This window comes from Hemitrygon akajei, chromosome 5 (genome assembly GCF_048418815.1).
Source record: "Hemitrygon akajei chromosome 5, sHemAka1.3, whole genome shotgun sequence".
NCBI lineage: Eukaryota > Metazoa > Chordata > Chondrichthyes > Myliobatiformes > Dasyatidae > Hemitrygon > Hemitrygon akajei.
Window position 1 is genome coordinate 16,505,524 of NC_133128.1, and position 128,586 is coordinate 16,634,109.

At 43.2% G+C, this 128,586-nt stretch overlaps 1 protein-coding gene and 1 long non-coding RNA gene across 5 annotated transcripts; one reads left to right on the forward strand and one right to left on the reverse strand.

The window, feature by feature from the left end:
• Positions 1 to 25,336: 25,336 nt before the first annotated feature.
• LOC140727271 (uncharacterized) lies at positions 25,337 to 46,788 on the forward strand. The gene is made up of 4 exons (XR_012098811.1): positions 25,337 to 25,384; positions 33,368 to 33,402; positions 38,470 to 38,614; positions 46,559 to 46,788. It is a non-coding gene; the product is annotated as an uncharacterized lncRNA (long non-coding RNA).
• Positions 46,789 to 51,520: 4,732 nt separating this feature from the next.
• On the reverse strand, positions 51,521 to 120,401 carry LOC140727496 (chloride intracellular channel protein 5). 4 transcript variants are annotated; one of them, XM_073044855.1, is made up of 7 exons: positions 103,619 to 103,665; positions 87,554 to 87,617; positions 81,008 to 81,117; positions 67,622 to 67,747; positions 65,039 to 65,145; positions 56,611 to 56,792; positions 51,522 to 52,496 (listed from the first exon to the last, which is right to left on the reverse strand). In XM_073044855.1, exons 1-7 carry the CDS (start codon positions 103,633 to 103,635, stop codon positions 52,335 to 52,337), a joined length of 768 nt encoding a protein of 255 aa, XP_072900956.1. In that variant the 5' UTR covers positions 103,636 to 103,665; the 3' UTR covers positions 51,522 to 52,334. The 4 variants fall into 4 exon arrangements, with proteins under 4 accessions (XP_072900955.1, XP_072900957.1, XP_072900956.1 ...); XM_073044854.1 differs by lacking the exons at positions 87,554 to 87,617; positions 103,619 to 103,665 and adding an exon at positions 120,182 to 120,401 and having other exon boundaries at positions 51,521 to 52,496; XM_073044856.1 differs by lacking the exons at positions 67,622 to 67,747; positions 87,554 to 87,617; positions 103,619 to 103,665 and adding an exon at positions 120,182 to 120,401 and having other exon boundaries at positions 51,521 to 52,496.
• Between the last annotated feature and the right edge of the window lie 8,185 nt (positions 120,402 to 128,586).

Consider the following 128,586-nt stretch of genomic DNA (forward strand, 5'->3'; position numbering starts at 1 on the left):
TATCATTCTGTAATCTAATGTCTCTTTCCTTGCAATCAACAACACCACCAATTTTTCAGTCATTCGCTGATAATCATTAGAAAATAATCATTTTTCAATTACTAGTTCAAATGCAATGACCACTTTAAATAAAATATACCATAAAGAGTCTCAAGGCAGTAGTGTTCTCAGTAATAGCATTAATAAAAAATCGTGTTCTTGCAAAATTGACTGCACAGCTCGCTGACTCAACAAGAGCTAGTAACATGACGATTCATTAAACATGATTCCAATTGACTGAGTTGGAAAGTTACTAGCAGTGTTTCTCATTGGCACACTTTTTGAACCACACTATCTTCTTGCCAGCCAGCCTTTAGATAGGGAATGACCTGGACAAGGTGAGATAACACCAAAGTTCTGATTTCCTTGGGTTCTGGTGAGATAGAATGAGCTCTTCCCATTCTCACAATCTAATGGTTCTGCCATCAAGGTCATCATATTTACTTACATTCCAATTTCCATTATTCTAATGTGGGTAATATTTTCTTGAAATAGTTTAACAGAAGTTGTAAAAATTGAGAACTAAGCATGATCACACTAATCAGGAATAATTGCTGCTATTAAAAGAATCTGCCATTAACAACACACACAAAATGGTGGAGGAACTCAGCAAATCAGGCAGCATCTATGGAAATGAATAAACACCTGACATTTCAAGATGAGACATTTTGTATGTGTTGCTCTGGATTTCCAGTATCTGCAGAATCTGCAGAAATTTCAAACTGAAAAGTACAACAAAATTCACTGAATGGTGCTGATCCATCAGATAAAGATCTTTCAAGAGAATCTTAAACACAAGGGATTCTGCAGATGTTGGAATTTCCAAGTAACTGATGAAGAACCTCAATCAGAAATTTCTCTTCTTTATTCCTCTCCATAAATATTGCCTGACCTGCCGTGTTCCTCCAGCATTTTGTGTGTGTTATTCAAGAGAGTCTGTCGAGTAGTAGATGACATTTTCACTTCTCCTGGTTACATCCTCTATCGCATCCCAGTAGAAGAACTGAGTTTTCTGTTCACTAAAGTTGGACACATCTGATAACGCCAGCATTATTTGCCCATCCCTCATTGTCCCAGAGCTGAGGAAGTAGCTGAGAGCCAACCCAAAGAGGTTGTCACATGTAAACTGGAGCAGTTAAGAACAAGTTTCCTGTCTTGAAGGTTTTTTGAGTTACTGATACATACAGATACACTAATCAGATTTTCAACAGTGTACGACATTCCGCAGATGCTGGAAATCTTGAGCAACACACAAAATGCCGGAAGAGCTCAACAAGTCAGGCAGCATCTATGAAGGGAAATAAACACTTGATGTTTCAGACTGGAAAGGAAGGGTACAGAAGTAGAATAAGAAAGTGGAGGTGGGTGAGGAGTACAAGTAACAGGTGATAGGTGAGACCAGGTGAGGGGGAAGGTGGGTGAGTTGGGGAAAAGGGGATGAAGTAAGAAGCTGGGAGGTGATAAGTGGAAGAGGTACAGAGCTGAAGAAGAAGGAATATAATAAGAGAGGACAGTGGACCATGAAAGAAAAGGAAGGAGGAGGGGAACCAAAGAGAAAGTGATGGGTAAATGAGGAGAAGAGAAGGAGTGAGAGAATAACCAGAATAGGAAATGGAAAAAGAGAGAATGGCGTGAGAGTAATTGCCAGGTTAGTTAGGTTGGAGGTTGCCCAGACTTTGCTCCTCCAGCCTGAGTTTGTCCTCATCATGGCAGTAGAGGAAACCATGAGCAGACATGCCAGAACGAGAATGAGAAGTCAAAATGAAGCAGGTAGTCACCAGGAGATCCAGCTTTTTGCAGCAGAGAGAGCAATTTATTAAAGTATCTTAAGTTCAGTTCCATCACTCCAAAGAAGAAATCCCTTCTCTGCAGTGATGGAAATGAAATTTGTGACAGGTAGTTCAGACAACGGATTACTATCCAGAATGTCTCTTCGCGACATGCTCAATGACTTAATGTCACTGATTGATGGATATTATTCATAACAGCTTTATGCTTCCTTCTCATGTTTACACAAAGCTTCAAATATTTCGCTCTCTTCTTTCATTCATTCATTTTCAGTACATGGCCCAAATCACCTGTCAAAATCAAAGTTTCTCCACGTGTTCTGGTGGTCTGGCCTTGAACTTACTAGAATAGTACCCTGAGATCAGGAATACTGATCCAGGGGCAAAAATTCAACCCCTGCCACAAGAGATGAGGAATTTAAAGCTAAATAATTAAATAAATCTGGTTTATCAGAATCAGGTTTAATATCACTAGCTTACATAGTGAAATCTGTTAACTTAGTGGCAACAGTACAATGCAATACATGATAAATGTAGAAATAATTTCAAAAATGAATTACATAAAGTATATATATATATAAAAAGTTAAAATTAAACATAATAATGCTAAAACAGAAATAGTGGAAAAAAGTAAGGTAGTGTTCATGGGTTCAATGTCCATTTAGAAATCGGATGGCAGAGGGGAAGAAGCTATTGCTCCTGTACTTCCTTCCTGATGGAAATAATGAGAAGAGGGCATGACTTGAGTGGTAGGTGTACTTAATGAAGGACACTGTCTTTCTGAGGTACTGTTCCTTGACTTTTGGGGCTAGTACCCATGATATAGCTGACTAATTTTACAACTTTCTGTAGCTTCTTTTGATCCTGTGCAGTAGCTCCCCACCCCCCATACCAGACAGTGATGCAGCCAGTCGGAATGCGCTCCACGATACATCTGTAGAAACTTTCAAGTATTTTAGCTGACAACCCAAATCTCCTCAAACTCCTAATGACATATAGCCACTGTCTTCCCTTCTTTATAGCTGCATTGATTTGTTGGGATCAGGTTATGCTTTTAAGATATTTTCTCTGTAATAATAATCCTTAAATCCAAGAGGAAAAATCTAAATCTTTACCTATATAGCATACATGTGTCTCTGTGTCGGGAAATGTTGAAGAGGCTTGATCCAAACGCAGAGCAGCGGAGATGATTTAGCAGTGATCAATAACGTTAATGATAAACTGTAAAATAACATTTAATCGCATATGGTGTCCTGTTTGTTCTTTGGCGAGGTGGGGACATCACACAGCATCCACACAAGCTGATTACCCAGTTTGGCGGGTCCGAAGGCTGCTCCCCCTAGACAAGAATGAGCTGAACGAGCCTGAGGTGACCCAGGGGGGTTACAGAGGTCCACAAGATTATGAGAGGCATAGATAGGGTGGATAGTCAGTACCTGTTTCCCAGGGCACCAATAGCAAACACCAGAGGGCATATGTACAAAATTAAGGGAGGGAAGTTTAGGGGAGACATCAGGGGTAAGTTTTTTTACACAGAGGGTTGTGAGTGCCTGGAATGACTTGCCAGGGATGGTGGTGGAGGCTAAAACATTAGGGGTATTTAAGAGCCTCTTGGACAGGCACATGGATGAAAGAAAAATGGACGGTTATGGGGTAGTGTGGGTTTAGTACTTTTTTTAAGGATTATATGGGTTGGCAAAACATGGAGGGCTGAAGGGCCTGTACTGTGCTGTAGTGTTCTATGGTTCTAAGGTAACTGAAGGCTAGAAGCAACTGGTTGAGGCTGGCTGGTTCGAATGAGTGAACAAGAGTTGTGGATGAGAACAGGGTTTAAATAGGCTGCAGGTGATGAGTTGGAATCGAGTGGCAGGTGACTCCTTCTAGCTGTGTGGTGTCTGAGTGGTGCCTGCCAGTTTGGACCTGAGGTGAAATGGTCTTGTCCATATCAAATTTCCAGCTAGGCTTTAGGAGCTGAGTGGCATTATCACTTATCATGGTGTAGCGCTATTACAGCGCCAAGTAACCTCCAACCTGACTAAGACTGGAGTTCAATTTCGGCCGTGGTAAGGAGCCTGTATGTTTTCCCCGTGACTACATGGGTTTGTTCGAGGTGCTTTGGTTTCTATATTCCAAATATGTATGGTTAGGGTTAGTGAGGTGTGGGCAAGCTATTTTATGCCAGAAGCATTGCAACACTTGCAGGCTGCCTGGGAAAATCCTCGCTGATTTGATTTGATGCAAACAATGCACTTCACTGTTTGTTTTGATGGTTTGATGTACATGTGACAAATAAAATTACTTGCTAATTATTAGTTGCAGCAAGATGGCGCTGGTGATGCCCAGCGACTACTTATCAGCGACAAAGTACATAACAAAGAAAACTACTAAACACCTTACTATAACTCTTTATTAATAACAATCAAATGGAAGGTGAGCAGAGGTGAGGGTAGGCAGGCAGACGAGGGAGGAGGTGGAGGCGAAAGCAAAGGCAAAGGCGAGGCATGGTTCAGCTGGAGGAGGCAGAAACGAGGGAAGTCCCAATGTCTGATCAAGGCCGAATTGGAAAGGTCAGGCATGGACCGAATCATGGCAGTGGAGTCCAGGCCCCAGAGCTGTCCGAGAGCAAGGAACAACCCGAAGTTTGGATGATTTAACTGCCAGGCCAGATTGAAAAGGTGTCAGGATCAGAGGCGAAGGACGGGCTGGTTCTGCTCACTACTCTGCGGCTTTTATTCTGCTCTGCACTCTGGGATGACTGAGGCTGCAGAGATGCCCGGCTTCGCATCTATGGTTCCACGACAGTTACTCGGCTCTGGGATGAACTGAGGCTGTGGCCAGCTCCGGCTGCAGTGATGCTTGGCTTCATGTCCTTCACAAAACTTCAGTTCTAAATGCTATTTGTTTACTTTAATTATTTGTATGATTTTCTTTCTCTCTGTCCATTGGGTGTTTGATGGTCTTTTCCTCATGGGTTCTTTTGGGATTTCTTGGTTTTGTCTGTAAGGAGATGAATCTCAAGGTATACATACTTTGATAATAAATGAACTTTGAACTTTAATATTGTCGTATTAAATTGCCAGGCAGGACTGAGGGGCTGAGTGGCCTACTCCTGCTCCTGAACTTCTTGACCATGTCTGCATGCATTTATGCATTGTGTTGCTGCCACATGATTAGCTGATTAGATATATCCATTAATGAGCAGGTGTACCTAATAAAGTGGCCACTGAGTGTATACGTGTCCCTATAACAACATAGATTCCTACTTCTTCCAAGGCTTCTTTGAAATAATATTTTAGAAAAGGGAATTTAGAATAGAAAATAGAACTCTGGATTCTGTTTTCAAGAAGAAAACGTTGAATTATTTGCCTGAGTATTTGTGAATTTCCCAGGATATCGGTCAATAAACACATCACTGACTTACTCACTTTAAACCAGTGACCCAAAATGGTCTCCCGTGTAACTCCAAAGGAGCAGTATTGCAGGTTTTCAGATTATATACAATCTTCTCTCTCTCAGTCCCTTTGCGTAAAGACATCTTCAAAGATTTGGATGCCTTCTGATGGTTTTGTGGCCAAGTTAGCAGACAATACAAAGATGGTCAGAGGGAGAGGTAGCGTAGGGAAATCAGGGAGCCTGCAGAAGGACCTAGGCAGATTGGGCATGTGGGAAAAGAAATGGCAAATGGAATATAGTGCAGGGAAGTGTATGGTCATGCACATTGGCAGAAGGAATAAAGTTCAAAGTTCAAAGTGTATGTATTATTAAAGTACATATATGTCACCATATACCACCCTGAGATTCATTTTCTTGCAGGCATAGTCAATAAATCATTAATAAAATAATAACCATAATAGAATCAATGAAAGACTACACCAACTTGGATATTCAACCAGTGTGTAAAAGACAACAAACTGTGCAAATACAAAGAAGGAAATAGTAATAAATAAATATATAATACTGAGACCGAGCCATTGAAACTGAGTCCATAGGTTATGGGAACTACTCAGTGTCAAAGTGAGTGAAGTTAAACACAGTTCTCTACGTCACTGGTTTAAGGTGACTGAGTCAGCAGTGTATTTATTGACTGATATTCTGGGATGTTACATCTGCTCAGGCAAGTGATTAGTGATTCTATCATTGAGAACACAATCTGTGATCCTACGCTTTATCAGAAAACCCTTCACCTTGAAGATTGTTCCTTGCCTGTTGTATCATACCAAGAAGGAAAAGGGACCTGGGTCTACATTGTTATACGTGTAAGCATACATGTGGGTTTATACTTCATCACTGATCCAACTCACTGAGTACGAGTCATATGCTCTGTCTCAGCAGCACGTGGACTGTAATCTGAAAATAAACACTGTGTAAGCCAAGGATTTAAGACTTAATATACACTCAGAGGCCACTTTATTAGATACTGGGGGTACCTAATAAAGTGGCCACTGAATGTAGTATGTTTGTGGTCTTCTGCTGCTGTAGACCATCCACTTCGAGGTTCAACCTGTTGTGCATTCAGAGATGCTGTTTTGCACGTCACTGTTGTAACATGTGGTTATTTGAGTTGCTGTTGTATTCCAGTCTGCCCATTCTTCTCTGACCTCTCATTTCATCCACAGAACTGCTGCTCACCGTATGTTTGATTGTTTTCACAACATTCTCTGCAAACGCTAGAGACTGCTGTGTGCAAAAATCCCAGGATGTCAACAGTTTCCGAGATACTTAAACCAGCTCAACTGCCACCAATAATTATTCTACAGTGAAAGTCACTTAGAGCACATTTGTTCCCCATTCTGATGTTTGGTCTCAACAATAAATGAACCTCTTGACCATTTCCTTATGCTTTTAAACATTGTTGCTGCTACATGATTAGCTGATTAGATACTTTCATTAACAAAAAGGTTGCATCTGTGGGGGGGGGGGGGGGGTATGGAAACAGAGTCAATGTTTCAGGGTGGTGACTCCTCATTAGATTTCCAGTATCTGCAATAACTTTTTTTTGGACTTTTTCTTCACTTCCAACTCATGAACGTTTGGGAAACAGATGAAATTTTGGAGGTGCTTAAAAATTAAAAACTGCTATTGAACTGCTTTTGGGAAAGATCCACCAGTACAGAAAAGGCCGGCTGCCTCTGGTTCCCCTCCTCCTCCCTTTTATCCCATGGACCTCTCTCCACTCCAATCAGATTCCTTCTTCTTCTTCAGCCATTAACCTCTTCCACCTCTCAGCTTCTTAATTCATTCTCCCTCTCCACCCACCCTTGGCTATCATCTACCAGCTTGTACTCCACCCCTCCACCCCTCCCCCCACATATTCTGTCCCCTTCCTTTCCAGTCCTGATGAAGGGTCTTGCCCAAAACGTTTAATCCCCTGCCTGACTTGCTGAGGTCCTCCAGTAATCTGTGTGTGTCACTGTACGTGACAAATAAAGCTCGTCTTTAAAACGTGCTATCTCGATTCTTGCCGCAGGAGTGAGAGAGGAGTGATGGCTGTGTGAAGAGACAGCACGTGACATACCGGAGTACCAGCGCGGAAGGACTGACAGGAACGAGGAGATTCAGACGCGTTCTTAGCAGCTGATTTAGTGGTGGCATTTCAGGGTGAAACAAAGGATGTGTGGCACTGCGGTGCAGCAGTTAGTGCGGCTGTCTCATAGCTGCAGCAACCTCCCGCGCTATCTGGGTGGAGAAGACCATAAGACATAGGAGCAGGTTTAACCCATTGAGCACATTGAGTCTACACTGCCATTCCACCATGGCTGATTTATTATCCCTCTCAATCACATTCTCCTGCTTTCTCCCCATAATCTTTGATACCCTTACTAATCAGAACCTATTAATCTCGGCTTTAAATATACCTAATGACCTGACCTCCACAGCTCTGTGTGGCCATGAATTTTATAGATTCACTATCATCCAGCTACAGAAATTCCTCCTCACCTCTGTTCCAAATAGACATCCCTTCATTCTGAGGCCGTGCCTTCTGATCCTACATGATCCCACTACAGGAAGCATCCTCTCTACATCTCTGTGACCGTGTGGGTTTTCCCCTGGTTGCTCCCTCATTCCTTGTAAAATCCACACGGGATAATGGACAAACTCCACCCGGAGAGGTGCAGAATTTCTTGCATCTACGCACGGTAGACCCGAGGACCATAATTTATCATAAACACAAGCGACCCTGCAGATGCTGGAAATTCAGAGCAACATGCACAAAATGCCCGAGGAACTCAGCAGGTCAGGCGGCACTTTCTAAAGGGCAGTTGACAGTTCCGGCTGAGTCTCGTCATTGTGGACTGGAAAGAAAGGGGGGTAAAAGCCAAAATAAGAAGAAGGGGGGAGGGAGAGGGGTAGGGGTACAAGCTGAGCAGGTGATAGGTGAAAACACGCAAGGAAGGGGGAAGAAGATGAAATAAGAAGCTAGGATGTGATAAGTGGAAGAGGTAAAGGATTGAAAAAAAGGCATCTGATAGGAAAGTAGTGTTACCACAATTTATCCCTAGTGTAAAATATAAGCAGGGGACCTGAGTAAATTTATGGCTAGATGTTAGCAGGAGCAAAGGTCAAAGTAAAATTTATTATCAGAGTGCAAACATGTCACCGCGTGCAACCCTGAGATTCTTCTTCCTGTGGGTATGCTCAGCAAATCAATAGGACAGTGACTGTAAATAGAATCAATGTAGAGCATAGAGGACAACAAACAGTGTAAATGCAAATATAAATAAACAATAATAAACAATGAGAGCATGAAATAATAGATAGAGAGTCCTTAATGTGAGAATGTTGGTTGTGAAAACATCTCAATAGATGAGTGTAGTTATCCTCTTTTGTTCAAAAGCCTCATGGTAGAGGGGTAGTAACTGTTCTTGAACCTGGTGGTGTGAGTCCTGAGGCTCTTGTACCTTCTACCTGATGGCAGCAGCTTTGTGTGGTGGGGATCTCTGAAGATGGATGCTGCTTTCCTACGACAGCGGTTCATGTAGATGTGGTAAATGGTTGGGAGGGCTTTACCCAGGAACAAGATGGATGGGAATACTGTGACAACAAGCATGGGCTCGATGGGCCAAATAGCCTCTGTTTAAAAAATACATATATATAAGAAATATGAGCAACTGTAATGGCCAATTAGCAATGAGGCCTCAGTGGAAGATAGAGCTTTACTGGTTGGTTGCAGACTCATACCCAAACAGATGCAAGGATTATTAGTCCAGGAAGCATACAAACACCAGATGGGTGTTGGGAAACGTGAGCCAACAACAAGAACAGCTGTATACTAGATTGACCTCCACAAAGGTACAGAGAGAATGGTGTCAACTTGCTGTGTATGTCAGAAGTACAGAAATACACAACAGAGACCGTGACTGTGGCATACTGTGTGAGCTGATTTGTCCACGCACAACCAAGAATGCTATCCCAGTTACTGGGCTGCTCCAAGTTTCCATATATCAGAAGGATGAAAGGCGTGAGAGTCACAACATTTACCACAGCCCCTGGAAACCTGCTGGCAGGACAAAGGTTTCCTCAGAAACAGGTGTGTGACAATGCAACCCAATTCACCTCAACAGAATGCAGAGAATTTGAATCAGAATCAGATTTAATATTCCTGGCATATGTTGTGAAATGTGCTGCTTTGCAGAAGATGTACAGTGCAGAATGTTAACCATATAACCATATAACAATCACAGCACGGAAACAGGCCAACTCGGCCCTTCTAGTCCGTGCCGAACACTTACTCTCACCTACTCCCACCTACCTGCACTCAGCCCATAACCCTCCATTCCTTTCCTATCCATATACCTATCCAATTTTTTTTTTAAGTGACAAAATCAACCCTGCCTCTACCACTTCTACTGGAAGCTTGTTCCACACAGCTACCACTCTCTGAGTAAAGAAGTTCCCACTCGTGTTAAGGATCTGTAAATTATAATGGAAGTATATATAATAATTTAATTAAATAAGTAGTACCGAAAGAGAGCAAAAAAAGTTTGGCAGTGTACAAGGGCTCAATGTCCATTCAGAAATATGATTGTGGAGGGGAAGAAGCTGTTCCTAAAACCCTAGATTCCTATACAAGCTCCCTGATCATAGCAATGAGAAGAGGATGATAGAGTCCTTAATAATAGATCTGATGAATAATGATCAGGAGCTCCCAACCTTTTATAAGCCACGGACTCCCTACCATTAACCGAGGGGTCCATGAACCCCTGGTTAGGAACCTCTGAAATGATGGATAACGATGAATTTACAGAATGATAGGAGTGGTAATCTCACCCTCATAATATCCACAATATGGTTGATAGACACCTCAAAATCAGGAGGACCCTAAACAATTGCAGATCCCAACTAAATCTCGTTATCATTGACAAATTGTACCCTTCGGACTGACATGAAATATCAGTCCTGTTACTGATTGGCAGAAAGGACCGGACAACTCCGATAAACAAAATCTTCCACAAGACCAGGAGAAAGTAGGGCAGTTGACTTACCGACACATTGCAGAAAGGAAGTGTGTACCACCCACAAAACACATTTCACTTGAACACTATTTGTTTAACATCACTTCCAAACTCAAAAAGGACAAAGGCATCCACCACCAGCAGAAGAGTCAAGTTGCTATCATCCTTGGAATTAAAAGCTGCACCTTCATCAATACTCATACTAAACCCCAATCCTCTTTAACCAACAATACTGTGGAATATCTTTATCATGCTCACACCACCGGGTACAGGAACAGTGATTACCCTTCAACCATCGGGCTCCTGAACCAGCATCAATAACTTCACGCATCTCAATGCAGAAATGACTCTGCAACCTATAGACTCACTTTCAAGAACTCCACAACTCATGTTCTCAGTGTACTTCCTTTCTTTATTTATTATTTAAGAACATGCAAAATAGGAACAAGAGTAGGCCATCCAGCCCATCGAGCCTGCCCTGCCATTCTATAAGATCATGACTGATCTGTTCATAAACTCAGCTCCATCTACCTGCCTTTTCCCCATAACCCTTAATTCCCCTACTATGTAATAATCTATCTAACTGTATTTTAAGTATATTTACTGAAGAAGCCTCAACTGCTTCCCTGGGCAGAGAATTCCACAGATTCACCACTCTCTGGGAAAAACAGTTTCTTCTCCTCTCCATCCTAAATCTTCTCCCCTGAATCTTGAGGGAATGCCCCCTAGTTCTAGTCTCACCTACCAATGGAAACAACTTTCCTACTTCTATCTTACCTATCCCTTTCAAAATTTTGTATGTTTCTATAAGATCCCCTCTCATTCTTCTGAATTCCAGAGAGTATAGACCAGGTGACTCAATCTCTCCTCATAAGTTAACCCATTCATCTCTGGAATCAACCTGGTGAACCTCCTCTGCACTGCCTCCAAAGCCAGTATATCCTTCCTCAAGTATGGAGACCAGAACTGCACACAGTACTCCAGCTGCAGCCTCACCCTGTATAGTTGCAGCATGACCTCCCTGCTCTTGAATTCAATCCCACTAGCAATGAAGGCCAACATTCCATTTGCCTTCTTAATAACCTGTTGTACCTACAAGCCAACTTTTTGTGATTCATGCACAAGCACTCCCAATTCCCTCTGCAGAACAGCATGCTGCAATCTTTCACCATTTAAATAATAATCTGCTCTTCTATTATTCCTTCCAAAGTGGATGATCTCGCATTTATCAACGTTGTATTCTATCTGCCAGACCTTAGCCCACTCACTTAACCTATCTATATCCCCCTGCAGGCTCTCCACATCCTCTGCACAATTTGCTTTTCCACTCAGTTTAGTGTCATCAGCAAATTTTGCTATGCTACACCCAGTCCACTCTTCCAAATCATCACTGTAAATGGTAAACAGCTGCGGGCCCAGCACCAACCCCTGTGGCACCCCACTTACCACTGACTGCCAACCGGAGAAACACCCATTTATACCAACTCTCTGCCTTCTATTGGTTAACCAGTCCACCATCCGTGCCAATACACTTCCTCTGACTCCATGCATCCGTATCTTATTTATAAGTCTCTTGTGCGGCACCTTATCGAACACCTTCTGGAAATCCAAGTATACGACATCCACCTGTTCCCTCTATCCACTGTACTCATTATGTGCTCAAAGAACTCCAGTAAGTTTGTCAAACAGGACCTGCCTTTCTAAATCCATACTGTGTCTGTCTAATGGAACCACTCCTTTCTAAATGTTACGCTATTTCTTCCTTAATGACAGCTTCGAGCATTTTCCCGACTAAGATGTTAAGCTAGCTAGCCTATAGTTGCCCGTCTTTTACCTACATCCTTTTTAAAAAAGTGGCATGACATTTGCTGTCTTCCAATCCGCCGGGACCTACCCAGAGTCTAGAGAATTTTGGTAAATGATTACCAAAGCGTCTACTATAAGCTCCACCAATTCCAGCAGCACCCTGGGATGAATCCCATCAGGACCAGGAGACTTAACTAACTTCAGGCCCTCTAATTTTTTCTCATCACTATCTCTTTAATAACAGTGATTTTATCAAGGTCCTCACCTCCCATTTCATCCATAACATCGTTCTTTGACATATTAGACGTGTCCTCCACCATGAAGACCGACACAAAATAGTCGTTCAATGCCTCAGCCATTTCCTTATCACCCAACATCAATTTCCTCTTATCGTCTTCCAAGGGACCTACATTGACTTTAGCCACCCTCTTCCACTTTATATATTTATAAAAACTTTTGCTATCTGTTTTTGTATTTTGTGCTAATTTACTTTCATACTCTATCTTCCCTTTCCTTATTTCTTGTTTAATTGTTCTTTGTTGCTTTTTAAAGATTTCCCAATCCTCCAGTCTCCCACTACTCTTTGCGACTTTGTACACATAAGCTTGGTATATACTTTAGTTGAGCAGTGTGAAAAATCTCGTTGAAAGTGTTCCACTGTTCCACAACTGTCCTCCCAAATTTTTATTATTTGTATTTGTTTGCCTTTGTACAGTTTGTCCTCTTTCGCATATTCGTTGTTTGGCAGTCTTTTTTTGTGTATAGTTTTTCATTTCTTTATTCTACAGTGAACATCTGCAAGAAAATGAATCTCAGTGTAAGCTATGGTAACATATATGCACTTTGATAATAAATTTACTTTGAATTTCGAGAATAAATGTTTACTTTGATAATGGACACAGCTGTTCAAGAGGATAGCTTCCACCCCTCAAAGGCTGTTAGGGATAGAAAATACACACTGGTCTTGTCCTTTGTCCTGTTGAATAATAGAACTTGATTGCATGGAGGAAGTCACTCAATCCATCCTATCAATGGTGGCCAAAATTGGACTTTAGGTCAATCCCATTTCACTAGTTCTTGGTCCAGAGCTCTGTAGGTTACAGATCTCGTCTTCCAGTTGTTCCACCTCATCTTCAGACGGTGCCCACCGACTGAGTAGAATATCATCCATTTAGGTAGTCGAAACCCCAAACTCTGAATCTGAATCCAAGTCTGATAGAGCTAGAGGTCGAAGATTTCAGACTATCTTGGCATTAGAGGACTGCGTATGTGGCTGGGACGGAAGAAAGGGGCTGTTTTGCTGTGTGTTGTATTGTGTTTCATTATGTTTTTTGTTGCACTGACGAGCGTGGTGGGCATACTGCTCCCAGCACATCCTCGGCTGTGTTGTTTGTTAACGCAAATGACGCATTTCACAGTATTTTTCGATGTACACATGATAAATAAACTTGAATCTTGAGTCTTGATCTTGAATCACGATATCTCTGATCTTTCTCCTTATTCTATGCCTCTTGGCATTCTATGCCTCTTTGCCAGGCGAAATGGGTCATTTTTGTTTTGTTACCGGCATCAGTTAAATTTCTCATCAGTCTTTTTAGTACCAAAGAAAATTTCACCGGCCTAGTCAGCTTCTCCTCATAAATATAATCATCTCGCCCCAGAATACCCTTGTAAATCTCTTCTACAGCTTCTGATCCTATCATAGTAGCAAGGTGTAAGTACATACATTATATAGTAAAATGTCTAGCCTGGATCCAGTGGTCTGTTGGTGGCTTAACCTGTCTAATCTGGCCTCCTTGCTTTTGTATTCAGGTGGTGAATAAAAGATTTTCAATTAGACCATTTGACCAAAGGAAACAAAGACATAGCAGCTGAATTAGGCCATTCAGCCCATCAAGGCTGCTCCACCATTCCATCACGGCTGATTTATTATGCCTCAACCATGTTCTTCTGCCTCCTCCCCATAACCTTTGACAACCTAACTAATCAAGAACCTAACAATTTCCACTTTAGATATACCCAATGACTTGACCTCCACAGCCATCAGTGGCAAAGAAATTCCTCCTCTGATCTGAAAGGACATTCTTGTATTCTAGGTTGAGCCCTCTGGTTCCGCCTACTACAGGAAACATCCAGTTCATTCTATCTAGGCCTTTGAATATTAGATGTTTCAATAAGATTCCCCCCCCCCTCATTCTTCTAAACTCCAGCACATACAGGTGCAGAGCCATCAAATGCTCCTCACATGCAAACGCTTTCACTGCCTGGGTCATTTTTGTGAATCTTCTCTGGATCCTCTCCAGCGCCAGCATTTCCTTCCATAAATAAGGAGCCCAAAACTGCTCATCAAATTAACAGATTATTGAATTCCATGGAGCTAACTTGCTAATTAAGACATCCACATCTGAAATGTGAAAAAGTAACCGGTTCCCTAATCTCCTTAATACACCTTCCAACTTGCATTCTCGTTAATTTGTCATTTAATCCCTCCAGATTCATTTCTGATTTACAGATTGCTTTGAACCATTACGATCTTGTCTTGTTCAACGCCAGACATATTCACTGGGAACATAAAACACAAAGCTGTCCAAAGTGGTTCACTGTTGAATCACACAGTCTTTGCTTCACCCATAATCTTGTTTAAGCATCCGCTTTCCCTGGCCTCAGTTGTGTCTCTTACGTTCATTTCAACTGTTTGCAAACTGTTTCATTGTTTTAAACCATTGATGGCTTTCCAGACATAGTGGTCTCCCTCCTAGATGTCTATTTGCCATCTATTAACTTAAGAATGGATTGACAAAGGTAGTGACATCATATTGACGTCATTGTAAGTCCAGCTGTTCCATGGTTACGCTGCAAAATAAAACTACGTTCATACAGATGTTGAGGGGTTTCTCTTTGGTTAAAAGATTCTTAAGTTTAATGTGAAGTATAAATTTGCAATGAAGTACAAACCGCTTTTTTATTTCCTTCTGTTAGTACTGCTATATAATCTGCACATTGTGGGACAAGTTCACAATTACAGTCTTTCAGTCTTCTAGAAACTGACTTTGCTCTATAACTTACGTTTCAGAATTGGTGATAGTTTAGCTGAAGCCGAATGTGTATGATGCTTCAGAAGGAAAGAATATTTTATCACCCAGTCCCTTCACCTTTTTTGGTCAGTCCAACATCTGGTCACCATGATCTATGTGGCCCCAAATCAAATTTTATGAACTTGCAAAATGATTTAAGCATCCCCTTTGTCTATCAAGATTGCAAACGTTGGAAATATGAAACAAAGTTCAAAAATGGAAATTAAAGTTATTATCAAAGTACAAGTATGTCACCGGTTCTACCCTGATATTCATTTTCTTGCCGGTATTCACAGTGGAACAAAGAAGTAGAATAGAATCAAAGGAAATCTACATACATTACTTACTTTTATTGTTTGCAATATTTGTTGTTTGCTGCACATTGGGTATCTGACAGTCTTTTTTTAATGAGTTCAATTGGGTTTCTTTGTAAGGAGATAATTTGCAAGGCTGCATGTAGCATACATACTTTGATCATAAATGTACTTTGAACTTTGAACTTCGAACTTCAAAACAAAGACTGACAAATTGTGCAAATACAAAAAGAAACAAGTAACAATACCCAAACAAAAAAAAGTTCTGAGAACATGAGCTGTAGAATCCTTGAAAGGTCGTGTTCAGTAATCAGTTCAGTGTAGTGGTGAGTGAAGTTATCCACGCTGGTTCAGGTTGAGGAATAATAACTATTCCTGAACCAGGAGGCATGGAAACTAAGGCTTCTGTACTTTCATCCTGATAGTAGCAGTGAGAGGAGAGCATGGCCTTTTGTGGGCTTTCTGTTCATGGGCATTTGTGTTTCCATACTAGGCTGTGATGCAGTCAGTCAGGATAGTCTCCACTGTGCATCTATAGAGGTTAGTCAGAATTTTAAATGATATCATGAATCTCCGCAAACTCTTAAGGAAGTAGAGAAGCTGCTGTACTTTCTTTGTAATTACAGTTACGTGCTGGGCCTGAGGACAGGCCCTCCAAAACAATTACATGGAGGAATTTAAAGTTGCTGACCTTCTCCACCTCTGATCCTCCGATGAGGACTGGCTCATGGACCTCTGGTTTCCTTCTTCTGAAGTCTATAATCAGCTCCTTGGTCTTACTGACATTGAGTAAGAGGCTGTTGTTGTGGCACCACTCAGCCAGATTTTCTGTGTACCAGGAGATGTTGGAGTGTGCGTAATTAGGCGCATGCCAAGGTCCAATGAAAGGAAGTCTGTTTTAAGCTATGCAGCCTTTGTGTGAGTGGAGTAGTGTTAGAGTGTGGAGTCCAGGCTTTGGCTCGTAGAGGATTCAGTGAGGGAGGCTGAGCCGGTAAGTAGATATTTGTTTTTGTTTACTTCTTTGTTCTTTCTTTCTCATTACACATTTAGAGCAGTGGGAATGCCAGCAGGTTAGTTGAATGCTCCTCTTGCAGGATATGGGAAGGCAGGGAGACCTCCAGTAACCCTGACGGCTACGACTGTGAGAAAAGTTCATCCAACTACAGCTTCTCTCAGACCATTTGGAGCTGGGTGAATTCTAGATCATTCGGGAGGCTGAAGAGTTGATAGACAGGACATACAGGGAGTTCAGTATACCCAAGTAGCAGGACACAGGTAACTGGGTGATTGTCAGGAGAAGGAAAGGGATAGGAAGCCAGTACAGAGTATCTTCCCCCTCAATTATAGATATACCTCTTTAGATTCTGTTTGGGGGATGACCTAGCAGAGGAAGGCCGTAGAGGTCAGGAAGTTGGCACTGAACCTGGCACTGGTGCTCAGAAGGGAAGTGAGCTCTAGTGATAGGAGATTCATTGCTTGAGCGAACGGAGAGAAAGTACTATGGATGAGAACAAGATTCCTGGAGGATATGTTGCCTCCTGGGTGCCAGCATCAGAGGCATCCCAGATTGTGTCCATAGCATTCTGAAGTGGGAGGGTGAGCAGCCAGAGGTCATGGCTCATGTCAGATCTGATGACATGGATGAGGAGGTCCTGCCAAGTGAGTTCAGGAAATTAAGTGCTAAGTGAAAGGACAGGTCCACTGGCTATGATCTCAGGATTGCTGCCCATGCCACATACTAGTGACGCTAGAAATTGGAAAATCATCCAGTTCAGCATGTGGCTAAGAAGATGGTGCAGGAGGGAGGGCTTCAGATTTTTGGATCATTAGGTTCCCTTACAGGAAAGCTGAGACTTGTACAGGTGGGATAGTTTGCACGTCAACTGGAGAAGGAACTAATATCTTTGTAAGAAGGTTTGCTAGTGCTGCATGATAAGTGGAGGGGGGGCATTAAACTAGATTTGCAGGGGGTGGGAAAACCAGAGATCCAAAGAAGATGGTGTAGTTTTTCTGGTTGTGAGGAAAGATGTTGTCAAATCTACATACAAGGTCAGGAATCGAAAGGTTGGGCGTGGTGGAACTGGTGTTCTGAGTTCTGTGTATTTCAGTGCAAGATTTACAAACTCGCTCTCCATTCTACGTTGACAAATACAGTACTGTGCAAAAGCCTTAGGCATCCATATATGTGTCTAAGATTATTACAGAGTACTGTATAAGAAATGCAAGAGAACACGTAAGAAGGAAATCAGGAGGGTGTAAAGAAGGCATGAGGTTGCTTGAGCCGACAAGGTGAAAGAGAATTCCAAGAGCTTCTAAAAATATATTAAGAGCAGAAGAATCCCAAGGGGAAAAATTGGTCCTCTTGAAGATCAGAGAGGTCATCTATGTGTGGAACCGAAAGAGATGGGAGCGATCTTAAATGGATTTTTTTATATCTGTATTTACTCAGCAGATGGACACAGTGTCTATAGAAGTGGGGCAAAACATCAGCGTGGTCATGGACCATTTACCGATTACAGAGGAGGAGATGTTTGCGCTTTGAGGCAAATTATGGTGGTTAAATCCCAGGGCCTGAAGGTGTTCCCTCGGACCTTGTAGGAGGTAAGTGCCAACATTTCAGGGCCCCAAGAAGAGATATTTAAAATGTCCTTAGCAACAGATGAAGTGCCGGAGGATAGATAATGTTATTTGTTGTTTAAGAAAGGCTCTAAAAATAAGCTGTGACATTTTAGGCTGGTGAGTCTGACATCAGTAGTGGGTAAGTTATTGGAAGGTATTCTAAGGGACCAGATATACAGGGACTGTTTAGGGATGGTCAAATTGGCTTTGTGCATAGTAGGTCATGTCTAACCAATCTTTTAGAGTTTTTTCAGGAAGTTACCAGGAAGGTTGAAGAAAGCAACACAATGGCCTTTGGCAAGGTCCCACATGAGAAGCTGGTCAAGAAAGTTCAGTCGCTTGGTATTCAGGATGGGGTAGTGAATTGGATTAGGCATTGGCCTTGTGAGAGAAACCAGAGAGTGGTAGCAGATGTTTTCCTTGCTGACTGGAGTCTTGTGAAAGTGATGGGCTGCAGGAATGAGTGTGGGTCCATCCATTGTTGTTTGTCATCTGTATCAGTGATCTAGACGATAATGTGGTCAAGTGGATCGGCAAATCTGCAGATGATACCAAGACCGGGAGGTGTAATAGTGAAGAAGTCTATCAAAGCTTGCAGCAGAATCTGACCAGCTGGGAAAATGGGCTGAAAAATGGCAGATGGAATTTAATATAGACCAGCGTGAGGTTTTACATCTGAAGGACAAACCAGCATAGGATTTACAATGCTGAATGGTAGAGAACTAATGAATGTGGTAAAACAGGGGGATCTGGGAATACAGATCCATAATTCATTGAAAGTAGCATCATGAGTAGACAGGGGAATAAAGGCAACTTTTGGCACATTTGCCTTCATAAATGAAAGTGCTGAGTACAAAAGTTGTGGTGTTATGTTGAGTTGTTTAAGATGCTGGTGAGGCCTAATTTGGAGTAATGTGTGTAGTTCTGGTCATCTACCTACAGGAAAGACATCCATAAGATTGAAAGAGTGCAGAGAAAATTTACAAGAATGTTGCTGGTACTGGAGCATCTGAGTCAGAGGAAAGGGTTGAACAGGGTAGGACTTTATTCCCTAGAGCATAGGAAAATAAGGGGAGGTTTGATAGAGGTGTGCAAATTATGAGGGGTATAGATACAAGCAGGCTTTTCCACTGAGGTTGGATGGGAGGAAAAGCAGAGGTCATGGATTAGAATCAGAATCAGAATCAGAATCAGGTTTATTATCACCGGTATGTGATGTGAAATTTGTTAACTTAGTAGCAGCAGTACAATGCAATACATAATAGTAAGAAAAAAATAATAAATAAATAGATAGATAAATAATAGTATAAATATATTGAATAGATGGAAAATTGTGCAAAAAACCCCAGAAATACTATGTATTAAAAAAGTGAGGTAGTGTCCAAGGGTTCAATGTCCATTTAGGAATCAGATGGCAGAGGGAAGAAACTGTTCCTGAATCGTTGAGTGTGTGTCTTCAGGTTTCTGTATCTCCTGCTGATGGTAACAATGAGAACAGGGCATGCACTGGGTGCTGGAGGTCCTTAATAATGGATGCTGCCTTTCTGAGACATCGCTCCTAAAGATGTCCTGCGTCCTTCGTAGGCTAGTGCCCAAGATGGAGCCGACTAAATTTACAATCCTCCGCAGCTTCTTTCAGTCCTGTGCAGTAGCCCCCCCCCCCCCAATACCAGACAGTGATTAAGAGGGAAAGGTGAAATGTTTAAGGGGTACATGAGGGGGAGCTTCTTCACTCAGAGGGTGGTGAGAATGTGGAATGAGCTGCTAGTGGAAGTGGTGGATTCAGGTTCCATTTCAACATTTAGGAGAAATTCGGATAGGTACATGGATTGGAGTGGTAAGAAGGGCTATGGTGAGGGTGTAGGAGGATGGGACGAGGAAATTAATGTTTCAGTAAGGACTAGATGGGCTGAAGGGCCTCTTTCTGTGCTGTAGTTCTCCTCAGTGCTCTGGCTGTTTCCTATGTTCCAAATGACATGCCAGTGAATTAATTGGTTGCAAATTGGAAGAGGAAGCGTGGTAGCTTAGTGTTTAGTGTAATACTACTACATCATCAAGTGTCCAATGTGGACAATTCCATATTGTTTGTAGGGAGCTTATGCATTCTCTCCATGACCGTGTGGGTTTCCTCTAAGTGCTACCGTTTCCTTCCACATTCTAAAGAAATACAGGTTGGTAGGTTTAATTATCACATGGGAGCAATTGAGTGGCATGGGCATGTCAGGTGGGAGGGGCCTGTCACCGTGCAGTATCTTGAAATATAAATAGGCAAACAAACAAACAGATATATAAATGGGTGAATAAGTGAATTTGTTTATGTATTTATTTTTAGCGATACAGCACAGAAGAGACCCTTCTGGCCCTTTAAGCTGCAGCGCTCTAGGAACCGCTGACAAGTCCAAGTTAACCCTAACCTAATCATGGGACAATTTACATTGACCAATTAGCCTACTTGGTACACCTTTGGACTGTGGGATGAAACCGGAGCACCGGTGGAAGATCCACACATTCCATGGGGAGGATGTACAGAGACTCATTACAGACGACACCAGAACTGAGCTCCAAACTCCGGAACACCCCGAGCTGTAACAGTGTTACACTAACCGCTACACTACTGTGACATCCAGGAATCAATGAATAGAATTTTCCCTTGGGAAAGAAACAGGAAGAATCTAAAGTGTGGTGATACGTATGTGTGCGAACAGATAAGATACGGGACATGAAGGGAGGGGAATGGTATTCGTTAAAGTGTTCCCTTAGAATCTGGCAAGCACAGATGAACACGAGGGCTTGTGCAAATGCTGGAAATCTTGAGCAACACACAGGACCTTGTGTGTGCTTGTTTGTTCGTCGTGAGCCATGTCATACGACTTGGGCAATCTGGGTCTTTCAATGACCATGATTGTCCTTGACAAATGTTTGTACACTGGTGGTTTGCCATTGCCTTCTTCTGGGCAATGTGATCCCAGCCATTATTAACACTGCTCGGAGATTGCCCGATGTCAGTGGTCGTATAACCAGGACTCGAGATACGCACCGGCTGCTCATACGACCATCCACCACCTGCTCCCATGGCTTTATGTGACCCTGATCAGGAGGCCAAGCAGGTGCTACACCTTGCCCAAATGGTGACCGGCAGGCTAGCGGAGGGAAGGAGTCTTTTACACGTCCTTTGGTAAAGATGTATCACCACTCCACCACTCCTTTGTGCGTGTAGCACAGATAAATAGGCTAAGTGGCCTTCAATTGTGTTTTCATAAGCATAAAACAGTAAAAAGGAGCAGAATTAACAATGAACTGATCAGTGAAAGTCAGCATACATTTGGAAAAGGCATATTGCATCTCGCTTGAGGGAGTATTTCTGATGAAGTAAGAGAGAGAGATGATGAGAAATCTGTTCTTGATATGCTATATACGGATTGTCACAATGCATTTGAAAGTCTGTCCTCAAAAGTGAAGCTACTGGAATAGAAGAAAGCGTCGCAGCCTGAATGGAAAATTAACTGAGCAAAAGGAAAGGGAGAATAGCAACTGGGACAGTAAAAAGCATGGAAAATTTTAAATGGTGAACAACTGAAAAGTGTGAAGTTCTGGTGAGCCTGATGTCCTTGTGCAAAAGGCACTGAAAGATATCATGTATGCAAAACTAGGAATTAAGATGACACATGGGGGTTCATTCATTATGTGCCCTGTCATATGACATGGGTGATCATGGTCTTTCCACAATTATGATTGTTCTTGGCAAATTTTTCTACAGAACTGGTTTGCCGTTGCCTTCTTCTGGGCAGTGTGTTTACAACGCAGGTGATCCCAGCCATTATCAATACTCTTCAGAAATTGTCCACCTGGCATCAGTGGTTGCACGACCAGGACTTGTGATATGCAACAGTTGCTTATACGACCATCCACCACCTGTTCCCACAGCTTTGCGTGACCATGATCGGGGGCTAAGCAGGTAATACATCGTACCCAAGGTGACCTACACAGAGGGTAGGAGCACCTTACACCTCCTATCATAGAGACTTATCTCCACCCCACCACCGCAACAGGAATGCATTCATCTTCATTGCAAGACTGTTTCAGTACAGAAGACACCTTATTATAAGTATTAGCACTTAGTCAAACAACAAGCAGCTACATGGTTCCTTGAAAGCGGCATTACAGGTAAACAGGGTAGGGAAGAAGGATTTTGGCATGCTGGTTTTCATCAGTCAGGGCATTCAGTATTAAAATCTGTGTTACAGCTCTGTTACAGTTGTACAAAATGTTGTCAAGGTCACATTTAGAATATTGTGTTTAGTTTTGGTCACCCTGTTATAGGAAAGCTACCATTAAACTGGAAAGAGTGCATGAGCATGTTGCCAGGACATAGAACATTACAGTACTCTGCAGGCCCTTCAGCCCATGATGTTGTGCTGACCCTCTATTCTACACTAAGATCAATCTAACCCCTCCCTCCTACATAACTCTTCACTTTTCTATCTTCCATATGTTCCTTAAATGATCCTAATGTACTTGCCTCTACCACCAATCCTACCAGGACATTCCATGCACCCACCACCCCCTGCATAAAGAATTTACCTCTGATGCCCCCCCATACTTTCCTCCAATCACCTTAAAATTATGCGCCCTTCTATTAGTCATGCCTTCTCTGGGAATAGTCTCTGGCTGTCCGCTCTTCCTATGCCTCTTGTCATCTTATACACCTGTATCAAGTCACCTCTCAATCTCCTTCTCTCCCAAGAGAAAAGCCCTAGTTAAATCAACCTATATGCCCTCCAGACCAGACAGCATCCTGGGAAATCTGCTCTACACCCTCTCTAAAGTGACCAGAAATGAACAGAATATTCAAGTGTGGTCTAACCAGGGTTTTATAGAGCTATAACAGGATTGGAGGACTAAGCTGACCAGGCCAAGACATTATTCATTAGAGCATAGGAAAATGAGGAGTAATATTATCATTCATCCATTGTGTGTGGAGCTATATGATGTGGGCGATTATAGACTTACCATGGCCAAAATTGTTCTTGGCAATTTTTTCTACAGAAGTGGTTTGCCATTGCCTTCTTCTGAGCAGTGTCTTTACAAGACATGCGACCCTCAGCTTTTATCAATACTCTTCAGAGATTGTCTGCCTGGCATCAGTGAGTGGTTGCATAACCAGGACTTGAGATATGCACCAGCTGCTCATACAACCCTCCATCATCTGTTCCCGTGGGTTCACATGACCCTGATTGAGTGAGGGGGCTAAGTAGATGCTACACCTTGCCCAAGGGTGACCTGCAAGCTAGCGGAGAGAAGGAGCGCTCTACGCCTCCACTGGTAGAGATGTATCTCCACCCCATCACCCAGGTAATATTAGGGAAGTATATAAAACTAAGAGTAACTTAGATATGGAGAAACACACAGTCCTATTCCAGAGTAAGAAGAACCTGACACCATGCCATATCTCTAAATAAAAAATAATAAAATTAGGAAGCCTGTGACTAGAATAACAATCTTCTAAGTTCGTCCATCAATAGCATTTCACCTGCATAACCTGACCAGTATCCTGCACTGGTCGTTGCACATCATAATTAAACAGATTTTCATCTTAAATTAATATTTCTCCCTCCTGTGGGAAAAGAATTCGGTCTTTAGTTACTCCAAATCCCGTTTGTCTTTCTATAAATCTTTTTGGTATCACGTTATTCCACCAAAATTAATTTTAAAGATAATACTCGGGGAATTGCACCTGAAGGTGATTGACTCTGAACTCTGGTAACGTCTGATATTTAGTGTCCTTTCTGCTCTCGCCTCCGATTCCAGTTTAATTTTGGTGTGGTGACTGGAATGCCCCTGTTGAGATTTGCTCTTTACTCTGTTTGCCCTCCACGCTTGCTATGCCAACCGCTAACGTCACCCAAAAGTTTTGGGGTGGAAGAAGAAGTATTTGCAATTAACGTGAACATTAACGATGTCAATCGGAAGGGATTCGGCGATCTTTCTCCCGCGCATGAAAGAGACCTCGCCTAAGTATTTGCCAGCTCGCCCTGTCCAAGCAGCGATAACGGAAATTTAATGTGTTTACTTTGCTTACACACAAGAGGTGTGACGCTGGAAACCGGACTTCCAACGTGTAACAATGCCAACCACAGAAATGGTAAAAAAAAACTCGCCAAATGTCAAGGTGCAGATTTGTGGAGTGAGGTTTGATTGAGATGTTCCCTCACCCTCTCTCTCCCTGCCAGGGCTTTAAATATGGTAAGTTGAGGGAGACCGAAGCATTGACAACCCTTGACGAGGGGCGAACAGTGAGTTAGAGGCTAAACAAGGCTCTAGGTACAATGAAAGCGGCTGCTTTAACGAGTCTCATCATCATCGCTGGGATAGTGGCTCATTGTAAATCATTACCGCGGCCACTTCACCAAACTGAGCGCCGCCAGGGTAAGTCCCGGTTCACTGCCTTTGGAATCAGAAGCGATTTAAAATTCATGTCTTACAACGGGGAATTAACTTTTAAATATTTAGAACTTTACAGTTTCTTCCCTTCAGCCATCAAATTTCTGAACGGTCCATCATCTTTTGCACAATCTGTCTGTCTATCTATCTGTCTAGCAATTCATCTATCTATTTGTCTGTCATCTATCTATCCATCCATCTATCTGTCTGTCTGTCTGTCTATCTGTATCTATCCATCTGTCTGTCTGTCTCTGTCTATCTATCTGTATCTATCCATCTATCTGTCTGTCTCTGTCTATCTATCTGTATCTATCCATCTATCTGTCTGTCTCTATCTATCTGTATCTATCCATCTATATGTCTGTCTGTCTGTCTATCTGTATCTATCCATCTGTCTGTCTGTCTGTCTATCTGTATCTATCCATCTGTCTGTCTGTCTATCTGTATCTATCCATCTATCTCTGTCTATCTAGCTTTCCATTTATTGCAACTTATAGTAGTTTTCTTTACGTCCTGCACTGCACTTCTGCCACGAAACAATGATAGTGATAATGACGCGTTTTGATTCTCTTTCTGAATGGACGCAGAGATACACAGTTATAATTTCCTCAGTGGTAGGGGAATACTTCGGGGGAAAATGAATAAAGATAGGAGTGAGCGCCCTCAATCAAGTCTAAATAGTTAACTTTGTTGTGTGCTCTTGTGTTTGACAGAAATTGTGGGACACGATTCGAGGGATGAAGCCAGCTCCGAAGGACGAGGGAATATTATCAGTTTCTTGACGGACTGTCGATTCAGCCGCGGGACGGACGCCAGTGGCAGACTGCGACCCCAGCTAGCACGAAGCAGAGGTGCGTATGAGGAGAGGGAGAGGAGGGAGGGAGGGAGAGAGGGAGGGAGAGAGGGAGGGAGGAGGAGGGAGAGAGAGAGAGAGAGAGAGAGAGGAGAGAGAGAGAGGGAGAGAGAGAGAGAGAGAGAGAGAGAGAGAGGGGAGGAGAGGGGGGGGGGGGGAGTGGGGAGGAGGGGGGAGAGAGGGAGGGAGAGTGAGAGAGAGAGGTGGAGGGGAAGGAGAAGAGAGGAGCGAGGGAGGAGAGGAGGGAGAGAGAGAGAGAGAGAGAGGGGGAGAGGGGGAGAGAGAGGGGGGAGAGAGAGGGAGAGAGCGAGAGAGGGAGGGAGAGAAGGGAGAGAGAGAGGGAGGGGGAGAGGAGAGAGGGGGAGAGAGAGAGGGGGGGGAGAGAGAGGGAGAGAGAGAGAGGGAGGGAGAAGGGAGAGAGAGGGAGGGAGAGAGAGGGAGGGAGGAGAGGGAGAGAGAGAGAGGAAGGGGGGGGAGAGGGGGGGAGAGAGAGGGGGAGTGAGGGGGGGAGAGGGAGGGGAGAAGAAGGGAGAGAAGAAGAGGGAGGGGGGGAGGGAGGGAGAGGGGAGAGAGAGAGGGAGAGAGGGAGAGAGAGGGATGGTGTAACGAGATCTGTCAGCATCAGAGATGATATGAATAGATTTGCTTGTTTAGTGTTCCAGAGAGATCTTGGATGGCTCTCTGAAGCTGCAGAACAATCTAATATAGCTTGTCTCCCTGAGTTTGATGAGCCTGCGTGCGCTTACTTTAAACAACAGCCAGTCTATCTTAGATTAAATTAGTTTACTGTCATATACAGCAGGCTGCAATGAAATTGCTCGCTCACGTGAAGCGCACAAAATGAACAGTACACAGGACAATAATAATTTGAGCGCGAAGCGCAAAATCAGCAGAGTGATGCTGTTGGTACCAACTCTCAACCTTAAGAGGAATATAGAAGGGGTGGGTGGAATTTAGGGAAGGATATGGGAAGTAGGGGCTGGAATGGAAGGAAGAGCACCGGGTGACCGGAAGGGGTGGCCAGTATATGACAGGGTAGAAGGAGCGACCCATGTATCTTGAAAAGGTGATAAAAGTGCTACTGCCCAATCTGTTCTTGGATGGAGAATCCAGTGAAGTCCAATAAGTGAATGACCTTAAGGCCATAAAATCATTAGACATGGGAGCAGAATTGGGCCATTCAGCCCATCAAGTTTGCTCCTCCATTCCATCTTGGCTGACTTATTATCCCTCTCGGCCCCATTCACCTGCCTTCTCCCTGCAAACTTTGATGCCGTTACTAGTCAAGAATCTATCAACCTCTGCTTCAAATCTACCCAATGACTTTGCTTCCACATCCATCTGTGGTAGCCATTTGCACCAATTCGCTACCCTCTGGCTAAAGAAATTCCTCCTCATCTCCGTTCTAAAGGGAAGTCCTATTCTGAGGCTGTGCCCTCTGGTCCAATAGTTCCATTTAATATCAGAGTATGTATACAATATACAACCTGAAGTTCTCACTAGTTCGAGATCCTCCCACAATAGGAAACACTCCTTCTAGACCTTTTAATGTTCGATAGGTTTCATTGAGATCCCCCTTATTCTTCTGAACTCCAGAGAGTACAGGTCCTAAGACATGAAACGCTCCCCCATCTCTCACCCTTTTCATTCCCAGGATCATTCTCATAAATCTCCTCTGGACCCTCTCCAATGCCAGCACATCCTTTCTTAGATAAGGGGCCCAAAAATTCTCACAATGCTCCAAATGAGGTCTGACCATTCCTTACAAAGCCTCAGCATCACATCCTTGTTTTTATATTCTAATCCTCTCAAAAGGAATGCTCACATTGCATTTGCCTTCCTCACTCCTCACTAACAAGTTAACCTTTAGGGAATCCTGCACAAGGACTCCAAAATCTGTTTGCTCCCTGTTTAGAAACCAGTCCATGCCTTTATTCCTTCTACCAAAGTGCATGACCGTACACTTCCCCACACTATATTCCATCTGTCTCCTAGGCTGCAAAGTGTTGGTAGAACGGGTTGAGAAGTGGCAAATAACGTTTAATCCAGACAAATATGAAGTGATGCATTTTGAAAGCACCAATAAGTTTAGGGTGTACACTATGAACGGTGGAGTCTTTGGGAGTGTTGAGGAACAGAAGGATCTTGGAGTGCATGTCCATAGGTTTTAGAAATAGGCGCTGCAGGGTAGGTAATGTGGTCAGAATGCAGATAGGACACTGGCTTGCATTGGTTGGCGCATTGAACACAAAAGTGCCGGCTCCAGCTGGGACAAACCTCAGCTGGAGATCTACTTGGAGTTCTGGTCAGTGATGTTCAGGAAGGATGTGAAAGACCCTGGAAAGGTGAGGAGATGATACACCTGGATGAAGCAGTTCAGTTATGAGGAGCAATTAGAGGTGATTTGTTCTCCCAGGAGCAGAGGAGGTTAAGAGGGGATGTGACTGGGGTATATAAAAATTATGAGTGGTATAGTAATTTAATTCAATTAACATAGATCATGTTACTATATTACATCACTAAATAAATACAACACAGCAACAGGCTCCCCCATGCCATGAAATTAACCCCATGAGACCAATTAACCTACTAATCCATACATCTTTGGAAGGTGGGAGCACCTGGAGGAAACCCATGTGGTTACGGGAAGAAAGTGCAAACTCCTTACAAACAGCAACAGGAACTGAAACCCGATCACTGGTGCTGGAATAGTGTTATGCTAAACTTCATGCTACCAGCATAAATAGAGTGGATTGCAGGAAACTTTTCTCTGTGGTAGAGGGAGATAAAACAGGAGGGCATAAAGTTAGAGTAAGGGGAAAGATATTTAGAGAGGAACTGAGAGGGGCCTTCTTCACCCTGAAGAGTGTCTGAAATGCACTGCCTTGACAGAGTGACTGAACCTGCGTCACTGACAGAAGTGTCCAGGTAGAAGTTTGAATCACTTGGGCATAGAAAGCTGCAGACGAAGTACTGTGCGATGGGATTAGTAAGGAAGAGTGCCCACAGGTTAGTGTGACATGGTGGGCCAAATGGCCTATTCCAGTGCTGTACAGTTCTATGATCTTTTGAGCAGCTTGAAAAATTCAGAGATGTATCTTATAAAAGTGTTCAAAATATCGAATTCAGATACACTTAAGATGTCACTCAGGGAGCAAGCAAGACATTGGAAACAGTCTCGAATTTTAATTCACTTGAAGATTTAAGAATAAGTAAATACTGAAAAAAATTTGTTTTAAGTTCTTGAAAGAGCTCCATTTCAAGCCCATTGCTGTGATACAGAACCACATAAAGGAAGGAATTTGAAAAGATCCACAGTGGAAATTGAAGGGGGCGTGTAGTAGAGTTCATCATTTCACAAGGGATGCATGACAACTGGAATGGGGTTTGTTCTCATCACACGCACATCAAATCACAATCTAAGTACATAGATCAATACGCATAACAACTGCCGCTCTTCATTTTTATGTGAGGCACATCATAATGTTTCAGGGACACTCAGTAAGAGGGCTTCACTCAGCGACCACTTTATTAGACCATAAGACAAAGGAACAGAAGTCGGTGATTCAGCCCATCAAGTCCACTCCGCCATTTTATCATCAGCTGATCTATTCTCCCACTTACTCCCACTCCCCTCCCTTCTCACTATAACTTTTGATGCCCTGGCTACTCAGATACATATCAATCTCTGCCTTAAATATACCCAGTGACTTGACCTCCACTGCCATTCATGGCAACAAATTCCACAGGTTCACCACCTTCTGGCTAAAAAAATTTATTCGCATCTCTGTTCTGAATGGGCGCCCTTCAACCCTTAAGTCATGCCCTCTCGTACTAGACTCCCCCATCATGGGAAACAACTTTGCCACATCCACTCTGTCCATGCCTTTCAACATTCAAAATGTTTCTATGAGATCCCCCCCCCCCCCCCATTCTTCTAAACTCCAAGGAGTACAGTCCAAGAGTGGTCAAACGTTCCCAATTGAGTATTAGGTACACATGTACACCTGCACGTTAATGCAAATATCTAATCAGCTAATCATGTAGCAGCAACTCAGTGCATAAAAGCAAGTAGACATGGTCAAGAGGTTCAGCCATTATTCAGACGAAACAGCTGAACGGGGAAGTAATGTGATCTAAGTGATTTTGATCATGGAAAGATTGTTGGTGCTAGACCAGGTGGTATGAGTATCTCAGAAATTGCTGATCTCCAGGGATATTCACACACAACAGTCTCTAGAGTTAACAGAGAATTTTGCAATAAACAAAAAACACCCAGTGAGTGGCAGTTCTGTGAGTGGAAGCACCTGGTTAATGAGAGAGGTCAGAGGAGAATGGTCAGATTGGTTCTAGCAGACAGGAAGGCCACAGTAACACAAATAACCACACGTTACAATGTTGGTATACAGACAAGTAATTCTGAATGCACATTACATCAAACCTTCAAGTAGATGGGCTACAGCCACAGAAGACCATGATCATACACAGTGTACATTTGGAAAAGCACATAGATGGGAGACTATGGTCCAGGTATTGGTTGATGTGACCAAGCAGAATAACAGTGAAGCACAGACTAGATGGGCCAAAGGGCCAACCTCTGTGCTGTAGCACTGTATGATTCTATGAATTTATACTGGTATTGGTTTATTATTGTCACATCTACTGAGATACAATGAAAAGGTTGACTTGCAAACCGTTCATACAGATCAAATCATTACACAATGCATTGAGCTAGAATAAGGTAGAACAATAACAATGCAGAATAAAATCTAAAAGTTTCCGAAAAAGTGTAGAGCAGGTAAATAATAAATTGCAAGTTCACAACGAGGCAGATTGCGAGGCCAACAATCCATTTTATAGTACAAAAGGTCTTGAAAATTGGATTACAGCAAATTATCCTTGAACCAGGTGGAATATGCTTTCAGGGGTTTGTACCTTCTGCGTGATGGGAGATGATGAAGAGGGAATGTCCCGGGTGGGTGGGGTCATTGATTATGCTAGTTGATTTACTGAGAGATCAAGAAGTATAGACCTAGATGGATTGCATAGAGAAATTAGCAACAGAACAACAAGCTGCTTGGGTCTAAGAAATCCACTGGCACTTATTCTCCACTCAAGCCTCCTCCCAAGCATTCCACCCTCAAATCTATCAGTGTAACCCTCTATCCCACCCCCATCTCCAATGCATCCAGTCTCCCCTTAAGTGCATGTACTCTGAAAGACATTTCGTCTGAATCAGAGCTCCCAATGCAGCCTCCTCTATATTGGGGTGAGCTGTCATAAATCGGGGGACCGTTTTGTTAAACACCTCTGTTCCATCCACCACAAGCAAAACTTCTCAGTGGCCATACATTTTAATTCCAAAATTCCCATTCCCATTCTGACATGTCAGTCCAAGGCCTCCTCTTGCCCTCAGGGTGGAGGAGCAGCCTGGGTAGCATCCAACCTGATGACATGAATATCGATTTCTCCTTCCGGTAAAAATTTCACACCCTCCATCTTCCTCTGTTCCCCACTCTGAACTTTTATCTCTTCTCATCTGCCTAACACTTCTACCTGGGGCTCCTCCTCCTTCCTTTTCTCCTGTGGTCCACTCTCCTCTCTTATCAGGTTCTTTTTCATGCCTCATCTTTGTATCCTGACAACTTCCCCCTTCCTGACATGATGAGTTCCTCCAGCATTCTGTGTGTGTTGTTCTGAATTCACTGTTGGATTCTTTGATCATTTTGATGGCCTCGGGTTAGAAGTGGAAACATTCTCTCCGCACTCATTTCAGCAAAACCTTCCATAATTCTGCAGACTTCTATTTTCTCAGCTCAGATCTCCAGCCTGATTATCCCATCCTGATGTATACATCGCACATTTCTACTATCATCCTTGAGCATCTGCTCTTCACCCTCTGTATCACAGCAATTGACTTGAAATGGAGTTCTCTAGTGTGTCCATATTCTTTTTATAACATGGCAAAGAGCACTGGATGGGGTTCTTTATGTTTGATGCAGGTTCAGCATAACTTTCCAGATCCTCAGTTTTCTCCATCTACCACATGCGAGGGAAGCAGAGCACCTAGAGGGAAGTCTTCCCGAGAACACGTTCCAGAGACTCCAGGGGAGGGGAATGAAAATGGAGGCGGGGGGAATAATTTGGTAAAAATGGAGGTGAGAGGATCTGGGAATACCTGTAATAAGACCATAAGGCCACAAGATATAGGAGCAAAATTTGGCCATTTGCCCCATCGAGTCTGTTCCGCCATTTCATCAAGGCTCATCCAATTTTCCTCTCAGCCTTCTCCCCGTATCTCTTCATGCCCTGACCAATCAAGAATCCATCAACCTCGGCCTTAAATATAAAGTCTTGGCTTCTCCAGCCACCTGTGGCGATGAATTCCACAGATTCACCACTCTCTGACCAAAGAAATTCCTCCTCATCTCCATTCTAAAAGGATGCCCCCATGTTCTGAAGCCATGTCCTCTGTTCTTAGACTCCCTCACCTTTGTAAACAACCTGTCGACATCCACTCTATTGAGGCCTTTCAACATTCAATAGATTTCAATGAGGTCGCCCCTCATTCTTCTGAATTCTAATGAGTACAGGCCCAGAGTCATCAAATGCTCCTCATATGACAAGACTTACAATCCCAGGATAATTTTTGTGAACCTCCTTTGAACACTCTCCAGCACCAGCACATCCAGTGTCAGAATATCAGAAGGAGAGAGAGAGGAGCACAGAGGCTGCAGGCTACATGAAATAAAAGAAGTCAGTGCCCATACAATTGGGTTGTAGATTAGCCGTTCTGGGTGCATAAGGTATTTTCCGTCTGGTTTGTGTTTGGCCTCTGCCTGGAACAGTACCACAGCGGTAAACGTAATGCTATTATGGCACCAATGACCATTGATTGTTGCAGTTGCCTGTAAGGAGTTTGTACGTTCTTCCCATGACTGCTTGGGTTTACTCCAGGGGCCCCAGTTTCCTCCCACGTTCCAAAGACATACAGGTTAGGGTTAGTGAGCTGTGGGCACACTATGTTGGCAGCAGAAGCGTGATAACAATTGTAAGCAGCCCAGCACAATCATCGCTGATTTGATTTGACACCAATGACGTACAGTATTTTATGCAACAAATAAAGCTGATTACTCATTTCTTATCTCTCTGAATCATCAATGTAAGTTGTAAACTGGTACTATTACCAGTCCCTCTGGAACACCATTACACAGGTTTCTCCACTATGAATAGTTACCCCTTACTTCCAATCTCTGATTTCTATCCTGATGTCAACAGGTAATCCATTTTACAACTTGTGTGTCTCCAGATTCAAAATCATCTAACATTAATACGTAGGCACTTTACTGAAGGCCTTTGGAAAGTCTACATAAATTACATCTACCACATTACCAGCATCTACACTTTGTTTGCTCATTGGAAAATTCAATCCATTTGGTCAAGTAAAAATTTCCCTTAAAGTATTTAAGCTGACTGATCATTATTACACCTTACCTTTGTAGAAATTGCACAGAATTTTTTTTTTAAAAATCATACCATTGCATAGAAGTCCAACACTATCATGAAATGGGATTAAATGATCCAGAAATAGACAAATCCAAAAATCCTGGAAATACTGTGCAGGTCAAGCACTAGCGGAGGTGAATACGAGATGGGATGGACTTGCATGGCAAGAAGTGACCAGCAGAAATGGTTTAAATCAGAAGTGGTAGCTATAAATAAATTTAAATACTTTGCCTCTTGCCAGCATATAGCGTTCTGTGCGATTGGCTTTTCTCAGAACAGATAACTGAGAAATTATCCAGCAAGAAATGGCTGTAAGGAGATGAATGATGTTAAAACTCCAATGGGGAAAATAGTTGAAAGAAAGTTCAATAATAGTCAGAGATGACACCACTCTCAGCAAAGAAGGCAATTAAAGGGTATGTTTGTGCAAACAGCATTACTCAGTGTAAATTTTTCTCTTTCTGATTTATTGCAGCCAATGGGAAGAGAGCTGACAATAAAGGTGACACGGTAAGACATTAAGCAGCCATTTTGGATGAATGTGTGCAGACTGCTGACCAGAGCCCTGTCGCACTGAAGCTTGCGCCTGGCTTATCCACTCAGGCGTTAATTACCGCTCCACTGCATCTGACAATTTTGAGAATCCACTTCACAATACTTATTTTTTATTTGGAGAAACAGTGCACAACAGGATCTTCCAGCCCAATGAGTCACATCGCCCAGCAACACACCTATCTATCCCGAGCCTAATCACAGGATAATTCACAGTGACTAACTAACCTCCCAACCAATACATCTTTGGACTGTGGGAGGAAACCAGAACACTCAGAGGAAACCCATGCGGTCATGGGGGGATGTACAAACTCCTCACGGACAGTGCTAGAACTGAACTCTAAACCCCAGTGCCCCAAGTTGTAATAATATCACACTAACTGCTACGTTGCCATGACACCTGTCCTCTTTACCTTTCAGCTTCACATTTAATTGTCACCACACTATTCAAGAAACCATTTATGATATTGCACTTCTATCAAATGTTATTTTCCATTGCATTACAACATATTCACTATAAAATATTAAATTGAAGTAAAATCTACAAGCCAGGTCACAGAGTATCTGCTCTGTAGGTTAATATCATATAGCGTACAGAAACAATTCAGTGTTCAGTACTGTGCAAAAGACTTAGGCACACATATAAATAGGGAGAGTGTCTAAGAATTTTGCACAATGCTGTATGTGTCAACGTGGGGTGGAGAGCGAGTTTGTAAATCCAGCGGGAGCAAAGTTTGCTGGGAATGACAAGGGGGTGGTGCGCCGTGGGAGGGGTGTGGGACAAGTGGCAGAGAAGGAACGCCACGGGTGGGGGGTGGCACAAATGCAAGTGCATCCAGCCCTAAGACATGAGGCAAGAGCATTTGATTCCAAACAACTGGTTTACTGACCATTATGAAATGTCTCTCTGTTGCTTCCCGCTCCCTGCCCTCTCCTTTCCCCTTTTCCCAAACTTCATTCTCCTCTCCCTGCTTCATTCTGACTCTGAGTCCACAATAGAGACCCGTATCAGAATCGGGTTTATCATCACTCACATATGTCATGAAACTCGTTCTTTTTTTCTGCAGCAGCAGTATAGTGCAATGCATAAAATTACTACAGTCAAAGTCAAAGTTTATTATCAGAGTACATACATGTCGACACATACAACCCCAAAATTCTTTCTTCTGCAGACATACTTAGCAAATCTATAGAACAGTAACTGTAAACAGGACCCATGGACAACAAACTGCAAATGCAAATATAAATAAATAGCAATAAATAACACACATAAAGGACAAGATAAAAGAGTCTTTAAATGAATGCAGTTATCCCCTTTTATTCAAGAGCCTGATGGCAGTAGTGAAAAACAGCATGGCCTGGGTGGTGAGGTTCTTTAATGATGGATGCTGCTTTTCCATGGCAACATTTCATATAGATGTACTCAATGATTGGGAGGGTTTTACTAGTGATGTACTTGGCCAAATCCACTACTTCATGTAGGATTTCCTGTTCAAAGGCATTGCTGTTCCCATACCAGGCCGTAATGCAGCCAGTCAGCACACTTTCCACCACACATCTGTAAATGTTTACCAGGATTTCTGATGACATACCGAACCTCCACAGACTCCTGAGGAAGTAGAGGCACTGTTGTGCTTTCTTCACATTTATATTTATATGATGGGTCCAGGACAGGTCCTCTGAGATAGTGATACCAAGAAACTTAAAGTTAATGAGCCTCTCCACCTCTGATCCTCCAATGATTACTGGCTCATGGGCCTCTGGTTTCCCTCTCCTGAAGTCTACAATCAGTCCCTTGGTCTTATTGACATACAGTGAGAGGTTGTTGTTATTACATCAGTGGGCCAAATTTTCAATCTCCTTCCCACAGTACTATGCAAATGTCTTAGGCACCCTAGTGGAGATTCACAAGGATGTTGCCTAGATTGGGGAACATGCCTTATGAGAATAGGTTGAGTGAACTCGGCCTTTTCTCCTTGGAGCGAAGGAGGATGAGAGGTGACCTGATAGAGGTGTACAAGATGATGAGAGGTACTGATCATGTGGATAGTCAGAGGCTTTTTCCCAGGGCTGAAATGGTTGCCACAAGAGGACACAGTTTTAAGGTGCTGGGAAGTAGGTACAGAGGAGATGTCAGGGGTAAGTTTTTTACTCAGAGAATGGTGAGTACGTGGAATGGGCTGCCAGTAACGGTGGTGGAGGTGGATACGACAGGGTCCTTTAAGAGACTTTTGGATAGGTACATGGAGCTTAGAAAAACAGAGGGCTATGGGTAAGCCTAGTAATTTCTAAGGTAGGGACATGTTCGGTAAAACTTTGTGGGCCAAAGGGCCTGTATTGTGCTGTAGGTTTTCTATGTTTCTATATATATGTGTCAAAGACTTTTGCACAAAACTGTACTCCTGGGATTCCTAGTTTCTGGTGGTTTATCCTTTCTGTGTCTTAGAAGTGCTTTAAGAATAAATGTGATTAATCCTTGAAGGACAATGGACCGGAGTGTAACGTTCAGTGATGGCAATGGTGCTGGCACCTTCTTATGAATGCTGAGACAAGTATAATCCTTAATACACGTGGTCAAGTTCACAACAGAAGGTTGTATCTGCACCTTGTGTGTTGGGGCTCATTCAGATTCATTTATCAATTAGATTAAAATGCAATGGAAAATAATATGGGATGTACACATAAGGTCACAGAGTGTGCTCATAATGATGACTATCAAACATAAGACTTAGGAGCTATTAGGAGCTCCTATGATCTTAGACGCTTTCATTACTGGAAAAATCCTTCCCATATCCACTCTATCTAGGCCATTCAACATTCAATAGGTTTCAATGAGATCCCACCCCCACCTCACCTCTTATTCTTCTAAACTCCACCACTAATAGGTGCAGTACCATGAAATGCTCCACATACATCAACACTTTCGTTCCCCGGGTAATTTTTGTGAACCTTCCCTGGACCCTCTCCAGAGCCAGCAGATGCTTTCTTAGATAAGGGGCCCTAAACTGTTCATCACATTAACAGATTCCATGGAACTAATTATAGTAGCTAATTAAGACATTCATAACTGAAATGAGAAATTGTAACTTGTCCCTCATTCACTCCAGGGGGTACAGGGTCAGAGCCGTTAATCACTCCTCGTACATTAACCCTTTCATTCCCGGGATAATTCTCATGTGCCTCCTCTGGACTCTCTCAAATGCCAGCACATCCTTTCCTAGATAAGTGGCAGAAAGCTGCTCACAATACTCCAAGTGAGGCCTTACTAGTGCTTTGTAAAGTCTCACTGTTAAATCCTTGCTTTCATTTTCTAGTGCTCTTGAAAGGAATGCTAACATCGCATTTGCCTTCCTCACCACAGACTCAACCTGTAAATTAACCTTTAAGGAATCCTGCACAAGGACTCCCAAGTTCCTTTGCACCTCATTTTTTTGGGGGGTTTTCTCTCCATTTTGAAAATAATCAACCCTTTCATTTCTTCTACCAAAGTGCATGACCGTACGCTTCCTGACACTGTATTCCATCTGACACTTCTTTGCCCATTCTCCTAATCTGTCTAAGTCCTTCTGTAATGGTCTGACCAACACTTTCCAGCAATAAAACCAAAGAATATTGTGGAGTCGCCAGATAGAGTGGAGCAACAAATGACAACTGAGTGGATAAACCATGTGGTCAAAATTAAAATCACTAACTAAATTATGGTTAAGGGTACCATAGATTCAGAGTTTCCAATTCTGGTCAGTTGTGTGTATTTAACTGGTAAAAGCCAGAATGTATTTGCTGCATTCCTTAATGGACTTCCTCATTCATTGGCCCGGTATGGGAAAATGAGACCACCACCACCACCCAAGCTGTGTTTACTGCAGGTTTAGCTAGTTTCCACAGGAGTTTGTGCTACCACTTGCAATCATCCATTCTTTTTTCAGATTAATTTACTTATCATGCATACGGTACCTCAAACATACTGTAAAACATAAAATATTACAGCTCAATACAGGCCTTTTGGCCCACGATGTTGTGCCAACATGTTAACTTCTTCTAACCCTTCCTTCCAATGCAACTCTCCATTCTGCTTTTGTCCATGAGACAAGTGTTCCATGCACCCACCATTGTCTGTGTAAATAATTTATCTCTGACGTCAATCCTATATTTTCCTCCAATCACCTTAAAACTTTGTCCCGTTAATAGCTACTTCTGAACCATCTATCCTCTCGATCTATGCCTCTCATCCTCTTTCATTCCAAATCAAAAACTCCAGCTCACTCAACTCACCTTCATAAGACATGCCCTCTAGTCCAGAATGTACATCAAAAGAGTGAAATGCATCATTTGCATTAACAACTAACGCAACGTAAAGATGTGCTGGGGGCAGTCCACTAGTGTCGCCCCACATTCCAATGCCAACAAGCATGTCCACAATGTCCAATGGGCTACAGAGCAACTCAAGTACAACAGCTAGTCCCTTTCCACCCATTCACAAACTCAGGCAGGTTCCCACCTGAGGAGGCCTCATTCTTCTCCAACAAGCTCGCTACAACTGTCCTAAATTCCTTGCTGTCCTCTTCTCTAGTTTTGCCCTTCTATTTCACAAATTAATCACCCTCACCTTTTTAAAATTACGTATTCAATTCTAAGCCCTCTGTATATCTAGAAGCAGGCTTTTCAGCCGTCTGGTCTGTGAACCGTTACTCTGCCTGGTGCCATCAACCCACACCTGGACCATAGCCCTCCATACCCCTCACATCCATGTACCTATCCAAATTTCTCTTAAATGTTGAAATCAAACCTGCATCTACCATTTTTGCTGGCAGCTCGTTCCACACTCTCACCGCCCTCTGAGTGAAAAAGCTCCCCCTCAGGTTCCCCTTAAATATTTCACCTTTCCCTTTTGACCTATGACCTCTAGTTCTAGTCTCACCTTGCTTCATTGATAAAACCCTATTGATACCCCTCATAATTTTGTATACCTCTATCAAATCTTCCCTTCCAATCTTATGAGGTTTGTTTGGCTTGCTTGTTCCACAGGGAGTTGTAGAAGAATTTCTAGAAGGTACTTCTCCTGCTATCAGTAAAAAAGAAACGAAAGATGAATTACTCGCTCCAAGTCCTTTGAAAGAAAAGGAATCTAAGAAAACGAAGAAGCAACCTTCGAGAAAGACCAACAGGAGAGGTTTGTGAAACCAGCAGGCCTTCAGAGCAACCTTCTCATATTGATAACCTCTTACTGAGATAAGGTTTTGTAGTCTCCATACTACATCACAGTAAAGCGGCATCGTTTCCTAAAGCTGGGTGTGCAGATGATCAAACAGCACAACCTAGATGTCTTCAATATGCATACCCTTCAAACAGATGTCAGTAAACAGTTCTGCCTCAATCTCCTGCCTTCTCCCCGTGCCCCTTCATGCTCTCACTAATCGATAAATTGATAAAGGCAGGGTGGTATATGGACTTTCTCAAGGCTTTTGACAACATCCTAAACAGAAGGTTAGAGCATATAGGATCCAGGGTTTGTTGACGAACTGGATCCAGAATTGGTTTGGTGGTAGGAGGAGGTGGATGGTTCTGACTGGAAGCGTGTAACCAGAGGTAACTGCTGAGATCATACATATTTGTTATGTATATAAAACATAAAACAGTATAGCACAGGAACAGGCCTTTCAGCCCACAATGTTGTGTCAAACCAAATAAATTAAATATCAAATGGCCAAGTAACCTTTGCTTACACAATGTCCATATCCTTCCTTTTTTCTCACATTCATGTGCTAATCAAAACATCTCTTGCAAGTCCCTAACATTTCTGACTCTACCACTACCCCAGGTGCCACATTCCAGGTACCCACCCACTCTCTGTGTAAAAATCCTGTCCCTTTCATCTCCTTTGAAATCAGGTTGAATATCACTGCATATGTCTTGAAATTTATTGTCTTTTCATAGAAAAAAGTTGTGAGTTACAGGAAATATATATTTATATATTTAATGGGTAAATTAAATAAGTAGTGCAAAATAGAAATAAAAATTAATGAGGTCATGCTCATAGGTTCAATGTCCATTCAGAAATTCGATGGCAGAGGGGAAGAAGCTGTTCCTGAACTACTGAGTGTGTGCCTTCAGGCTCCTGTACCTCCTCCCTGATGGTAGCAATGAGAACAAGGCATAACCTGGATGATGGGGGTCCTTAATGGTGGACACCACTTTTTTGAGGCATCGCTCCTTGAAGATGTCCTGGATACTACAGAGGCTAGTGCCCATGATGGAGCTGACTAAGCTTACAACTCTCAGCTTGTTTCGATTCTGAGCAGTAGCCCCACTGCGCCCTCCCCCTATACCAGACGGTGATGCAGCCAGTCAGAATGCTCTCCACAGTACATCTGTAATAATTTCTGAGTATCTTCAGTGACATACCAAATCTCAAACTCCTAATGAAATATGGCCGCTGTGTTGCCTTCTTTGTAGAAGCATCTATATTTTGGGTCCAGGTTAGATCCTCAGAGATATTGACACCCATGAACTTGAAATTGCTCACTGGGACCGGACGAGGTGTACCCCAGGCTACCATGGGAGGCGAGGGAGGAGATTGCTGAGCCTCTAGCGATGATCTTTGCACCATCAATGGGGATGGGAGAGGTTCCAGAGGATTGGAGGGTTGTGGATGTTGTTCCATTATTCAAGAAAGGGAGTAGAGATAGCTCAGGAAATTATAGACCAGTGAGTCTTATCTCAGTGGTTGGTAAGTTAATGGAGAAAATCCTGAGAGGCAAGATTTATGAACATTTAGAGAGGCATAATATGATTAGGAATAGTCAGTGTGGCTTTGTCAATGGTAGGTCGTGCCTTACGAGCCTGATTGAATTTTTTGGGGATGTAACTAAAGACATTGATGAAGGTAGAGCAGTAGATGTAGTGTATATGGATTCAGCAAAGCATTTGACAAGATACCCCATGCAAGGCTTATCGAGAAAGTAAGGCAGCATGGGATGCAAGGGGACATTGCTTTGTGGATTCAGAACTAACTTGCCCACAGAGGGCAAAGAGTGGTTGTAGACAGGTCATGTTCTGCATGGAGGTCGGTGACCAGTGGTGTGCCTCGGGGATCTGTTCTGAGACCCCAAATCTTTGGTGATTTTTATAAATGACCTGATGACAAAGTGCAGGGATGGGGTTAGCAAATTTGCTGATGACACAAAGGTTGAGGATGTTGTGGATAGTGTGGAGGGCTGTCAGAGGTTACAGCAGGACATTGATAGGATGCAAAACTAGGCTGAGAAGTGGCAGATGGAGTTCAACCCAGATAAGTGTGAGGTGGTTCATTTTGGTAGGTCAAATGTGATGGCAGAATATAGTATTAATGGTAAAACTCTTGGCAGTGTGGAGGATCAGAGGGATCTTGGGGTCCGAGTCCAAAGGACACTCAAAGCTGCTATGCAGGTTGACTCTGTGGTTAAGAAGGCATAGGGTGCATTGACCTTCATCAATCGTGGGATTGAGTTTAAGAGCCCAGAGGTAATCTTGCAGCTATGTAGAACCCTGTCAGACCCCATTTGGAGTACTGTGCTCAATTCTGGTCGCCTCACTACAGGAAGGATGTGAGAACCATAGAAAGGGTGCAGAGGAGATTTACAAGGATGTTGCCTGGATTGGGGAGCATGCCTTATGAGAATAGGTTGAGTGAACTCAGCCTTTTCTCCTTGGAGCTACGGAGGATGAGAAGTGACATGCTAGAGGTGTACAAGATGATGAGAGGCATTGATTGTGTGGATAATCAGAGGCTTTTTCCCAGGGCTGAAATGGCTAGCATGAGAGGGCATAGTTTTAAGGTGCTTGGAAGTAGGTACAGAGGAGATATCAGGGGTAAGTTTTTTATTTACTCAGAGAGTGATGAGTGTGTGGAATGGGCTGCCGGTGACGGTGGTGGAGGCGGATACGATAGGGTCTTTTAAGACACTCCTGGATAGGCACCTGGAACTTAGAAAAATAGAAGGCTATGGGAAACCCTAGATAATTTCTAAGGTAAGGACATGTTCGGCACAGCTTTGTGGGCTGAAGGGCCTGTATTGTGCTGTAGGTTTTTAATGTTTCTATGTTTCCACTTCTGATCCCCTATCTGGACGGGTGTGTGTTCCCTCCTACTGACAAGGTTGTTGAGCAGACTTCCCAGTACTGATCCCTGCAGAGCACTACTTAACACAGACCTCCAGCTAGAATAAGTCCCATCAACCACTACCTTCCATCTTCGCTGGACACTCATTTGTTTCCTTGCTCTCACTTCTCACAGCTTGGCTTGGTAATGACATTTTGCTGAATCTTAAAATCTTCGGTTCCCTCTTAGGATATCCTAATCTTTGGAAATTTGTATCCTTTAGGATGACCTTTATTGCTACTAGCCGGTCTATCACCTTAACATCTCCCCATTCGGCATTTCAGAGGCATTTTTCAGCTAAAGTTATTCATTAGGGTGTCAAGGTAAAGGAGATGTGATGTGCTACAAGGATCAAAAATTAAGAATCAACTTTAATCCCCATATACATTCACACATTTTTTTGGAATTTGCTGTTTTGTTCTGGGCAGGGCACAAAAAAAACATTTAACAATTATAAAGATTATATTTAAAATGTTAGAAGCACAGTTATGGAGTAAGATGAGCATAAATACCAGTATGTATTTAAAATGTAAACAGCATTATAAAAAGTGGTTTAAAGTGTTTAACAGTGCAGTAATACATAGTAACTGAGGTAATAGATGTGGGGGGGAGCTGACTAGAATCGTTGATCAGTTTAACTGCCTAGGAGAAGAAACTTTTAATATTAAGTGAAGTTTTTATTTTGTTTTAATAGCAATATAGTGTTTTCAAGAAGGGAGCTTTTGGTAACGGCACTTTGTTGGTTACGATATATGGATAATCGACTTTCTCAGAGTATTGACATATGCTGGAGTACTGGAACACCAAATAGCAATGGGCTGGCATGGTAGTGTAGTGGCTAGCATAACACTATTACAGCGCTTAGCGAACCGGGTTCAATTCTGCTGCTGTCTGTAAGGAGCTTGTACATTCTCCCCTGTGGCCACGTGGGTTTCCTCCGGATGCTCTGGTTTCCTCCAACATTCCGAAGATGAACAGGTTTGAGAGTTAATTGGTCACACGGGTGTAACGGGGTGACATGAACTCACCAGCTCTGCTACCATACTGCATCTCTAAAAGCAATTTAAAAAAAATAACTGACTACGGTATTTGTCCATCATATCTGGTGATGGTAGGAAATGTGTGCTGGGAGTTTTTAAAGTGGAAAAGCCATTGCACTGAGGCAATTCCACTCTCCAGGCCTCAGAAGTCTGGGTCTAGTGGTACAAGCAGTCAGCGCAACTGGAGTCATTCTTGGTTGTGTTGGATGACCTCGACTGCTTCTGTGCCTCATTACACCACTGGAGCATTGCAGTACTGCCTTCATGCATGTTGGATCTCACTGTAGATCTCATCTGCCCACTCCGCTGGAGCTGACTTAGCATGCTAGGACAGGCATGTCTCTATCCCAGCGGGATGCGAGGCCCGCCGCACCTGGTCTAGCCTGCCTGTTGAAGCATTATACCCCGGTGTGGCTGCTGTTGTGTTCAAACAGTTACTTGGAGCCACAGATGAGAGCTGAGTATCCTGTGGGGCCCAAAGGTGAGAATGGACACAAGTCCCTTCACCAGAGATGCTGCTCCTCCCTGGACACCTCGTACACCCTGTTGCCCATAGTGAACAGAGAGAAATACTGAAGAATTGTCCCTCAATTAATTTAGCATCTGATAAAACAGGTAGAACCCGGTGTGTAATTGGAGCAATGATTCTTGTCCCATGCTAATTCCTGTTGAAAGACCATTTCCATCCAGTTGTAGACATTCATAACAATCTGTTACTTTTAAATATTTTGACATTGTAATTCCTTTTAATGTTTATAGTTTGCTTCTAAGGTGCTCTTCCGGGCTAGGCAATTTCATATAACCTTGTCACAAAACAGTTGAAGTTATCTTACAGACTACTTAGGATCAAAGTCAGACTCAGCTTAATCACCACTGACTTACATGACATGAAATTTGTTGTCTTACAGCAGCAGTACAGTACAAAGTCATAATAAACTACAAAATAATTAATGGAAATAAAAGGAATAAGGAAGTGTGGTTCATGGGATAATGGACAGTTCAGAAACTTGATGGTGGAGGGGAAGGAGCTGTTTCTGAATCATTGAATTTGAATCTTCAAACTCCTGTAAAATTACTTTAAAAACTGCAACCATTGTAGCCTTCTGAATAAAATATTTAAAACCATATTAGCAGCACCACATACAAAATGCCCGAGGAACTCAGCAGGTCAGGCAGCATATGTGGAGAGGAATAAACAGTTGATGTTTTGTGCCAAGACTCTTCTTCAGGACTGACATGGAAGGGGGAAGATGCCAGAACAAAAACGTGGGGGGGTGGGGGGGTGGAGAGGATATAAAATCATATTGATGTGAAGACAGAATGTAATTCTTAAAACTAATGTCCCCGTAAGCTCAAATGTAATATTGGAGAGGAAAAAACATTATGCTATTTTTAAAGCAAGGGGCAAAAATGTAAAATACTTAAGTTACTCAGCATTTGTGAAGAATAACTAGGGTTAACATTTCAGGCCTGAAACATTCACTCTGTTTTCCTCTCTGAATCTTTTCCAACAAGTACTGCAAGATACATTTCAGATAGAAGGCAGTGCCAATTCACATCCAGTTTTGCTGCAAAAAAATATAATAGGACCTGTGAAACAAATACAGAAACCACTACCTCACTCACCTCAACTCTGAACTGATTCCACAACTTATGTTCTCATTCAGTAACTTCATAGTTAAACTTTGTAAATAGATTTGTGGCTTTAAAGGTCCCTTCTTCACTTTAATTTAATTGATATACAGCACAGTAACAGGCCCGAGCATCCCAGTGAGCCTGCACCAACCAATAACACCCATGTGAAAAACCTGTAGGTTTTTGAAATGTGGGACGAAACCGAAGCACCGGAGGAAACTCACTCACTCACGGGAAGAATGTACAAACTCCTTACAGACAGCGGTAGGGAATCCCAGTCACTAGTGCTGTAAACTGATGCGCCAACCGCTACACTACTGTACCACTCCCAAATTTGTATATTTGAACATAAACAATAATCAGTTTCTGATTTTGTTGAACATTTTTATGGAGTGTTTTGCTTCTGTTCAAATAAAACCCTTCTCATAATTCCACATTTGTCCAATTTCCTTTACCCAAACAAAGCTCCTGGGATAGACCTCATTTATTTATTGAGATCTGTGTCTCGGTGGCAAAGTCAGCATTTTTGCCCATTCCTAAGATCCCTTGAGAAAATGGTGGTGAGCTATCTTGAGCTTCTGGAGTTCTACTGGTCAAACTACTCCCACAATACTGTTGGAAGCTCCAGGATTTAGACCCTGTGACAATAAAGGAATGGCCATTTAAATTCTGTTTGAATGGTACCTCTCACTCTACATCAGCAAAAACCAACAAGATGATTGACTACAGGAGGGAGAAACCATGAGCCAGTCCTCTTTAGGGGATTAGAGGTGGAGACAACAGCAACTTTAAATTCCTTGGTGTTACTGTCCTGTAAGTGCCACCAAAAAGGCAACACAACAGCTCCTCTACTTTCTTAGAAGCTTGTGCAGATTTGGCATGCCATCTAAAACTTTGACTTCCTTCTCTAGATGCCCAGAGAATATTGTAACTGGTTCCATTGCAACCTGGAATGGAAACGCTCATGTCCAAGAATGTAAAAGACTTTAAAAAGTGGTGGGCAGAGCCCAGTCCATCACAGGAGAAGCCCTTCACTGCATTGAGCACGTTTACAAGGAATGTGGGCACAAGAAAACAGCATCCGTCATTAACAATCCCAGCATCCAGGACAGGCTCTCTTCTTGCTGCTGCCATTGGGAAGGAGGTACAACAGCCTTAGGTCATAAACCACTAGGTTCAGGAACAGTTAGTACCCTTCAATCGTCAGGCTCCTGAACAAGCATAGATACCTTAGCTCACTCACCTCAACTCTGAACTGATTCCACAACTTATGGACTCACATTCCAAGACTCTACAACTCATGGTTTCTCGATTACCCGGTATTTCTCTTTATTTGCAGTTTGTCTTCTTTTGCACATTGGCTGTTCGTCAGTCTTTTTGTATAGTTTTTCATTGATCCTATTGTATTTCTCTGTTCTACTGTGAATGACTGCAAGAAAATTAATCTCAGGGCTACATGTGGTGATATATACATACTGAGATAATGAATTTGTTTTGAACTTTGAAATCTGAAATCCAGCTGACGTGAAACTTGCACAGGAACCTGAAGGAAGTGGGTTTCTGGGTCCCTGTGAAACTTATTCCTCAAGATTGTAACTGTACTGTCCAAGATATATTTCTCAAATTTTATATTAAATTTTTAAAACAAACAGGGAATACTATGAATAATTTGTATCAGCTTTAAAGTTCAAAGTAAATGTTATTGTCAAGTACATATATGTCACCATATACAACCTTGAGATTAATTTTCCTGTGGGCATATTCAATAAATCTATAGAATAACCATAGCAGAATCGATGCAAGGCTGCCCAACTAGGGCATTCAACCAGAGTGCAGAAGACAAAAGACAACAAATTGTGCAAGTGCAAAAAGAAGCATTAATAATAATAATAAAGCAATAAATATCAAGAACATGAGATGAAGAGTCCCCGAAAGTGAGTCCATATGTTGTGGGAAGAGTTCAGTGATGGGGCAAGTGAAGTTATCCCCTCTGGTTCAGGAGCCTGATGGTTGAGGGGTAATAACTATTCCTGAACCTGGTGGTGTGACTCCTGAGGTTCCTGTACACTCTTCCTGATGGCAGCTAATAAAAAGCGAATGTTCATTTCAGTAAGACGAGAACATGCCCTGGGTCTCTGCTGCTTTCCTGCGACAGTGCTTCACGTAGATGTTCTCAATGGTTAGGAGAGCTTTACCCGTGGTGGACTGATGCCGTATTCACTACTTTTTATAAAATAATGGGATTAAAATATTTAAAACCCAGAATACAAATTACTCAAAAATCATTCTCTTTACTTTGCAGCTTGTTTCTGGAAGTATTGCAACTGAGTTTCACTGCACTTGGAATGGACCTGGACAGCAACCTAGCAACTAAAATATCTGACGGAAAGTTTCACTATTTAAGCTTTCAATATCTTCAACTAAGAGCACTGAAAGTCTAATAAGATTTCTTCTTGTCTTGTGTAAAAATGTTACTCCAATAATATAGTTAAATGTGTACTTATAGTATCTTATTGAAATAAATGTTTACTTTTTATTAGCTAATTTGCTTTATCCAACACTTTGCACCGTACATTAATTTATATTAACATTAGAATTTCATGGTGCTTTCCTTGGTAACAAATCCTGACATTTACTATTCAAACTGAAAGGATTCCTTTGTGAAGACTTCCGACGACACTTAAGTTGACTTAGGCAATGAAATCTCAGCTTCTCCATTGAAACCAAGCTGGAGAGTGATCATGAAGACAATTCTCCCCAACACCAAGATATAATCTTCCAAGAACCATAAAACTGTCCATGTAAAACAAAATGGCCCAGAGATGTCTAAGGGATATATCACTACTTTATCCTTTCATTGCTATAGAAACCAATTAATGATAGGTAAAGAACAGTTGCAACAGTCTTTACTGTTGTGTTAGTTCAATTTGTTTCTCTTATTTTATTCCCCTCATTATTTTTCACTTGCACAACACCATACTGACTTAAGAAACAGGCAGGTAAGGAACTTGTTTTTAGCTAATTATCAGGAAGGTGATTGAGATATCTTGGCCTCCTAGGAAAGGCCCCTTCCCTTCTAGGAAATTCCACTCAGCCTAACCTTCTAGCGTTGCACCATTAAACTCCCTGCTGCATTTCTGCATCAGCAAGTAAAAGCACAAAGTAAAATGCAAACACAAGAGATCCTGCAGATGCTGGAAATCCCGAGCAACAAATATAAAATGCTGGAGGGACTCAGCAAGTCAGGCAGCGTCAACGGAAAGGAATAAACAGTTGACATTTCAGGCCAAGCCGCTTCATCGGGTTTGGAAAGGAAGGGGGGGAGATGCCAGAATAAGGTGGGTTGGGGTGGAGGGAAAGGAGTACAAACTAGAACGTGATAGGTGAAGCCAGGTGGGGGAGGAAGGATGATGAAAGAAGCTGGGAAGTGATAGGTGGGAAAGGTAAAGTGCTGGAGAAAATGGAACCTGATAGGAAAAGAGAGTGGACCATGGGAGAAAGGGAAGCTGGAGGGGCACCGGGGGAGATAATAGGCAGGTGAGGAGAAAAAGTAAGGGGGGGGGACCAGAGTGGGAAAATGAAGATCAAAGAGAAAGGGGGAAAATTACCAGAAGTTGAAGAAATCAATGTTCACATCATCAGGTTGAAGACTACCTAGATGGAATACAAGGTGCTGATCTTCCAACTTGAGAGTGGCCTCATCATGGCAGAAGAGGCAGCCATGGACTGACATGTCAGAATGGGAATGAGAATAGGAATTAAAATGGTTGGTCACTAGAAAATCCTGCTTTTTGCAGATGGAGCTAAGGTGCTCGACATAGCAGTTCCCCAGTCTACATCGGATCTCAACAAAGTAGAGGAGGCTGCATCAGGAGCACCAGATACAGTAGACCACCCTAACAGATCCACGGGGGAAGTGTTGCCCAACTCAGAAGCACTGTATGGGGCCCTGAATGGGTGGGTGTAGCACTGCTGCCCATTGCTGATAAAACAAAACACACCTGGAGAGTAACTGGAGTGAAGGGGGCGAGAGGAGACTTGATAGAGGTGTAACTTGATGATAAGAAATTATGGAGAGAGTGGACAGCCAGTCACTTTTCCCCAAGGCAGAAATGGTTAATGCATGAGAAAACCATAGCACAACTCAAGCAATTAAACACAAGGAACAAAATGGAAAATATTATTTATTCATGTTCAATACATGTCCACTGGTCATAGTTTCATTGAGCTAGGAAGAAATCAACTATTTAAACATCAAACACTAGCAGCCCCCTTCAGCTGTACGGATGGTGCACACAGTAATTCGGCAGTTTGAAATACAACCAGCTGAAAGCTCTATCAGTTTGATGACCTTTCCCTGCTAATTCCCAATCTTCACTTCTTCGCTAGCTCTTCATCCTTCATGGATTACAGACCAGCCCTGAGCATCATGTTGGAATTGTTTTGCAAACGTCCCCAATGGGACACATTGCAAGCCCACAGGAATGCTCTGTAAATAATTAAATTTCAAATAAAAAGGTTACACTATGTGCCCTGTATAAATGCTTCATACATCGAGCAAGAGAGTTGCTATTTCACATAAACCTCTATTTCTGAATCACAGAAAAAAAAATTTTTGGTTTAACATTCTTTATATTCATCAGACTTTTCGAACTTTACACAGAACTTGCATGCAGACTACCGATCAGGAAACCGTCATAAAACACCACTTATTTTACCAATGGAAAGGAAACTTGCTATTCTTACTAGCTCTGACTTCGACGCAACTCCAGTCCCAGGACAACATACCTGACTGTCCCAGCAGACCACTCAGTAGCGGACAAAGAAAATTAGGTCGATCAGTGCTGACTTAGTCTCTGAACCCCACAATTGGTGGATGCCATTAAAAATTAGCTTTGTTTGTCCCGTGCATTGAAACGTACAGCGAAATGTACCGCTTTGTGTCAATGGCCAACATAAACCAGGGTTGTGCTGGGGGCAGCCCACACCCACAACTTACCAATCCTATCCCTCTGTCTTTGGGAGGTGGATAGAAACTAGAGCACCCAGAGGAAACCAATGCAGTCACAGGGAGAACATACAAACTTCCTTATAGGCCAGGGGTGACACACAAAATGCTGGAGGAACTCAGAAGACCAGGTAGCATTTATGGAAAAAAGTACAGTCAACGTTTTGGGCCAAGACCCTGAGTTCCTCCAGCATTTTGTATGTTTTACTTGGATTTCCAGCATCTGCAGATTTTCTCTTGTTTGTGTATAGACCAGATGTTCCCAATCTGGGGTCTACTGACCTCTTGCTTAATGGTATTGGTCAATGACATTAAAAAAAAGATTTGGAACCCCTGATTTTGACAGTGGCAGGAACCCTAATTTTGCAGCTGCCACTGTAACACACTGATTGTTTTAGAATCTAGAATTTTATTTGAATCGGCAATATAGAATAGAAACAGGCCAGTCACCTCAGCAAGTTTTCATCAACCATAAAGCACCTTTTTGAAATAATCCCACCATATTCTCCCCACAGGCCCAACAACTCCACTCAGTTCCACTGTTCACCAATCAATTTACAACTGCCACTTAACCCACCTACTCACTAATACGGGAGGAAACCCACACAATCACATGGACAAGCCCAATAGAGACATCACTGAGGGTCGGGATTGAACCCACACTGTTCTGTTTGCAGGGTCTCCAGGCAATTTAATTGCCAAGGCTCATAGAAAGGTCAAAATCAGGGGTTCACAACCTTTTTTTAAAATCACATAGACCAATACCACTACGCACGGGGTCCATGGACCCCACGTTGGAAACCCCTGGTCTAAATGAGAGCAAGGAATGTTAAACTAATGAATATTGGCATTTTCCGTGATGCAGAAAATAGAGGCTGCACAGGGAGCATGCGCCACGGGTATCCATGAAACAGCACGTTTTCCTGCTTGATGTACAAAATGTTTCATACACGGTTGGCACAGTGCGTGATACTCTGAACCTTGAAGGATCCATCATCTTGTGATGCCTTCTCTGCTTCTGTTGATCTCTACAGAAAAATGCATGTTGGATACTGCATGGCTTTTAACAAGGGCGACTCCAGTCTGTCCTTGTACAACAGAGCAACTCGCAACACCACTTTCAGGAAAAAAAAATGATGCATGAACACCAAGGGCTACTGTGGAAGCAGGGGAAACAGGTGGAGTAGCTCTGCAATCAGTCAGAATATCGGTTAGCTTGTGAGTCTTCGGGCTTGGATGACAGATGTTAAATAACTTTCATATCGCGCTTTAGAGACCAGATTGGGCTTAGTTCATTTCCCTTAGAACAGAGGAGGTTGAGAAGGGACTTAGTGCCACAAGACCACAAGACATGGGGGAAGAATTAGGCCATCCAGACCATTAAGTCTGCTCCACCATTTGCCATTCCATCATGACTGATTGATTATCCCTCTCAACCCCATTCTCCTGCCTTCTCCTGTAACCTTTGGGTGTGCTGGAATCTGGAATGCACCGACTGTGTGTGTGTGGAGCAAATGTACTCTCTCTACATGGAAGAAATAAGATTTAAAAGATTAACTTTATTTGTCATATGTACATCAAAACACGCAGTGAAATGTGTCATTTGCGTCAATGACCAATACAGCCCAAGGTTGTGCTGGAGGCAACCGGCAGGTGCCGCGATGCTTCCAACACCAGCATTACACGCCCACGACCGACTGACCACAACACATATCACTTTGAGACGTGTGAGGAAACCTATATGGTCAGGGGAAAACCCTCATTTCTTTGGACAGATCTGGCCTCTAGAAATTAAAATGATCAACATTATGGCAGTCTACTACTGTTGAGGGTGCCTGTTAAAATACACAGTGCTGAGCAGGCATCTGAGGCACCCTAGCTATGCATCTGCCCAAGATGTTTGCACAGGCCTGGGTTTGGCAACGTGGAGTGGAGAGTGAGGTTGCAAATCTGGCAGGAGCAAAGGATGTTGGGAATGGTGAGGGTAGAGCCCCGCAGGAGGTGGGTGGGCCAGGTGCCAGAGACAGGGGGTGGTGTGGGTGCAGACACACCCACCCCTGAGACACCGGGCAAGGTCATTTGATTCCAAACAACTGGTTTATTGATCATTACCAAATGTCTCTCTGGTGCTTCCCACTCCCTCCCCTCTCCTCTTCCCTTTTCCCAACCATGATTCCCGCTCTCCCTGTCCCCTTCCCACTCTCGGTCCACAATAGAGACCCGTATCAGAATCAGGTTTATCACTGCTCACATACGTGATGAAATTTGTTTTTTTTGCAGCAGCTGTAGACAGCAATACGTAAAAATTCTACAGTACCGTGCTAAGTCTTAGTCACCCTAGCTACATATATGTGCCTAAGAGCTTTGTACAGTCCTGTAGCTAAGTACAAATCTCAAAGTAAAAAAGGTGAAAAGTTTGCCCCTTTTTGTTTTGTTACACCAGAAGTTTCTTGGATAGACAGATAGACACAAACACCAATTATCTACTGAAAATTATGTTTATTAGGACAGAACAGACTAAGCATTAACATACTTAACTAGGTATGCACGGGCCCTTTTACTGCAGCACCACTCCCGTTCTGCCAATCACCGGCACTGTTCACGACCAGCCTGTCTCTGAGGCCTCGAAGAACTACTCTCAAGCCCCCAGCCATTTTATAACCATTCCACCAATATGAATCACTGCAGTAAGTGGACCGATACGTTAACACCAGCTCAAAGCTCCGAACCAAAGCCAATACATTAACACCAGCTCAAACCAGCAATCTGGAACCAGCCATCACTTGTCACTACACTTCACGGTCCCAGCCCTGTGTTCACCTGATTTCGTGTTCTCACAGCTGCATTCCCATAGTCTTGCAATCTCACTGTTGAATTGTATCCCATGGTTCCAATCAAACTCCCATGACCAGTTCACGTATGCTCAAGGCCACAGCGGTGGTGAAGATATTGAACAAGCACAAAAATTAACCCTTTATATTACATTTTGTTTGAAACGGAGGGATTTTGATTCACTGCTAGGCAGTGAACCACACAGTTCAAGCATACATTCCAAGCTTCATAAACGGATTTACTTCATTCTCTTTGCAACATCCAGGTACGCGACTTGTATCTCGCGATTAGCAGGACACGTATTTACAAATTCCTCCCTCTCATAAGCATTCTTCAAGTATCTCCATATTCCAGTCATTTCTTTCGGGATTTCAAAATTTCGGTATTTCATTGCTACAATCTACATGAAGGAAAAAAACAGTAATTTTAATTCCTTATAGGTGTGAAAACAACATAAACCAATTTTCTGTCAAAATAAACACAGTTATTTTATCAGGTACCTCCTGTACCCAGTAAAGTGACCACGGAGTGCATGCTTGTGGTCTTCTGCTGGTGTAGCCCATCCACTTCAAGAGTTTGACGTGTCATGTATTCAGAGGTGCTCTTCTGCATGACCACTGTTATTTGAGTTACTGTCAGCTTGAACCAAACAGGCCATTCTCCTCTGACCTCTCTCATAAGGTGAATACATTACACCTGATGGCATGAACATCAACTTCCCTAACTTCTAGTAATTTCTCCCCTTCCTATTTCTGGCTCATCTCGTACCCCTTTCTTCTCCTGACCTGTCCGTAACCTCCCTCTGGTGTCCTTCCTCCTTCCCTTTTTCCCCATGGTCCATTGTCTTCTTCTGTCAGATTACTTAAGAACAAGAAGTAGGAGCAGGAGTAGCCTGTTCCACCATTCAATAAGCCCATGGCTGATCTGGCCATGGACTCATCTCCACCTGCCTGCCTTTTCTCCGTAATCCTTAATTCCCCTAGTATGCAAAAGATTCCTTCTTCTTCAGCCCTTTACCTTTTCCACCTATCAACTCCCAGCTTCTCTCTTCTTCCTCCCTGCCCCATCCACCTGGTCTCACCTATCACCTTCTTGGTCTAGCTTCTTCACCCTTATTATCCAGTCATGATAAAGGGTCTCTGCCCAAAGTCTTGACTGTTTATTCTTCTCCATAGATTGGGCCTGATCTGCTGAGTTCAAAGTTCAAAGCAAATCTATTATCAATGTACCTCTATGTCAGCATATACAACCCTGAGATTCACTTACTAGCAGACAATCAGTACATACAACAGAATCAATAAAAGGCCACACCCAATGGGGCAGAACACAAACAGTGCAAGTACAAAACAAAAGAGAAAGAATTAATAATAATAAATAAGTATCAAGAATATCAGATGAAGAGTCACTGAAAGTGAGTCCTGCTCAGTGGGAACAGTTTAGTGATGGGGCGAGTGAGGTTACCCTCTTTGGTTCAAGAACCTGATGGTTGAGGGGTAATAACTGTTCCTGAACTTGGTGGTGTGAGTCCTGAGGCTCCTGTACCTTCTTCCTGATGGCAGCAGTGAGAAGTGTGCATGTTCTGGATGGTGGGTGTCCCTGATGATGGATGCTTCTCTCCTTCGTGCAGAGGTGCTCAGTGGTGGAGAGGGCTGTACCCATGATGGACTGCACTGTATCCACTACTTCTTGTAGGCTTTTCCATTCAAGAGCATTGGTGTTTCTGTACCAGGCTCTGATGAAACCAGTTAATGTACTCTCCACTACACATCTGTAGAAGTTTGTCAAAGTTTTAGATGACATACCAAAACTTTGTAAACTTCTAAGAAAGTAGAGGTGTTGCCATGCGTTCTTCATAATTGTACTTATGTGATAACGCAGAGGAATTTAAAATTGCTGGTCCTCTCCACCTCTGATCCCTCTATAAGGACTGGCTCACAGACCTCCAGTTTCCTCATCCTGAAGTCAATAATCAGCTCTTTGGTTTTGCTGACACTGAGCGAGATGCTGATGTTATGACATCACTCAGCCAGATTTCAATATCCCTCCTATATGCTGATCCGTCATCATCCTTAATTCAGCCAATGACAGTGGTGTCACTGGCAAACTTAAATATGGCATTGGAGCTGTGCTTAGCCACACAGTCATAAGTGTAAAGCGAGTAGAGCAGGGGGCCAAGCACAATGTCTTGTGGAGCACCAGTGCTGACGGGAGACTGTGGAGGGGACGTTGTTGCCAATCCAAAATAACCGGGATTGGCAAGTGAGGAAATCGAGGATCAAGTTACACAAAGAAGTATTACAGCCTAGGATTTGAAGTTTATTGGTTAGTTTTGAGGGTTTGATACTATTGAATGCCGAGCTGCAGTCAATGAAGAGCACTGTCATGTATGCCTCTTCGCTGATCAGATGCTCCAGGATTGAGTGAAGAGACAACGAAAAGGCATCTGCTGATGACCTGTTGCTCCAGCAGGGAAATTGGAATGAACTTCTCAGACAGGAGTTGATGCGTTTCATCACCAACCTCTCAAAGCACTTCAGCACAGTGAATGTAAGTGCTACTGGATGACGGTCATTGAGACAGACTACCACATTATTCTTAGTATAATACCAGTATAACTGAAACCTGTTTGAAGCAGGTGCAAATCTAAGACTGACAAAATTGAGAGGTTAAAGATCAAAAAAACGGATCAGGCACGTCGGGCCAGTTGGCCCGCACAGGTCTTTAGTACTCAAGCCAAGTACTCTGTCTGGGCCGGTTACACTCCGTGGGTTCATCCTCCTGAAAGATGCTCTCACGTCGGCCTCAAGCACTGAAATCACAGGGTCGTCCGAGTTGTGAGAGTTTGTGAAGGTGCCTCTGTTTTTGACGGTCAAAGTGAGCATAAAAGACGTTGAGCTCATCTGGGCAGAAATTTTGTTGTCTCTGCTGTATGTCACTTGATTTCACTTTATAGGAGGCTCAAACCATCATTTTTTAAAAATCAAATTATACAACTCTGAAATTCCTCAACTCTCCGGGTAGCCATGAAACCAAGAAAGAAAAAGAAACCGTCAACCTCCAAATCCCACCTCACAGCAAAAAGAAACGAACAAAAACGGAACAGGCACATCGACCCACAAATCCTTCCTTCCCCCACAAAAAAACAAGCAAAACAGATCAGACACATCGACCCCTAAATCCCTCCTCCTGCACAAAAAAAACCCATGAGATCAGGTGAGAAAACAGAATATAAAAATACTATACGACTGAAAAATAGTCTATAGTCCAAAGTCCAATTCCAAAATGCAGAAAACCTGCAAATGATACTTTCTGGGCCCGGATACTGCAGCAGAGCTTTCCCTCTCCAGTACACAGCAACCGATCAATAGACAGGCAGCTGGCGCTCACCCTCCGCGCTCGCTTCAATTGCCCTCATTGCATTAGTTGGCAAACAATGGGAGCTTTCATCAGTGAAATGGAGCCAAACATCAGCATGCACCTCATCCTGTAGCCTGCCCACTACAAGGTTCGCAGACACTGCCTCCAGGAATCCACTCGGAGACTGCGAAGCGCTGGGACACCCAAACAATCTCCAAACTTCTGCACTTGCCTCGGTGGTTCAATCGCCTGTCACTTTAATCGGCAAACAATGGAAAATATAATCAGAAAATGGGGTCAAACATCAGCTTGCATGCTACCCCGCAGCCTTCTCACCTCCAGGTTTGCTCACACTGTCCCTGCCTCCCAGAGTCTCGGAGACAGCAGGGCGCTGAAACACCCAAACGATCTCCAAACTTCCGCACTCGCCTTGATGTTTCACTTACCCTCGTCACTTTAAGCAGCGAACAATGGAAGCTTTAATCAGTGAAGTGGGCTCAAACATCGGCTTGCACACTACCCTGCAGCCTGCTCACTGTGAGGTTCGTTCACACTGTCTGTGCCTCCCGCAATCTCGGGGACAGCAGACCGTTGAAGCACTCAAACAATTTCCAAACAGTGAAGCAAAGGCTCCGACAGTTCCCCAGAATTACATTCAAGACGAGAAAGAAATGTTAAAGACATAAAAGTAGTGATGAAAAATGGTTTCATGATCTATCCAGAACAAGTGTTGCATGCAAGCACCACCTGGACCGGAAGAGGTGATAGCATTCAAGCCCTGTCGCAGCTGTCAGGCTTCCTTTCCAGTGATTCAAGTTTGGTCCAAAATTGTCACTTTACACATGAGATGACTCTCCAGAAATCGCACCGAGACCTCTTGTATTTAAATTGGTGGCCAACCTGAATGCGACTGATCTGGCCCTCGGCAGATTGCAGAAGTCATGGTTTAAATAGGGCCTCTGCTTGGGAAAGATTCAGAATGATTTTGAGGGGACACACTCATTTACAATTGCTTCTATAAAGTCTGTAACAACAGTGGTGTATTTGTCCGGGTCCTGAGTTCCTGCAGCATTCTCAGTGCCACGTAAACTTCAAATCAATTATTCTCAAAATCCATCTCCCACCCCACGCGAGTTTAAAGATGAAACAAGACAAACCTTGATAACGTGAAGCTTTGGCAGGAGGTTACAATCTGCCAAGGTCAAGTCATCTCCATCAAGGAATTTCCTATGGGAACAAAGTTCTTCCTCTGTGCTGTTAGCATCTATCTCTTCAGGTAAAGGTGTGTTTAAATAATCGTCCAGTTTCTTCAGAGCTTTCAGCAAGGCTTTTTCCAAACCTGCAAAAAATACAACTGACAGGTGAATCAGACTCAGAATTATTATCACTGACTTATATGGTCACTATATCCACTGGAGAACTGTCCTGGGGTCAGCATGTCAGTGGGAAAGAAGCAGGAACAGGGCTTGTTCCAAGCCCACACTGGTCAATCTACGTTCCAAGCCTACACCGGTATCTGTCCTCCTCTTTTCTTGCGTTATATCGATGACTGCATCGGTGCTGCTTCCTGCACACATGCTGAGCTCGTCGACTTCATTAACTTCACCTCCAACTTTCACCCCGCCCTCAAATTCACCTGGTCTATTTCTGACACCTCCCTCCCCTTTCTAGATCTTTCTGTTTCTATCTCTGGAGACAGCCTATCCACCGATGTCTACTACAAACCTACAGACTCTCACAGCTACCTAGACTATTCCTCCTCCCACCCTGTCTCCTGCAAAAATGCTATCCCTTTCTCTCAATTCCTCCACCTCTGCCGCATTTGTTCTCAGGATGAGGCCTTTCATTCTAGGACAAAGGAGATGTCTTCCTTTTTTAAAGAAAGGGGCTTCCCTTCGTCCACTATCAACTCTGCCCTCCATCGTGTCTCCCATATTTCACGCACCTCTGCCCTCACTCCATCCCCCTGCCAGCCCACCAGGGATAGAGTCCCCCGGTTCTCACCTATCACCCTACCAGCCTACAGATCCAACGTAAAATCCTCCGTAACTTCCGCCACCTCCTACGGGATCCCACCACCAGAGACACATCTTCCCCTCCCCCCCACTTTCGGCTTTCCGCAGGGATCATTCCCTACGTGACTCCCTTGTCCATTCATCCTCCCCATCGACCTCCCTCCAGGCACTTATCCCTGCAAATGGAAGAAGTGCCACACCTGCCCCCACACTTCTTCCCTCACCACCATCCCAGGCCCCAGACAGTCCTTTCAGGTGAGGCACCACTTCACCTGCGAGTCAACTGGGGTGATATACTGTATCCGGTGCTCCCGATGTGGCCATTTATACATTGGGGAGACCTGCCGCAGACTGGGAGACCATTTCACCGAACACCGGCGCTCAGTCCTCCAGCAGTGGCGGGATCTCCCTGTGGCCACACACTTCAATTCCACAGACCACTCCCACTCTGATATGTCTGTCCATGGCCTCCGCTACCATCAAGATGAGGCCACACGCAGGTTGATGGAGCAATTCCTTATCTCCCGCCTAGGTAGCCTCCTACCTGCCGGCACGAACATTCAACTCACAGACCTCCGTTGATACCCAATCCCTATCTATTATTTTAGTCTGGTTCTCTTTCTCTCTCTTTTCCCCCCTCACTATAATCTCCCCCCAGCCCTACCTTTCTTTCTCTTTCATTTCCCATAATTCTCCACCTTCCCCCTAGCCCATTTCTCTCCAGCCTATCACTTCCCAGCTCTCTACTTCATCCCTCCCCCCACTTCTTATCCCCCCTCGACCATCCCATGTTACTTCACTCCTGATGAAGGGTTTCGGCCCGAAACGTCGTCACTACCTCCTCCCATAGATGCTGTCTGGCCTGCTGAGTTCTGCCAGCATTTTGTGTTTTTATTTATTTCCAGCATCTGCAGATTCACTCGTGTTGTTTTTGCTGTTGTTGTTTTGTTGCTTGCTGTAAGACCATACGATCAATAAATATTGGTGCAGAATTAGGACATTTGGCCCATTGAGTCTGCTCCATGGCTGATCCATTTCCCTGCACTGCTGTGTTCTGTGTTGTTCTACCAAGAACTGCGGGATGCTATGTTGGTGCCAGAATGTGTGGCGACATTTGTGTCCAGTCCCCAGCACACCTGCAGGTGTGTTGGCTGTTAATACAAATGATGCGTTTCACTGTCCAGTAAATTTCAATCTACATGTGACAAATAAACTTGAATGTTAAATATTAATGTGAAATTTGTTTTGACAGTAAAGAGAGGGAAAGCTAGTAAATTTTTTCAGCAACACACACAAAATGCTGGTGGAACGCAGCAGGCCAGGCAGCATCTATAGGAAGAAGTACGGTCGACGTTTCAGGCCGAGACCCTTCGTCAGGACTAACGGAAAGAAGAGATAGTAAGAGATTTGAAAGTAGGATGGGGAGGGGGAGATCCGAAATGATAGAAGACAGGAGGGGGAGGGATGAAGCTAGGAGCTGGAAAGTTGATTGGCAAAAGGGATAAACTTTTTCAGCATGCTTCTGACTGGGAAAATAAATTAATTTCAGATTTTTTGTTTAATCTTTAGTTTGCTTTTATACAGTCTACACTCCCACCTTCCTTTCTTGAATGATATTGCGATTTACTTAGTTTGTTTCCATCCTTTCACATTACATCTCCGCCCACACCAGCCAACAACATACAACACTGATGTCGTACCATCCTTTTAACCTACTCCAAGAGCAATCTAAACCGCTCCTATACAGTCCATAACCCTACCACCATTTTTCTTTCATCCATGTGCTTATCTAAGAATCTTTTTAATGACCCTAACATATCTGGTGCTATCACCACCCCCAGCAGTACATCCCGACACTGTAAAAAACCTAACTCTGACTTCTCCCCTAAATTTGTCTTCAGTCACATTAAGAGGATGTCCTCTGGCATTAACCATTGTTACTCTAGGAAAAAAATGTTGGCTATCCACTCTATCTATCCCTCTTGACATCCCATGCACCTCTATCAAGTCTCCTCTTATCCTCCTGAACATCCTCTACATAGCACCATCCAGAGACAGAGAAGCAGTTTCAGCAACAGGCTGCTATCGATGCAATGCTCCTCAGACAGGATGAAGAGGTCAATACTCCCCAATGCCATTAGGCTTTACAATTCAATCGCCAGGAGTAAGATATGTTAAAGTGCCGGGGTTGATTGTATTTAATGTATTTAAGTAAACTACTTAAGAACTTTTTAAAAGCTATTATTAATGCTTTTGGAGAGAGTGATTTAGATGCATATCATATTTTTACTGAGGTAAGTATTGTATGTAATTAGTTTTGCTACAACAAGTGTAAGGGACATTGGAAAAAATGTTGAATTTCCCCATGGGGATGAATAAAGTATCTATCTATCTATCCTTCACTGCAAGTGCAAACTCCATTGGTCTTCTGTGCTTTTAAGTAATGGAACAATATGGTATTCTGGCTGGGATGGGGGAGTGGTTGACAAAACAGTCAACCAACCATCACACCAAACAGGCAAGAAAGACTGCAGTGTCAAATAGTGGATAATATTACTATTACCTACTGTAACCACCAGGTGGCACTGTGCTAAATCAAAGTATAAAAACCTTACAGAGAACACACACAAAATGCTGGTAGAACGCAGCAGGCCAGTCAGCATCTATAGGAAGAAGCATTGTCAACGTTTCGGGCCGAGACCCTTCGTCAGGACTAACTGAAAGAAAAGATAGTAAAGATTTGAAAGTAGGAGGGGGTGGGGGAAATCCAAAATGAAAGAAGACAGCAGGGGGTGGGGTGAAGCTAAGAGCTGGAAAGGTGATTGGCAAAAAAGATCTCTGCCCATCACTCTTTGCCTGTTCTCCATCTCCCTCTGGTGCTTCCCCTCCCCTTTTCTTTCTCCCGAGGCCTCCCATCCCATGATCCTTTCCCTTCTCCAGCTCTGTATCGCTTTGCCAATCACCTTTCCAGCTCTTAGCTTCATCTCACCCCCTCCGGTCTTCTCCTATCATTTTGCATTTCCCCCTCCTACTTTCAAATCTCTTACTATCTTTTCTTCCAGTTAGACCTGACGAAGGATCTCGGCCTGAAACGTCGACAGTGCTTCTCCCTATAGATGCTGCCTGGCCTTCTGTGTTCCACCAGCATTTTGTGTGTGTTGCTTGAATTTCCAGCATCTGCAGATTTCCTCGTGTTTGCGTTTTGAAATTCCGAGATACTTTTTATTAATACAATCAATCAAATTTAATCAATCTTAGTCAGTGGTTCAAGCACACTTGGAATATTGTATTCAGTTCTGGTTGCTTCATCATAGGAAAGACATGGAAGCCTTAGAGAGGGTGTAGAGGAGATTTACCGGGATACAGCCTGGATTAGACAGCATGTCTTATGAGGAAAGTCTGAGCAAGCAAGGGCTCTTCTCTTTGGATTGAAGGAGTATGAGAAGTGATTAGATAGAGGTGTTTCTGATAAAAGGCATAGATAAAGTGAATAACCAGTACCTTTCTCCCAGGTCAGAAATGGATTTGGATTTTTACTGTCGCAGGTACTGAGATACAGTACGCTCGTCTTGCATACTGATCAGATCATTAGACAATGCATTAGGGTAGAACAGGGTAAATTAATAACCGTGCAGAATAAAGTGCAGCAGCTACAGAGAAAGTGAGGTGCAGGTAAACAGTAAGGTGCAAGATCATGAGGTGGATTGTGAGGTCAAGAACCACACTTGTACTAGGGAACCATTCAATAGTCTGTGACAGAGAGAGCTTGGTAAATGCACTCCTTACACACGCACATTTACACACTCACCCGTGCACAAATACACACAGACACTGACTTGTCATTCTACTGAGGGTGCCCATGTCATTGTCTTCCTTGGTATATTTTACATAATGGATTGGCTTTATGTTGCCTTTCCCACCACACACCTAGAATATTCCATTTCTTTAGCCATGGGGATGTGAAAATGTGCATATGTGTCTGTATACAGTATTTAAGGTAGATACGTCCGTTTATTTTGTAATCTGTAACAACATTGTGGGGTGCTCATATTCTAAAACATGTGTAGTCTTAAGTGAACTTTGTGGGTAATTAAACACGATATGCCCTGGTGCCTAATAAACAGAGCTCACTGCTGGGGGAGAGGAAGGGGGGGCGGGAGAGAGAAGGGCTGCCAGGAGATCATGTTGGACAAAGTATGGAAGTGTTATTGGATAATATTGGCAGCTTTCTTTTCACTAATTCTGGTAAGTTTGATTTTTGATGCACCTAATAAACACCCTTGCATGAAAGTGCTACACTACTCCAGTCATTTTTTTTCCTTCAGTCATAACCCACGTATCTAACAGTCTTCTAACAGCACCACTCAGCATCACCTACAGAGTTTGCCTTTCAATTTCTTGACCTTCTGGTATAATCTCTGGAAAGCCACCTCTCAGTCAAAGTGGAGATTTCAGACTAGACTGGAATCAATGAGGGATGCTTGACAACTGTGGCAGCGTCTGTATGCCATAAACATAAGCAACGGGGGGACAGCAAAGCTTCGTATCCGGATGAGCTCAATGCCTTCTACGCTCGCTTTGATCACCAAAACAGGGAGGAACCATCAGGCACCCCCGTGTCTCCCAATGATCCTTTGGTCTCAGTATCTGAAGATGATGTGCGGGCTGCCTTCCAGAGAGTGAATTCAAGGAAAACATCTGATCCAGATGGAAGACCAGGCCATGTACTGAAGACCTGTGTGTATTCATGGATATCTTCAACTTTTCACTTCACTAGTGTGTAGTACCTACCTACTTCAAGCAGGCTTCAATTGTACTGGCGCTCAAGAAGAGCGTAGTAACCTGTTTCAATGACTATCACCCTATGGCACTTACATCCACAGTGATGAAGTGTCTTGAGAGGCCAGTGTTGAAGCATAGCAGCTCCTACCTGAGTAGCGACTTCGATCTGCTCTGATTAGCCTACTGGAGCAACAGGTCTACAGCAGATGCAATCTCTGTTTTTTTCACACAACCCTGGAACATCTGGGCAGTAAAGACGCATACATCAGGATGCTCTTTATCAACACAGCTCGGCATTTAACATAATCATCCCCTCAAAACCTATCAGTAAACTCCAAGACCTGGCCCTCAAAAACTCCTTGTGCAATTGGATCCTGGATCTCCTCACTTATAGACCCCAGTCAGTCTGAATTGGCAAGAACATCTCCTCCACAGTCTCCATCAGCACAGGAGCACTGCAGGGATGTGTACTTAGCCCCCGCTCTACCTGCTTTCCACCTATGACTGTGTGACTAAGTACAGCTCCAACACCATATACAAGTTTGCTGATGACACCACTGTTGTGGGTCGTTATCAAAGCTGGTGATGAATCAACATACAGGAGGGAGACTGAAAATTTGGCTGAGTGGTGTAATAACAAGAACCTTCTACTCAATGTCAATAAGATCAAGGAAATGATTCTAGATTTCAAGAGAGGGGAACCAGAGGTCCATAAGGCAATAATCATTGGAGGATCAGAGGTGGAGAGGGTTCAGTAACTTTAAATTCCTGGCTGTCACCATCTCAGAGGACCTGTCCTCGACCCATCATACAAATATTATTGAACTGAATTGAATTGACTTTATTTCTTACGTCTTTCACATACGAGGAGTAAAAATCTTTAAGTTATATCTCCATCTGAATGTGCAATGTGCAAATATAGTAATTTGTAGGTACAACAGAACTGTCAATATAGTATAGAAATACAATTGCGTCAGCATGAATTAATCAGTCTGATGGCCTGGTGGAAGAAGCTGTCCCGGAGCCTGTTGTTGGTCCTGGCTTTTATGCTGTGGTACCGTTTCCCGGATGGTAGCAGCTGGAACAGTTTGTGGTTGGGGTGACTCTGGTCCCCAATGATCCTTCAAGAAGATCAACTTTCTTTACCAAGCATAGTTCTAGTCAGTGAAAAACAAAACAACCTTTTGCTTAATGGATGCTGACTGACCTGCTGCGCATTATTTTATCATCTCTCCCTAATGCAGCAATGGTACTTACTCTCATTTATGTCTTTCCTGGTGTTTTGGTGACACCTGTCTTTGTAAATATCCTGAATAGTGGGAAGTTCACATCTACAGACGCACTGGGCTGATGGCACCAATCCTGCGACTGAGGGAAGTATGGTTCCCATTCCAGGCAGTGATGCAGCCAGTCAGGACGCTCTCAATTGTGCCTCTATAGAAAGTCCTCAGGATTTGGGGACTCATGCCGAACTTCTTCAAACATCTGAGGTGAAAGAGGTGCTGTTGTGCTTTTTTCAACACACAACTAGTATGTACGGACAACATGAGGTCCTCGGTGATGTGTATACCAAGCAACTTAAAGCTGTTCACCCTCTCAACCACAGATCAGTTAATGTCAATAGGGGTTAGACCGTCTCCATTCCTCCTGTAGTCCACAACCAGCTCCTTTGTTTTTGTGACATTGAGGGAGAGGTTGTTTACTTGACACCACTGTGTCAGGGTGATAGAGTGACGCTTCTCTATAGCCTGCGTCATTATTATTTAAGATTAGGCCAATCAATGTAGAATCATCAGCAAATTTAATTAACAGATTAGAGCAATGGGTGGCGACACAGTTATGGGTGAACAGAGAGTAAAGGAGGGGGCTTAGAACACAGGACAGGGAACTCCTGTGTTGAGGGTCAGAGGGGTAGAGGTGAGGGAGCCCACTCTTACCACCTGCTGGTGATCTGACAGCAAGTCCAGGATCTGGCTACATAATGCAGGGTGAAGGCCGAGGTCTCTGAGCTACTTGTCAAGCCTGGAGGGAATTATGGTGTTGAATGCTGAACTGTAATCCAAGAACAGCATTCTCACATAAGCATCCCACTTCTCTAGGTGAAGAGAAAGCACCTCTACTTCCTCAGGAGTCTGTGGAGATTCAGCAAGTCATCATAAACCTTGACAAACCCCCACAGATGTGCGTGGGGAGCGTGCTGATTGGCTGCATTGCGGCCCAGTATGGGAACACCACTGCCTTTGAGCAGAAAATACTACAAAGGTTGGTGGATTCAGCCAGGTACATCACGAGTAAAACCCTCCCGACCTTTGAGCACATCTACATGAAATGTTGCCAGAGCAAAGCAGCATCCATCATCAGAGATCCTCACCACCCAGGCCGTGCTCTTTCCTTGCTGCTGCCTTCAGGTAGAAGGTACAAGTGCCTCAGGAACATTACTACCTCTCAATCAACAAAACAGGATAACTACACTCCTTTAAGGACTCCTATCGTGTTATTTCATGCTCGTTATTTATTGCTATTTATTTATAACTGCATTTGTAGTTTGTTTACAGTTTACAGATCCTGTTACTGTTCTATAGATTTGCTAAGTGTACCCACAGTAAAAGAATTTCGGGGTTGTATATAATGACATGTATGTGCTCTGATAATAAATTTTACTTTGAACTTTCTTTACCAAGCATAGTTCTGGTCAGTGAAAAACAAAACCACCTTTTGCTTAATGGATGCTGACTGACATGCTGTGCATTATTTTATCATCTCTCCCAAATGCAGCAATGGTACTTACTCTCATTTATGTCTTTCCTGGTGTTTTTAATGTAAGCTGAGAACTTGGCAAAAACATCAGCTCCTGCGGAATTAGACTCTGGATGCCTAGCAGAAAGCTTTGGATACCTAGGAGATAAACGCATGTTATACATTCAGCCATGCAAATACCTTTAGGGATACTGCACAGTATTAAGAGAACCCAATTCACATAAGACTCACTCATTGGCTTTGTACGATTTGCCATCAGTGATCACGGTAGCTCAGTTTGTTTGTTCTAGCTGGCATGTCATTGACATGGGTGATCGTGGCTTTTCCACGACCATGATTGCTCTTGGCAAAGTAGTGTAGCGCTTTACAGCATCAGCTATAGGGTCGGAGTTCAACTCCCGCCACCGTCTACAAGGAATTTACATGTTCTCACCATGACTGTGTGGATTTCCTACCAGTTCTCCAGCTTCCTCCCACATTCCAAAAGACGTACGAGCTAGGGTTAGTGATTTGTGGGCATGACAGGACGGTGACAAGTCTCCCTGGAGAAATAATGATGAGTTTTTGACAAATGCATTAACCACCCAGATAATTTTTGGGAGTATTAAACAGAAAATTCCGAAGATACTCAGCAGATCAGGCAGCAGCTACAGAGAGCTCATTTTTTCAAGTCAATAATCTTTTCGTCAACTGGAAAGACTGACTTTGTTTCTCTCTCCACAGATACTACTCAACCTCTGAGTAATTTGTGATTTTATTTCAGATTTGCAACATCTGTGGCATTTTAGTTTTGGAATGTTAGGAATTTGTGGATTTGCACAATTATCAATTAAACTCAAGAGCCCGTCAATATACAAACTTAACTGTGCAGGTTCACCTCAAGTGAATCAGTAATCATCAATATATCAGTAAATTACCCTCTCCAACACAAAGGGAGCAACCTTAGACTACAGAATCTCCATCAGGCCAGTGTCAAATGACTGGTTGTTTCACCCTGACCAGGATGCTTTGGGTCATCTCTCTAAACTCCCTCTGTCCTCAGGAAGAGTCACCGAGACATCACCCCTTCAGCTCCCTCTGTCCTCAGGAAGAGTCACCGAGACATCACCCTTCCAGCTCCCTCTGTCCTCAGGAAGAGTCACCGAGACATCACCCTTCCAGCTCCCTCTGTCCTCAGGAAGAGTCACCGAGACATCACCCTTCCAGCTCCCTCTGTCCTCAGGAAGAGTCACCGAGACATCACCCTTCCAGCTCCCTCTGTCCTCAGGAAGAGTCACCGAGACATCACCCTTCCAGCTCCCATGAGCCACTGGACACAGTGGTGATTGAAAGACTTTCAGTTTCGCATAGAGCAATTGTTCTCAGAGAAAAAATGCCAGTTACCATTTTTCCTTAGCATCTCTGTTCTTCCTCTCTGTGTCTTCAGCACCACTGTACGCAGAGCAAACCTGATGGGCCAAATGTTCTAATCCTGCCGTGAGATGTCATGGCACTCATAATTACCTATTCTTTCTTTCACCTTTGGTTCTTACATTCTATGTCCATGGGCAACTTTTCCCAGTTCTTGAGAAGATAAAATTGACAGTTAAACAGTGGTGCTTATGAGAACTATGGGAATCGAGAGATACAGTGATGGTGTAGGAAAGTGGCATTCAGCTTACAGACAAGACTTATCTCATTCAATGGAGGTACAGGTACGATGGGCTGAGTGGTCCACTCTTCTCCCATTCCTTTTGCTCTAATGCCTTTGCCATGTAACTGTCTGTCTGCATTTCCAGTGTAGGGCCATGCACTTCGGAAGAAGGAATAAAAGCATGGGCTACTTTCAAATGGGGAGCAAATTCAGAAATCCGAGGCACAAAGGGATGAGGAAGTCCTCGCGCAGGATTCCCTAAAGGTTAACCCGCACTTTGAGTTGCTGCCACACATGGGGCTGTATAACAATGCAGGAGACTATGTTTTACAGGAGATATTAGCATAGACAGAAGATTCACTGACTGAGACTACTGGGGCCACTTCTTTTCTGACCTTGAAGTCAGCAAAACATCATGAGTTATAGGATCTGCACTGTGCTATACCATGTTCTATATTTGATCTGCTAAATCACAATTTTTGGGGTGGGGGTGGTATACAGTAAACCCACTTAATCGCAGAAACAACACAGTAGTGTAGTGGTTAGCACAATGTTTTACAGTACAGGTGACCCAGGTTCAACTCCCATCACTGCCTGTAAGGAGTTTATATGTTGCCCCCGTGACCACGTGGGTTTCCTCTGGGAGCTCCAATCTCCTCCTACTTTCAAAGACATACCAGTTGGTGGGTTAATTGGTCATTGTAAATTGCGCTGTGATTAGGCTAGGGTTAAATCAGAGGTTGCTGGGTGGCTCGGCTTGAATGGCCAGAAGGGCCTTTTCTGTACTGTATTTCACTAAATAAACAAACAAACAAACACGGAAGCTTCAGAAGTCAATGTCCTGCCTCTCTACTATGGTCTTTCTTTGTCCATCGCATTGTTAGTTTGTGTTAGCCTTTTACACAAATGACACATTTCACTGTATGTTTCGATGTACATGATAAATAAATGAACCTGAATCTGAAATGCATGAAGACTCACCTTGGTGGCACCAACTTTTCTTCCAGGAACTCTTCTATCTTGTTAACATCTGTTTTCACCTCTCCATTGAAGGTCAGAAATGGAGGATTGGTGCCAGGAGCCAGATTTTGCAAATCGGCAGGCTTCCTGATGAGAAACAATGCGATTCTCAACTTTACTGCACAAAGACTCTCTACTCTCGCTTACATAACTAGTATGACTGTGATCAATAAAACATGAGCAAAGAGGCCAATGTCACCTCGCTCGTACGGAAAATTGTCTCTTGCTGATCCAAAGAGGCAGAAGGAAATTGAACCTGAGCAAAGGAACTTGCTTCTCACTTCTCCTTATAAAACTCCCTGCAAAAATCATTTGAAAGATGTAGGGGTTCCCAACCTGGGCTTCACAGACCCCTCGGTTAATGGTAAGGGTCCATGGCATAAAAAAGGTTTGAAATCCCTGAACTATATTAATTAATGTTTGAATTTGAACTTACTTAAATCTTACATCCGTCCCACAACAGGAGGGAGTAAAAACCTTTGCGTTATGACTCCGTCACAATGTACAGACATGTGGATTTATAAGTCTAATGGCTTGTAGAAAGAAGCTGTCCCGTAGCCTGTTGGTACTGGCTTTAATGCAGCGGTACTGTTTGCCTGACAAAAGCAGCTGAAATATAGCTGGGGTGACGGGTGTCCCTGAGGATCTTCCAGGCCTTCTTTATGTACCTGCTGCCGTAAATGTCCTCTGTGGAGGGAAGTTCACATCCACAGATGCTCTAGGCTATCCGTACCACTCTCTGCAGTGCCCAGAGATCAAGGTTGGTGCAGTTCCCGTACCAGGCGGTGATACAGCCAGGCAGGATGCTCTCAATGGTGCCCCTGTAGAAGGTCTTGAGGATTTGGGGGCACATGCCAAACTTCTTCAGTCACCTGAGGTGGAAGAGATGCTGTTGTGCTTTCATTTTAACCACACAGCCAGTGTGTACAGCCCAGGTAAGATCTTCTATGATGTGTATACTGAGGAACTTGAAACTACTCACCCTCTCATTTGCAGTCTCATTGATGTTGATTGGGGCTGAGCCTGTGTCCTCCTGTAATCTTCCATCAGCTCTTGTTTTTTGGACATTGAAGGAGAGGTTGTTATCTTGGCACCACTGTGTCAGTGTGTTAAACCTCTTCTCTGTAGGCTTTCTTGTGACATCAGATATCCTTCTGCCTCCACAGATGCTGACTGACCCACTGAGTTCTTCTGGAACTTTATTTTGCTATAGTTCCAGCATCTGCAGTCTCGTGTATCTCCATGTGTTATGATACCTTTGTTAGAGTTACATACTAAGATTTTACTAGTGTTTAACTTTCAGAACTTACAAATCTATAAGTTGTTGACCTATCATTATTGACCCATTGATATGCTGAAGCTGAGGTGACCTTGTAGAATGTATAAAGAATGAGGGGCAGAGATAGGGAGGATGGTTATCTTTTTCACTGGGTGAGGGCCCCAATTGGTCAGAGTTGACCAGATATTGGTTCCTAGCTGTCCAGATTACCAAGCCTGGGCAGTACCATATGGGGAACAAGCTGCTGCCCATGTAGCAAGTTCCCTCTCCACGCATCTGATGAACCCAAAGGAATAAAGGAACCCAAAGGTTGCTCTGGCAGTCAGGGTGAAGGATAATCCTAAGAGCTTCTACAGGTATGTTAAGAGCAAAAGGATAGCAAGGGATAAAATTGGTCCTCTTGAAGATCAGAGTGGTCAGCTATGTATGGAACCAAAAGAAATGGGAGAGATATTAAATGGGTTTTTTGCATCTGTATTTACTAAGGAAACTGGAATGGAGTCTATGGAAATGAGGCAAACAAGTAGGGAGGTCATGGAACTTATACAGATTAAAGAGGAGGAGGTGCTTGCTGTCTTGAGAAAAAACAGAGTAGATAAATCCCCAGGACCTGACAGGGTATTCCCTCGGACATTGAAGGAGACGAGTGTTGAAATTGCAGGGGTCCTGGCAGAAGTATTTAAAATGTCGATATCCACGGGTCAGGTGCCAGAGGATTGGAGGATAGCTCATGTAGTTCCGTTGTTTAAAAAAGGCTCAAAAAGTAAGCCGGGAAATTATAGGCCGGTAAGTTTAACATTGATAGTAGGTAAATTATTGGAAGAAATACCATGAGATAAGATCTACAAGTATTTGGATAGACAGGGACTTATTAGAAAAAGTCAGCATGGCTTTGTGCGTGGTAGGTCATGTTTAACCAATCTATTAGAGTTTTTCGAGGAAGTTACCAGGAAAGTGGATGAAGGGAAGGCAGTGGATGTTGTCTACATGGACTTCAGTAAGGCCTTTGACAAGGTCCCGCATGGGAGGTTAGTTGGGAAGATTCAGTCACTAGGTATACATGGAGAGGTAGTAAATTGGATTAGACATTGGCTCAACAGAAGAAGCCAGAAAGTGGTAGTGGAGGATTGCTACTCTGAGTGGAGGCCTGTGACTAGTGGTGTGCCACAGGGATCAGTGCTGGGTCCATTGTTATTTGTCATCTATATAAATGATCTGGATGATAATGTGGCAAATTGGATCAGCAAATTTGCTGATGATACAAAGATTGGAGGTGTAAGTGGACAGTGAGGAAGGTTTTCAAAACTTGCAGAGGGATTTGGACCAGTTGGAGGAATGGGCAGAAAAATGGCAGATGGAGTTTAATGCGGACAAGTGTGAGGTATTGCACTTCGGAAGGTCAAACCAAGATAGAACATATAAGGTAAATGGTAGGACACTGAGGAGTGCAGTAGAACAAAGGGATTTGGGAGTACAGATACATAATTCCCTAAAAATGGTGTCACAGGTGGATAGGGTCGTAAAGAGAGCTTTTGGTACATTGGCCTTTATAAATCAAAGTACTGAGTATAAGAGTTGGAATGTAATGGTGAGGTTGTATAAGACATTGGTGAGACCGAATTTGGAGTATTGTGTGCAGTTTTGTTACATAATTACAGGAAGGATATTAATAAGGTTGAAAGAGTGCAGAGAAGGTTTACAAGGATGTTGCCAGGACTTGAGAAACTGAGTTACAGAGAAAGGTTGAATAGGATAGGACTTTATTCCCTGGAGCGTAGGAGAATGAGGGGAGACTTGATAGAGGTGTATAAAAGACCAAGGAGATGGTAGTGGACTTTAGGAGATCTAGGCCTCATATGGAGCCAGTGATCATTAATGGAGAATGTGTGGAGCAGGTTAAGACCTACAAGTATCTGGGAGTACAGTTAGACAAGAAGCTAGACTGGACTGCCAACACAGATGCCTTGTGCAGGAAGGCACAGAGTCGACTGTACTTCCTAAGAAGGTTGGCGTCATTCAATGTCTGTAGTGAGATGCTGAAGATGTTCTATAGGTCAGTTGTGGAGAGCGCCCTCTTCTTTGTGGTGGCGTGTTGGGGAGGAAGCATTAAGAAGAGGGTCGCCTCACGTCTTAATAAGCTGGTAAGGAAGGCGGGCTCTGTCGTGGGCAAAGTACTGGAGAGTTTAACATCGGTAGCTGAGCGAAGGGCGCTGAGTAGGCTACGGTCAATTATGGATAACTCTGAACATCCTCTACATAGCACCATCCAGAGACAGAGAAGCAGTTTCAGCGACAGGTTACTATCGATGCAATGCTCCTCAGACAGGATGAAGAGGTCAATACTCCCCAATGCCATTAGGCTTTACAATTCTACCGCCAGGACTTAAGAACTTTTTAAAAGCTATTATTAATGCTTTTTGAGATAATGATTTAGATGCATATCATATTTTTTACTGAGTTAAGTATTGTATGTAATTAGTTTTGCTACAACAAGTGTATGGGACATTGGAAAAAAAGTTGAATTTCCCCATGGGGATGAATAAAGTATCTAACTATCTATCTAAAATTATGATGGGTATAGATAGAGTGAATGAATGCAGGCTTCTTCCACTGAGGCTAGGGGAGAAAAAAAAGAGGTCATGGGTTAAGGGTGAAGGGGGAAAAGTTTAAAGGGAACATTAGGGGGGGGCTTTTTCACACAGAGAGTGGTGGGAGTTTGGAATGAACTGCCAAATGAAGTGGTGAATGCAGGCTCACTTTTACATTTAAGAAAAACTTGGACAGGTACATGGATGAGAGGGGTTTGGAGGGATATGGCCCAGGTGCAGGTCAGTGGGACTAGGCAGAAAAATGGTTCGGCACAGCCAAGAAGGGCCAAAAGGCCTGTTTCTGTGCTGTAATGTTCTATGGTTCTAACGGTAGTGACAATACAGTTTGGTAAGAGCAGCATCGCAGGAGTTGCCAGTCAACATTGAACTGCCTTAGGGTCTCCAGCTCTGGATTTTCCCCTCAGGGTTTACTCCCAAAGCCTTCTCCAGGAGTGAGTATAGCCGGTTTGAAGTTAGGGTTTTCCTTCCCCTATATGAGCTGCTAACCAGGGCTGACGAGCCCCATCTGCCCGAAGCAACTGGTTTTAAGGCACCAGTAACCCGCCATCGCCTCCATCTCCTGTCAGTAGAAACGGTTCTAAGTCACACATGAGGGCCAGGAGTTGGACTTGGTTGTCCTAGACTATTTGAGGCGCATGCCATTGGGAGCATTTAATAGGTAGAGGGAGCTTGTCTCCATTATCACCCCCAACTATAACAACCTTAAGGAACCTTTCACCAGGGAGGGGAGTCTAAACTAGAGAGTATATATTTAAGGTGAGAGGGGAAATGTTAAAAGGACCTGAGAAGCAAATTTTTCCACTCTGAGGATGTAGAATGAACAGACACGTTCAAGTGGTAGAGGCAGATACAATTCCTACATTGGATGGGTGCCTGAATAGGAAAGGTATAAAGGGATATGGACCAAACACAAGCAAATCGGACTAGCCACTCACACACAAACTCAGGTCAGGCAGCTCAGGTATGAAACTCAGTTAGCATGGATGAACTGTGCCGAGGGGCTGTGTAACTCTGGGAGTCTCTGTCCAGTAACTCCAATCAGCAATCAATGCACATACAAGGATTTTTCAGTAGACCCAACAATAACAGTCAATAATTAACCAATTCTTTTCAAATTGCACTTAAACAGTTCCATTTTTGGAAACTCCATAAAATCTTACACTGGTCTTAACAGAGATTTCCATGCCCAGACTTATCCCAGATTAGAGAAATGTTAGACCATGCCTCTGTAAGAATCACACATAAATGTTATTATGTTGAGTGAAAGGCACTGGACAATATTTGAACATCCTTTCCAAATGAAATTCTACATCCACATATTCAAATGCATAAACAGAAAACCATTATGACATTAAGGTGCATAGAGTCTGGAGAATTACCTTCTTTAACAACATTTTTGCTCAATTCAAAATAAAGTTTTAACTTCTATTGACTCAGTGGCCTCAATGATAGAGAGCAGCTTAAAGGATAATTGAAGAGAGCGGGTAAGAACTCTTGTCCGGGCATTGGGAAACCACACAAAATACTTTGACCAGAGCAATTACCAGACACCATCACTAGGTGTCACTATTCTCCTTTGTAAGAAAGATGAACTTTTGCTGACAATGACAGAATCCTAATCAGCTTTAATATCATTGCTATATGTCGTAAAATGTGCTGTGTTGCGGCAGCATTACAGTACCATATGTTAAAAACTATAAATTGCAATAAGAAATATATATTAAAAATACATTAAATAAGTGCAAAAGGCAGCAAAAATTCTGAGGTAGTGTTCATGGGATGCTTCATTGCCCTTTCAGAAATCTGATGGGAGGGGCAGAAACTGATCCTAAAGCATTGAGGATGTGTCCTCTTGTCCCTGATTGTGGTAATAAGAGGCACCTCGTTTTCCGTTCAACTACCATGTCCCTTGAGAACCACTGCTCTCAAAGTTCTGACCTGCAACCCAAACCGCTGGGAGTGAGACACAAGAATCAAAGCAAGAGTGACTGAGAAGCTACAGAAAGGCATGGAGCTTTTTTCTCAATGTAGTCCACACAAACAGCCGGTCAGGCAGCATCTCTGGAGAGGAATAAACAGTCGACGTTTCGGGCCGAGACCCTTCATCAGAACTGGAAAGGAAGGGGGAAGAAGCCAGAATACAGCACAAGTTAGATTCTACTAATGAAAGTGTTTCTTGTAGTGTTGTCATATTTGTAGAGGCAAATCTAACTAACGCTGTAAAAAAAAAGTGACTTCAAGTGACTTGAAATACATTATGCTTCAAAAGAAGCGTCAATTTAAACAACAGAATGTAAAAGTAGTAATGATTCTAATTTGCCCGTGACTATTCAAGATACAACATATTTCCTGCACTCTGTTTCACAAAGCACGATAATATACGCTTGCATTTGTCTGAAAAGTTGAAAAGTGCTCCCCCTTCTAAGCCATGTCATCAAACGCAACAAGAAGTTATCTGGAGATACTGAGACAAATACGGTGTCTTTTCATTTCGGGTCTTTGCGCTTCAGGCAAGAGGAAATGGCTTGCAGCTTTGCATCTTTCCATATGTTTATTTTACTTGTTGCTCTTCAGCTTTTAAAGTTGGAAACCAAGTTCATTAAACACATTAGACTGTATTCTTAGTTCTGATACAAACCAGTCTCGAGGCACATTCTGCCTAGACCCAGTGTTCTGCAGGGATCCGTTCCGGGACCACTCGACTCTTTGCTATTTTTCTAAATGACTTGGATGAGGAAGTGGGAAGACGGGTTAGCAAGTTTGCAGATTGCACAAATGTCGGTGGTATTGTGGACAGTGTACAAGGTTATAGCAGGACATTGACAGGATACAGAGCTGGGCTGAGAAGTAGAAAATGGAGTTTAATCCAGAAAAGTGTGAACTGATTCACTTTGGAAAGTCAAACTTTAAGGTAAAGTACAAGGTTATCGGCAGAATTTATAGCAGTGTGGAGGAACAGGAGGATCTAGCATCCACACCTGCAGATCCCTCACAAGGTTACCACGCAAGTTAATAGGGTGCTTAAGAAGGGGTATGGAGTGTTGGTCCTCATTAGTCGGAGGACTGAGTTCAAGAGCTGCAAGTTAATGTCACAGCTCTATAAAAATCTGGCTAGATCACTTGGAGTTCTGGTCTCCTAATTATTGGAAGGATGTGGAAGCTTTAGAGAGAAGCTTTCTGCAAGCCAGAATCATTAAATGATAATTTCAGGTGTAGAGGCAATTTCTCAGGATGCTGCCTAGGTTAGAGAACATGTCTCATGAGGAGAAGCTAGGACTAATCTCTTTGGAGCAAAGGAAGATGAGAGGTGTTTTGATAGAGGTGTACAAGATGATAAGAGACACTGCTGGAGTATACAGCAGAAGATTTTTCCCCCAGAGCAGAATTGGCTAATATTGTCAGGCATAGTGTTGAGGTGAGCGGAGAAAAGTACAGAGGGGCTATCAGAAGAGAAGTAGGGTTTTTTTCCTTAAAAACAGAGTGTAGTGGCTGCATTGAACGTACCACCGGAGGTGGTGGTAGAGGCAGATTCATTAGGGAGATTTAAGAGACTCTCAGATGAGCACAGGATGAAAGAAAAATGGAGGGACATTGAGGAGGGAAGAGTTAGCTTGATCTTATAGTAGGTTTTAAGGCTGGCACGACATTGTGGTCCTAAAGGGCCCGTACCGTGCTATACGTGCTCAGTGTTCTACGCTCCAGTCAACATGCCAAACCCACGTCGGCAGATCTGTCACATTCCACAAGCCAGAATCATCAAACTCATAAGTTCAGGCCAAAGAAGAACAGATATATATTTAACTCAACATGATACATCTATCTTGCCTTCTACTAGTTGTTGACAAGTTATAACCACCTGTCTCAATGCATTAACCCTCAGCAGCGCCGGGCACGGCAAAAATTAAAGCTGAAAGAACAGGATGACTGTACAGATGAATGAGCGGCTGAGTAACTGGTGCCGGGGGCAGGCCTCCAGGTTCTTGGATCATTGGGACGTCTTCTGGGGCGGGGTGACCTGTACAAGAGGGATAGGTGCATCTAAACCGGAGGGGAACCAATGCTGAAATCACGCTCGATTTCTACATGCAAGTGAAGTTTGGATAGGTACATGGATGGGAGGAGTATGGAAGGCTGTGCTCCTGCTGCAGGTCAATGGGAGTGGGCAGCTTATATGGTTCGGTATGGACTAGATGGGCTGAAGGCCTTGTTTCTGTGCTGTACTTTTCTATGACTCTATCCCAGCCAGGAAGTTTGCAAGTGCTCTATGGGAAGGTTTAAACTAGTTTGACTGGGAAATGAGAACCAGAGAAGCAGGTCAGAAGGTGGAGGGATGGAGAAGATAGATGACAGGCCCAGTAAAAATGGGCAGGAACAAAGTAATAGATACGATGGAATAGATAGTTTGAAGTATGTGTATTTTAATACTAGGAGTATTATGGGTAAAGGTGATGAACATAGAGTATGGATCAGTACTTGAAACTATGATGTTGTGGCTATTATAGAGACTTGGTTGAGAGAGGAACAGGAATCAGTGCTTAATGTCCCAGACTTTTGATGTTTTAGAAAAGACAGAGAGGGAGGTGACGTGGAGTGAAGTGGAGGGGGAGAAAGAGTTGCACTACTAATCAGGGACAATAACACAACTGCATTCAGAGGGGACATTTTGGACATAATGAGTCTTTATGGGTAGGTCCATTCACAAGGGTTTTTTAAATCAATATGTAGATGGTCCAACAAAAGAGGCATCATACTGAACTGGGTGTTTAGTAACGAGCCTGGCCTGGTCACTGACCTTCCAGTGGTTGAGCAGTTAGAGAACAGTGACCACAACTCCTGAAGCTTCAAGGTAACAAGAGACAAGGATAGACATCGCCTAATTAGGGAGAGCCAGCGCAGTTTTGCTTGGCGCAAGTCATGTCTTATTAACTTAATTGATTTTATTGAGAAGAACAACTCTGAGATTCATCTTCTCCAGATAGCCACGAGACAAAGAAAGAACATGAAACTCATTCAGAGAGAAGCATCAAGCCCACTATCCGCCAAACTCCACCTTCCCCGCATGAAATGCAACAAGAACATTGACCCCCCAAACCACCTCCCCTCGCACAACAAAACAGAAAGAAGCGGACAAAAAACGAAGTATATAAAAACATTAAGTCTGAGAAAGTCCACAGTCCATAAACACAATAGTCCAATCCATAATACAGAACCACAGTAACATCTTCCTTCATCAATGAAAGAGAGAGACACCACAAGCACAGAGGTCTACCTATCTGCCACAGCACGCTGTGCAGTAACAGGCCGCTCAAAGACTCCTTCGCAGCAGTGAACAAAGGGAAGGCAGTCAGCTCCGTACTCTCATTCACCTTCAGCATTTGCCCCGAATCTTCCTCAACAGTTTCATCACCAATAATGGACACGTTAATTGGCAAAATTGAGTTGAACATTGACTCGTGCTCATCTTGAAGTTTCTTCACCTTAAGACCATCCGAGTATGCACTTGCTTGCTGCAATCTTCTTGAAGACAGCGATGCACTGGATCGCTCAAACAATCTCCAGACAGATCAGTTGAAGGTATGGGTGGAGATAACCAAGCCAAAGATGAAGCATTGCACCTTGGTCGGTCAAATGTAAGGACACAGTGCACTGTTAAGGGCAAGATCCCGAACCGTGTACTGAGCAGACTGATTTTGGGGTCCAAGCTCATGGCTTCCTGTAAGTGGCTACACAGGTTGATAAGGTGCTTAAGGTGGCAATATGGCATGATTGTCTTTATTGGTCAAGGCATTGAGTTCAAAAGTCAGGAAGTTATGCTACAGCTTTATAAAACTCCAGTTAGGCCACATCTGGAGTATTGCAGACAGTCCTGGTCACCCCACAGTAGGAAGGATGTCAAAACTTTGGGGAGGGTGCAGAAGAAGTCTACTGTGATGCTGCCTGAATTAGAGGGTATATACTTTAGACAAACTTTGGTTGTTTTCTCTGGACAAGTGGAGATCTGATAGAAGTTCATTATATTATTGGAGGCATTGATAGAGTAGACAATATCTTTTTCCAAGGATTGAAATGTCTAATGCCAGAGGGCATACATTTAAAGTGAGATGAAGTAATTTCAAAGGAGATGTGAGGGGCAAGATTTTTCACTAAGAGGGGGTGCCTAGGATAGTGGCAGAGGGATTTTTTACAAGATATTTAGATGGGCATGTGAATATGAGGGAAATGGAAGATTATGGACATTGTGTAGACAAAAGTGATTAGTTTAGTTGGCCATTTGATAGCTAATTTAATTGGTTCGGTACAATATTGTGAGCCCGAGGTCCTGTTCCTGTGCTGTACTGTTCTATGTTCTAAAAGACTTGAAAGTCAAGGAGTACAAAGAAGTAATTTTCATACATTTTGTACTGAACACTTAGCAAATTTAGTGGAACTTGTTTAAGCTGAAGAGCACTTCGGAGGAGCACAATCCACACCATGCAGTCAGCTATACTCATACTGTGCAAAGAGCATCTCCGAACAGGAATCCAGGCCCATGGGTTGAATCGGAGATCCAGAAATTGAGGCCCATTGGCCGGAAGCCCTGAGACTGTGAACCTCTGCGAGTCTGCTGGGGCAGTCGAAGGCTCAATGCCTGCACGTCCACATCAAATCTGGGTCCACTGGAAGCTGGAGAATATGGACTGTTTTGGAGTTAGAGGACTGTGTATGGGTGTGGAAGGGAGAGAGCAACATTTGCTTTTGCTAATTGTTGTGTTCTGTTTTGTTCAGCTAAGCAGTCTGGCTAGGCGATGCTGGTGCTGGAATACGTGGTGACGTTTGCAAGCTGCCCCCAACTCGCCCTTGAGTGTGTTCGTTGTTAATTCAATCGACATATATCACTGTATGCTTCACAAAGTAAATAAACTTGAATCCTGTTAAGTTTTCCACAAATCATTTCAGATATTGCAAGGAAATACATCTCTATAAGAATAAATGAAAGGCCTAGACAGAGTGGGTGTGGAAAGGATGTTTCCTATAAATTGAATCTTATTAAGAGTGACCTGTTCCCCCTAAATATGCAGGTTCCAATTTACGGAAATTTACCTTTTAGATTAATTACTGATCATTTTACATACTTAGGGGTTAAAATTACAAAAAAAAAGGATTTATTTAAGGCTAATTTTTTACCCTTAATTGATCAGATTAAATGTTTGTTTACTAAATTGTCACCACTGTCTTTATCACTGATAGGTCAGATTAATGCTATTAAGATGATTATTTTACCTAAATTCTTATATATATTTCAAGCGGTACCAATTTTTATTCCCAAATCCTTTTTTGACAATGTCAATTCAAAAATTTCTTCATGTATATATATATATATATATATATATATATATATGGCAGAATAAAAATCCTAGGTTAGGTAAAAGGTATTTACAGAAGTCTAAAAAGGAAGGTGGACTGGCATTGCCAAATTTTAGATTTTATTATTGGGCAATTAATATCCGATATTTGAAATGTTGGCTTTGGGATTTGGATTCATCTCTTAGCCCTCATTGGGTAAATTTGGAAACTAAATCTGTACAGGGTTTTCATTGGGTTCTATTTTAGGGACTTCTCTTCCCTTTGCTTTTTCTAAATTGCATAAACAAATTGACAATCCGATAGCTAAATACACTCTACCTATATGGTTTCAATTTCGGAAATTTTTTGGGTTGAATCAATTTGTTTTAGCAATTCCTATTGTATCTAATTTCTTTTTTCATCCCTCTATTATGGACCAAGCCTATTTAACTTGGAAGACTAAAGGTATACTACGATTTTCCAATTTATTTTTGGATAATTGTTTCATGTCTTTTGAACAATTATCTAATAAATATAATTTGCCCAGATCCCATTTTTTTTTTTTAGATATTTACAGATTAGGAACTTTTTAAACACTGTACTTCCTACCTTTCCAAATCTGGATCCTATGGGTATCTTGGAGAAATTTCTAGAATTAAATCCTTTTCAGAAAGGTGTAATATCAAATGTTTACAATATAATGATGAAAATACGTTCAGAGGCTTCTTATAAAATTAAGAATGATTGGGAAAGGGAACTTAAGTTTACTATTCCTATTGAGAAATGGGGAAAAAAATTCTTCAACTAGTTAATTCATCCTCTATATGTTCCAAACATTCGTTGATACAGTTTAAGGTTGTGCACAGGGCTCATATGTCCAAGGATAAATTGGCTCGTTTTTATTCCCATATAAATCCTATATGTGACAGATGTCATTTTGAGACAGCCTCTCTAATTCATATGTTTTGGTCATGTCAGTCTTTGAAAAAATATTGGAAAGATATTTTTGATATTATTTCTACAGTATTGAGTATTGATTTGCAACACCATCCTATCACCGCAATTTTTGGTTTACCAATGATAGAGTCAATTCATTTATCTCCTTCTGCTTGTTGGATTATTGCTTTTCTTACATTAATGGCTAAAAGATCTATTTTGTTGAATTGGAAAGAGATTAATCCCCCTACCACATTTCATTGGTTTTCTCAAACTATGTTATGTTTAAATTTGGAAAAAAATAGAAGTGTCATACATGATCCTTCTATTAAATTTGAAAAGACTTGGAGGCCATTTATTCAATATTTTCATATGATGTAATATGACCCTTTTCCAAACCTATTTCTTTCTGTTTCTGATTATATACATGTAGAGAGGATCGGAGTTGCTGACACTGATGATTGTCTTTTCTTAGATATTATAAACAGCCCATGTTTCTTTTCTTTTTCTTTTTTTTAAGTTAGTGGTTAGCTTGTTACAGTTCTTTTTTTTTTAGGTTTGTTTGGGGTAATTTTTTTTCTTCTTTTTCTGTTTTTTTTCCATATTGTTATACCTAGTTTGTTTTTTTTTGTCTTGCTCATATTATATTCGTATCATGTATGATTTTGGAAGACTTAATTTTATTGTACTTATTGTTTATGTATCCTTCTATGTTCATTTTAATTTTGTAATCCCAATAATTATATATCCATTTTTGTTATCTCAGTATGTTGATATTAATAGAAAGATTGAAAAAGGATGTTTCCTATAGTACTGTAGTCTAGGCCCAGAGGGCAAAGCCTCAGAATACAATGTCCCTTTAGACCAGAGATAAGGAGGAATTTCTTCATCTAGAAAGTGGTGAATCTGTGCAATTCATTGCTAAGTCATTGGGTATATTTAAAGTGGAGTTTGATAGTTTCTTAATTAGTAAGGGTGTCAAAGGCTACAGGGAGAAGGTAGGAGAATGAAGTTTTGAGGGATAATAAATCAGCCATGATGGAATGGCAGAGCAGACTTGATGGGCTGAATGGCACATCTCTGCTCTTATATAACTCCTATATGGTCAAAATGTTGATTTAGTTTTGAATCCACTCTGTTAAAACCTAACTGGCATTTACAGGGAGAATAAATTGGTCTAAATACTTGTAAGACATTTACCTCTTCAGGTCGACTGTGGTGACATTAAATATCACGCCCTTAAGCCAAAGGATCATAAAGAGCCGCTGGGAGAATGGGCAGTTTCCAATGCTTTCGCCGTCTCCACCAGCCTATACAACACAACAACAACAAAAATGGGTCAGGAACTTCCCTTTTTGGAGATTTTCTGAATGCCTGTCAATTGGGTAACTAACAGAAAAATTAAGGAGCCTACTGCAAATCAACATTCAGTGCTTGATATTTTCACCAACCAGAAGCTGTTCGAGCAACACATGTACTCTCAGTGGCTAATTTTACTAAGCACACCTGTACACCTGCTCATTAATACAAATATCTAAGCAAGTTGCTTTCTCTTTAGGTGGGTCACTGGAATGCGCTGCCAGTGGAGCTGGTGCAGGCTAGTACAAAAGGGGTGTTCTTCAATAGGCATATGAATGGGCAGAGAATGGCGGAATATGGGCCTTCTGTAGATAGAAGAAGTTAGTTTAGTGTGGTGAACTACATATACCTGTCTGGACACGCCCCCTGCTGACTGTTCCTGTGGCTCCTCCCACTGACCGTGGCTCCTCTCACAGACCCCGGTATAAAGGCGATTGAGGCCTGAGCCCGGCCCTCAGTCTCCAGGATGTAGTATGGTGGTCAACTACTGCTTGTTCTTTCTTCCACTCAATAAAAGCCGATATCTCGCCTCACGTCTCAGAGAGTTATTGATGGTGCATCATTTAGTTAGGAGTTTAATTACTAGTTTAATTAGTTCAGTGCAACATCGAAGGCTGAAGGCCCTTTGCATGCTCTATGTTCTGCATTCAGTGGTCACTCTATTAGGTACAGATGTACACCTGCTCGTTAATGAAAACATCTAATCGACCAATCATGAAAGCATGCAGACATGGTCAAGAGATTCAGTTGTTGTTTAGACCAAACACCAGAATGGGGAAGCAATGTGACCTGGATGCCTTTGACCATGGATTGATTGTTGGTGCCAGGACGGGGTGGTTTGAGTTTCTCAGAAACTGCTGATCTCGCTGGATTTTCACGCACAACAGTCTCTAGAGTTTACAGAGAATGGTGCGAAAAACAAAAATCATCCGGTGAGCGGCAGTTCTGTGGGCAAAAACACCTTATTAATTAGAGAGGTCAGAGGAGAATTGTCAGACTGGTTCAAGCTGACAGGAAAGCGACAGTAACTCAAGTAACCAGGGATTACAACAGTGGTGTGCAGAAGAGCATCTCTGAACACAAAACGCATTGAACCATGAAGTGGATGGGCTACAGGAGCAGAAGACCACAAACATATATACTCAGCGGCCATTGCACTAAGTACAGGAAATACCTAATAAAGTGGCTGTTAGCATGTATTCTGGAGATATGGAATAGAGTAAATATTAATTTCAACAGCAATCAATCTTCAGATCTGAATGTAGTTTGTAGATAAGAGTTTAAAATGGAGCTCAGAACAATGGTGTTCTTGGAGCTGCAGACTGGGTCGATTGGAAACAAAGAAAGATTCATTGGCCTGAGATGTCTGCATATGCATGAATGCATCTCAGAGACAGGGGTGATTTTGGGTGTCTGGAGTGTAGGTGTGATGATCTAGGTATTTGAAAACTGTAGGTAAGTGTTGTGGATAAATTGTAGAACATAGAATAGTACAGCACAGTACAGGCCCTTCGGCCCACAATGTTCTGCCAACCCTTAAACCCTGCCTCCCGTATATCCCCCCACCTTAAATTCCTTCATATAGCTGTCTAGTTGTCTCTTAAATTTCACTAGTGTATCTGCCTCCACCACTGACTCAGGCAGTGCATTCCACGCACCAACCACTCTCTGAGTAAAAAACCTTCCTCTAATATCCCCCTTGAACTTCCCACCCCTTACCTTAAAGTCATGTCCTCTTATATTGAGCAGTGGTGCCTTGGGGAAGAGGCACTGGCTGTCCACTCTATCTATTCCTCTTAATATCTTGTACACCTCTATCATGTCTCCTCTCATCCTCCTTCTCTCCAAAGAGTAAAGCCCTTGTTCCCTTAATCTCTTATCATAATCCATACTCTCTAAACCAGGCAGCATCCTGGTAAATCTCCTCTGTACCCTTTCCAATGCTTCCACATCCTTCCTATAGTGAGGCAACCAGAACTGGACACAGTACTCCAAGTGTGGCCTAACCAGTGTTTTATAGAGCTGCATCATTACCTCGCAACTCTTAAACACTATCCCTCGACTTATGAAAGCTAACAGCCCATAAGCTTTCTTAACTACCCTATCTACCAGTGAGACAGCTTTCAGGGATCTGTGGACATGTACCCCCAGATCCCTCTGCTCCTCCACACTACCAAGGTATCCTGCCATTTACTTTGTACTCTGCCTTGGAGTTTGTCCTTCCAAAGTGTACCACCTCACAACTCTCTGGGTTGAACTCCATCTGCCACTTCTCAGCCCACTCCTGCATCCTATCAATGTCTCTGCAATCTTTGACAATCCTCTACACCACCAACCTTTGTGTCATCTGCAAACTTGCCAACCCACCCTTCTACCCCCAAATCCAGGTCGTTAATAAAAATCACGAAAAGTAGGGGTCCCAGAACTGATCCTTGTGAGACACCACTAGTCACAACCCTCCAATCCGAACATATTCCCTCCACCACAACCCTCTGCTTTCTGCAGGCAAGCCTTGTAACTATAGAGTTGCCCGACTGTTACCTTTGATCTTTGGCATATAAAAATGTCATGTGATATTGGATCAGGGAGGCTTATTCTTCAGTCTGATGTCTGCTCATTTGACTGAATAAACACTTCTATATCCACCAGCTTCACTGTCTCTCGTTCACAGCCACAACAGTGGCCACGGAGTGTAGCTCTACCAAAATAAGTATTTGATGAACATAAGAGATTCTGTGAATGTTGAAAATCCAAAGTAACAAATTTTAAAATGCTGCAGGAACTCAGCAGGACAGACAGCATCTACAGAGAGGAACAAGCAAACAATGTTTCAGGCCAGGACGCTTCATTAGGACTGTCCATTTCCCTCCTTTGATGCTACCTGACCTGCTGAGTTCCTCCGGTATCACCATGTGCACTGGTCCACATTTCCAGCATCTACAGTCCCTTGTATCCCAGTATTTCCAGCACCAAGTCTCTTGTTTTGTAGAATTGTGCTGTCTTTACAAAAGAAAGCTTAAATAATTCAGCTGAACTCCCTAATAAGTCATTAAGGATCCCCACCTCCCAGGACATGGCCTCTTCTCATTGTTACCATCAGGAAGGAGGAACAGGAGCCTAAAGGCACACACTCAATGACTGAGGAGCAGCTACTTCCCCTCTGCCATCCGATTTCTAAATGGATATTCAACCCATGAACACCACACTACTTTTTTATTTCTATTTCTGCAATACTTAAAGTACTTATTATACATACAGTATATACTGTAATTCAGTTTTTTTCTGTATTTATCCTGTATTGCATTGCACTGCTGCCGCGGTTAACAAATGTCACGATGTTGGTGTGTTGGTATGTTGGTGATATTAAACCTGATTCTGATTGTGATAAGTCAAGGTGGTGTAGCAGCTATGGAGACCTGGTTCAATCCTGCACTCTGCTGTGTGCTGGAGTGGTCTGAGTGCACGTTTCCTCTGCTCGTTCCAGTTTCCACCCGTATCCCACAGTGCAGATCGATTGGTTACTTCAAATTACCCCTGGTGTAAATGAGTAGCCAAAGGATTCAGGACCAATTGTGAATATAATACAAGGGATAAATGGGAAGGTGGGATGGCTCAATGGATTGACTCAATGGACTGAAAAGTCTATATTGTGAAAAATAATTTTTAACATTCATCCAATTATAAAATGGAGGCTTTCAGATCTAGGAAAATGTCATTAAAATGGAAAATGTTGCTGAGTGAGTAAGTTGCTGGTGGTCCAGTCATCTCTGGAAATATTACTATATTTCAGACAGAATTTCCAGTTAATTTTTGCACATTGTGTGATCCATGGGCACAAGGGGAGCAGACAAACTCCACACAGACAGCACCCGAGATCAGGATCGAACCCATGTCACTAAAGCTGTAACACAGTTGCATTACCTGCAGCACCAATCCCTTTCTAGCAAATAGTTCAAGTTCAATATATTGTCCTTCAACCATACACACGCATGCTGCCAAACGAAACAACATTCCAAGGTGCTTTCCCACCACTGTCTCTAAGGAGGTTGTATTCTCTCCGTTACCCCACGGGTTTCCTCCACGTGCTCCTGTTTCCTCCCACGTTCCAAAGGCGTACCAGTTAGTTGGTTAAGTGGACACTGTAAATTGTCCCATATTTAGGCCGGGGGAGGGGAGGTGGGTTTTCTCGAACAGCCGATTCTGTGCTGTATCACAATAAATAAATAATCACAGTACATGAAACACACACACACACACACACACACCACATAAAGTAATATCACCACAAATAAACTGACAAATAATAAGGTGCACTTATAACACAAGTTAAAAAGGAAACTGCATGAAGGTACTCACATTTTACACTTGATGAGACCTGGGTGGCGTCAGGGAGTTACATCACCTTAATTAATTAATTAATTAATTAAACTACCTGCGTCTCAATGTCACCAAGACCAAGGAGATGGTGGTGGACTTTAGGAGACCTAGGACTCACATGGAGCCAGTGATCATTAATGGAGAGTGTGTGGAGCAGGTTAAGACCTACAAGTATCTGGGAGTACAGTTGGACGAGAAGCTAGACTGGACTGCCAACACAGATGCCTTGTGCAGGAAGGCACAGAGTCGACTGTACTTCCTTAGAAGGTTGGCGTCATTCAATGTCTGCAGTGAGATGCTGAAGATGTTCTATAGGTCAGTTGTTGAGAGCGCCCTCTTCTTTGTGGTGGCGTGTTGGGGAGGAAGCATTAAGAAGAAGGACGCCTCACGTCTTAATAAGCTGATAAGGAAGGCGGGCTCTGTCGTGGGCAAAGTACTGGAGAGTTTAACATCGGTAGCTGAGCGAAGGGCGCTGAGTAGGCTACGGTCAATTATGGAAAACCCTGAACATCCTCTACATAGCACCATCCAGAGACAGAGAAGCAGTTTCAGCGACAGGTTACTGTCGATGCAATGCTCCTCAGACAGGATGAAGAGGTCAATACTCCCCAATGCCATTAGGCTTTACAATTCAACTGCCAGGACTTAAGAACTTTTTAAAGCTATTATTAATGCTTTTTGAGCTAGTGATTTAGATGCATATCATATTATTACTGAGTTAAGTATTGTATTGTATGTAATGAGTTTTTGCTACAACAAGTGTACGGGACATTGGAAAAAATGCTGAATTTCCCCATGGGGATGAATAAAGTATCTATCTATCTATCTATCTATCTATCTATTAACAATTGTGATTAAATTACCAGTTTGCCATTTAAAATCTGGTTTGTCAATGCTCTCCTGGGGAATAAAACCCACAGCCTTTCTTTGATCAGGTCTATTTATTACTGAACGGTAGTTTAGTTGCAATGGCAGGGATTTCCAGTCAACATATCCATGACTTTTTAAAGCTTCCTCTGCTTTAAATCTCTGTGAAGCTCACAAATAATCCTTAAAATAAGTTGGTGTTCCTTGCAAAGAGAAGTCTCTTTAAATGAAAAGATTAATTAAACTTCAAATTAAAAGGAATCACAAAAATGCAATTTGAGATCAAATACAGGTGTCAATGACCAAGGTAGCCCGTGCTATCATCGCTGAAATAAAACAAGGCAAGGTTGGGACAAGAGGGCCTGCAGGTACTGGGAAGTCCTGAGCAACGCACACAAAATGCCACAGGAAGTCAGCAAGTCAGGCAGCATCTATGCAGGGAAATGAGAAGTTGACATTTCTGGCTGAGACTTTTCACCAGGACTGAAAAGGAAGGAGGCAGAAGCCAGAATAAAAATATGGGTGAGAGGGGAAGGAGGACAAGCTGGCAGGTGACAGGCGAGGAGGGAAGTGGTGAGGAGGAAGTCCATCGTTAAACTGTTGCTCTAGGTAATCCTTATGCTTTCTCCAAAGTCATCTCCTTTAGCAACTAAAGCACTGAGGTATGTTAACAGCCAACTTGTCCTTCTGTAAGCACGTTAGTCACTGATAGACATTGCTAACGTTTGAACAAAGCATGACATTTAAAGTTTAAAGTAAATTTTATTAGCAGGTTATATATATGTCACTACAAACAACCCTGAGATTCATTTTCCTACAGGCATACTCAGCAAATCTATGGAATAGTAACAAGACTCAATGCTAGATCAACCAGAGTGCTGAAGACAACAGACTGTGCAGATGCAAGTATAAATAAATAGCAACAAATAACTAGAACATGAAACAACAAGAGAAAGTCTTTAAAGTGAAATGATAGCTTGTGGGAATATCTCAATAGATGAGTGTAGTTATCCCCTTTTTTCCCCCAAGAGCCTTATGGTTGAGGGATAGTAACTGTTCTTGAACCTACCCGAAACAAAATTCCATAAAATAGTTCACATATATCAAAACAATTTTAAATTGTTTTTATTTATCAAGACTTACCTTGACAAACAATTCAATCTCTGGATAGGTGTAGTCAGTTGCCATCGAGTTAGATGCAGCCATGCTGTGGGAAAGCACAGCTAAATAAACCAAACAGACTTATCAAACTGTAACTCTCAAACTCTTTTTGCTCAAATAGTGATCAGCATCAAGGAAGACTCATTGCAACTTCCGTCACCTTCATTCCCCCCTCAAATAAATATGGAGATGCATGTGAATTTGTATTGCCATTATATTTCAAGAGACACACAGTTGCTGAATGTACAGAGCAGCATTCAACTGACAAGACCTGAAGCAAACTTGCTAAAATATGTGTGTGGGTGTCAAGCTGAATCGGTGGAGATGATGATGTCAATTATTGGTCTTCAGCCAATCTTACAGCAAAAAATGATGCAAATATAGATGTAAAGGGTTCAAAATCTCATGGAGGTTTAATTGCTTATTTCTCGCCATTGCAACAGCCTGAAGATGAACCCAAGAGCACACAGCCCACTGTCAGAGCTGGCCCTGAGATGTGTTTGGGACCATCGATGGTGGAGGAAGCCAAGTCATTGGGTATTTTTAAAGTGGAGATTGATAGGCTCTTGATCAGTAAGGGAATCAAACGTTACAGTGAAAAGAGGGGTTGAGAGGGATAATAAATCAGCCATGATGGAATGATAAGCAGACTTAATGGGCTGACCGGCCTAATTCTGCTCCTATGTCTATGGTCTTATATTTGAGCCATATCTGGAGTTGTGTATAGTTCTTGACCTCCTTATGTAAGGAAGAATGTGAAAGCACTGGAAACCATTCAGAGAAAGTTTACTAGATTAATACATGGAATAGCAGTTTGCTTTTGAGGAAGGGTTGGACAGGTAAAGCTTACGCCCACCAGAACAAGGGTTCCCAACATTTTTTATGCCATGGACCAATACCACTAAGCAAGGGGTCCTTGAACCCCAGCACTAGAGAAGCAAGAGTCTGCAGATGCTGGAATCTGGACCAAAAGGAAATAAATGGTCTCAGCTTGAAATGTTGACTGTCCATTTTCCTCCACAGTGCTGCCAGACCTGAGATTAACTTCATTATTTGTCACATCTACACTGAAACACACAGTGAAATGCTACGTTTGCATCAGCAACCAACACATCATAGCACACCCACAACTTACCAACTCTAACCCCTTTGGAATGTGGGAGGGAACTGCGGCACCAGGAGGAAACCCACACAGTCACGGAGAGAACGGGCAAACTCCTTACAGACAGCAGCAGGAACTGAACCCCAAACTTACAGCATTACGCTAGCCATTACACTATCCTGCCGCCCATTTCCATTTCTTTCCACAGGTCCTGCCTTACCTACTAAGTTCCCCCAGCAATTTGTTCTTTTTCCCCTGCTTGCATGCACTGGAGTTTAGAAGGGTGCAAAAAAGACATCATCAAAAGGCAATACCTCAAAAAGGCAGCATCTATCATTAAACCCGACACCCCCCACCCCTCATCACCCAGGATGTGTCCTCCTCTCATTGCTACCATTAGGGAGGAGGTACAGGAGCCTGAAGACACACACTCAACGTTTTAGCAAAAGCTTCTACCTCTCCACCATCAGATTACTCAACTGACACTGAACCAACCCTTGAACACTACCTGATTATTTTTGCATTACTTAATTTATTATATACATATACTTCTTATTGTAATTTATAATACTTGTACGTATTACACAGGATTGCTGCTGCAACAAAATTAATGTCAGTGATATTAAACCTGATTCAGAAGAGTCTTGACAGGACGAGTGTGGAGAGAATTAATTCCTACTGTGAATCTGGAATAAGGGAACACTTGTTAAAAGATAAGGAGTCACGCATCTATGACTGAGATATTGTAAAATTGATGCTTTCAAAGATCGACAGCCTTTGGAACTCAAAAGACAGAGTAAGCAGATTCTTGGGATATTTTAAATACACAATTGAGAGGCAAGGAAGTGAAAGGTTACTGAGTGTAGCCAACAATGCAGAACTGAGCTTACAGTCTGATTAACCATAATCTTATTGATGACAAACTCAAGAGGCTGAATCCTCTCCTTCTGCTGCTCCAAGCCAATATCTATAAGTACTGTACCGCTCATTTTAAATTTATGCTTCCTGGCTCAGTGTCAAAGGGAAAAGAAGCTATCTAGCTCCCATTATTTTATGCATGATTAACCAATTAGCATGCACTAACACCATGAAGAGAAGCATGGTATGAGTGTATGCTTTCTATTACTTTGTTAATTAACAATTAGTTTACTATGTACACCTGCTCATTAATACAAATATCTAATCAGTTGAGATGCCAGTGCAGATGGCTTATGCGAGCCCAATTGCAACATTTAAGTAAAGTTTGGATGGGGGCATGGATGGGAGGGGTATGGACAGCTCTGGTCTGGGCAGTTTAAATGGCTTTACACAGACTGAATAGGCAGGAGGGCCTGTCCTGTGCCATGCTTTTCTATGACTCTAATGAATCATGCAGCAGCGACTCAACACATAAAAGCATGTAGACATGGTCAAGAGGTTCAGTTGTTGTTGAAACCAAACATCAGCGTGGGAAAGAAATGTGATCTAAGTAACTTTGACTGTGGAATGATTTTTTTTTGGTGGCAGATGGGGTGGTCTGAATATCTCAGAAACTACCGATCTCCTGGGATTTTCATGCACAACAGCCTCTAGAGTTTATAGATAATGATGCAAAAAAAAAAGCACCCGGTGACCAGCAGTTCTGTGGGCAAAAACTCCTTGTCAATGAGAGAGATCAGAGGAGAATGGCCAAAGTGGTTCAAGCTAACAGTAGCTCAAGTAACCATCAGCAGTGCTGTGCAGAAGAGCATCTCTGAACATCCTACACATTGAAACTTGAAGTGGATGGGCTACTGCAGCAGAAGGCCATGAATACACAGCACTGTGCGAGTCTCAGGCACTTGTGAAGAAAAAAAATCTGTAAAGCGAAGACGCTTTCAAAATAATGAAAAGTTTTTAAGTCTCAAAAAAAATTATTACAAACGGTAAACATTAAAAAACTAAATCAAATTAATATTTGGTGTGACCACCATTTGCCTTTAAAACTGCATCAATTCTCTTAGGTACACAGTCATGCAGTTTTATAAGAAAATCGGCTGGTAGAATGTTCCAAGCATCTTGGAGAACTTGCCACAGATCTTCTTCCGACTTTGGCTGAATTACTTGCTTGTGTCCCAGACAGCTTCAATGATGTTGAGATCAGGGATCTGTGGAGGCCGTATCACCTAAAACTGTATATACACACACACACGCACACACATGTTAGAGTGATTTTTTGGGTTTAGGTCATATTATAGGCCCAAGACTTTTAAACAATACTGTACACTCAGTGGCCACTTTAATAGGTTCAGGAGGTACCTAATAAAGTGGCCAGAGTATCTACAAGGCATTCTCTCACACAATGAAAAATGCAATTGATTTGAACAAAAAATTCAAAGGTCAAACAAAACAATGAACAAACACGAGTTGCTAATATGATTTCCAACAACCAGGTTCAAAAATATTCCAATATGAATATATTCATGTTCTTTTCCTTCTGTGTAAGAAAATGTCTTTGAAGAACTTGTGATTTACTGCCAGCCTTATTTATCTCAATTAAAGTGCCTCATTCTGTATTTCTCTTTCATGCTTCCAAAACTAAATGTCTATCAAGCTCTCTTCCCACACACACACAATGAGAGCAATGATTGTTTCTGACTTTAAGCCTCACGGTGTAGGTTAAAAACATGAAAAACTGCTATTATATGCTTTGTATTCAGAAGCTTAACAGCCATGTTGTTAACATAACTAGCTGGTGAAATAATGATTTTCTGAATAATGCCTTTCTTCCACTTTTAACTGTTGGGTGCTTTTCTTTCTCTGAAAATTTTAGTAACTAGAATTCCGAAGTTTTTTTTGTGGGAAAACGTTAAGCATAAAACAAAACATAAAAGTGAAGGAATATTTTCATCTTAGAATTAATGGAAGTCCTTTTGATTTCTCTTCATCCTACAAATGGTCTGCATTGTAAAGTTTAATTTGCAGGTTTGAGTTGCTGGTGAGGAAGACAAATGCCGCGTTAACATTCATTTCTAGAAGACTGGCATTTAAAAGTGAGGGTGTAATGTCACTGGTAAGGTCTCACTTGGAGGAATTGTCAACAGTTTTGGGCCCCTTAATAAGAAAGATTGCTGACATTGGAGAGGGTTCAGAGGAGGTTCATGAGAATAATTCTGGGAATAAAAGGGTTACCGTATGAGCAGCAATTGATGGCTCTGGGCCTGTACTCACTGGAATTCAGAAGAATGGTGGGGGGGGGGGGTTGGATTTCACTGAAACCCATCAAATGCTGAAAGTTCTCGGTAATGTAGATGTTTCCTATGGTAAGGAAGTGTTTGGAGTTTCTAACATTTAATGGGAAACTTCTAGCCCTCAGGTGAAGAGCCCTGTGTAAAACACAGGGGGATCTCCCACATCACACAGTCCTCACACACACTTACAAAAGAAATACTGGCACAAATGCATTGAACCTACCCTGGCATGTCATCATAATTCAAGCTCTGTAAGCATTACATTATTCCAAAGGAAAAGCAAGCATCGTGCTGCTTCAAGAACAAAGGAAGGTTCATGTTGTACACGACAGAATGATGATGGAGCACCCAGAACAAACAAGCTGCGACAGGACTGCAGCTCACTCAAGCCTGAACATCCTGTGGGTTATGTAGTCCAAGGAGCCAAGATGTTAAATGTCACCCAAATCATCTTAGTTGTGTGACACATACAGTACATGAATTCAAATGCAAATAGATTTATAATGTTGCAAGTATTATTCTTGCCAGCATCTCTAGGTCACACAAATTCAAAGTAAAATTTATTATCAGAGTACATACATGTCACCACATACAACTCAGATTCTTTGCCTGCAGGCATACTTCGTAACAGTAACTATAAACATCAGGAATTGTTAACTGTACACGAACAGTGCAAATGCAGATATAAATAAATAGCAATAAATAAAGAGCATGGAATAACAATATAACAATGTCTTTAAATAAGTGTAGCTATCCCCTTTTGTTCAAGAGCCTGATGGCTGAGGGGTAGTAACTGTTCTTGAACCTGGTGGTGTGAGTCCTGAGGCACCTGTATCTTCTACCTGACGGCAGCAGCAAGAAAAGAGCATGGCCTGGGTGGTGAGGATCTTTGACAATGGATGCTGTTTTTCTACAGCAATGTTTCATGTAGATGTGCTCAATCGTCGGGAGGGTTCTATCCTTTCATAGGATTTTTTGCTCAAAGGCATTGGTGTTCCCATACCAGGCCGTAATGCAGCCAGTCAGCACACTTTCCACCACACATCTATAGAAGTTTGACAAAGTTTTCGAAGACATGTCAAACCTCCACAGAGTCCTGAGGAAGTCAAGGTACTGTTGTGCTTTCTTGGCAATTATATTTATAGGATGAGTCCATGACAGGTCATCTGAGATAGTGACACCCAGGAATTTAAAATTACTGACCCTCTCCACCTCTGAACCTTCAATGAATATTGTCATGAACCTCTGGTTTCCCTCTCCTTTAGTCTATAATCAGGTCCTTGGTCATATTGACTTCGGTTGAGAGGTATTACACCACTCAGCCAAGTTTCCAATCTCCCTGCTGTATGCTGATTCAGTCATAAGTGACTGACAAGCAGATTCGATTACAATGTCATAGATATACAGCACAGAAACAGGCCCTTACAACTCCATGCTGAGCATTAACTACCTATTTACACTAATCCTACACGAATGCCATTCTTTAGAAGTTCTTCTGCTATTGCCATCTTCTAATAGAAAACATAGAACATAGAAAACCTGCAGCACAATACAGGCCCTTCAGCCCACAAAGTTGTGCTGAACATGTCCCTACCTTAGAAATTACTAGGCTTACCCATAAGCCCTCCATTTTACTAAGCTCCATGTACCTATCTAAAAGTCTCTTAAAAGACCCTATCATATCCGCCTCCACCACCATTGCCAGCAGCCCATTCTATGCACTCACCACTCTCTGAATAAAAAATAAAAACTTACCCCTGACATTTCCTCTGTACCTACTCCCCGGCACCTTAAATCTGTGTCCTCTTATGGCAACCATTTCAGCCCTGGGAAAAAGCCTCTGTCTATCCACATGATCAGTACCTCTCATCATCTTGTACACCTCTATCAGGTCACCTCTCATCCTCCTTCGCTCCAAGGAGAAAAGGCCAGCTTCACTCAACCTACTCTCGTAAGGCATGCTCCCCAATCCAGGCAACATCCTTGTAAATCTCCTCTGCACCCTTTCTATGGCTTCCACATCTTTCCTGTAATGAGGTGACCAGAATTGAGCACAAGTGGGATCTGACCAGGGTCCTTTATAGCTGCAACATTACTTCTCGGCTCCTAAATTCAATTCCACAATTGATGAAGGCCAATACATCATACACCTTAACCACAGAGTCAACTTGCGCAGCTGCTTTGAGTGTCCTATGGACTCGGACCCCAAGGTCCCTCTGATCCTCCACACTGCCAAGAGTCTTACCGTTAATACTATATTCTGCCATCATACTTGACCTACCAAAATGAACCACCTCACATTTATCTGGGTTGAACTCCATCTGCCACTTCACAGCCCAGTTTTGCATCCTATCAATGTCCCACTGTAACCTCTGACCTCTCTCTCCACTCTAGCCACAACACCTCCAAGTCTGTGTCCATCAACAAACTTACTCACCCATCCCTCCACTTCCTCATCCAGGTCATTTATAAAAATAACAAACAGTAAGGATCCCAGAACAGATCCCTGAGGCACACCACTGGTCACCGACCTCCATGCATAATATGACCAGTCTACAACCACTCTTTGCCTAATCCTGTTTGCTGTTCCTTTCCACACCTTATGGCATATTGGGTGGCAACCTTGTCATTTCTTCACCATTTGCTGGGTTTTTTATGAGGCCATGTGGCGAGCACAACGTTCAAGCCTTTATGGATGGAAGGAGCGGCTGAATTCTAACTCAGGACCACTCGCCCCCCCCCCCCCCCCAAGTCTGGTGCAGATGCCATTATACCACCAGCTGGCTGATCTTCTAATCTTCACAGAGATTAAAAAAGCCTCTTAATTTTCATTTCTTGTCCACACTAGAGTCAATTATTTTACTCCACATACACTGAGGAGCAACAAAGTAACATCATTTGTTCGTTATATGCCATGCCATGTCATATGATGTGGGTGGTCATGGTCTTTCCATGACCATGATTGTTTTTGGCAAATTTTTCCACAGAAGTGGTTTGCCACTGCCTTCTTCTGGGCAGTGTCTTTACAAGATGGGTGACCCCAGTCATTACAATACTCTTCAGAGACCGTCTGCCTGGCGTCAGTGGTCGCACCACCAGGACTCGTGATCTACACCAGCTGCTCATACAACCATCCACCAGCTGTTCATCCACATGCCCCTGATGGGGGGGGCGGGGGGGGGGGGGGGTGGCAAGCAGGTGCCACACCTTCCCCAAGGGTGAGCTGCAGGCTAGCAAAGGGAAGGAGTGCCTCACACCCCCATTTGGGAGAGATGCATCCCCACCCTGCCACCTAAACTAACATAAACTTAGATTAACATAAACTAAACTTAAAACTTCCTATAGCTTCTACCACTCATATACTCAATAGGGGAAACTCACAGTGACTAATTAACCTGCCAATCCACACGTATTTACATTATGAAGGAAACTGGAGCACCCAGAGGAAACCTGTGCACTAAATCCACATAAACAACATCAGGTCAGGATTAAACCCAGGCCTCTGGTGCTGCTGGACGGCGATTCTACCAGCTGCAAAAGTTAGTACGTTTCTGGCGGACCACTCAGCCTCTGGGACCAAGTGAATGCCCTCCCAATCGCAGATAATTTCAGCTTGGTGTACCTCCCAAGAACTCTCCATAGAGGCCGAATGACTTCCCACTATCTTTTGTAAACTGTTAAAGTAGGAACATGCGGCAAACCCCAGGCAAATGATTGGAACTACAGTACTGTGCGAGAGTCTTAGACACATATATATAGCTAGGGTGCCCATGACTTTTGCACAGTACTGCAGTAAATTTATAGATTGCACTGTAATGCTGCCACAAAAAAAAACACATTTCATGACATACGTGAATGATGATAAACCTGATTCTGATATGGGTCTTTATTGTGGACCGAGAGAGGGAAGTAGGCAGGGAGAGGATAATCATGATTGGGGAAAAAGGGGAAGGGAGAGGGGAGGGTGCAGAAAGCACAAGAAAGACATTTTGTAATGATCAATAAACCAATTGTTTGGAATCAAATTACCTTGCCTGGTGTCTCAGGGCTGGGTGTGGCACTTGCAACACCCCAGCCCCCAACACTCCTTCTCTGCCACCTGTCCCACTCCTCTCCCGCGGCGCTCCACTCTCACCATTCCCAACATCCTTCGCTCCTGCCAGATTTACAAGCTCGCTCTGCTACCTATATAAATGTGCCTAAGACTTTTGCACGGGACTGTATCTCATTATCGTTCTTTCACCAGGGCCCTCAGATCACGGAGAAGGCAAAATAATTGAAGGTGTATCTATTTAATGATTTTAAAAAAATTTTAATGGGTTCCTGTCCTTAAAGTACAGTCAAGAAATTTTCTATTAAATCACATTTCTGTAGAATATCCAAAATCAGTTTTGGTTCAGAATGCTGCTGCTGTTGTTTGCTTCAAATGTTTGCAAGAATTATATATTTTTTCCTTCTCTTTCGCATCAAGTGGTCTTTTATTTTTAATCTTTCTTTTCTTTAAATTGTATTCTTTTGGGTTTCTTGCCTTGTGGCTACCTGTGAGCAAGCAAATCTGAAGGTTGTATAACTTACACATTCTTTGATAATTAATGTACTTGAACCTTGGATCATTCCTGCTCAGGATTTGGGATCCGATGGGTAGACATGCCCATAACTTATATTAAGAAATTCCTTGGATATATTGGTCAATTTACAATTTAATTACATCTGTTTAGAGAGGCTAACAGGCAATGTAGGTGGGATTAGCATCAAACACAAATAAACCAAATTTATCAAGAAACATACATTTTATCAAAGCTAAGATTTATTCCTCAACTCTAAACCTCTCAAAGTCAACTGAAAACACAGCAGGCTCCATCCCAAGTGCAAATGTTGTGTTTTGTTTGTTAATTATAAATATTAGGGATGAGATTACAGTGTACCTGGAGGCACATGTCAAGATAGGCCAAAGCCTGAATGGTTTCCTGAAAGGAAAATTCTGCCTGACTAACCTACTGCAAATTTTTGAGGAAATTACAAGCAGGGTAGACAAAGGAGATGCAGTAGATGTGATGTACTTGGACTTTCAAAAGGCCTTTGACAAGGTGCTGCACATTAGGCACATAAGATAAGAGCCCTTGGAATTACAGGGAAGTTACTAGCATGGGTGGAGCATTGGCTGATTGGCAGAAAACAGAAAGTGGGAATTAAGGGATCTTATTCTGGCTAGCTGCCGGTTACCAGTGGAGTGCCACAGAGGTCAGTGTTGGGACTGCTGCTTTTTACAATGTATGTCAATGATTTGGACTATGGTATTAATGGATTTGTGGCTACTTTGCCAATGAAACAAAGATAGGTGGAGGAGCAGGTAGTGCTGAGGAAACAGATAGCATTAGACTTAGAGAGTCTCTGCAGAGAGACTTAGATAGTTTAGGGGAATGGACAAAGAAGTGGCAAATGAAATACAAGGTTGGAAAGTGTATGATCATGCACTTTGGTAGAAGAAATAAACAGGCAGACTATTATTTAGATGGGGAGAGAATTCAAAGTTTTGAGATGCAAAGGGACTTGGGAGTCCTTGTGCAGGATACCCCGAAGGTTAACCTCCAAGTTGAATTTGTGGTGAAGGTGGCAAATGCAATGTTGGGATTCATTTCTAGAGGTATAAAATTTAAGAGCAAGGATGTGATGTTGAGGCTCTATAAGGCACTCGTGAGACCACACTTGGAGTACTGTGTGCAGTTTTCAGCTCCTTATTTTAGAAAAGATATACTGACGTTGGAGAGGGTTCAGAGAAGATTCACGAGAATGATTCTGGGAATGAAAGGGTTACCGTATGAGGAACATCTGACAGCTCTTGAGTTGTATTCCCTGGAAGTTCAGGAGAATGAGGGGGGATTTCATAGAAACGTTCTGAATGTTAAAAGGCCTGAACACATTAGATATGGCAAAGTTATTTCCCATGGTCGGGGAGTCTAGGACATGAGGCCACAACTTCAGAAATGAAGAACATCCATTTAGAACAGAGATGCGAAAAAAATACTTTAGTCAGAGGGTGGTAAATCTGTAGAATTTGTTGCCACGAGCGGCTGTGGAGGCCAAGTCATTGGGTGTATTTAAGGCAGAGATAGATAGGTTCTTGATTAGCCAGGGCATCAAAGGGTATGGGGAGAAGGCAGGGGAGTGGAGATGACTGAAAAAAATTGGAGCAGCCCAGGATTGAATGGCAGAGCAGACTCAATGGGCCAAATGGCATGCTTCTGTTCCTATAACTTATGGTGTTATGGTCTTAATAAATAATGAGGCTAGAAATAAATAATGCTGAAAAGACTCAGAGACCAGGGAGAGCAGAAAACTGCCCCCCTTCAAATACCCTTAAACCAAAGGAGCTCATCTTTACAGGATGGGGACTCTAGAACAATACACCTGATCATTAATGCAAGTCATATGGCAGTAACTCAATGAATAAAAGCATGGAGATATGTCAAGAGGTTCAGTTTTGTTCAGACCAAACATCAGAATGGGAAGAAATGTGATTTAAGTGACTTTGACTGGGGAAGACAGGGTGGTTTGTGCATCTCAGAAACTGCTGATCTGCTGGGATTTTCACACACAAGTCTCTGGAGCTTACAGAGGATGGCGCAAAAAACAAAATCAAAAAGTGAGTAGCAGTTCTGTGGGTAAATAGCCCTGTTAATGAGAGAGTTCAGAGGAAAATGGCCAGACTGGTTCAAGCTGACAGGAAGAGGACAGTAACTCAAATAACGAGTGCAGAAGGAGCATCTCTGAATGTACAACACATCGAATCTTGATTAGGATGGGCTACTGCAGCAGGAGACCACACTGTCCTATGGCCACAATGTTAGGTACACTCCTCTACGTAATAAAGTGGCCACTGAGTGCATATCGCATTGTAGGATTGGGGACAAACAACAACTAGATGATATCCCTAACCTTCACACCCCACTCTGAGACTGGGCAGTAAATGGTTCGGCAAGGGCTAGATGAGCTTAAGGACCCGATCTCGTTTCTGTGCTGTAATTCTCCATGACTGAAGAACATCCAATGTTTCAGTTAGAAGCTCCCTCATCTCCAAGACCCAATATCGAGCTTAGCTTGATTACAATTCTCGGGTGTACATTGAAATTAGTGTTGAACTTCAATTTATTACTGATACACCACTTCTAAATATCGTCGAGGTATCTTTTGCAAACAAAGATGAGGTTTCGATGAGTAATTTGCACCAAGTGAGATATAGGGGTCAGTGTTCTACAAATTTCCTATTGAGAAAGGAACTCATAACCAATCCACTTCAGTGGGGTTGCAAAGAAAAACCCCCAATCATCAATAAATAGCGACACTGAATTACAGAAATAGATACTTCCTGTCTTCTGGTGCACAGGCACATAAACTCTCAAGAATGCAGCCCAAGTGAGATTGCAACCCTTTCAGCAAGGTATCACTGTGCCAACACCTAACCTTGGATGTTTGACTCAGGAGAATGTTATACAATTTTTTTTTAAACACAAGAGATTCTTAAAATCCAGAGCAACATGCACAAAATGCTGGAGGAACTCAGCAGGTCAGGCAGCATGTATAGAGAGGAATAAAAGTTGATCTCTCGGGATGAGATCCTTCATCAGGACAGGAAAGGAAGAGGGCAAAGTTCAGAATAAGGAGTTAAGAATAGGGGGAGGAGCACAAACTGGTAGTGATTGATGAGACCAGGTCCTGGGGTAAGTGGGTGGCGGGTGGGATGAAATGAGAAGCTGGGAGGCGATAGGTGGAAGAGGTAATGACCATAAGACATAGGAACAGAATTAGGCCATTTGGCCATCAAGTCTGCTCTGCCATTTCATCATGGCTGATCCATTTTTCCTCTCAGCCCCAATCTCCTGCCTCCCACCCCCTCACTCCTGTATCCACTCATACCCTGACCAATCAAGAATCTATTAACCTCTGCCTTAAATATACCATCAAGATTTGGCCTCCACAGCTGCCTGTGGAAATGAATTCCTCAGATTCATCACTCACTGGCTAAAGAATTCCTCCTCATCTCTGTTCTAAATGGACATTCCTCTATTCTGAGGCTGTGTCCTCTGGTCTTAGACACTTCCACCATAGGAAATGTCCTCTCCACATCCCCTTTATAAAGGCCTTTCACCATTCGATAGGTTTCAAAAAGGTCACACTTCATTCTTCTGAATTCCAGCGAATACAGGCCCAGAACTGTCCAACGCTCAAGTCATTCAGAACTGGAATCATTTTCGTGAACCTCCTTTGAACCCTCTCCTGTTTCAGCACATCCTAAGTTAAGGGGCCCAAAGCCACTAATAATACTCCAAGTGAGGACTCACCAGTGTTTTACAGTCTCAACATTACATTCTTGCTTTTACATTCTAATCCTCTTGAAATGAATGCTAAAATCACCTTTGCCTTCCTCACCACGGACTCAACCTGCAAATTAACTGTTATGAAATCCTGCACAAGGATTCCCAACCCCTTTGCGCATCAGTTTTTTGTACTCTCTCCATTTAAAAAATAGTCAACCCTTCATTCTTCTATCAACTTGCATGACCATACACTTCCCGACACTGTATTCCATCTGTAAGGTTTCACTGCCAATGTAATGCTCTCTCTGTAGCAGCAGTGTTTGTGTTATGACTAGAGTTAACAGAGTCTGGAATGTGGGGGGGGGGGGGGGGGGGCATCCAATGAGAGAAATGTTGTTGTTCCTTATGATTCTGGAAGAGAGATTTTCACGGGCTTTTGGTTGGCAAGAGGAGAAGGAAGACGCATGTGGAGACAGAGCTGGGAGATCGCCAGACGGAGTGGACCGGGAGCGAGGGTCCAAAGGTCGGCAACACTCGGAGGAGGTCGATGGTTGATGAATGGCCATATTTGTGAGCTCCAAACGTGCACTTTAGACTTTTCTCTTAAAATGGGCCTTTTTTATTTTAATTTTCTTTACTAACCCTATAATCATATAACCATATAACAATTACAGCATGGAAACAGGCCATCTCGGCCCTTCTAGTCCGTGCCAAACGCTTTTTCTCTCCTAGTCCCACCTACCTGCACTCAGCCCATAACCCTCCATTCCTTTCCTGTCCATATACCTATCCAATTTCTTTTAAATGACAAAATCAAACCTGCCTCTACCACTTCTATTGGAAGCTCGTTCCACACAGCTACCACTCTCTGAGTAAAGAAGTTCCCCCTCGTGTTACCCCTAAACTTTTGCCCCCTAACTCTCAACTCATGTCCTCTTGTTTGAATCTCCCCTATTCTCAGTGGAAAAGGCCAAGCCACATCAACTCTATCTATCTCCTTCATAATTTTAAAAACCTCTATCAAGTCCCCCCTCAACCTTCTACACTCCAAAGAATAAAGACCTAACTTGTTCAAACTTTCTCTGTAACTTAGGTGTTGAAATCCAGGTAACATTCTAGTAAATCTCCTCTGTACTCTCTCTATTTTGTTGACATCTTTCCTATAATTCAGTGACCAGAACTGTACACAATACTCCAAATTTGGCCTCACCAATGCCTTGTACAATTTTAACATTACATCCCAACTCCTATACTCAATGCGCTGATTTATAATGGCCAGCATACCAAAAGCTTTCTTCACCACCCTATCCACATGAGATTCCACCTTCAGGGAACTATGCACCGTTATTCCTAGATCACTTGGTTCTATTGCATTTCTCAATGCCCTACCATTTACCATGTATGTCCTATTTTGATTAGTCCTACCAAAATGTAGCACCTCACACTTATCAGCATTAAACTCCATCTGCCATCTTTCAGCCCAATGTTCTAACTGACCTAAATCTCTCTGCAAGCCTTGAAAACCTACTTCATTATCCACAACTCCACCTATCTTAGTATCATCTGCATAATTACTAATCCAATTTATCACCCCATCATCCAGATCATTAATGTATATGACAAACAACATTGGACCCAGTACAGATCCCTGAGGCACCCCGCTAGACACCGGCCTCCAACCTGACAAACAGTTATCCACCACTACTCCTCTGGCATCTCCCATCCAGCCACTGTTGAATCCATTTTACTACTTCAATATTAGTACCTAACGATTGAACCTTCCTAACTAACCTTCCGTGTGGAACCCTGTCAAAGGCCTTACTGAAGTCCATATAGACAACATGCACTGCTTTACCCTCGTCAACTTTCCTAGTAACCTCTTCAAAAAATTCAGTAAGATTTGTCAAACATGACCTTCCACGCACAAATCCATGTTGACTGTCCCTAATCAGACCCTGTCTATTCAGATAATTATATATACCATCTCTAAGAATACTTTCCATTAATTTACCCACCATTGACATCAAACTTACAGGCTGATAATTGCTAGGTTTACTCTTAGAACCCTTTTTAAACAATGGAACCACATGAGCAATACGCCAATCCTCCGGCACCATCCCCGTTTTTTCTTTCAGTCATGATTCAATGATGCTTACAACATCATACATGCCAATCTGCAACTGTGCCACATGTTCTCCAACCTTATTCTGTATACTGAGCACAAATATAATACCTTTGTCCCATATTCACACTTTTCGATTTTGTCCACCTTTTTGACATTGCAACTCATCCTATTGACAGCAACTTTGCTCTGTCATCAGTCTTTCCTTGCTAGGAGTCTCACTGCACATTACCCCCGTTTGTAAACCAACTACCTCATCTTTAGCATTATCACTCTAGTTCCCATCCCCCTGTCAAATTTGTTTACACCCACCCAAACAGCTTTAGGCAATCTGCCCACAAGGATATTGGTCCTCCTCGGATGCAGGTGTAATCCTTCCCCCAAAGAGATCCTAACGATCCATAAATCTGAACCCCTGTCCCATATACCAGTTCCTCAGCTATGCATTCAACTGCCATATCATCTTATTCTTACTTTCACTGGCACATGGCAAAGGCAGCAATCCAAAGATTACTATGCTGAAGGTCCTGTTTCTCAGCTTTCTACCCAGCTCCCTTTAATCTCTCTTCAGGACCTCCTCACCTCGTCTACCTATGCCATTGGTGCCAATATGAACCAAGTCTTCAAGGCTGCTCACCCTAACCCTTTGGAATGCATGAACCTGATCCTAGACATTCATGATCCTGGCACCAGGGAGGCAACATACCATCCGGATGACTCAATCGCACCCACAGTATCTCGTCTCTGCTCCTCTGACTAAGGAATCCCCTATCAACACTGCAGTCCTCTTCACCTCTCTGCTCCTCTCAGCCACAGCGCCAGACTCAATACCAGAGACCCTGTCACAGTGACTCACCCTCACTCCCCCCACTCCAAGCAGGTCATTCCCCTCAATAGTATCTGAAGTTGTACACTTAATATTGAGGGGAATGGCCGCAGGCGTACTCTGCACTGTCTGTGCATTTCCCCTCCTTTTCCGGACTGACACCCAATTACCTGTCTCCTACAACCTAGGGGTGACTACCTCCCTGTAGCTCCTGTCTATCACCTCCTCATTCTCCCATACGAGTCGATGGTCATCAAGTTGCAGCTCCAGTTCCTCAATACAATTTCTCAAGAACTGCAAATCGGTGCACCTGCGGCAGATGTGTTTATCTGGAAGACTAAAGATCTCCCAGACTTCCCACATCCCACGCAAAACACTTCCCCTGGGGCCATTCTCACTCATCTAAAAAAAACCCTACAGATGAGGAATTAACAAACAAGGACAGGGAGAGAGTAACTTCCGAGATACTTTACCTCACCCAAGCACTCATCTGTACAGCTCCCCTACGACCCAGGCAGATAGCAGGATCTGCAACCGTGACCGTAGCATGACTTCATCAGATTCAGATTTATCACATGTACATCGAAACATACAGTGAAATGCATTGTTTAACAACCGACACACCCAAGGATGTGTTGGGAGCAACCCACAAGAGTTGCCACACACTCTGGCGCCAATATACCATGCCCACAATTTTCAGCATGACAGCACATCTCGGTCTGATGTGATAATGTAACATGTACTCAGCGATTAATTTATTAGGTACACCTCCCTGTTAATGTAAATATCTAATCAACGGCATGTTTAAGCATGCTGATTACATTGGCTGAATCAAAGGTGGTGACAACTTAGCATATAGGAGGGAGACTGAAAATCTGGCTGAATGGATCCACAACAACAACCTCTCACTGAATGTCAGTAAGACCAAGGAGCAGATTATTGATTTCAGGATGAGGAACTCAGAGGTCTATGAGCCAGTCATCATCAGGGGGACCAGAGGTAGATAGGGTCAGCAACTTCGGTCACGCAGCGTTGGATCATCTGGACAATGCAAATACCCATGTCAGGATGCTGTTTATTGACTATAGCTCAGCATTTAACACCATCATTTCTACAGTCCTGATCAAAAAGCTATAGACTATAGGCCTCTATCTCCCTCTGGAACTGGATCCTTGATCTCCTAACCTGAAGACCACAATTTATGGGGACTGGAAGTAACATCTCCACCTCGCTGATAATCAACCCTGTGCAACACAGGGATGTGTGCTTAGCCCACTGCTCTACTCTCTCTACACACATAACTGCGTGGCTAGGCATAGCTCAAATGCCATCTATAAATTTGCTGATGATACAACGATTGTTGGCTGAAAGATCGTACAGGAGCGACATATGCCAGCTAGTTGAGTGGTGTCGCAGAAACAACCTGGCACTCAACGCCAGTAAGACCAAAGAGCTGACTGTGGACGTCAGAAAGGTAAGAACAGAGAACACAAACCAATCCTCAGAGGAATCAGAAGTGGAGAGAGTGAGCAATTTCAGGTTCCTGGCAGTCAATATCTTTGAGGAACTAACCTGGATGTTGATGCAGCCATAAAGAAGGCAAGACAGTGCAGGAGTCTGAGGAGATTTGGTTTGTCAACTAAAACACTCCATACCATCAGGAAAGAGGTACAGAAGCCTGAAGACTCACACTCAGCAATTCAGGAACAGCTTCTTCCCCTCTGCCATCCGATTTTCTAAACGGACACTGAACCCATGAACACTACCTCACTACTTTTTTATTTCTGTTATTTTGCACTAAATATTTTAATTTTACTAATACATATACTCAGTCTTTTCCTTCTCTATATTTATCATGTATTTCACTCTCCAGCTGCTGTAAAATTAACAAAAATCACAACATATGCCAGTGATATTAAATCTGATTCTGAACACGGCAGCACCTCCACTTCCTTAGAAGTTTGTGAAGATTCGGTCTGACATCCAAAACTTTACAAACTTCTATAAAGTGGAGAGTATATTGATTGGCCAAATCACAGCCTGGTATGGAAACACTAATGCCCTTGAAAAGCAGTGGATATGGCCCAATCGATCACAGGTAAAACCCTCCCCACCATTGAGCACATCTCCACGAAGTGCTTTTGCAGAAAAGCAGCATCCATCATTTAGGACTTTGATAATATATTTACTTTGGACATCTACATTGCAGAGCTTACTGAGAATGGTGTGAAAGACAAATAAAAAACATCCAGTGAGTGGCAGTTCTGTGGACAAAAATGTTAATGAGAGAAGTATGATGAGAATGGCCCGCTTGGTTCAAGCTGACAGGAAGGCAACAGTAACCACAATGGTGGCAAAAGAGCATCTCTGAGCACACAGCACATCGAACCTGGCTCCGGCTCCAGCCTGGACAGTCAACACCTCTAGGCTGGGACTTTATTCACTGCTGCTGGCTCCCCAGGCTCTCCTTCTCCCACCACCACTCTCGAACTCCGTGACTCTCAGGCTCCACTGTCACTTCTTGGGTCATTGGAGCTTCTATCTTTCTCCCACGCCACCTTTCCTGAACACCCCAACCCTCCTCTCGGCTTGGGCAACACCAACTCTCTTCCCCCACCTCTGATCCCAGCTCTAATTCTTGCCCTGTCTTCACCATTCCCTCCAACCTTCCACTCTGAGACAATCCCAACCTTACCATTGAACCTGCAGACAAAGAGGGTGCTGCTGTACTATGGCACACTGATCCCATCTCACTGTGGCCAGGCGGCAACTCTCAGACACCTCCTCCTACCTACCTCGTGAGGAGGACCCCACTCAGACCCATCAGAAAACTGACCCCAACACCATCACTGACCTCATCAACTCTGGAGAACACCCATCCACTGCCACCAAGCTCATAGTTCCCTTACCCCGCACTGCTCACTTCTACCTCCTCCTCAAGATCCAAAAAAATCTGACTGTCTGGGTAAGCCTATTGTTGCTGCCTGCTCCTGCCCCACAGAACTCATGTTCTCATACTTCAACTCCATTCTATCCCCCTTGGTTCAATCCTTTCCCATCTGTAACCTTTATCGTACTCTCAACCTCCTCAGCAACTTTCGGTTCCCTAGTCCTGACCATCTCATTTTCACCATGGATGTTCAGTCCCTATACACTTCTATCCCCATCAAGAAGGCTTCAAAGCTCTCTACTTCTTTCTCAGTATCAAAACCGACCACTTCTCGTCTACCACCACTCTCTCTGTCTGGCAGAACTGGTCCCCACCCTCAACAATTTTTCTTTCGGCCCCTCCCAGTTTCTCCAGACTCAAGGGGTAGCAATGTACACCTGTATGGACCCCAGCTATGCCGCCCTCTTTGTTGGCTATGTGGAACAGTCCAAGGTCCAAGCTTTTCCCAGTAATGTTCTCCAACTCTGCCTCCACTACATTGACGACTTCATTAATGCTGCATCGTGCACCCATGCTGAGCTCTTCAATTTCATCAACGTTGCCTCTAACTTCCACCCTGCCTTTAAATTCACTTAGTCCATTTCTGACACTCCTCCTTCTTTCTTGATCTCTCTTTCACCATCTCTGGAGTCAAACTGTCAACCAACTTCTTTTATAAACCTACTGATTCCCTCAGTTAGCTTGACTACACCTTTTCCTAACTTAATCTCCTGCAAAAATACTATTCCCTTTTCTCAGTTCTTTCGCCTCCACCACATCTGTTCCCAGGACATGGCTTTCTTTTCCAGGACATCAGAGATGTCCCCCTTCTTTAAAAAAAAGTGGGGTTTCCCTCCCTCTACTATTGGCACTGCATCTACTCCATTTCCTGAAGATCCGCCCTCATGCCATCTTCCTGCCACTTTAACAGGGATAGAATTTCTCGTTCTAACCTACCACTCCATCAGCCTCTGCTTCCAATACATCATCCTGCACAACTTCCGCCATCTCCAAAGGGATCCTACCTCTCAACATATTTTTACCTCCTTCCTTTCTGTTTTCCACAGCAATCCCTCCCTCTGCAATTCCCTTGGCCATTTGCTCCTCCCCATTAATCTCCCCCTTGGCACTTACCCCTGCAAGCAGCCTAAGTTCTACACCTGCCAATTCACCTCCATTCAGGGGCCCAAACGGTCCTTCCAAGTGAGGCAATACTCACCTGTGAATCTGCTGGAGTCATCTATTGTGTTCGGGTGCTCCCAACATAGCTTCCTCTACATTGGCGAGGCCCGTCGTAAATTGGGGAACCACTTCATTGAACACCTCCACTCCATCCGAGAAAAGTGTTACTTCCCAGTAGCCAAGCACTTTAATTCCAATTCCCATTCCGAGATATTGGTCCATGGCCTCCTCGTGTACCAAGATGGAGCCACCTTCTGGGTGGAGGAGCATCACCTTCTATTCCATCTGGGTCACTTCCAACGTGATAGTATTAGTATCAATTTCTCCTTCTGGTAAACAAAACTTGCCTCCCCCCTCTCCTCTTCTTCTCTTCCCCACTCTCACCTCTTCTCAACTACCTATCACTTCACCTAGGACTCCTCCTCCTTCCCTTTCAACTATGGTCCACTCTCCTGTCCTATCAGAGTCCTTCCTCCCAAGTCCTTCCTACCCACCTGGCATCACCCATCACCTCTTGCTAACATCTTTCCCCTCCCTCACCTATTTATCCTGGTGTCTTTCCCCTTCCTCTCCAGTTCTGAAGAAGGGTCTCGGCCTGAAACATCGACTGTTTATTCATTTCCATAGATGCTGCTTGATTGCCGAGTTCCTCCAGCATTTGTGAGTGTTGCTTTGAACCTGGAAGTGGATGGCCTACAGCAGCAGCATATCACACCAGGTTCCACTCCTGTACCTAACAAAGCGGCCAGTGAGTGTATTGCTACCGTAGACATATGACATTAAACTCAATTTTGACTTCTGTTTTCCGCTAATTAGAGAAAGTTTTCTATGTCTTATTCCTGAAGCAGATACAAAATAGTTGCTTAATTTATCTCCCACTTTGTGAACGGCTGACTACAATATTCACAATACAGGGCAAATCAGGTGCCATGACTTCATCCTGTTTGTGTTGGCACCTATTAATCATTTGCAAACAGCCGGTTTCTTTGACATAAAGTTGACAAGCTAATCTATTGTATTTACCAGGAAACACTTGCCTGTGCTTCATTAGTGGGAACACAGTGGAAGAGTGGTCATGATGACATGGGCAGGGTGCCACCTCACTAATCATTTGCCAGTGCCTCTTGACTCAGGCAAAGGAACAGACCAATTAGCTGGAAGAACAAAGGATAAAAGGTACCGCAGGCACTCGGCTAGGCTGTTTTGACAACACCTCCTAAACCCACAGCTCTGCTACCAAGGCAGCTGATACAGCTCCATAGACGAAAAACTTTTCTCACCATCTTGAACTACCTATGTCCCTCAAAATTCTGCAAACCTCAGTCAGTCTCCTCCCCTCCCCTCCCCAGTGTCCTCCTCTACAAGGAAGACAATCCCAGCCTCTCCCGCTGGGTGAAATGCTTCATCCCAGATAACATCCTAGCACCTTTATCAAGACCATCACATCCTTCCTAAAGTGTAGTGACCAGAGATGCATTCTAACTGTGGCCTAATATTAGACCATAAGACAAAGGAGCAGAAGTCGGCCATTCAGCCCATCGAGTCTGGTCCGCCATTTTATCATGAGCTGATCCATTCTCCTATTTAGTCCCACTCCCCTCCCTTCTCACTATAACCTTTGATGCCCTGGCTACTCAGATACCTATCAATCTCTGCCTTAAATACACCCAATGACTTGACCTCCACTGCCGCCCGTGGCAACAAATTCCACAGATTCACCACCCTCTGGCTAAAAAAATTTCTTTGCATCTCTGTTCTGAATGGGTACCCTTCAATCCTCAAGTCATGCCTTCTCGTACTAGACTCCCCCACCATGGGAAACAACTTTGCCACATCCACTCTGTCCATGCCTTTCAACATTCAAAATGTTTCTATGAGGTCCCCCTCAATCTTTTAAACTCCAAGGAGTACAGTCCAAGAGCGGTCAAATGTTCTTCATATGTTAACCCTCTCATTCCCAGAATCATTCTAGTGAATCTTCTCTGAATCCTCTCCAACGTCAGCACATCCTTTCTTAAATAAGGAGCCCAAAACTGCACACAGTACTCCAAGTGAGGTCTTACCAGTGCCTTATTGAGCCTCAACATCACATCCCTGCTCCTATACTCTATTCCTCTAGAAATGAATGCCAACATTGCATTCGCCTTCTTCACCACCGACTCAGCCTGGAGGTTAACCTTAAGGGTATCCTGCACGAGGACTCCCAAGTTCCACGAGAACTTTGAATTCTCTCCCCATTTAAATAATAGTCTGCCGGTTTATTTCTTCTACCAAAGTGCATGACCGTACACTTTCCAACACTGTATTTCATTTGCCACTTCTTTGCCCATTCTCCCAATCTATCCAAGTCTCTCTGCAGACTCTGTGTTTCCTCAGCACTACCGGCCCCTCCACCTATCTTTGTATCATCGGCAAATTTAGCCACAAAGCCATCTATTCCATAATCCAAATCGTTGATATACAACGTAAAAAGCAGCGGCCCCAACACGGACCCCTGTATCCTCTGAAGTTCTACCATTGTCTCCTTGTCTTTATATCTTATGCCCTTGAATGCCTGCAAGAAAAATAATCTCAGGGTAGTATTTGGTGACATATCATCATCATCATGTGCCGTTTCATACTGACGTGGGCGACCGTGGTCTCCATGACCATGATTGTTCTTGGCAATTTTTTCTACAGCAGTGGTCTGCCATTATCTTCTGGACAGCGTCTTTGCAACACAGCCATTATTAACACTCTTCAGAGAGTGTCTGCCCGTCGTCAGTAGTCACACAACCAGGACTTGTGATAAGCACCAGCTGCTCCATGACTTGACATGACCCTGATCGGGGTGGGGGAGCTACGTAAGGTGCTATACCTTGCCCAAGGGTGACCAGTAGGCTAGTGGAGGGAAGAAGCACCTTACACCCCTTTGGTAGAGTCATATCTCCACCCAGTGACATACTGTGTATGTATTTTGATAATAATTTTACTTTGTACCTTGCTACAGGTGGCGAGTATCCCAAATGCCTTAATTACTTTGTTATCTAAAAGTGCTGCTGTCTTCAGGAACTCTGTTTTTCCTGAATTACGGTCATTCACTGTGTATGTTTTAGCCTTCTTGGTTCTCCCAAAAAATGCCTCACCATCTGCCACTGCTCTGCCCATAGTACCAACTCATAAATTTAACTCTGTAGCTGAAGACAGACTTCCTCTTCAATGACACTACCACCAGTTCTGTCATCTACAAACTTCCGAATTGCATTTCCAACATCCACATTACCCCCATTAATCTTTACAATACCCTGGCTTAGAGAATTCCTTAGATTCAGCAAGAAGAAATTGCCCATACACTTCAATTACTCCTCTTTAAAGATAAAACAAGATCTCCCAGTGGCCACCCATTTTAATTCCACTTCCCATTCCCATTCCAATATGTCAGTCCATGGTCTCCTCTACTGCCAAAATGAGGCCACACTCAAATTGGAAGAGCAATACCTTATATTCTGTCCAGGTAGACTTCAACCTGATGGCATGAACATCGATTTCTTGAACTTCCGGTAATGACATCCCCCTTCTCTACTTCCCATCCTCTTTTAACTCTCTCACCTTATCGCCTTGCCTGCCCACCACCACCCTCTGGTTTTCCTTCCCCTTTTTCTTTCTTGCATGGCCTTCCATCCTCTCCTATTAGATTCCCCCTTCTCCAGCCCTGTATCTCTTTCACCATTAGCTTCCCAGCTTTTTACTTCCCCCTCCCAGATTCACCTATCACCTTGTGTTTCTTCCTCCCCTCCCCCACCTTCTTACTCTGACTCCTCACCTTTTTTCACCAGCCCAAAACGTCGACTGTACTCTTTTCCATAGATGTTGCCTAGCCTGCTGAGTTCCTCCAGCATTTTGTGTGTGTTGCTTGTAAAGATTTGCTACATATATTGAAGCAAATAATGAAATGCATCGTTTTGCATCAACGACCAACACAGTCCAAGGACTGGACAGTCAACATAGCACGCCCAGAACTCACTGTGCCTAACCATAGGTCCTTGGAATGCAGGACGAAACCAGAGCGCCCAGAGGAAACCCACAAGGTCATGGGGAGAACGTACAAACTCCTTACAGACAGTGGTGGAATCGAAACCCAAACGGTGATTGTGCTAACCGTAACGTGCTGCTCTGGTAATCATGTCTCCTCATTCAAGACTCTCTACTAATAGAAACATCTCAACATCCACCTTGTTAAACCCTTAGGGTCTCTTCAGATCATCCTTCATTCTTTCAAACTCCAAAGAACACAGGTCTACATTTCTTTTTAAGTAAATCGTGACAGGACATTTCAATCTCAGGGTTTAGCAAAGTGAATCTGGAAGTGTATCAGATTAATTGCGAGAATATGGTAAGTGCACGTGCAGCCAATTGATCGTGTGGTGAAGCAATTGGGCCTCCCTCGCACTGAGGGCTCTCTCGTTCCACGTGGGATTTCGAGTGCACATCTTCTTGTCTCGGTGGGCCTGGTTCATAGCTCCCACAGTGCTAAATTGCCCAGCCTGTACAGAGGCTAGCAGAACTCGGTAAAAACATTTAATCCTACTGCTCCATTATCTTGCTCTGCGCGTATGTAACAAACCTCTTCTAGACTACCTCCTGTGCTGATATATCGTTTCTTAAATAAGGGAATTAGCTTACAAACAAGAACTAAAACTCTGCACTGTACTCCAAGAAGAGCCTCAACAAACATCCTGTACAATTCCAAGCAACACACCCAAAATGCTGGAGGAACTCAGCAGGCCAGGTAGCATTTGTGGAAAAAAATGTACCGTCGACGTATCAGGCCGAGACCCTTCAGCAGGACTGGAGGAAAAGAAAGATGAGGAGTAGATTTAAAATATGGGCATTGGGGGAAGAGAGAAACACAAGGCGATAGGAGAAACCTGGGGGGGGGGGGCAGGAAGCAGTGTAAACAGCTGGGAAGTTGATTGGTGAAACAGATACAGGGCTGGAGAAGGGGGAGCCTGATAGGTGGGGACAGAAGGCCATGGAAGAAAGAAAAAGGGGGAGGAGCACCAGAGGGAGGCAATGGGCAGGCAAGGAGATAAGGTGAGAGAAGGAAAAGGGGAAGCAGACTGGTGAAGGAGGGGATGGTGGGGGACATTACCAGAAGTTCGAGATATCAATGTTCATGTCATGAGGTTGGAGGCTACCCAGATGGAATACAAGGTGTCGTTCCTCCAACCTAAGTGTGGCCTCATCACAACAGTAGACAAGGCCATGGATTGACATACTGCAGTGCCCTGTGTTGCTCAGTGTGAGCAGTAAGCAAGACAGTTTTTTACTCTTATCTGGGTGCACTTTACAACAATAAATCAATACCACGACTAACTTTTACCCACTCATTTAAGCTATCTATCAGCCCAGGAGTCCTCATCACTGCTCAACTTTTCACCGATCATCAGCAAACTTGGATAATTTATCCTCTGCCTCTTCCTCCAGGTATTAATACACAGTGTAAATGACTGAAAGCCAAGAAATAGTTTTTGAGACACTCCACTGGTTACACCTTCTCATTCGGGAAAAATAAAATTTAAAACAAAATCATGGAACAAGTGTGTCAGGAGTGGCACAGGAGAGTAGCAGTTAGCCCGTTTGCTAACAATCACCGTGTAGGGTTCAGTTCTACCACTGCCTGTAAGGTTTGTACATTCTCCCCTTGACCACATGGGTTTCTTCCGTGTGTTCCTGCTTTCTCCCACAATCCAAAGATGCATGGGTTAAGGTCAGCAAGTTGTCAGCATGTTATATTGGTGCCGGAAGTGTGGTGACATTTGTGGACAGTCCCGAGCACCATCCTGACTGATTCTAATTGACATAAATGCGCATTTCACTACTTGTTTCGATTTTTCCATGTAAATATGACTAATAAAGGTCATCTCTAGTCTCTCTTTATAAGTCACCAGGAAGGGACTGCAGCGTGATGCCCCGTCACAATCCAGATTAAGTTAACACAAAGGAGCAGGTGGTAAGCAGGCTTTCAGAAACACTAGCAGATTTTAAAAGGGGAACGCCATAAACAAGCACATCACTACAAAACTTTAAAAATCTAGTTTCAATTTTTCGATGATTTCTTCAAAAGCCTGAAAGCACAAAGACAGCTTCTATCCTGCTGTTATAAGACTACTAAATAGTTCCCAAATATGAGAAGCTGGACTCTTGCCCTCACAATCTATCTCGTGATGATCTTTTACCTTATTGGTTACTTACACTGCACTTTCACAGTTAACTTTACACTTTAATCCGCATTCTGTTATTGTTTTACTTTGTTCTACTTCAATGCACTGTGCAATGATCTGATCTGTATGAACAGTATGCAAGACAAGCTTTTCACTGTATCCTGGTACACGTAACAATAATAAACCAGTACCAATCCTTGCGTCTCCATTTGTCCCTGGCCTGCTTCCCATGCATCAGCATCTGAGGCTATACTACTGGAAGGCTGACATCAGGTTATGAAATAAAACAAAACTTTTATAATAATAGATGATGAAAAAGTCATTCACAAATATTATAAGAATTAAATAAAAACACAAAATGCTGGCAGAACTCGGCAGGCCAGACAGCATCTATGGGAGGAGGTAGTGATGACGTTTCGGGCCGAAACCCTTCATCTGGAGTGAAGTAACATGGGATGGTCGAGGGGGGATAAGAAGTGGGGGGAGGGATGAAGTAGAGAGCTGGGAAGTGATAGGCTGGAGGGAAATGGGCTGAGGGAAGGTGGAGAATTATGGGATATGAAAGAGAAAGAAAGGTAGGGCTGGGGGGAGATTATAGTGAGGGGGGGAAAGAGAGAGAAGGAGAACCAGACTAAAATTTTAGATAGGAATGGGCTAAGGGATGGGGCAGGGGTATCAACAGAGGTCTGAGTTGGATGTTCATGCCAGCAGGTAGGAGGCTACCTAGGCAGGAGATAAGGTATTGCTCCATCGACCTGCGTGTGGCCTCATCTTGACGGTAGAGGAGGCCATGGACAGATATATCGGAGTGGGAGTGGTCTGTGGAATTGAAGTGTGTGGATGGCTTTATGCTCCAACACTAAGTATTAATGGGGGACAACAAAATGGCAGACAAACTGAATAAGTACTTTGCATCAGTGGAAGACACAAGCAGTATGGTGTAACTTCCAGGTGTCGGTGACATGAAGTGTGCGAAGTTACCATAACTAGAGACAAGGTTCTTGGGAACCAGAAAGGTCTGAAGGTAAAGTTACCCGGACCAGATGGGGTACACCCCAGAGTTCTGAAAGTGGTGGCCAAAGAGATCGCAGAGGCATTAGTTATGATCTTTTAAGAATTACAAGATTATGCAATGGTTCCAGAAGATTGGAAAATTGCTAATGTCACTCCACTCTTCAAGAAGGGAGAGAGGCAGAAGAAAATAAACTATAGGCCAGTTAGTCTGACCTATGTGGTTGAGAAGATATTGAAGTTGATTATTAAGTATGAGGACTCAGAGTACTTGGAGGCACATGATAAAATAGGCCATAGACAGCATGGTTTCCTCAAGGGAAAAACTTGCCTGACAAATCTGTCGGAATTCTTTGAAGAAATGACAAGCAGGATATTCAAAGGAGAATCGGTTGATGTTGTGTACTTGGATTTTCAGAAGGCCTTTGACAAGGTGCCACACGAGGCTGCTTAACAAGCTATGAGCCCTTGGTATTACAGGAAAGATTCTAGCGTGGATTAACCAGTGGCTGATTGGCAGGAAGGAAAGAGGAGGAATAAATGGAGCCTTTTCTGGCTGGCTGCCGGTGGCTAGTGGTGTTCCACAGGGGTCTCCGTTGGGACCGATTCTTTTTGACTTCTATGTCAATGATTTAGATGACGGATTGATGGCTTTGTTGTAAAGTTTGCAGATGATATGAAAATAGATGGAAGGGCAGCCAGCTTTGAGGAAGTAGAGAGGCTACAGAAGGACTTAGATTAGGAGAACGGGCAATGAAATAGCAGGTGGAGTACAGTGTTGGGAAGTGTATGGTAATGCACATTGGTAGGAGAAATGAAAGGGTTAACTATTTTCTAAATGGAGAGAAAATACAACAAACTGAGGTGCAAAGGGATTGGGGAGTCCTTCTGCAGGATTCCATAAAGGTTAATTTGCAGGTTGAGTCTGTGGTGAAGAAGGCAAATGCCATGTTAGGATTCATTTCAAGAGGGCTAGAATATAAAAGCAAGGATGTAATGTTGAAACTTTATAAAGAACTGGTGAGGCCTCACTTGGAGTATTGTGAGCAGTTTTGGGCCCCTTATCTTAGAAAGGATGTGCTGAGACTGGAGAGGTTTCAAAGGAGGTTCATAAAAATTATTCCAGGATTGAATGGTTTGTCATATGAAGAGCGTTTGATGGCTCTGGGCCTGTATTCACTAGAATTCCAAAGAATGAGGGGTGATCTCATTGAAACATATTGAATAGTGAAAGGCCTTGATAGAGTGGATGTGGAGTGGACATTTCCTATGGTGGAAGAGTCTAAGACCAAATGACGCAGCTTCAGAATACAGGGCTGTCCTTTTGGAACAGAGATGAGGAGGAATTTCTTTTGCCAAAGAGTAGTGAATCTGTGAAATTCTTTGGCACAGGCAGCTGTGCAGGCCAAGTCTTAATGTATATTTAAGGCGGAGAATGATAGATTCATGAATGGTCAGAGCATGAAGGGATATGGGGAGATGGCAGGAAATTGGGGCTGCGAGGAAAATTGGATCAGCCTTGATGAAATGGCAGGGCAGACACAATGGGCCAAATGGCCCAATTCTGCTCCTATGTCTTATGGTCTTAAAACCTTCAATGCAGACCTGCAGAATAGTACTGCCTGTACATCTCTGGTAATTCTTCATACCCAGGACCTTTGTGCCAAACCAGGATACGGCAGTGAACACGGTACACACTGAGGAGTGCGGTAGAACAAAGGGATCTGGGAATACGGATCAATAATTCCTTGGAAGTGGTGTCACAGGTAGATAGGCTCGTATAAGTGCCATTGGCACATCGGCCTTCATAAATCATTGTTAACTTAAAGTTGTGCAAGATATTGGTGAGGCCTAATTTGGAGTATTGTGCGCAGTTCTGGTCACCTAAATACAGGAAAGCCATAAATAAGATTGAAACAGCACAAGAGAAAACTTTCAAAGATGTTATCATGAGAACATGAATTATAGGGAAAGGTTGAGTATGCTATTGCCCGGAGCATAGGAGAACGAGAGGAGATTTGAAAGAGGTATGCAAAATTAGGAGGGGTATAGATATGGTAAATGTAAGTATGCCTTTTCTACTTTAGTTGGGTGAGACTAAAAGTAAAGGTCAAAGGTTAGGGTAAAAGGTGAAATATTTAATGAGAACTTCTTCGCTCAGAGAGTAGTACAAGTGTGAAACGAGTTGCCAGCAGAAATAGTGGACGTGGATTTGATTGCAACATTTAAGGGAAGTTGGGATAAATACATGAATGGGAGGGGTTTGTAGGGTCATGGTCTAAATGCAAGTTGGTGGGACCAGGCAGAATGATAGTTTTTCAGAGTAAATGGGCTGAAGGGCCTGTTTCTGTGCTGCAGTGCTCTACGGCTATTGGATGCTATTTCTATTAGTACCATAACATTTAATACACACGTAGAATATTACACAGTATAAAGATAAATTTTCCAATCGCCAAGCAACCGTCAAAGTCAAAGTAAATTTCTTCTCAAAGTATGTATGTCTTACCTTGAAATTCATTTCCTTGCAAACACTTACAGGTAAAAAATAAGAAACATAATTTACAAAAACTTTACATAAACTGTCAAAGACTGACAAAAAATGTTTAAAAGAAAGCAAACTGCGCAAATAATATAGTAATACTGAGAATATGGACAGTCTGAATCCTGACTGTGAAAGGAAGAGGGTTGGGCAGGAGGCTAGCAACCCCATCCCGTTACAAACCCAGAGCTATAAAAACACCAACAGAAGCTCTAAAAGACTTCATTGCTGGGAGAGGGAGGATCTCCGATGGGCTACACCTGGGATCAACTTGAAAGATTGGCCCAGGACAGAGGACTGACAAGTTGCTGTCAGCAGCCTATGCTGTAGTAGGGATGATAGGTTTAAGCTAAAACTGAGAACTCGAGTTGTAAATAGTCTTTGAAAGTGAGTCTGTAGGTCATAGAAGCAGGTCAGGGCAGTGGTGAATAAAGTTATCCCCATCATTTCAGGAGCCTAATGGTTGCAGGATGATAACTGTTCCTAAACCTGGTGATGTGGAACCCAAGGCTTCTATGCCTGCTGCCCGATATAGTGGTCAGCAGAGGGCAAGGCCCAAATGGCGAGGGTCTTTGATGAAGGATGCCGCTTTCTTGCCACTGGGTTCCATGTAAATATATTCAATGGTGGGGTGAGCTTTGCCTGTGATGGACTGGGCTGTATCCACCACATTCGGTAGACTTCTCTGTTTCTGGGCATTTGTGTTTCCGTACCAGGCGGTGACTCAACCACTTCGGATACTTTCTACTCTGCATCAATAGAAGTTTGTCTAAAATTTTGTGACATGCCAAACCTATGCAAACTTCTAGGAAAGTAAACTGGGAGGGATCAGAGTCCCAGTGAGTGGAAAGGGAGTGCAACAATTATTACCGGTGAGTCCGATGCCAAACTGCAGGATTTACATAGTGCAAAAGCAAATTATCAGGAGATTGCTGCACTAGATAAAAGCTATAGAATTGCTTTTTTTTCTTAAAGAAAGATCTCAGTCCCAACTTCTAATTTGGTAAAAGGGTAAATTGATTTCCAGTGAGATGGTGGTACAGTCAGATGCAGCGACCTCTCAGGATCCAGCCAACGGGGTAATTGGTTATTCTTTGTCCACAATCACAAGACGCTGCTAGTAATCAATAACATCAAGTACTGCAAGTCTACCCCACTAGCAAGTAGCTTGATTGCTGTGGAAATGGACTTATTGCGATCTGTTTCATTCAAGGCAGAAGGCCTCAGAGGCGGTGCGCAGTCCAACGGACAGTGCAAGTGACTGTCTTGGACATTTTTGTTGTGACTGCAAGACCCTTTTGGACATCGGTAATGTAGAATACTGCAAGTCCGATTCACTGGTTCAATGACAAGACGGATGGTGAGGGAGCTGCGTGGCCTTGGTTGTGATGCAGACCAGGCCCTCATGCCTCAGCTGCCAAGCAAGTAGACACTGGAGCCGGCTGTGTGCTACTGGATTCCATACCATGTTGGGTGATGGCCCCTCCCATCAGTGCTGCCCTCCAGTGTTCACTCAGTGGAAGACAGGCTGGATTGCACTTGCCTGCAGCAGCACTGCGCGCGATGAGGAACTGCTGCGGGCTTGTTCCTGTACAATCATGGCTCCAGGACAATATCAATGCACCATCAATCAATCTACGGGCCAGGACGCTCTGAGCCTATATTTTTTGCAACTGTGTATTTTTCTGCTATCATAATTATATATGCTCTGTGCAACTATTGATACTGTGCTTTGCACCTTGGCCCCAGAGGAACGCTGATCTTTTGTCTGTACTCTTGTGGATGGCGTGTATAGGGGTGTTCAGGGAGGGGTAACACCAATGGTGAAGGTGCTTGTCATGTCCATTCTGAGGCAGCTCATTCACCTTTGGTCCCCACCGGACACTCAGCTCTCACCTGTGGCTCCAAGCAGCTGTTTGCATCTGACAGCGACCACACCCTGGTACATAATTTCGACTAGCAGGCTAAATCAGGTGAGGATAGCTGGTGGCCTCAGGCCCCAGTGAGCTAGGGACACGCCTGTCCCAGCATGTAAAGTCAGCTACGGGGGACTGGACGGATGAGCTCTACAGAGAGATCCAACGGCCGGGAAGGCGGTACCGCGACGCTCCGTGGAAAGCGAAGGGATTGACACAGCACAGAGGGCTTCGTGGTCATCTACCGCAACCAAGGACGACCCCAGTTTGTGACGCTTATTGGTACCACTGGTCCCAGCCTCCTGAGGTCAAGAGAGTGGAACTGCCCCAGTTCAACAGCTCTTCTACTTTCAAAACTCTCCTGCACAGGTTTCCTGTCATCAGTGGATACAATGGACACACCACCACTCAAGTGATGGTTAAATGACAATTAACCTTGAACTTGTACTTAACTTATTTTTGTCACGTATACCAGATAGAGTGAAAACTTATCTTGACTGCCATCAAAACAGGTCATTTCATTACAAGAGTGTGTCCAGGTTGGAAAGGACAATAAGAAAATGCAGAATAAAGTGTTACAGTTCCAGATAAAGTTCACTGCCCATACAGGATCAGGTGCAATTCCATAACACAGTAGATTGTGAGGTCAAGAGTACATCTTGTCAGATTAGGAAACAATGCAACAGTCTTATAACAGTGCTCTCAAGAAGTTGAGAGTTAATGTTCTCTTTCTTCTGCGACTTGCAGACGCTACAGGAAACCATTTCATTGACACAAATGTTCCAGTTGTCAAGTGACCTTTTAATTTGTCCCCTTTGATGCTGTGGGGCCGCCTTCGCGACGGGGAGGGGCTTGTAGGTGTTCGGGCTGTCTTTCAGGCAGACGACTTTGCAATTTACAACGAGGTCACCAAAAAAAAATGATGTGGCGGGATGTGCCAACAAACCGGTGCAGCAAACAGAAGAGTCGAAACATGCTTTTGCAAACTGATATTTGCAATAACGCATAACCTACCACACAAAGCGCGGGGACTGGGTTTTCAATACAAACACTCAGGGTTGAATATGCTCCGTTCAGAATGCAAATACTTCAAATTAAAGTGGATTCAAATACATCTGCAGGGAAATTCCCCAGTGACTTTTAAATCTTTGCAAAGCCTCCTAAACATACTTCACTATATTTTTGTGCAAAATTGGAGGTTTAAGATTTAAAATTGATTAGTTCTCGACGCGGAATGGAAGCTGCTGCAAATGTACCTTAACAAACAAAGAGACTTGATACTCCGATTCTCCTGAAGGGTTGCGGGATAACCTGGCCGCAGTGCCTTCCTGAAGATCCTGGTTTTCCCCTAGTGCGTCTACCGTTTGCTGGTTAATCTTTCCCTCTCCCGAGGCTTGGCTGCGTTCCCCCTCTCCCCCGTTCCCCGCCATTCGCCCAACCTGCACAGAGTACGAACCCCGGACCACAGCAGGGAAAGAGGGGCTTAACGGCGGTGAAAGACACCTACGCATGCGTCCCAAATCCTCTCCTGTGGCTTTAATACCTGGGAAGAAAGGGATTAAGGTAAGTAGCAAGAGAAGAATTATACAGTATATATATATATATTTTAAATAGGCGTGCAAGACTAAGCAGTGGGAATTAGAACACTAAGCTGTCAACATCGTGAACATTTAATTGGGCCCCCAGTCTGAGGTGGTTCCCCACCAGATGCCTCACACACGAAATGCTGGAGGAATGTGGCCCCGAAACGTCGACCTCTCCCGAGATGCTGCCTGCCCCGCTGAGCTCCTCCAGCACTTTGAGTGCGTTGCACAGGGCATCCGGCATCGGCAGAATTTCTTGTGCCCCAGAAAATGCGATTGGGTTCCTAAGATCATCTATTTCCGGACTGTTTCCCACTTTGAACATTTGGAAGGTGTGTTTGAGGGAAATAGTCAGCAGATCAGGCAGCATCTGGAAAGGGAGAAGAGGTAAGTTCACCTACATCAGGAATGGCCGGTTCTGACCCAAGCAAGAAAGGTAGGTTATCTGAAATTGTTGAACTTGGTTTAGTGCGCACTGGACATCAACATGCTGAGACAGAAAATGTTTCAGAGAGATAGGCTGGAAGCAGCTGCTCAGGGAAAAACCAAGACCTGATAAGCGGAAGGTGTTTAAAAGGGACCTCCAAGAGGACCACAACCTTGTCATGGCTTGGAGGCTTGCTTACCTCAATGACCCAGAGAGCTATGCCGGCTGGAGTCAGGGTTTTATGCTTTGCCTCTTGGTAGGGTTCCTCATGCCGAACAGGTGACGAAGAGGTAGAGGCCAAACTAAGAGTGGTCCACTGGTCCTCCAAGTTTGGGAGGTTCAGCTCAGGGCTAACAACACTGACCGGTCAAACAAAACTGTTACGGAAATGGCAATGAAGAATCCTTCTGCATCTGTGCGTGACGGTATTCCTGAGTCTCCTTCTGGGTCTTGCAGGACTGGCAGTAGTGAAAACCGAGAGGAAGTTACTGATATGATGGAGGAATCCCTGAACGCCATCAGAGATGGAGGACCTTCATTGCAGCATCGAAACACCGGTGGCATAATGGGCAAAAAAGGTTTAAGAGGGAGATGGATTAAGCTCAAGCTCAGCGAGAAGTTTGTGCGTGGGTGGGTGGAAGGGAAGAACGGGGGCTTGTTATGTTCTGTGTTGTTCGCCGAGCATGTTGATACTGAATTGAGTGGCAACTCCTGCGGGCTATCCCCAGCACGTCCTTGAGTGTGTTGGAACTTAACTCAAGTGGCACGTTTCACTGTATGCTTTGATGTGCATATGATAAATATTGGAATTTGGGGTAAAGCTGGTAAATTTAGGAAAACCTGGTTAAGTAAAGGTTTAATCGGGGGAAAGAAGGAAATGTATAGTATTGAACGAGTCCCTTAAGGCTTGTTGGCATACCTGAGAATACTTGGGAACGAATGTAGAGTGGGGGGCCATGAATTAACCTTTTATGTTAGAAGTAAGAAGTTAGCTAAAGAAGGAAAAAGCCCCCTCAGGAGCTGGAAGGGTAACCTGCGCATGGAGCCAGTAGATATGAATGAAATCCTCATTGAAGACCTCCAGCCTTAGGGTTGAGGCCAACCTCAAAATCAAGTATTATATGTCTTTGCACTGTACTGCAGTACTGAGCAAAGACATAAAATTGCTCTTAAGTTTAAAAAAAAATAAAAAGTGCTTAAAAAAATAGCGAGGTAATGTTCGTGGGTTCAATAGTAATGTTCAATAGCGGGGAGCATTGTGGGAATGATAGAAATGGCTGAGTCCACAACCCCCTGCACCTTCTTGCATTCCTATGCATTGGAGTTTCCATAACAGGCAGTGATGCAGCAGACAGAATGGTTTGCACTGTCCTTTGTGACGCTCCGTTGCAGGGAGAAGCAACCCTTCACTGTAGATCCATAGAAATTTGCAAGCCTCTGTTGTCATACTAAATCTCCTCAAAGTCTTAACGAAGTAGAACCACCGGTGTCCTTTCTTTGCCATTGCCTCCTGAAAGTTGTGAGAGGCATAGATAGACATAATATTTTTCCCAGGGCATTGGAGTCAAAAAGTTTAGGTGAGAGGGGAAAACTTGAAGGCAATCTAAGGGCATTTTTTTTCCCCAGTCGGAGGGTGACAAGTAGGTAGAGTAAACTACAAGAGAATGTGGTGAAGACAGATGCAATCACAAAAGATGTTTTGACAGATAATTGTGTTCTTTTTTTTAAAAAAAGCCTAGAGCCGGGGTTCCCAACCTGGGGTCCATGGACCCCTTGGTTAATGGTAAGGGTCTATGGCTTTAAAAAGTCTGGGAACCCTTGGCCTGGGGAATCCAGGCCTAACGGTGATAAATAGGATTAGCAGAGATGGGCATTTCAGTCAGCATGGACAAGGTGACTTGAAAAATGTACATTTAAACAATATTATATGTTTTATTCTTTATTTCTTTACTCCTCTTGTGGCTGACTAAAACTGAGCCACATGGAAGCTGTAACTGGGAAATATAAAAACCTTTATTCGCACAGCAAACGTCTGAGAAAGCGAGTTCAGGAGAATATCACTGTCCTGACATGATGTTTTATCACGTCTTGATGACATGATGTCAAAAGGGGGCTTCTCTTCCTCCACCATCAGCCACATCTCTTCCATTCCATGCACATCTGCCTCACCCATTCTCCCGCCAGTACACCAAGGATAGGGTTTCTCTTGTCCTCACCTACATCCCCACTAGCATCCGCATCCAGCACATACGGTAATTCCCCATAACTTCTACCATTTCCAACAGGATCCCACCACCAAGCACATCTTTCCAACTTTTCGCTTTCCTCAGCAATTGCCCCCTACACGATTCCTTGTTAACTTGTCCCTCCCCACTGATCTCTCCAGGTACTTACCCTTGCAGGTGGAACGAGTGCCACACCTACTCCTTCACCAGCTCCCTCACTACCATTCAGGGCCCCAAACAATCCTTCACAGTGAGCCAGCGCTTCACCTATGAGTTGGTTGGAGTCATCTACTGTATCCAGTGCTCCCAGTGTGGCCTCCTGTATTTTGGTGAGACCTGGCTCAGTTTGGGAGACCACTTCACTCCATCCACCACAAACAGCAGGATCTCCTCTTGGCCTCCCATTTCAATTCTACTTTCATTCACATTCTGACATGTCAGTCTATGTCTTCCTCTCTTCCAGGATGAGACCACACTCAAGTTGGAGGAGCAACACCTTATATTCTGTCTGGGTAGCCAGCCTCCAACCCGATTGTATGAACATCGATTTCTCTGACTTCCAGTAATCTTCCCCACCTCCCACCATTCTCCATTTTCCTCCTTCGTCTCATCTTCTTACCAGCCTGTCAGCTCCCTCTGGTGCTCCTACTGCTTCCCTTTCTTCCATGGTCTTCTGTCCTCTCCCTATCAGATTCCCCCCTTCTCCAGCCCTGTATCTCTTTAACCAATCGACTTCCCAGCACCCTTCCCCCTATCAGTTTCACGTATCACCTGCCACCTTGTACTTCTTCCATCCCTCCCCCACCTTCTTACTCCGACTTCTCGTCCTTTCCAGTCCCGATGAAGGGTCTCAGCCTGAAATATCTTTTCCACAGAATGCCTGACTTGCTGAGCTCCCCCAGCATTTTGTGTGTGTTTCTTTGGGTTTCCAGTGTCTGCAGATTTTCTCGTGTTTGTGATGTTTTGTAAATTTTACATTCAAAGTCAACAATAAGTGAATATCGCAGTTTCATTCGGTATAATCACTTTCTTAATTTGAACTCTGAACACAGTCAGGTAACTTTACATATTTACAATGGTGGCACATTCCAACTAGCAAAACCCTTTGAATATTCAGTAAGGTTGAGTGAGCTAGGGCTTTTCTCTTTGAAGCAAAGGAGGACGACAGGCAACTTGAAAGAGGTGTGTGAGATGATAAGAGGCATAGATGGAGTAGACAGCCAAAATTTTTTTCTCGGTGCAGCGATAAATAATTCCAGAGGACTTATTTTTCAGGTGATTGAAGAAAAGTATAGGGGGTGATATCAGAGGTAGTTTTTTCACACAGAAAGTGGTAAGTGCATGGAATGTATTTTCATGAGTAGCAACAATACTCCAAAATGGGTTTTAAATCATTTAGCAAATCAATGGTAAACTGACGGTGTTAATTGTTGATGACAAAAGCCTGGGTGAATGCAAATGAAATGATGTCCCATTACTTAGATCTCAGTATCCGAAGCTGATGTGCAGGCTGCCTTCAAGAAGGTAAATCCAAGGACAGGATGGGTACCTAGCCGTATACTAAAGACCTGTATTGACCAACTGGCTGGTGTGTTCACTGAGATCTTAAACCTCTCGCTTTGGCAGTGTGTGGTATGCACCTGCTTCAAGCAGGCTTCAATCATGCCAGTGCCCAAGAGCATGGTGACCTGCCTGAATGACTGTTGCCCAGCTGCACGTACATCCACGGTGATAAGTGTTTTGAGAGGCTGGTGATAAAGCATGTCAGCTCCTGCCTGAGAAGCAACTTAGATCTGCTCCAATTTGCCTACCAGAGCAACAGGTCCACAGCAGATGCCATATTAGCTCTTCACACAACCCCAAAACATCTGGACAGCAAAGATGCATACATCAGGATGATCTTTATTGACTACACCTCAGCATTCAATACCATCACCCCCTCAAAACTAATCAATAAGCTCCAAGACTTTGGTCTCAATGCCTCCTTGTGCAATTGCCTCACTTGTCAACCCCAGTCAGTTCAGATTGTCAAAAATATCTCCTCCACAATCTTCATCAGCGCAGGTGCACCACAGAGCTGTGTGCTTAGACCCCTGCTCTACTCGCTTTACACCTCTGACTGTGTAGCTAAGCACAGCTCCAGAACCATGTTCAAGTTTGCTGATGATGCCACTGTAGTGGGCAATGTCAAAGGTGGTGATGAATCAGCATACAGGAAGGAGATTGAAAATTTGGCTGAGTGGTGTAATAACTACAACCTCTCACTCAATGTCCACAAGACAAAGGGACTGAGTATGGACTTCGGGAGAGGGAAACCAGAGGTCCATGGGCCAGTCCTCATTGGAGGATCAGAGGTGGAGAGGGTCAGTAACTTTAAATTCCTGGGTGTTACTATTTCAGAGGGCCTATCCTGGACCAAGCATGTAAATGCAATTGCAAAGAATGCATGACAGCACCTCTACTTCCTCAGGAATCTGTGGAGATTTGGCATGACATCAAACACCTTGACAAGTTTCTATAAATGTGCAGTAGAGAGTGTATTGACTGGCTGCGTCACAACCTGGTATAGAAACACCAATGCCTTTGAATGGAAAACCCTACAAAAGATAGTGGATTCAGATCAGCACGTCACAGGTAAAGCCCTCTCAATCATTGAGCACATCTACTTGAAACACTGACATAGAAAAGCAGCATCCATCATCCGAAAACCTCCCATGCTCTTTTCTCACTGCTGCCATCATGTAGAAGGTACAAGTGCCTCAGGACTCGCACCACCAGGTTCAAAATCAGTTACTACCCCTCAACCATCAGGCTGCCGAACAAAAGGGGATTACGACACTCACTTGCCCATCCATTGAAATGTTCCCACAACCGACAATCTCACTTTAAGGATTCTTTATCTTGTTATTTTGTGTTCTCATTACTTATCGCTATTTATTTGTATTTGCACTTGCAATTTATTGTCTTCTGCACTCTACTTGATCTTTGATTGGATGTTGTTATAGTTACTATACCATAGATTTGCTGAGTGCCCACAGGAAAATGAACCTTGGAGTGGTATACGGTGACATATACTGTACAGTGTGTACTCTGATAATAAATTTTACTTCGAACTTAAAATTTTTTAAGTCTTGTTATTTTAAGAAAGACATGCAATTCTACATTGCTTGCATGCTTTGTTCTGAGGTTTTTAGCCAATAAATCACTCTACATGAAATCAAATATACATCAACACCTTGGTGCGGTTTTGGACTTGTGAAAAGTTGAATGCCCATTCAAAGGGATAATAATTTTGCAGAGTGTGCATGGGGGTCAGTTTGCTGCAGTATGCTGCCCCTATATCAGCTGAAGGTGCTGACTTTCACATTTGTTTGCACAGAATATACTGACCGCAAAAGGTCATACACATCCATTAGCTTCAAAGCCTTCAGATCCTTATCTTGTTTAAAGTAAGCATGCTGATTGGCTTGACAGAACATAAACCAGAAGGGAATGATATCCCCCGCCCACCTACCTTATTTGTTTTGTGAGTGTCTGCAAGAAGACGAATGTCAAGGTTTAATATCACTGACAAAAAGAGAGAAAAGTAAGTGGTGAGGTAATGTTCATGGGTTCAATGTCCACACAGAAATCCGATGGCTGAGGGGAAGAAATTGAATCGTTGAGTGTGTGCCTTCAGGCTCCCGTACCTCTTTCCTGATGGTAGCATGAGAAGAGGGCGTGACCTGAGTGATGAGGGTCCTTAGTGAGGGATGCCAACTTCTGAGGCATGACTCCTTGAAGACGTCCTGGATGCTGGGGAAGCTAGTGCCCATGATGGAGCTGAGTGAGCTGGCAACTTTTTGCAGCTTATTTTGATCCTTTCAATCCTGTGCAGTAACCCCCACCCCCATCTCTCATGCCAGACGGTGATGCAGCCAGTTAAAATGCCCCCACGGTACATCTGTAGAAATTTGCAAGTGTTTTTGGTGACATACCAAATCTCCTCAAAGTCCTAATGAACATTGAACTTTGAACAATCTTTTTGCCCATCTACATTAATCCTATTTGCTCACATTGGGTCTGTATTCTTCTATGCCTTACCTATTCAAGTGCCTATATATGTGTCTGTTAAATGGCAGCACGTTTCAAAGATCAACCACTCTTTGTGTTAACACAAAACTTGCCCCTCAGACCCCCTTTAAAACTCCTTCCTCTCATCTTCGAATCGATGTCCTTTTATTGTTGATGCGTCACTACCATGGGATAAAGATTCTGACTATGCCTCTTAGAATTTTGTTTGCCTCTATCAGGCCAGCTGTTAGCCGCCTTCAATCCAGGGAAAACAAGTACAGCCTATCAGATCTCTCCCCATAACTAAAGCCCTTTAATCCAGGCAACATCCTGGTGAGCCTTCTCTGCACTCTCTTCAATGTTTGCACTTCATCTTAATGTTCATCAACTTTACAGTTTGCCTCTTGAAATATATAGTGAAGTTTAGGATATCATCATTATGTATGATGTGTGCAAATTTTTCTACAGAAGTGTTTTGCAATTGCCTATCTTCTGGGCAGTGACTTTACAAGACGGGTAACCTAGCCATTATCAATACTCTTCAGAGACTGTCTGCCTGGTGTTGGTGGTTGCATAGCCATCACTTCTGATATGCACCAGCTGCTCATATGACCATCCACCACCTGCTCCCATGGCTTCACATGACTGTGATCAGGGGGCTAAGCAGGCGCTACACCTCGCCCAAGGATGACCTGCAGGCCAGCGGAGAGAAGGAGCGCCTGACACCTCCTTTGGCAGAAATGTTTCTCTACCCCACCAGCCAAAAATTTAGAACAATATTTCCAAAATCCTGAAATGATCATTGTTTCTTCATTCGGCTGAAAGCAACATCAGTAAGTAAATACTTTGGCATAAACTTCAAGAATTTCTGGTCCTTTTTGTCTTTTACATTACATGTAGCCGTGTCTTCATTAATTCTTCATCGTCTCTATATAGTTCTTGCATCTTAAAACTTGTCTGGAAATGTGCTCATGGCTCTTTCTAATCATGTAGTACTCTTTCCTCTGATAGACTGTTGTGTGAATTTACTGTGAAATAATGTTGGACGAGATTATATCAGTTTATTGTCATGCACACCAGAAGTTCAAGTTTGTCATTCAGCCATGCACGAATACCCATGAATACATCCAAGCGAAAACAACGTTACTCTGGGGCCAAGGTGCAAAACACCGTACCAACAGTCATTCACAGACAGTTTGGGCTGAGACTCTGCAACAGATCAGGAAAAGAAGGAGGAAGAAGCCAGAAGACTTCTGTAGCTTCGAAAGACTTTACGTCCGCCACCCCTCACCTGCGTCTGTTCCCAGAAGGCAGAAGACAGAAAAGGGAATGGCCAGGGTGGATGACATCCTTAAGGGTAATATGAGCCTCCC

Excerpts from the sequence above, each read along its gene's own strand:
- LOC140727496 (XM_073044854.1), bottom strand. The coding sequence starts at position 120,355 with ATGGCGGGGAACGGGGGAGAGGGGGAACGCAGCCAAGCCTCGGGAGAG. Across the intron at positions 67,748-81,007 it reads ACCACAGTCGACCTGAAGAG|GAAGCCTGCCGATTTGCAAA; the intron begins GTAAATGTCTTA and ends GTTTCTCATCAG. Across the intron at positions 65,146-67,621 it reads GAAAAGTTGGTGCCACCAAG|GTATCCAAAGCTTTCTGCTA; the intron begins GTGAGTCTTCAT and ends TTTATCTCCTAG.